The sequence below is a fragment of the Hemibagrus wyckioides genome, linkage group LG14 (genome assembly GCF_019097595.1).
Source record: "Hemibagrus wyckioides isolate EC202008001 linkage group LG14, SWU_Hwy_1.0, whole genome shotgun sequence".
Classification (NCBI taxonomy): Eukaryota; Metazoa; Chordata; class Actinopteri; order Siluriformes; family Bagridae; genus Hemibagrus; species Hemibagrus wyckioides.
The window spans coordinates 10,825,320-10,969,498 of record NC_080723.1 but is presented as its reverse complement, the minus strand read 5'-3'; the positions used below and the strand labels follow the sequence as shown (position 1 = coordinate 10,969,498).

Here is a 144,179-nt window from a genome sequence, read left to right as displayed (position 1 = left end):
AGACAGGTGAAGACTGGAAACACACAGCCTGGTCTGATGGATTTCTGATAAGACACACAGATGATAGGGTCAGAATTTGGCCCCAACAGCATGAATCCATCCTCAAACTGCCTTGTGTCTACAGTCCAGGCTGGTGGAGGTGGTGTAATGGTGTTTTCTTGGCACACTTTGGGCTGTTTATACAATCAATCATCACTTGAATGACACAGATTTTTTGAGTACTGTTGCTTAATGACCACAATTTACCATCTTCTAGTAGCTGCTTGCAGCATGATAATGCACCATGTCACAGAGCAAAAGTCACCTTAAACCGGTTACATGAAGATGACGACGAGGTCATCTGAATCCAGTAGATCACCGCTGGGATGTGGTAGAACAGCAGATTCACAGCATGAAAGTGCTGCCAGAACTGCACTGATGTAATAATGTCAACATGGAGCAGAATCACAAGGGAACGTTTCCAACATCTTGTGGAATCCATGGCATGAAGAATTGAGGTTGTTTTGAGAGCAAAGTGAGGCCCTGCTCAATATTATTGTAGTGTTCCTAATAAAGTGCTCAGTAAATGTATTTCTCTTGCTAAGATGTCATTTTTTATTCTCTCTCTCTCTCTCTCTCTCTCTCTCTCTCTCTCTCTCTGTCTGTCTCTCTCTCTCTCTCTCTCTCTCTCTGTCTCAGCACTGCTTGCTGTTTAATCAGCATTATTCATGGGTACAGATTATCTTCACCGAATCCTTCCTCCTCCTTTTCTCCTCATAACTGACACATTTTCATCTCCTGTCTGTCACGTGACCACAAATCCATCTGGATACATGAAGAAAAAAAAAAATTAACATAAAAAACAGTAAATGGCAGAGAAAGTCCATCCAGTTATTAATTCATGCTTGGGACTCGTGAAAATGTGTGAGTGGAATTATTTCTCCGCTCTTAATCCTCTGTAATATCAGAGCGCACTCGAGAACCATTTGTTAGCGAGGAATTTTTCTTCTTGGCACACTTTTACCCGATTTCTAATCTTCCCAGCTTCCAAACGCATAACAGTTTAGCCATGCTGCTTCGTGTACAGGCATCCTGATGAATCCTGTTTGAATTCTCTCTTTCTATTATCCTCCCATCTCATCCCCCTTTTGCCAAATTTTCCCATCTACCTCCCTGCTGTGCCAGTTGTTCCCAGGGAGATTCTGGTTTCTCCAGGTCGCTGTGGGAAGTCGGATTGAGGAGCTGTGTAACGTTTCCACACGAGGCTTCTGCAGAGGATCAGAGTCCTGCTTTCCGTCTGCACTCGGTGGAATCGTTCCCCCTCCGTAACGTGAGTCTTGTGTGGGAAGCAGCTTTGCACGGCTGAATTATGAATGGCAGGTCGGAAATGCAGCGTTCTTGTTGTGAAGGATCTCTGGAGAAGTGGCTCGCCGCAGCTGTGCGTAAAAAGGGATGTTGATTTGAATAAAGTTGGGAGAACATTGGCAGAGCTTGGAGTGGAATCCCCCATTGTACTGTGTCTCACTCAGATGAAGTAAACACACTCACGCTCACCGCTAGCTACGGGCGATGAAATTCATTGTAACGCCACCCGGAGAGAATCAGTGGAGGACCCGCGGTTCCTTTAACTAATCTGCAATGAATTTGTAAGACCACGACACGTAGCAGCAGATGAGCAGATGCTGGTTTGGAAAGAGACTTCTGTCTTTTAACACAGCACTTAAATAGCTGCTTGCGATTCAGGTAGGCACTTGCTAGCGATGCGGTCACTGCGCAGATGCTCTCATCAGTGAGAAAATTGCCTTACAAATGGCATCACAGCGGCCAAGACACAATCCTCTGTTAAGGCAGTGACCTGGCTGTGAGTCAAAAAATGCTGCTTTTGTTATTTTAAGCTGTAGCTCTCACAGAAACAGACACTCTTCTGTTTTTTTCACTCACTGACTGTGACCCATTTTTTATTTTAGGGCTGTATTTTTTTTTTTTTTTTTTTTTAAAAGCCAACAAGTATAATTGATAGTATTTCAGTATTATGCTTAAAAATCTATTGTTAAGAAATCCAGAAGATTGATGGTGCTAAAAATCCTCCTGAGTTCGTGATGAATGATAGAAAGCCACTGAGGGTTGATGTGCATGCCTTATAAAGGTATATTTATATAAGAGCTATATATATAGTTTATTATTGTTGGCTTTTGTAGTGTGTGAGCCTTATGTGTAGCACAGAGACTGAAAAGGCCTGGAGCTGTAAATCCTCAGACATGTAGGTCACGAGATTACTGCGTTATTGGAGATCGAAGCTTTTGTGCGTCTGCATCATTTTTCATTCTTATAATTGGGAAGTTTTGTGCTACAGTGTGCCAGTTCGGATTGTTTGCTCAGGACATTGTGCTGAAGTCGATCTGTTTGTGTGTGTGTGTGTTTGTGTGTGTGTGCACCGGTTAAGCAGATAAAATGACTCTTGCAGTTCTTTAGTTCTCCTCACACACTGAGCCCAGAAAAGCAGAATACATCCAGTGATTGATATAATACCCTTCATCATCATCATCATCAGTCCTATAATCAAACAAGAATTATTGCCTTATCCTGTATGATGTTGATGATGTCTCCTCGTAATCGCAAACCTGTTAGTTGCTTATTATTATTATGTACATGCTTTCAACAAAAGCCCGGTGCCGAGTGGGTGTTCGAGCTTTGATTTTGCTCTAATTGGCTGTGTGTTTGCCTCTGGTTATACGGATATAACTAATTAGGCTCAAGAGTGATAATTAAAATGATATAGCATGGCCCATGAAAGCCATGTATTTAGCTGTAGCAATTAGGGATTTAATCACCTGTAAAGATCCTTCATCATGCTACATACTGCATTTTGTGAAGAGAGAAAAAAAAAAGTACACAAAAAGAGGACCTACAAAGTGCAAGTTGTAGAACGCTTTGAAGCTCCAGAGGATGCAGTGTGATCTTCGCTTATCTGAGTTAACGCCGTTTCCCCCGGGAGTTCACGCTAAACCCCTGCCGAAGCATCCGTCTTGTTTCCCCTGCGCACACATTAAAGTTTCATATCTAAGACACACCCTCGCTTCTTTACACCGCTTTGTTCTTAAGGAGAAGACGGCTACTTTTACTAAACCCCTCCCAGCATTAAGCCTTAAATAAATCAGCACTGAGAGAGGAAATCTCTCTATTACTCCAGTTACAGGCTGGACATCTCGGTCCACTCAGCTACATGATGGGACACAGTGGCAGTGATGAGTAAAATCTCTCTCTCTCTCTCTCTCTCTCTCTCTCTCTGTGTATTTTTGTATCCTTGTTGTTGTAAGCTAACATTCCCTTATTGCAGTTAATTAGACCATAGCTGAGTCTCTAACTAGAAACATGTCCCACAACCATCAATATCCAGAGAAATCTAAGGAGAACCCCATATGCTGCATTTTCTCACACTCTCAAGCTTGGGCCCTCATGCAGAACCACAACCAAACACCTAGAGCAGCTGCGAAATGATCTCTGGGTTTTCCTCTTGAAGCTCTGGCGATACAGGACTCGGAGATGTTCTCTCTGGAATCAAGCAGCAATTACTCCCTGATAGGAAACACATTCATCTTGTAACAAGATCTAGCGTATGCTAATTGATGATGGGGTAAAGACGGCTTTGGGTATTAATCGTTCATGTGCAGAACGAAGAAGGGTGATGCGCAGTGAAATTACATTAGCATACACTCTCATTTGCAGACTCGTTGAACTCACTGCAGTACAGATGTTCCGAGGATGTTTCGTGTTGATGGTGGAGTCCAAGTTTGTTTTTTTCTCGTTCTCTAAGGAGTCTCGCCTTGGTTCTCTGCCTTCAGGGTGTACATTCGTAACATATGAACGTGTTAGCACATGACTGTGAACGTGGTGAGCCCCGCCCCTTAGGGAAAAGAGCCAATTGTGTGGGTGGTTGAGACTTCAGCAGGAAATGTTCTGCTTACCTTATTTATAATTTAATCTAAACAAAAAGCATCCTGCAGCCTGAAACACCTTTTTGAGAAGAGAATGACCAGAGCTGACAGGAAGTCTACAGTAACTCAAATAATCACTCTTTACAGCCACGGTGACCTAAAAAACATCTCAGCATGCACAACACATCGAGGTGGTTCCTCAGGTACATCAGGTTCCTCTTCCATCAGGCAGGAACAGGAATCTGAGGCTATCAAGAAACCGGACAGAAGAAGATAGGAAAAGGCCATGTGTGTGTGTATACATATATATATGTATGTATATATACATTTCCTATCTTCTGCTGTCCGGTTTCTTGATAGCCTCAGATTCCTGTTCCTTTAAAGAGTGATTATTTAAGTTATTGTAGACTGTAGGCTTTTTTCCTATCTGAATCACCTCACATCACTGATTTTCAGCAATCCACATCCGCAGTTACAGAATGTGTTTTAAACTGGATGATTATTATTTTTTTAATGTTTACAGTCCAACAAGCCCAGCGCTCTAGATTCATGCAGTCAGTCAGTAACAGTCTTGCAGGTGGTTCTACAGAGTGACACGCCCCCTGCACATGACTTTAATATGGACTTTTCTCCCCCCGTTTCAGTGACATTATCGTAACGTATCATCAGCAGTCACATTACACACCCAGTCGCAGGTGTAATGAAGCAGAGCCCTTATTATTTACTCTATCATCATTTTTACCCGAAACTGGAGGAGAATTTGGAGGAGAAACACGGTGTGTAATCAAAGTGCGCGCAACGTGTGTGTGGTAATTTGCTTCATTGTTATTTACATTATTTAAATTTTTACATAATCCAAATGCAAATTATAGATGATGATAATGGCAACATTAATGATAATGATTGCTTTGTTTTATTTTTTTTTTCATACCATTGATCATTGACACCTCAGGATATTGGTCAACCCTGATAGCTTAATTGTCGATAGATTTTAGCCCAGTATAATACACTCTCACTGTCCACTTTATTAGGAACTTCTGTATATCCATGCCTTTAATCAGCCCAATACAGTTCAACAGCTTGAGTTAATGTTCACCTTTCTTGTTATTAATCTCTTAATTAGGTCACTTAATCATCTCATAAACGTGTCTGCTACCTGATTAACATTTGAATTATTTGTCTTCATGATAATTATTTGATGTTGTCATGATGTTACCTGATATTATCACTGTAACTATCCAACAGCTTGATCAAATTGTGAGAAAAAAAAAACCCCAACTAGTTAAGGTTTTAGAGGTTTTTAGGCAGATTGACTACATGAACCACTGTGTTTGTTAACACAGTGTTAAACTGACTCTTTTCCCAACAGTCTTTGCAGGAAGGCAGGCAGCCAAAGCAAGGTTAGAATGTATTCCAAATAAAATCATTTCCATTTGCTAAAGCGGAGATGTCAGTGTATAATATTAGCAGGTCAGAACCTGAGCTTTTGACATTTTTGGCTTTTGTCCAGAATTCAACAATATGTATAAGACCCTGTAGTATCTATGATTATTATCTGCTCTGTTTCTTCCTTTTTAATCTGTCTCGTCTCGTCCATCAGTTTCAGGTACACAGCTTTAACCCTGTTTAAGCAGATAGGAGATTTGGTAGCTTTGCCAAGATGGACGTCAAATGGACAGACCAAGCGAGCAGGATGCAGAGAGCTGAAGCTCAAGACTCAATTCCATGAGGAATTTCAGGTGCTAGGTTTGATTCAGGATTGAATCAGCAATTTCCATTCAGGCCTGCCTTGTAGAATTGAAAGTGCACGTGTGTGTGTGTTTGTGTGTGTGTGTGTGTGTGTGTGTGCGCGCATATAAAGCTAGTATTGCACAGGGTACAGCACCTGCCTGCTTCTAAAGCAGCAATGCAATAGAGTCAGAAAATGGAATTGGACAGAGCCTGACCTTGGATCTCAGTGCTGATGGTGCAAGTGTTAAATCGGGGCCGATGTGCGCACCACAGCCCAGCCGAGCCTGCCGGGAGCGGGTGTAATTATCAACAGAAGGCTGCCGAGATAAAGATTTTGGAATGAGAGAGGGACTGGCAGCCTGTTCCGCTATCTGAGCCGGGCTGTGAGGAATGGCAGTGGGCGAGAGATGCTAGCAAAATGGTGCCAACAAAAGCCTGGCTTTGATGTCATCCATGCCTGTCTAAGCCGTGACAAAATGTCACCTTGTACACGAGGCATGAAAGTGCAGCCACCGAGGGAGACGGCGTATACGTACACATATAAGTAGATGTACGTGCATGTGTGATATGTGCTCTAATATCCACCTGCACCCCGTCTGCACCCCCACACATTTAACTTTAGAATTACATCTGGGGTTTGGAGATGGAAAAAGACAGGTTGTGATTTTATCAGAAGGCTAATTTCCCTTCACTCTCTGGCTGCCACTTTGCCATATGCCATGCAAGTGGGTGGTTAGTAAGAGCTGCTGATAATAGCCTAAGCCCTGAGTCCAAGCAGACAAGTAGATATCCTGAGGCGATAGAAAATACCTCCCAGCTTTCAATGTTTCGCTAATACCATGGTCTATTTTATTTTTTTTAAGGATTACAGTCTGTACATGACCACAATACCAACAGCAGCATGAAGCCTGGCACTCTGGCTTATATAAAACCATCTAATGAACCGTTCTTCTTAGTAACAGTGTGCTGCTGGAAGAGACAGTAATAAGGCGGTGTATAAGGAGCACCGGGGCTTTAGCTCAGAAATGGCGTCTGGTTCCAGAGTTCTGTCAGCTTGAGTGACCGCTCAGTGATCTCCTTGCAGATTTCAAACTTAATTAATCTACCTGTCTGCATGTCAGACACCTGTATCGCTCGGGTGCTCTGCTGAGAGAAGGGGCTGGGGAGAAAGATAGTGAAGTGAAGTGGAGAGAACAGGCCTTGTACCTGCGCACTGACACAACAACTACGGCAAAAATAAATATATATTTATATACAACTGAGGATCAAATGTCACTCCAATTACACTTATTTCTTGTATGGAATTTGGATTGTGAAGCATTTTTTTTATTGAATAGATTATCACCCCAGCCCATGTGGTCGCACTCCAATTCCTGCTTTCCAGCAAAAAAGTATGGAGCAGGTGCAGTGAAGATAAATGCGCTTGTACAAATTGCTGGCCTAAACGAACGGTGTGACACAGCAATGATTGCAGCATAAGAGAAACGCCGCAATATCACTGATGTTGCAGAAGCGCAACAAACTTCAGCGAGTCTGACCCCTTTGTCGCGGAAGGCGCTTTTGTTAGCGTAGAGCACCGGCGTGCGAGCGGAGAAATGCTGAGGGCAGGGAATCGAGCGTGTGGACGAGGGACAGTCGCGAGGGCCTGTGCGGAATGCCTGATGACTTTCCTGCTCATTTACAACTGTGACATTTCATGGAGGCTGGTGGTGTTCAAACGATGGCTGGCTTCTGCACTGACATAAAAAATAGCAGACGTATGCATGTTGATCTTGAGGAAAAAGGTCAGCGCTGTCTCAGTGGACCTAATCACCCGCTAGTCCTCTCTCAATGAGTGTCTCTTCTCTGTACCATGCTTTAACGAGAGAGAGAGAGAGAGAGAGAGAGAAAAGATGAGTGTATCTGAATGCATGTTACTTCGAATGAACCACCTGCCACACTGGGCGAATATCTTAGCCAGACAACAATGTTTTTGCTTGCCTCATTAGTTTTCAGTCTCTCTTAACAGACTGTAGAGGGATGTGTGTTGAGTTTTTTCCGTGTTCTTGAAGCACTGTTGCTCTGCTCTGGCCATTTCCCCCCATTCTCTCTCTCCCTCTCTGTCTCTCTCTCTTTCTCTCTCTTTCTCTCTCAGCTGGATAAAGCCCTCATTAGCTTAGATGGGGGCCGCAGGAATTATCCAAGTGCCGGAGTCCAAGCAGCTCCTCTGGCTCCATCACACCCGGATAATGGTGTTTGTTTAGCTATTACACAAACGGCTGTCAGCTCTGGGGCTCTGGGCCGCTGGACACACTGAAGCGTGATAGATGTGGCAGGACAGACACGTGGCTTAATCCCAACACAGTTAAGACTTTTGATAGCCTTCTGGAATCAGAAAGAAATGCTAAGTATATCATAGCTGACATGTTAATGTAGAAGAAGATTCAGGTTTGGTGGGAATTTCTGCAGCACTAAAACAGTCGCAGATGAAATTTTCATCACTATAGAGTTGCCATCACTCTCCTGTGAGCTGAAGCTTTGTCCATCCCTGAGCGGACCTTTTGCACATTTTCTATGCAAGTTGCATTGTTCACATTAAAGCTTGCTCTTACATGCTCTTTTTTTGGTGTTCTAAACCCCTCTTTTACTCCCGGCTAGAGGAACGTTTCACACTGTAATGTAGAAGCAGGGTTAGAGGCTGATTTTTACGCAGGATTATGAAATTTTGCTCTGAAGCCTTCGCAGTGTTATAACCACATTGCACGGTTTGAACAGCCACAGAAACATTGTGTTGTGTAAACAGTATCTGCAGCATTTGAGGGAAAAGTTTAAAAAATAATGTCAAGTGGTGACAGAAAACTGGAGTGAAGAGTTTTATTTTTACAGGACAAACTGCGTGACAGTCAGAAATAATAAGAAGAGTATTTTAGAAACTGAATAAAAAATTAGAAGAATCAACCAAACGTCTGATCAATTACACGACAACCTTAACACAAAAAAGAACAAAAAAAGATAAGAAAGCTGTGAAAGACTTGTCTGATTTGTCCTTTTTTTTTATTACAGTCTCAATTCTTAATGATCAGCCAAGCGTCAAGCCAATTTTTCTCACTGATGTGAAAGCCATTATCTAAAATGGCCGCTCGACGTATTTATCCAATCAGGGTTGTTGATGGCAGAAATATGAAAATAAGTGAAAGATTAATCTGGGGTTTAGGAACGTACAGTATAAAACATCAAACTACACAACCCAGGAGTGTGTTTAGAGCTGAGTTTATGCTCACACAGGAAATATTTCAAGTGTAAAAAGAACTAAACTCACCTGCGTACCTTTTATACATCAATGACTTTTTCCACTAGGGGGCACGTGTTGGCTAAAACCAGCATCACAAAACACATCTTCAGCCACTTCTTCTCCAGCTCGCTCTGATTTTTCCGAACAATTCAGACAGAGGTTGAAGAGGATATGAGTGTGTACACAACATGTTGAAGAAAATGGCAGAAAAGCAGAAGTGATGCTAATGTAGATAAGAAGAGACGAGAAACACAGTCACGTTAGTTCGCACTCGCATCTCCTTGTCTGTTATGATACTAAAGCATACACATGTTGCATCATTTTTTTAATTAATTAATTTATTTACACGAGCACAATCCACTTGTCAAATGAAAGCAGGAAACACACGGCGGCCATCTTGCATATGCACATTTTAAAAGCAAGTGTAATCATAAAGCAAGCAAAGAGAATCAGAGATTATAATCGTTAGGCTTTTAAGCAGCAGAGCATGAGTATTGTTCTCGGCCCCCGGAAGGCAGGACGGCGAGGCTGAAGATAAGTGCAGGCTTTTGAAAGCAGCGTTTCATCAGAAGTGGATCAGTATTCCCCTTGAATCTGTGGTGACAAAGCAGTAAAACGCTACTGTATTACCACACGGCTCATTGCTTCTCATGAGCGCCGAGTGCAATCATTAAAGCCAGTAAGGTGTGTAATAGATTTCTTCCATGACTTCTTAATTGTATGGAGAGCATGAGGAAGTGTTAAGGAGTGCCGGAGAGGAGAAGCAGGGAATTTTGGTACCCCTGTGTGCTCCCGGTGTTTAATCAGGCTTTTCCTGGAGCAGATGTAGCTCTAGATTGCACATGTCCCTCACACATAAACAAAAATAACAGAGACACTCTAGAGTGCCTCAAGAGCAAGCTCATCCAGGATGTAGACGATCAGCATGCGCAGAAGCTGATCTAAGCACGCAGAGCTGCGAGTACACACGTGTGTTACGCTTCACTTCACAGCTGTTCCACAGTGTGCGAATATGGAAGGAGTGTTGGGCCTATAAACAGACAAATGGGCAGGCAAATCCAGCAGTAATGAATAAACTCTGCCATGAGGTAGGAAGTCTAGGTAGAAATGATGGGCCTGGCACAGGAAACACACACACACAGTGTGGTGATGGATATACACGCGTTCCGGAGCACCCACACATCATTACACACCTCGCCTCCTGATACACACCCGTGTTAGTGTGCTGAAAATACGAGGAAATGCAGCTGAGATGCTTGTGCATGTATGATTCTGTAGAAGGAAGTGCACTTGCATGTGAGTGGCCTCTCTAGGGGAAGTGTGCATGGGTAGCAGCTGGCTTGATGCTGGCCCGGTTGCCGTGGTGAGCTGCTCACCCATCCCTAACCCTCCCTCCTAACGCCAACCGCACCCCACCCTCCCAACTCACTCAGTCAAATTGAAATAAATGAAGTGCCAGTCCCGACACTGGGGTAATTGTTCATATGGAAATTGGATTGCTGTTGTCTCGCAAGCTTCTCCAAACTATCTCTGAAACCATTTCTCTCTCTCTCTCTCTCACACACCCTCTCCCTCTTTCTCTCTTTCTCTCTCCCTCTCTCTCTCTCTCCCGGTCAGCAAAGCGAGTCAGTTTGGTCACCAGTGAAAGAGTTTAATTCCTGCTTTTTGTCGTCTACAAATAACAAGGTGCTCATTATCTTTATAGCATCTGTTAAGTAGTTGTCGCTGCTGCCCTGTCCTCGTGTGCCGTTCAGCCTCTCCGTCATCTCACACTTTCACAATTTATCAGCCATTAGCCGTCTACCAAAACATGACTGATAGAGATAATCAATCAGATGGAGAAATTGGCACTCGGCAAATGATCCCCTTTCTCCTTCACCCCACGGCCAATGGTTTAAAACTAAAGATAATTTAATAGCTCTCACTTGTGTGTGTGTGTGTGTGTATTTGACAGTGTAATATGAAGTCCTCAGCTGTTATTAGGAAGATGGCAATCAGCAAGGTTGAAAGCAGCATCTAAATGCGAAAGCGGCCAGCGGAAAAAGCATCCATTACACTTGTACACAGCACGTCCATGAATATGAAATGATTTCCTGCTCTCTACATTAACCATTATCCGTTTTTTACAAATTCGCAAGCCGTTTTTTTTTCCTCGCCTCAATCCTCAGAGGGTGCGAGTTTGAGTTTGCTGTTTGTATCTCACTCTACCTTGAAGCTGACAGAAGCAGAGGCCTGGGAGCTCATTTCCATTGTAATGCCTCAGCTGTGGCTCCACATACCACTGTCAGAGTTTTGCCTCCACAGTGCTGATAGGTCTGGACTTTTTCATGCGAGTCAACCGCAGGGCAAGTCCTGATCTGCCTCTTCTCGCTGAGAGATGCGTAACCGATCAGACTGTTCGCTGACCTCCAGAGGCACATTTAAGTCCTCTCACATGCCCACACACACACACATTACTACACATCATCCGACTCGGCCTTACCTTTTGAGGCCTTGCACTTCAGACAGGCTTATATAGAGTCCCCATGGATGCTGGGCTTGAAGAGATTTTTCTTTATAAAGCAATCTAGAGAAGTGTGGACATGCAGCTCAGAGCCGCTGATGTATAGTTATGGTTGGTGGAGTTAAAGTGCTGATGTCTGCACTGATATTACTGATGGTTTTTTTTTTTTTATGGAAAAGCAGTAAAAGACAGAAGCATGTACTAATGAGTCTATCACTGGGTTCCTCTTTCTCTCAACAAGTGTTAATGACTCCTGATCTTTCATTGATATAGAATCTGACTAATGCTAGCAAACAACACACAAGTCTTTCCTTCATTTTTTTCATCTCTCTCTCTCTCTCTCTCTCTCTCTCTCTCATCTTTCTCCTCCAGCAAGGCCTCCTGTTCTACCGAACAATTATAATTTAGCAGCATGAGCTTTCTGGCAGCACCAGTACAGATGTGCCTGGCTCATTAGCTATTAGCTTCTTTCATTATCTCCATCTTTTTTTTGCCGCAGTGTTCATTTCAAGTTAATTCGCTGATCCTATATTTAAATCAAAATTTCAATTTCATTATTAAGCCCTGCAACCGATCCTGATTTTTAAATCACGCACAGCCTAAATCAGATTTGTTTTTTTTTATCTGCGCCAAATACTAAACTACGTTTTAGACAAAGCTCTGATTCGCTCCATGATTTGTTCCAATTCACCCCCGAATTCATGCCTTGTGTTAGTGTTCGGTTTTCACTTCACTTCACTTCACTTCAATTCACTTCACCAGAGTTTTCTGACACTTTCCGGGTCTCATTTCTCAAGCTGGATATGAATGAATGTATTCGTAAATTGGTCATAGGGGCATTTACACAAGAAATTTGGTATTCATGAAAATCCTGTTTGTGTCCTACGGGAGCTCCGGAGATTATAAAAATTTACATAGAAGGAGACTCACTAATAGAAATCTCCACTGATCAGCCTCAAATCATAAAATAGAGCGTTTACAGTTTACATAATTTTATATTTTATTTGTTTACACTGTAAAGTTTAAACACTTTTGTTTATTTCATTTACACACACAATTTTAATGAAATGTTTGTAAAAACCCAGTCTTTTCTTACCAACGGCATTAATTCGGGGAATATTAAATATATAGGGGGAAAATGTTAATTGTGAAATTAAAATAAAACAAATCATTAAATTAACTCTTTTTTTTCCTCCAGAGGCTAAACAATAGAGTTTGCTCCTGTTTGGTTGTGTCCATGTTGATGATTGAATGTCTTTGTCATGTTCCACTCCTCAGTGGTGGTTAATATGAAGCTCATATGAAAGTAGACACTCAGGATTTTAAGACTTCGTAGTGTTTCATAAGCATTTCTGTTTTTCTCTAGCCTTCTAGGGGCAATATATTCATACAATGTGCTAAAAAAAACCCAAACGGCTAGTTTCTTCCCCACAAATGTTTGTATCTTCAAAGTAAATGATGATATCAAACACATTTCTGCTCTCTGAGATGCTCCAAGTGCTTGTTCATCTAAAAAGCAGCTCAGATTTATCTTCAACCACTAAAATTCTGTTTCTGGTATCCAGCAGAGGGAAAATCCAGCTCTAGGATTAAGTGAATGATAAGTGAGCGATCAGGTACGTCTCGGTCTCAGTGTGTGATGTATTTTATAAGTCCCTCGTGTCCCAACATCAGCTCCTCACTGAATACATCAGTCTTCTTTACGCCACATGCGGTCCTGTTTTTCCAGCACAGCATAAGACAGGATGGAGAGACGTCTGGACAACAGTCTCAGACACGCTTAATACAATTCAACACAGCAGTTTCTGGTCTTCATGATCACCTGGGTTGAGTGTAGATAGTCTTGCTTTTGATGTTAAACCTCACACTTTTCTGTCGTTTGTCTTCAGCTTGGCTTTTATTAACGTAGACAAAAATAAGAGTTAAAATAATAACTTTTTGAGAAATTTCATTTTGTTGTCATTTTGCACGTTTAGCTCTCTGTGAGAATGACCTTTTATGGAGAATTGTGGGCGTCGCTAAATGCAAATGAGCTGTGGCTGGCGTGGGGTTTGTACTTCACTGGTGTTTGATATTCGTTAAACATACACACATAAATCTGACAGAATCTACACTCAACTTTATTAAAACACCTATTGTTTTTTTAGTTCTACTTTTATGTCATGAAGTTTAACTCCGTTTAAATCAAAGGCTGTTTCTCCAAAACCATGTACAATACCAGAATCTCCAAATCCCAGATTTTTCCATCATAGCGTCACACACCTGCTGCTGGTTGAGAAATGAGGAATGCGACTGACACGGCTCAGTGTCACTGGATTCTGATTGGAAAGCGTAAAGCTCCGGTGTGACACTTGTTCCATCGTGTCGTCGTGCCACTGCTTCCCCGGTTTGATGGCATGACGCTGCAGCCGCTGAGATTAAGAGTGTGAAGGAGAGATGAAAAGAGTGGAAATGCTTTCGGGGGCTTCACCGTGCAAGAGGAAAAAAAGAGAGAAACATTTAGGATTTTTCTTCTCGGTAGCGTTGGGTGACCCCCCCCAGCTCAACATCTGAGAGACATTTGTATAGCAGGATAGTTTGTTGAGAGAAGTGAGTGCTGCGCATGAATAAGCAGATTATTCTTTGAAGTAGCCTCAGTACAGTCGCAGAGTGGAGATGAGTTTCTGTCTCTCTAATAATGACTCTCTCTCTCTCTCTCTGTCTAACTCTGTCCCTCTCTCTCCCACTCTTTCTTTCTCTCTGTCTCTTAGTGTCCCTCCCTCTCTCTTTCTCTCTCTCTCTCTCTCTCTCTCTCTTTCTCACTCTGTCTGACTCTGTCCCTCTCTCTCCCTCTCTTAGTCTCTCTCTGTCTCTTTGTCCCTCTCTCTCTCTCTCTCTCTCTCTCTCTCGCTCTGTCTGACTCTCTGTGTCCCTCTCTCTCCCTCTCTTACTCTCTCTCTCTGTCTCTTTGTCCCTCTCTCTCTCTCTCGCTCTGTGTCCCTTCTCTCTCTCTCTCTGTCTCTTTGTCCCTCTCTCTCTGTGCCCCCCCTGTCTGCCCCCCCCCTCTCTGTTCCTCTCTCTCTGACCCTCTGCCCCCCCCCTCTCTCATTCTTACTTTCCCTTTTTTTCTCTCTCTCCCTGAAGTTTCAGTCAGGGTAAGCTTCAGCAGTACATGTTTTAATCAAGAGCCTTTTTGTCTTTTATCAGTCTTTGTAACAAAGAAGTGGTGTGTTATGTGTATTGTGGTGTATTGTATAGGGGAAAAATACATTGTTCAACACAGAAACCTGACTCACTTCAGTTCATTCGTGCAGTCTTTAAAAAAAAAAAAAGAAGGAGAAAAGATTCACTTATGGAAATTAGCAGGTTTTGTCCAATCAGTGCTGAGCTTCATTGAGTCACTTCAGTTTCATTCACTGCTTAATCTGCGTTTAGCTCATCTTCACTCAGACACTCAATTCAAGCCCTCAGACAATTAGCTTCTGGTCATTGATTACATTTTGTTATTTAGCTCATTGGAATGTGCCAAAACGTTTTCTCCTTCGCACTCTGTGTGTGTGTGTGTGTGTGTGTGTGCGTGTGTGTGTATGTGTGTGAGAGAGAGAGAGAGAGAGAGAGCGAGAGAGCAGTGATGTCTTAACCCTTTGTATGTGTTCCCTCTGGTGTTCTGTTCTGCCGGTTGAATGGAAATGGACTTATGGGACATTATCTATCAGTATAAACAGATGAATGATGTTCTGGTGAGTGTGATATAAAATGAGTCAGGACTCTGTTGGCTTTCAGTGTGAGACGTGTGTTTTTCCCTCTGCTGGATACCAGAAACAGAATTTTAGTGGTTGTAGATCAAATTTATGAACAAGCACTTGGAGCATCTCAGAGAGCAGAAATGGGTTTGATATCAACAGATACAAAGATTTGTGTGGAAAAAACTAGCTAAACTTTTTATTTTTATGGAATGTTTCTATGAATATATATCGTCCCTAGTAGGCTAGGGAAAAGGCGGAAATACTTATGAAACTTGGAGCATCTCAGCGAGCAGAAATGGGTTTGATATCATCATTTACTTTGAAGATATCAACGTTTGTGTTGAAAAAACTAGCCGTTTTTTAGCACGTTGCTAGGAATATATCGCTCCTAGTAGGACAGGGAACAACAGAAATACTTATGAAACACTACGAACTCTTAAAGAGTTCAGTGTCTACTTTCATATGAGCTTCATATTAACCACCACTGTGGAGTGCAACATGGACACAACCAAACAGGAGCAAACTCTATCTTTCTTGTCCTCGGGGAAAACGTGTTAAAAGCCATGTACTTTTTTTTACAGTAACCCAATCTGAAGTGTAAGACTGCTCAGATAACATAAGGCTCATGTGTGTGATTGTTAAATGCAGTCGCCGCTGATCCATCGGTAGGATCAGAACCGTGTCCACGATCTGGTTGTCATGGTTTTAAGTCAAGCTCAATTTAAACTCTCTGGTGTCCTGAGATTCGTGTGTAGGTTCTAATTAACACATTCTTTATCCCGGGCTGACATCCCTGTGTGTCACTGTAAGTAACTCTGACCCAAGCAATTCTTGTCTTGTCTATCTTTTAGCTTTTCGTGACACAGCAGGTATGAAGTGTGATTATAGGTGCGAGCTGAAATAATACCTGTCTTTTCTAATTTGTGACTGCACATAATGCGGCCTTGACAGAAAGACAGCAAGGAAACATAATCCCTTGATTCCTGAGTATTACAATCGGACCTGAGACTGTCGAGATCATCAGACTTTCTGTATAGACGACCGTAAAATGAACGGAAATGTTGTACATAGTGACCAATCAAAAAAAAAAAAGCGTGGAAATATAATATTTTACTGCTGCATCGAGGATAAACGACATTTGCGTGTTTATATTGCTGCTCCGACCCCCTCGCTTCTGCATTGTTTCAAATTGTTTAAGGGTATGAATTAAAAAGGGCAAGCACGTTTACCTGGAGAAATGGAATTTGAAATAAATGAGCTTCATTCTCAGAAGGGGAGAAAGGGGGAAAAAAATCGGCGAATAAAGTGGGGCAATAGAGGGACAGGAGCTTTTTATGGAAATGAGTGTGTGGCTGAAATTAACAGAGCCCTAGGGGTGAATGGATAATGAGCTGCACACGTGATGGGAGCTGCAGGGAAAGACAGGTTAACGTAACATAACATCCATCCATGTTCAGCCATGTGGGAGTTTCATCAGGATTTCAGTCTGACGTGTGTGTGTGTGTGTGTGTGTATGTGTGTGTGTGTGTGTGCACGCCTGTAGGTTTAATTGTGTGACTGGAATGAAAAAACAAAGGCACCACTAATAACATTGCACTGACTGCAGCACCTGTGGATTTCTTAAAAGGGTGGGTGTGTGTGTGTGTGTCCTCTCAGTGGTGTGTGGGTTTGTGTGTTTGAGTGTCTCTGTGAGTTGGATTGTCTTGTTGTCATTTATTTGTAATGAGATAAGCAACAGATGATTGACTGTGCTTGAGCAGCTGTGACCAAACTAAGATTAATGTCCTCTGAGAGCCAGAGAGAGAGAGTGTGTGTGTGTGTGTGTGTGTGAGTGAGAGAGAGAGAGAGAGAGAGAGAGTGAGAGGGAGGAGAGACTGTAGACTATTACTTTATGTTTAACTTAGGCTATCTAGATAGATATCTTGATATCTGTAATATATGTTAATGTTCTAAATCATCAAAATCTTGGATCTCTTATCTCAGCTCGTAGCACAAATGGACCATCCCGAATTTCTGATTTTATTTCTCTCCTAATAGCACTTCTTTCATTGGTTTGTGTTTACAGAGATGGGAGATTGGGTGCAGACAGTCCTGCTCTTGGTGTGTGTCTCCTCCTTTTCCAGTGAGGGGACAGTTTTGGAGTTTAGCACACTCACACGCATCAACAATGTAGTGCAGGACCCTGCCACGGGCCGAGTCTACCTGGGTGCGGTCAACGCCATATACCAGCTGGACGCATCCCTGAAGCTGGAGGCTAAAGCCGAGACGGGGCCTAAGAAAGACGCTCGGAGCTGCACGCCTCCAGTGTCCACATCCACGTGCATGTCTGCGGACCTTAAAGACACGAACAATGTCAACAAGCTCCTTCTGGTTCACTCTGCGAACGGATCTCTGATCGCCTGTGGGAGCGTGTACAGAGGGATCTGCTCCCTGCTGAACCTCAGCAATGTGAATCAGCAGATCTACTACAGTGACAGTAAGGGAGAGAGGACGTATGCAGCCAGCATCGAGGACAGTGTTTCGGTCGTCGGGATCATGGCTACGTTCCAGTTCAAGGACGACCCGGAAAAAAAGCCATTCAATGTCTTTCTGGTCGGGAAGGGCTACGGCAGCCAGGAGGACAACCCCAAGCTCATCACCACACGCATCCTGGAGAACTATAAGGAGTGGGTTGTGTTCGAGAGCATCGTGGAGGCCTCGGCCGTCCAGGCCATACCCTTCGCCCCCAAGTACCAGCACCAATTCCGCTTTGTCTTTAAAGACTCCGGCTTTGTCTATTTCCTCTTCTCGCGCACTCAGGGCGGCACTGACAACAAGAACTTCACGTTCTTGTCCCGTCTGTGTGAGAAAGATGAAGGTTATTACTCCTACACCGAGCTGCAGCTGAACTGCAGTGCAAATGGCATCTACTATAATAAAGTTCAGGCTGCATATGTGAACAACCCAGGAAAGGAGCTCGCTCGAGCCATGCTGGATTCTGGCTTATACGGAACCATCACGGTATGGGATAAAGTACTCTTTATAGTGGCCACTCCAGATGGTGAGAATGCAACGGACTCGGCTCTTTGCATGTATCCGTTAAAGCGCATCAACGAGAGGGTGGAGGACATCCTCAATGCCTGCTACACTGAATACGGAAAGATCGGAGGAAGACCAGCCGTGTACAGCCCTTACATATCCAGTCCTGGAAATCCTTGTGCACATCGACATAGTGTGAGTACTACAATGAGAAGTTAATGACTGTCTCATAGTGCAGAGTTTATCAGCCTCATCTTAAATGCTAGTCCATAGTGAGCATTTTAACATTAGAATTTATTTCATATATATTAGGACTTACTATAGCTCTGCCTGGAACTTGTGCTTTACATTTAAAGTGACTTTTCAGTAATGATGAGAGATATAAAAGTGTACAAATTAAATAGATAATGTGTTCTAAATGGATACAAATTTTTATCAGAAACGTTTGTCTGGTGTCTAAACACATCAGGACTGGAATCCTGCAGAACACAAAAACCAAAATCATCACAAGTGTAATGTTTCATGAGGAGGCAAGAAAGTTTTCAGATATTTACATGAACATTTATGGCATTTGGCAGACATCCTTATCCAGAGCGCCGTACAAAAGTGCTTTAGCAGTGAATACATCAATACTGTTTCACTTGGACACAGACTAACGAAAGTGTCGGTCTAAATGGTTGTTGGAGATATGAAGCTCAAGTAAAGTCATAAAGTTCCAATACAGACAAAGAGAGTTCATTAGCATGAAACACTCCTTAGTATCTGCCTGCTCAGTAGCTTAAATGCTGCTAATTTGTTTTATTGTTTTCGTGAACAGAAGCAGCTAAATCTATTAGACAGTATTATGCTGTAGCTCTGAACAAAATCTCTTGAGTGATCTTCCAATGTTCTTTTTTTTTTACAGTATTGTTAATCCTTCTGTTTTAGGCAACAAAATCCAGATCCAGATATGAATATTAAATTATTCTTCTAGATATAACTATTGTCCTTGTCCTTTCCAGGTTTTCAGCAGAGGTTTCCTTTAAACGTATCTGTATTCCATTGTAGAAGGAAATCGTGGACCAAAACCGGTGTGGAGCAGAGTTCCTGCGCTCCCCGCTGGCCAGCAGGCCTGAGTTCGCCCTGCAGGCAGAGCCGTTCTTCACCAAGCAGGCTCGAGGTCATCTGACTGCCGTGGCTATCGCTGTAGAAAACGACCACACTATTGCCTTTGTAGGGAACACCATGGGAGAGGTATTGAAGGTAGGTGTTACAGTACTGAAGCGGAAAAAAAAAAGTTAGAAGCGATGGTGCTCTTAGAGTTGCTGCTTGGCTAGAAAACATGTTGTGGGTTTGAATGCGTGTGGAGGTTAACTGATTATATAAGAAGTAAAAATGGAAAGAAAAGTGACAACGTTTGCAGCATTCACACATGCCAGATATAAGAAGAATTTAGGATGGTTTTCTTATATAACCGTACAAACCAAGGACTCCTTTTTTCTTATACAGCAGAAGGTGAAATAATTGTCTGCCAAAATCATCTGCTTTCATGGAACAGGACATATTTTCCAATAATTGTGCAATGCCAGAAATCTGAACTGGTGCATATGAGGCATCTTCAGGTTGTCTTGGATAAAAAGATATTGACTTCCATTGCATGTCCCCGTCCCAGAGACAGGCGGTGACTGTAGACGGAGGAGAATTGTTTTTAGATCATGAGTCAGTCGTCACATTCAGCCGCTACTTTCGGTAATGTAGAGAAGCCTCCTACATGGATTCTTCATTAGGGTTTGGAACTCTGTCAGATTACACAGGAGGGAGAAGTCTTATATTGAAAAAACGTGGTGTCTTGCTTTCACTCAGCCCAGCCATCCTGATGGCACGACTCAGAATGAGCAGTACAGGAGGCTATTTTTGGCATTTTTCTGAGCAGGATCATGGAGTTTCTGGTCATTAACTAGCTCGTAGACTATTCGTTTAAGGATGACATTGTGTCAGGTATGTCTCAAACACCACGCATGGCGCTCTGTGTGGGTTTTGGCTACAGGTTGACGGATTTCTCTTGTCCCATGCTGCACTGTATAATTGCGACCTGCTCCGTGTCTATTGTTCTCCTCCCACGCAGGTTCATTTGTCAAGCAAACCAGAGGTGTACAACAGGGTTCCTGGGGACACCATGGGCGAGCACGTGAACAAGAATCTTTTCTTCGACAAGACCCAGAGTCATATATACATCACCACGGAGAAAAAGGTGGCCGCAGTGAAGTCATTTATCAAGGCATTAAGTGTGTTTGGGTTTGTGAAGGAGTTCATTTCTTTGCCCGTGGGTAATGTTTGATGTTGCAGAAATGTGCTCTAATGTCTTTTTTTATGTACACTGCCTACTAATGTAGCAGGTAAGATTTCCAAACAAAGAGCTTAAACTTAGTCTGCTTTTCTCACTCTTTCTTATCTGTTTTTATAGATCACTAAGGTGCCGGTGCAGTCGTGCCACCAGAAGACTGACTGCAAGGCCTGTGTGGCTCAGAAAGACCCATATTGTGGCTGGTGTGTCCTGGAGGGCAGGTGAGGTTTATTGATCATCTCTGTTCATGATTAAATGTCACATCTAATACAAAGACTTAAATGTAAATTAGAAAAATAGCCAAGTGGATAAACATGGATGGTAAGGGATGATGTGGATCTGATCAAGACTCAAATCTAACAGTCATATCATACTGGGCATACTCTGTATCTTCTAATAGAGCAGCTTGCTTGCCTCACACCTCTGGGGTTTGATTCCAGCCTTTGTCCCGTGTGTGTGCAGTTTACAGTTCTCCTTGTGCTTTGAGGGTTTCCTCCAGGTTCCTCTCCATGTAGGTTGATTGGCTTCTCTAAATTGTCTGTAGTGTGTGATTGGGTGTGTGATTGTGCCCTGTGATGGACTGGTATCCCCTCCAGTTTGTCCCCTGCCTTGTACCCTAGGTCCCCTGGGACAGACACCAGGCTCCTGTGACCCTGTGTAGGATAAGTGCTACAGAATTTTTTTTTCTAATAAAAAAGACAAAGATGACTGAATATGAAAAACCTAGTTTGAAATAATAAGCCTGCTCTGGTGGTTCAGCTGAAGGTCATGATCAAATCCCAGGACTTTCACAGAGACACTGCTGAGGTCTTGAGTGTGATCCTTCATCTAATCCGCCAGTTTCCTCTCTTAATAAAAATGCATATTTGTTTAAATATAAAACTGCTGTGACACATGTTTGGTAAAACTGTATATATCTTTTAATAAGTAAGACTGAAGAACAGAGCGAATTGAAAGCGTGTTATTTTGATGATAGATGTGTGCTGTCGCTCACTGAGGACTTTTTCACTCCTTCAGTCTGTAACAATAAATTCCCATAACAAGTTGTAGTGAAAACAACACACTATAGACTGTAAAATCTTATGCATACAGCACTGGCATGGCTGTTATTGCTTTAATCTTCTCTCACTGATCGATTCTGCGGATGTGAAGCTGAATTATGTTCGACCGTTGAGCTAGCCAGCCAGCTAAGGTGTCTGCTTTAGTCACCATGCTAAGTTACATTTACATTTACATTTTAGATGTAGTCATTTAGCAAAAGCTTTTTATCCAAAAACAAATGAGGAAATACAAGCAGTCAGAGTAGAGGTGTAACAGGAGTAGATGGTTGTTTGGGGTTTTCACAGGTGAGTTGGGTCATTTTTTAAAGACCATACGGTCTTCAAAAGAGCTGCTGCATGAATGCAAGTTCTTACCATTTGTAGGATTGATAATTCGCCAATTAGTGAAAGACAAGTATATGAATCTCAGTGAAAAGCACATACAGTTCAGAACCTAGTGACTGTCTGATGCTCAAATTTCCATGGCGACTCCTAGCCTGAGATCCGTGTGTTGTTGGTCCCCGTGTTGTAGGTGTACCAGGAGGTCAGAGTGCAGTCGAGCTGAAGAGAAGAACGGGTGGCTGTGGAGCCCCAGACAGCAGTGTGTTAAAATAGTTTCCTTCCATCCTCCAAACCTCAGCTGCAAGAGATCTCAGCAGGTAACCGTGCAGGTGTCAGAGCCGTAATTACCACACTTATTTTTAAACTTCCTCTCTCTCAAACAATCACTGTAAAAGCTGAGCCTGCTGATCCACGGTGGCTGTCTGCACAATAAAACCATATGGTGAACGTAGAGAACGACTGTAATGCATGTTAATGCAGCTTTCGGATCAGAGTTAGCAAGAACAATAACTATTGTGTTTACTCAGTACTTATTGTTTCTGCTTTATTATTGCGGTTGCTGACGAGGATTTTATCGTTTTATATGATCGCAGTTCGGTGAAGTGGAAATAAGATGTTTCTGGTTACAGCTTAGTTTACATTTATTCCCATAACTTGCATTTCATTTAGTTCTATTATCTAATAATTGTATAGTAAGCTTTATTACATGTGTTAGCAGATACATTCATCTGCATTTGTATTCTGGTGTTTGTACAAAGTAAGCCTTTTATTTAAGCTCCTTATTGCCTCATAGATAACTCTTAATTTCAAGTGCTTTTTTTTTTCAATTCTCATTTGAGCAAACAGCTAAAATGTAATTTCTGGCTTGTTTGCAGTGAAATGGAGCAGTATCTCCTGTGCTTTTCTTTTGCACATAATTTGTGCAACTAATCAATGTTGAACTCCTATAACTTACTCTGAGTATCTACGGCAACTGATTCATGAGGCGCTGCATCCATACAGTAAACAATATTCCTGCACTGGAGTTAACTGTTCGTTTATTAGCCTTTTTATAGAACAGTAGGTGGTATTTAGTTTAAACAGTTATGTGCTTGGATGAAGACACATGACATTTAAATCCTGCACAGTCCTTTTTTTTTCCAACACTGAATGTCCCTCATCCTCACCTATACTCTCTGTTTCTTGCCTTGTTTTCATAATTTATGGCTTTCATTGTCACAGTTTGGTATATAAAATAAATTCTCTGCACTTGCCACCTCCTTCACCACCTATGTTTTGTGAAAGCTCCTTTTTGTTTCTTTGAGACTGAAATGTTTTGCCAGTCTGATAAACTTGTCCCACGTCAGGTGGAAATCAACGTTCCTTCGCTGCCCAGCATCAGAGACTTTGACAGGATCCACTGCATGATCGGTTGGTCCAGTAGTAAAGCCATCATGGTGGACTCGATGGTCAGATGCAACCTGCCTCCCCCTAACCGGCTTCCTCCTACGCCTCCACACCAAGGTACTACTCCAAGGACATGCAGTGTGAAGCTACAGAGCCTAAAATACAGTTCAGAATATATACTGCGTAACATTTTAGGGTTGTATATGACCATTACATGCTGTATGAAATCAGAATTAGGATAGTTCTAAATAAAAATAAAACAAACAAAAAAAGTATACAAAAATGATTAGCATAATATCTTGTTTTATTTATTTGTGAATCTCTTTTTTTTAGATTTGCCAAAAGATACCCAGATATTCTAGCAACCAGTGAGATTTCAGTATCTGAGTCACAATAGATGCGTCTTTACATTCTCACTTGCAGCAGTGGTGTAGTTAAAGGGTGACCTGCGAAACTCTTACCCCAACCCATCCACCCCACCCCATTAACCCCACCCCCACCCTATTAACCCCACCCCTAATCATCCCCATCCTCTTAATTCCACTCTCACCCATCCTCACCCCCACCCATCCGTACCACATTAACCCAACCACCCACCCCATTAACCCCACCCACACCCCTTCCCTAACACATTAACCCCCCCCCAAACACCCCTGTGGCGAACCAAGCTCATTGTTCAAGATGAATTTCGGGGCCCGAGCTCTGCTCAGTCAACATACAATTCCCATTAATGTGATTCCTCTCAGCTGCTTCATAAATGAGTTTGTCATTTCGTTTGCCATATGTTTAGGACTCCAGGTGGGGGTGTGGGTGTGGTGTGTGCGGATTCATTCAAGTTGATCTCATCTCTGACGTAAATTTAATGACATTTATACTAATTTTGTAATAATTAAAGTAAGATTCACATTGATTACTGGATTTCTCCCATCAAACCAATTAAGACCAGTATAAATCACCAGAACACATAGGGCAGTATCAATTGAGTACAAATCGGGGTTGTCAGATAGAGCTAACCCTTCGATGGAATTGTGGTTTTAAACCAGTCAGCTACAAACCATTTCACACTGTGGCCTAACTAAATAACGGCTCAGTATCAGCACACTGGTATTCAAGTGGATTAAGAATCAACTTCCTGTACAAACTGTACTGCAGTGTTTCAAGCCCATGTGAACACAGTTTACTGACTAAACGCTTTGTGATCCTACAGACCTGGGATCTAATCAGGTTAAATTTACTTAGAGTAAACTCCAAATATATTTATGCCTGTGTACAAGAAAGGCAGACTTAAGTCCAGCCAGTACTCAGTATCTTTAATCTGGGAAAGTTTCTTGTGTTCAGATTAGAGTAACACGCACTCTTAAACCAGTTTTCTAGACGCTTCCATACCTGCGTGTCACCCACAAAGTGTTTTTCAACAGTGTCTAAACTGCAGCATTAAAAACGCTAACCCCTGCCTTCTTTTAAACAAAATGGAAAATAAAATGCAGATTAAGGAAATAAGAGTGGTTCTTATTTCAATGTGGTTTTTTTTGTTTTGTTTTAACTCTCTCTAGGTGTATGTAACTCTGAACACAGCTCTGTGTGGGCATGTCAGATCCTGTAATGATTGCCAGTGGCGTCGCTCTGCAAAGTGAACAACTGACAAAAGTGCCAGTTCTAGGCGAGCGTGTAGAAAATCAGAGCAGAGTTTCCACTGTGCTTTTGTTGATAACGTGTAATGAGATCACGTTAGACACATTTTACTGCTACTGCTGCTTCGTGTTCCTCACACACTGGAAAAAATCAGAGCTTAGTTTAAAGGAAATGTTATGTAATATTTCTCTCCTGTACGCAGATTTAAGACCATCAAAACTATTTTGAAACATTTTTACTCATGTTAACTGAAATGAAATTGTATTGCCAGATCATTCAGCAGTACTATTTTTAAGAGAAATATTTTCTGAATGTTGCTACACTATATTGCCAAAAGTTTCAGGACACCCCTCTATATCATTGAATCGGGTGTTGTTTTTCAAGGGTTGGGCTCGGCCCCTTAGTTCCAGTGAAAGGAACTCTTAATGCTTCACCATACCAAGACATTTTAGACAATTTCATGCTCCCAACTTTGTGGGAACAGTTTGAGGATGATCCCTTCCTGTTCCAACATGACTGCACACCAGTGCACAAATCAAGGTCCATAAAGACATGGATGAGTGAGTTTGGTGTGGAGGAACTTGACTGGCCTGCACAAAGTCCTGACCTCAACCCAGTAGAACACCTTTGTGATTAATTAAACTGTGAGCGATTCCAAAACTGGGACACCTGCCTTTACATGCACATGAATGTAATATGGAGTTAGCCTGCCCTTTGCAGCTATAACAGCTTTAACTTTCTGGGAAGGCTTTCCACAAAGTGTAGGAGTGTGTTTATGGGAATTTTTGACCATTCCACTAAAAGTGCATTTGTGAGGTCAGGCACCGATGCTGGACAAAAGGTCTGGCTCTCAGTCTCCACTCTAATTTATCCCAAAGGTGTTCTATCAGGCTGAGGTCAGGACTCTGTAAAGTTCCTCCACACCAAACTCGCTCATCCATGTCCCAACTTGGGAGCATGAAATTGTTTGAAATGTCTTGGTATGCTAAAGCATTAAGAGTTCCTTTCACTGGAGCTAAGGGACCAAGCCCAGCCCCTTAAAAAAAAAAAAACAACAAACACCTGAATTCAATCATTTTGAGGGGTGTCCCAAAACTTTTGGCAATATTGTGTATGTTCACAACATTGGAATTTATCTAATTTTTTATGCAACTGAGCAATTAAGGGTTAATGGCTTTGCTCAAGGGCCTAGCAGTGGCAGCTTGGTATAACTGGGATTCAAACCCACAACCTTCCAGACAGTAGGCTAACACCTTAACCACTGAGCTACCACATCCCAGCTCTTTATGATGGGTTCTCCAGTTTCCTCCACCAGTCCAAGGACATGTGGTGTTGGTTGAGTGGCATCTCTAAATTGCCCGTAGTGGGTGTGTGCATGTATGTGTGTGTGCCATTTGATGTGTTCACCTTGTCCAGGTTATCCCCCACCTTGTGGTCCTCCCAGGACAGACTCTAGGTTCCTTGTGACCCTGTGTAGGATAAATAGTACAGAAAATGAAAGTTTTTTTTTTTACAATAACATGGTTACTAATTTCACCATACGTATAGCTTTGTCATGTACCTCAGCACCATACTGAGATTTCTCTCCCTGCTGTGTGTCTATGTGGAGATTCGGTGGCGGTGCCGGTGAGGATCTTCGTGAACGACAGCGTGGAGGTGGCCTCCCGTGACTACGAGTTCTACGACTGCGCAGCAGCAGTGCGCAAAGCGGAAAATACTCCGTGAGTGGCTTCTCGTCTCTTCTTCCTGTGTCAGCGAGTGTGTCACTGTTTTGTGCTGACGCTGTGCTACAAAACGCACGTGTGCGTAATGAATACGAGCATCTATATGAATGAGACTAGCGTTTACTCATAAATCGTGATGCACGAGTGATGCTGGAATTGAATTTGTTACTGTAGAGACCTCTAGAAGAATTTTCTGTTCCTTTTTTTTTTCCGCCTCCATACCAAGAACAGGAAATTGCTTTAGTTTCCTATTCATTCATCAAAAGCAAAAGTCAATCTCTTGTTGGTTTTTTCTTATACTTTTCCATTTGTTTCTTTTTTTTAAGCACTCTGGACTACGTCTGATGAATGAGCTTTGTTTCCTAGGAATTGAAAAGATGTGTGTTCTCCGCTATATTTATACTCACTGCTGAAAAATGTAATTATGGAGCCTTGCAGTCTGTGTTAATGCTGCTCTCTCCATTCTGTCTGAAAGTGTGTGTGTTTTGTTCCCTGTTCTGTGCTTAACTCCTAGGTGTATCGCGTGTGTAAGCAGGCCATGGGCGTGTCAGTGGAATACCGCCGATCACACGTGCTCGGATATGAACGACGCCGAAACTGGGCCTAATATTATCAAACACAGACAGGTGTGAAAACCAGCAATCCTCGTACTCACTGATTATCTGCACAGAGGAACTGTTCACTCTCAGAGGTTTTTCGCTGTGTTTCGACTGATCAGATGATGTCACAGGGCCAAGATCTAGTTATAAATGGTAGAGATACGCATGCATAATGAAACAGAAATAGATTAGCATCCTGGACTTCTGGCTTGCTGCAGAACCTCAAGGAATAATACATGAATTATTTGGATATTTTATAGTGTATATATACAGAGAGAAACATATTGGAAGTCAGACTGCATTATAGATGATGTTTTGAAATACTTTGTTCAGGTTGTTTAAACAAGAGACTGAAAATTCTTCTGATATTAACCCATTACATTACATTTCTGGCATTCGGCAGACACCCTTATCCAGAGTGACTTACAATTTCTCTTATTTTTATACAACTGAGCAACTGAAGGTTGAGAGCCTTCCGATCAGCAGTCCAACACCTTAACCACTAAGCTACCACATCCCATAACCCTTTTTACATGTACACTGGAAATGGAGTTATGGGATGTTTTCAATCAGTATAAAGAAATGAATGATGTTCTGGCTGTGAATCTGATATAAAATGAATCAGGACTTTCAGTATGTCTTAGACATGTGTTTCTTCCCTCTGTTGGATAACCGTACACAGAATTTTAGTGGCTGTAGATCAAATTTATGAACAAGCATCTCACTTGGAGCATCTCAGAGAGCAGAAATGGGTTTGATTTCAACATTTACTTTAAAGATACAAACATTTGTGTGGGAAAAAACTAGCTGTTTTTGTTTTTATGGACAATTTCTATGAATATATCACCCTTAGTAAGCTAGGGAAAAACAGAAACACTATAAGTTCTTAAAGACCTGAGAATCTACTTTCATATGAGCTTCATATTAACCACCACTGTGGAGTGAAACATGAAAAAGACATTCACTCATCAACATGAACACTACCAAACAGGAGAATTTTTTGGCATCTAAGAAAAAGTGTGTGTGTGTGTGTGTGTGTGCTTCAAATGTCTTTCAGACAAAGAAATGTCCACGATTTGAAAACCCGGATCCCATCCTCATTCCAGTTGGATATAAAACTCGCATCAGTTTTGAAGGAGTGAATCTGGAGCCCTATAAGGTGAGCTGTGACTTCTAGATATTCTTGATTGTGAAAAATCCATCAAATACTTTACACTGAAAACCTCCACACCTGCACATCCACACACTTATCTAATCATCCGATCATGTGGAAGTAGCACAATGCTTACAGTCATGCAGATAAAGGTCCAGCGCTTCAGCTTTATAACACATCAAACTGATTAGACTGTAAAGAAAAAAGTGACCTCAGTGACCCTGATGGCTGTAGCCAGATGTTTGAGACGGATTTTCATGCACAGAAGTCTGTAGAGGTTCTGCGGGAAATGTCTTGTGGATGTCGAGGTCAGAGGGGAACTAGTCTTGTTCATGCTGACTTGAAAGCTACATCAATCCCTCAGGATTCAGCAGTTTCAGGAGTTCACGCAAAATCAAACAGATTCCTTCGATATTCAGACGAGCTTTTTCCGATTTTCTGCAGGTTTGAGTCGAGACGCGTCGTGTGACATCACAACACACATACAGACAAAGTCATGTTCAGTTGTGCGGGACATAAGTACAGCTCTCACAGAAAGCCATTACATGTGTCTTCACTGGAGGAGTTTAAAAGAATAACCCTGTGTTTGTGATTTATCCAGTTCGATTATTTTTCTGAATAAAAGCACATAAACTACAGACTACATCACAAATTATAAAAAAAAAAGCTGTGATTCTGCAGAAGATATTAGACATTAGCCAGCCTGTTTAACTTACTGTAAGAGTTGAATGAAAGAGATAATATTTTGTATTTATGACTGGATTTTTATTTTTACTGGGAAGGTTGCTGAAATATATTGAGCAGTGATTTTTTTTTTCAGTGTAATTACAGGGAGAAGAGAAAATAATGTGAGAGAAAGGCTATGAATGAAGAGCTCGCCATGGTGTCCATGTTTTATTATTGTTATTAAGCCCCCCCTGAACACCCACAACACCTCGACTATTGTTTTCTGTAGCAAGGTTGTAGCATTGCTAATTCTTTAACTTGCAAACCATATAATAAACAGCATCCATTTTATTAGGAACACCTCTACACCTGCTCATTTATGCTGAAGACTGGGGGAAAAAAAGACCAGGTGATGATTTTTTTCTAATCTTCAGCTAGGTGAGTCGGTGCCCATGTTGGACTCAGGTTCTTTGTTTTTGGCCGACAAGAGAGTAACCTGATGTGGTTCTCCTGTTGTTGCTCATACAACTCAAGGATTGATGTGATGTGTGTGCTGAGATGCTTTTCTCTGCTGTAAAGAGTCATTATTTGTGTTACTGTAGACTTCCTGCTGCTCAAACCAGTCTGGTCATTTTCGTCAGATCGCTCTCATCAGCATGGTGTTTCCACAGAACTCTCACTCACTCAGTGTTTTTTGTTTTTTGCACCATCCTGTATAAACTTCAGAGAGTCTTGTGTGTGAAAACCCCAGGAGATCAACAGTTTCTGAAATACTCAAACCAGCCCATGTGGCACAACATCCATGCCTCGATTAAATTCACACAGATCAGATTTTTTTCTTCATTCTGATCTTCGTGTGAATTTTAACCGAAGCTCTTGAACCTGGATCTGTGTGATTTTATTCATTGCTCTGCTTCCACGTGATTGGCTGATACCAGTTTTTTTCTTAGTAGAATGTGTTTAATGAAGCTGAAAGACCAAGCTGTATTCTCTTACTTCCTCTTGCACACACACACATACACACACACACACACACACACACACACACACACACTGAAGAGTATTAGAACAAAGCAAATCGAATCCCTTTCAAATTATGCTATCAACATTACATTAGTTGTAAAGTGTTTGATTTGCTGCTTCATTATTTTTTTATTATTATTATTATTTATTTTATTTTATTTTTTGAAAATATTTCATCATTTTGACTTTTTTTTTGGCTAAAATGTTCTGGTGGTTTCTATAAATAAATATAGTTAATTAATGCTAGCTATAATCTTTAATATTTCTTTTATCTTTAATATTTAATCACAGTTAAGTCTGACACATTTTAATAGATTTCATTTCACATACATGATGAATTAAAAAAATAATAAAAAAACTGAGTGAGGCATCGGTGCCTGTTTCACGCAGAGACTTTAAATCTCCTGCTCACCAGTCAGTCATTCCAGATTCACACGTCAGCTGGATCAGCTAACGTTTTCATTTGGGGAAAAAGAAGACTGAAATATTTTTGTGTTCCTCAGTTTAAATGTGTAGCTGCTACTGAAAGGGTGTAAAGGTTGGCAGGTGAAAAACAGTCTGAAACCATCTATTAAATATTTCTTTTTGGGAAATTTCCATTTCTCCTGTAACAGCATATACCTCACCACCCACCCACACATACCCACACACACACACAGTTTGAAAACCTCTGCCTGTGATTTAGAATTCATTGTAATCAAATACAAAGTCTTCCTGTCTAATCCCCTTTATCCTGTGATGAAACTTCATAGGATCTTCCACAGTGACTCCGCCCCCATCCACAGGACACGAGGGCTCACTGAATGGTTTAATGAAGATGAAAATAATATAAATCATATGTTATGACAGTGACTCTGCCCCCATCCACAGGGCACGAGGGCTCACTGAATGGTTTAATGAAGATGAAAATAATATAAATCATATGTTATGACATATGTTATTTCCAGTACCCAGATCTTAACCCTACTGGACAATGGATGTCATTCTCGCACCACACGTTGTTGTTTGCTCATCACTGTTTTTACCAGTACACTGGTGTTCCAGTCCATTGGAGGAAAGGAAATCGACTTTTTTCAATAAAACCCAATGCTGAACCTGGCCACATCAAAACAATTCAATATTTTGGCCTCTGGTACACACAGTAATTATCTCAGTGTTGGGAAGCTGTAGGTGTGAAAGGTCACAGTGTTATAGTTCCACATACACTCTACACTCCACATACTGTACAGCTTCAGTCATTGGTATGAACTGTGGACGTTTCAGGGCAGAGAGTTCACCATCGGGACTGACCTAATGAAACAGTTTGAAGATGATGTGAAAACCGAAGAGGGACCATTTTTCTCTTTCAGTGGATACATGGTGAGTAAAAACTGTTCTCGCATGCTGATCTCTCTCTCTCTCTCTCTCTCATACACACATACACACACTCACTTGTAATCACATTATTAAATGCCTCTCCCCCACACACCCATTATCAGTGTATGCCACTGTGTATGTATTCAATATGCTTGAAGTAAACCTTTTTGATTGATTGTTCTGGTCATTAGTATTCTAGCTGCCTGTCACTTAGGTTCTCTACTCCAGGGATATCATTATTCTGTCAGAGTGCCTCTGCTCACTTTGACCCGCTGGAGCTCTGAATACATTACGGTTCTCTTAACTCAAACTGAAGTCTGAATTATTATTATTATTATTATTATTATTATTATTATTATTAGTAGTAGTAGTATTATTGGCAAAAGATTTGCCATTTCAAACGTAGCCCATCAACCAAAACCAGAGCGCTCACATTTTATTTCTTTTCTTTCTTTCTTTTTCTAAATTAACTCATGAAATAGTCTGTCATTATATAATAACACACTGAATGATTGCATACATTGATTGCAATTTTCAAACCGTAGGAGAAAAAAAACAACTTTCCAACAAAAAGCAAAGAATGAATTTCTTTAAATCACACTCTGTTCTCTTAAAAACATACCTTAAAATGATTAAAGCACGTTTGAAATAAATGAAGCAAACAATGTTATTTGTCACTGGACCAAGCCTGAGAACCCCGGGGAACCTGTGATGATTGATGGCATCATGAATTCTGTTAAGTATCAGGAGATTTCAGACCAAAAAACCTGGTTACTTCTGCCAGGAAGTTAGAAAGTGTATGAAGTTAGAAGATGACAATGAGCTCAGACATACCCAAGATCCTGTCATCTCTGTATTAAACCCTGCTGAAAGCTGGGGTTTGCACTGAAAATGAAAGTCCACAAAATGAATACGATAAAGCTTAAGCTGACGAAGATGTTTTTACAAGAAGAGCCCGTACAAGCGTCTTAGATGTTGTAGGATGTTACAAGAAATGAAGGTGACGTCTCTTAATGACAGTCAATGGTCATGCTCTCTGGGTGGGAGGGGCATGCTCTCTCTCTCCTGTCAATCATAGTGGCACAAGGTTTTTCTTATAGCTTATTATAGCACTTTCTTCCAAGTGTGTTACACCGCCGGGCCATTCGACTGTAGTGAGAAAGCGAATACGGTGAAGATGCCGTGTGTTTAGCGAGAACTGAGCTGAAAGAAAGAGCTGCAGAAAAGGAGTACAAACAAAATGAGAGGGAGTACTACACAAAATCTTTAAACTAGACGTTTTTGTAATTATCTCAGCATTCTTTATGCTTGATACATGAAGGAGTTTAATGCATATTTTTTCAGCACTACATGACCCTCAGCCACCGTTTTGTTCGAATTAATCTGCTTTTTGGTTTCGTTTCATTAAGGGCAGTGAGAAAACAAAACAGACGTCATTCTCAGGTGGTTTCGAATTCAGTAACCGAATAAGTACAAAGAATGAATACTCAGTAAAAGAGAAGGAACAGTTGAATTTGAGTCATTTGTTTTCATTCCATGTGTTTTATTTTGTGGCAGTTATTACTCTTATAGTACAAATATGTAATGTATTTACACATTATCATATATTTCACTTTTGGACTAATATGTAAAACCTGAAATAATTTGCGTAGGTTTCGTTAAAGGCAAACCCATGGCTGGTTTAACTCAACAGAGTTTTTCTTACTTTCTCTGGATCTTAGCTGAAGTGAAGTAAAAGTGTTAAACTGATCCGGAGTCAGTAGTGAAGGACACACCTCCGTGTAGTGACTTTTGGATCACTGCACCCCCTGTTGGTTAAAGCAGAGCTTATTTCAGAACTCCTGTCATCAAATGAGTCTCTGGCTTTCAAAATCTCTGAGTGTGGCAAGGAAGCGGCATGTAGCAGCCCACCGCGAGAACAGGCCTGGAGCATCGATTCTCTTCAGCTCTGTTTGACTCGCTGCCAGATTGTGCTCCCAAAGAGAAAGAGCCGGGATTTTGTGCAAAGCAGAGTGCCTACAGATATAAAAAAGAAATCAGACTGTTCACGTACACACACACACTCACACACTGATCATTAAACCCACTGACAGGTGAAGTGAAGAACGTTTATTATCTCATTACTCTGGCTCTTGTCAAAGGATGAGATTTATAACACAGCAAAAGTCAGTTCTGGAAGTTGATATGTTGGAAACCGAAAAAATGGCCAAGTGTAAGAACCTGAGTGACCTGACAGGGTTAGATAGTGATGGTTAGACAACTGGGTCTAAGCTTCTCTAGAACACTCCCTTACACACTCATTCACTTACTCACTCATTCACTCTCCCACTCACACACTCAAACACACATGCACACACACACAGGTAGTGGTAGATCAAGTGGTTAAGGCTCTGAGTTGCCAAGTGGCACTGCCAAGCCACCACTGTTGGGCAATTGAGCAAGGCCTTTAAGCCTCTCTGCTCCAGGGGTGCTGCATCATATTTGCCCCTGCGCTCTGACCCCAACTTCCTCAGCTGGGATATGCGAAGAAAAAATTCAACTGTGCTGTAATGTGTGGCAATAATAAATGCTTCTTCTTCACACACACAACCACACAGCTTTATCTAGATATGGATTGGAATTCTTTCTGCTCTGTGTTGTTTTCTGTAGTTTTCCTATGATAAGGCTCAGGAGACCAGCATCCTGTTCCATATTAAAGACAAGTACACAGAGAAGAAGATTGACAGCACACTAAACGGTAGATTTCTTTTTGTCGTTGTCTAATTGGTCGTATTGTTCTTCACAGTGTTGTGGTATGATAATGAGTAAGTGTTGTTTTTTTTCTATAGTGACACTGTATAACTGTTCTCTGGGCCGTGAGGACTGCAGTTTGTGTAAGAACACAGACTTTAAGTACAACTGTGTGTGGTGTTCTCGCTCACGCTCCTGTGTGTTTCACAAACTGTGTCCCAGTGATGAGGAGCAGGAATGTCCAGACCCTGTGATCTCAGAGGTGAGTTACACTCTGACACTGTGTACCTATATCGAACATGCTAGAAATATGTGATTTTAAAAGCCCAAATCATTCTTTTTTATTATTATTAGCTCAAAGTTTAAAGCCTTCTTTATTCAATTTTTATGTGTTGATCCAAAAACAATGGCTTTTTAGTTGCACTAAAAGCTGCACTAAAAGCCATTATAGTCATCCTGTCCTGCCATTGATCTGTATTTTTATATCATAGATTTATATTTTCTATATACATCTTATTCCAACCTGTATATTTTATTGTATTATTAATATATTTGTATTATATTTTTATTAATTAATTAATTTATTTATTTATTTATTTATTTGTTTGTTTGTTTGTTTGTTTATTTATGTGTCTATATTTTTATTTATTTTCTATTTATTTTGTTCTCTTTTGATTTTTTTTAATGACATTCTTGAATTTTGTTTATTATTTTAATAAGTCACATAAGTACTAACTGATGTAGGATTTATAGTCGTAGGAACTTCTTGTGAACTGTACTAATGCGCCACTTTGTTATCATTTCCTTCTAGATTATTCCACGCTACGGACCACTGAAAGGAGGCATCACAGTCACCATTAAAGGATCGAATTTGGGCATTCACAAAGATGATATCAAGAGCATCTCTGTAGCAGGAATTTCCTGCATACACCAGGAGGAGAAGTACTCTGTTTCTACCAGGTGATGCTTTAGATGCTGTGATGATGCTTCGTTATAAAACATTAGACAGCTCCAGTGCATCATGTAACTCCTAAAGTTTCACAGAGTGAACTTTTTCACCTCTTTGTGATCAGTGCTTTCCTGAACACACAGAACTATATGCACTATTTGAGTCTTAAGCTAAGAGGAAAAGAAAAGTAGCAGCTGAAAAAGACTGAAAGCTAAAGCAGTAATTCTGGTCCAAACCTGTCCTCTAACCACGAGCTAGGATATGCAGGAGATCCCACACTGAGCTTTTAAGCTCACTTACACTGCTTATGTCCAAGGGAGGTCCGGCTTTGTGCTCGCTTGGCTGCTAACAAGCCTCTCAAGTCCTGAGGTGTGTGTGTGTGTGTGTGTGTGAGTGTGAAAGAGAGAGAGAGAGAGAGAGAGAGCTCCAGGCATTATTCAGCAGGGTTTGGCATCAGCATGGTGCCTACACATTCTGCAGCACTTTGAGCCCGAGGCTTCAGTAGATCTCTCCAGGTGGAATCTACTCCACTGAGTTGTATAGTGAGAGCTGGAGTTATTGTTCAGTACTGGACTGCAGCATCAAGACACACTGGCTGCCTTTCCTGTGGAGCACTTTTAGACATGCCACAGAGAAAATACCTATAGATCAAGACGAGAAAATAACTCCAAATTCTGCTTCCTGTTCACAGCGTTGTGTGTGAAATCGGTCAAGTGATCCGCCGAGGGCCACACGAAGGTCTCGTGAAGGTGGAGGTGAAGGGAGAGAGGAGGAGCAAATCCTCAGTCTTCTTCACTTACCGGGTGAGTCACAAACCCACGTATTCCTGCGTCACGTTCTGGAAGGAATAACTAAATCAGAATAATAGTAAAAAGATGTAGAAGCAGCATGTGGTGAAGATCGCTTTCAAGTTTTCTGTTTCCATTTCTTGATCCATTTAATATTGTGGAATGTCTGCGAAAGTTAAAGACAATGCATTATCTTTCTGAGTTGAGATTCTGAGTCGAGAGTCGAGATTCTGAGTCTAGATTCTGAGTCAAGATTCTAAATCAAGATTCTGAGTCAAGATTCTGAGTCAAGATTCTGGGTTGAGATTTTGAGTCGAGATTCTGAGTCAAGATTCTAAATCAAGATTCTGAGTGTAGATTCTGAGTCAGTCGAGATTCTGAGTCAAGATTCCAAATCAAGATTCTGAGTCTAGATTCTGAGTCAGTTGAGATTCTGAGTCAAGATTCCAAATCAAGATTCTGAGTCTAGATTCTGAGTCAGTTGAGATTCTGAGTCAAGATTCCAAATCAAGATTCTGAGTCTAGATTCTGAGTCAGTTGAGATTCTGAGTCAAGACAATCAGCAGAAGTAACAAGCTAAAGTTAAGGCTGTAAATAAACTACACCACGGTCACATGACTTCAACTTCACTAATCTTTATTTATAAACCGTGTTCTCATTCATTCTCAGATGAGTCTGAATAAAGGACAAGTTTGAGTGTGTAAGAGCGAGTGATTAAATAAACACACTGAGGCTGTAGTAGATGAGTTTCCTGTTCAGTGGGATGATGTTTCATGTCCCTGACAAAGTAAAAGCTTAAACAAATGACGAATTATGTGGTAGAATAAAATGTGAAAAGATCTTCAGCTTGTGTTAATCACATAACTCAATTCAGGCATTTAACCAAAAACCCATTCAATAAACCCACTGAGTTCAGGATGATGGAACCGGAAGAGCTGAGATGTCAACTCATTTCCAGGTTTCCAGACTCTAGCAGACTAGTACAAGTCCCTGTGCATGTTGTTACCATGGAAACAATAACACATTTAAACAAGCGTGTTAAACCATGCAATTTGATCCACAGCTTGAACAACTGCCATAACTGCTGTAATGGAAAATGAATCAGCGGTCAGAGTCGAGATTCTGAGTCTAGGTTCTGAGTCGAGCTTCAGAGTCAAGAGTCAAGATTCTGAGTCGAGATTCTGAGTCGAGTGTCAAGATTCTGAGTTGTGATTCTGAGTAGAGATTCTGAGTCGAGTGTCGAGATTCTGAGTTGTGATTCTGAGTAGAGATTCTGAGTCGAGTGTCGAGATTCTGAGTTGTGATTCTGAGTTGTGATTCTGAGTAGAGATACTGAGTCGAGATTCTGAGTGAAGTGTCGAGATTCTGAGTTGTGATTCTGAGTATAGGTTCTGAGTCAAGATTCTGAGTCAAGTGTTGAGATTCTGAGTTGTGATTCTGAGCCTAGATTCTGAGTTGTGATTCTGAGTCGTGATTCTGAGTCGAGATTCTTAGTCGAAATTCTGAGTTGAGATTCTGAATCAAGATTCTGAGTTGAGATTCTGAGTCGAAATTCTGATTTGAATTTTTATCTAGGATTGTGATTCTGATTTGAAATTGTGATTCAAGTTCTGATTCTGATTCATGAATTAAACAGCATGGTGTTCAACATGTAAACAGCAGTTCCATTGTTCTGTCAGTGAGGAGTGTTCAAGGACACACTGCTCTATCATTAAGGCTAATTGTAACATGAAAGGGCAATCCATACCCCCCTCTTCCCCCAATCCCTCCCTCCATCATAGTAGCCTCTGAACCTATTTTAGCCTGTGGGATGATGGGTATTGTCCCCACAGTGCAATATTTCTCTGTCAGGTTAGCAGCACACGCTAATTTTCTGTATTAGCACATTTTATTGCAACACTGTTCTAGGTAGTTAACATTGCTCTATCCCTCCCACAGGGCTTTACACAGGGATCTGTGTTTGCTCAGCAAGCTGACAGCACTGTGTGTGTGTGTGTGTGTGTGTGTATGTGCGTGCATCGCATTTGTGTGTGTGTGTGTGTGTGTGTGTGAGAGAGAGAGAGAGAGCCTCTGTGTCAGTACAGCCTGGGGAAGATATGAGACTAGAGCTCGGGGGAGTTATGATACAGTTATGAGTAGGTGGTAACAGAGTTAATGTCTTTCACTGGCAGGTTTTTTAAGCTACAGCTCACTCAATTAGCCCCCGACTGATCCCCACTCACAGGATGCACAGGCTTTAAGACTACTTTTAGACAGCAGACTGTAATGTTTCAATCGGCTTAGTTTTGGAAAGTGTTCATTTTTCTTTCCTAATCGCATTAACGTGTTTAGAGAAGCTACCTGCTTTTTAAAAGTCTATGCATATGGATGAATATAAAAGAGAAGGAAACGAAGCGAAATGGTAAAACGTTACTGAACACAAAAGCTAAAGCGAAGGCAAATGTGAGCTCCAGCAGACAAAACAGTGGGAAGATAATTAGATTAGGTTCGGTTGCCCTTGAGAGAAAGAGATCCTTTTTGTTTCTCGTGATTAGACCCTTTCTTTCATGTGTCCACTTATTACAAGTGGCCATGAGTTTAAAAGAAAAGAAAAAGGACTGAATGGTGTAACATGTTGCAATACAGTGTAATTTTATTTCCTATCACTTCCATTATTTTTGTAGGACCCTAAGCCTGAGGTGGTGCAGCCCCGCCGCGGTCCCCGAGCAGGAGGAACAATCATCACCATCACCGGCACTGACCTCGATACGGCTTCTAAAGAAGACATTGACATCTCTGTGGGTGGAGTGCCATGTCCAGTGTGAGTGCAGTGTTGCATCATGGGTGATGTAGTTGTGTAATTGGCTTTATTACGCAGAGAGACACACTTGCATAAAATTGACTCAGCAGACGTTAAGGAAAGTAATTACTTCGGTGTACACGTGACCTTATTTGCCCTTCTGTACTCTCGTTCTCTGCGTTCCTGCTTAGACATTTAGCATTTTCCTTCCACATTCATAATGCCCCACTTATCTTAACCTTTAGCCTCAATTTTCTTCTCTGCTGCTTGCCTTTTTACTAATTTTCTTTGAGGTTTTTCTTGCCATTTTTGCTTAATTCATTTTCTGCTCACTGGATGCCTTTTTCTCTCTCTCTCTCTCTCTCTCTCTCTCTTTCTCAGTGAGGAGTTTGGGAAGCAGATTACCTGTAAGGTGGGGCAGTACAGAAATGAGAAAGTGCCCTCTGATGCCCTTCCCATCACTGTGCGTTACGGGAAACACACCAACATTCGGGTGCCTGCCTTCTTCCAGTTCTCCAGCAACCCGGACATTTCTGACCACCAGCCCAGAAGCAGCTTCGACTGGTGAGCTCACACTGATTCACCTTTTCTTTAGCCAGAAGAGTGAAGGGAATCTTGTGCTTCAAAAAAACTACTTCACTCTGTTAAAATCAGCTAAATCTCCACCTCTTTGGTGAGCACATAACTAGCCCCCAACTCATCCCCACTCCAATAAATAAATAAATAAATCTCCATTTCCAGTAGCTTTTAGTCCTCTGCTCATTTCTCTAGCACTCAATTAAAAATCTTGTATCTTCTAGCTCATTTTGTATTGTCCTTTGCTTGATATCCATCTTTGCTTGTATTTCCTCATGTATAAGTGGCTTTTGAATAATGATCAAGCCCTTATTCCTAGTTTCAGATGAAGTATTCTGTCTCTAATTCACAAGGCTTTTGTACTTAATACTGGAACGCAAAGCAGAACTGAATTGCTGCTTCAGATTCAAAATATTCAGTGTTCAGCTCCAACTGTTTCTTCTCTAAGACCAGCAGCAGTCGTGTCCTGATTCTGACTGCTGCATCTGTGTGTAACTCTTGCAGCGGTGGGAGAAAGATCCGAGTGATGGGCTCTGGTTTCGACCTCATCCAAAAAGCCACAATCATAGTGCAAGCTTCAGCTGACGAATGGTCCGGACTTCACAGTTCTATGGAGGTACGCCTGTGCAATCTGTTTCAATCTAGTAAATATTGTGATTCTTTTTTTTTTTTTCGGTCCTGATGACGAACTGCTGGTAGCATCTGTAACTTTTTATTCCTCTTTTTTTTAAATCAATCTTTGTGAGTTTTCTCTTGCTCACATTCTGCACTCAGTTATTTGCTGTGGCAGGCAGTTAATTCCAGCGCCGCTGTAAACATAGCAACGAAGATTAGACACACGTTTATCTTGTGCGGAAAAACGTGTTTGTTTCGAAGTAATTTTTATTATCCGACGAGGCGGATTTGAACTTTTTTACACAGTCCTCCGAAAGGCTTACGTATACAGTCTCATGCAGTTTGCTGGAAAAAAACGTGCAAAAATCATCTTTTGTAAATATATGTAAAATATATGGCTGTTTAATTGGAAGGTGTCGTAGAGGCTGAGCAGAGCTCTCCAATATTGCTGTAAGGGTTGAGTGGGTGAACTCCCACTCGGAGAGCAGCAAAGGGGAATGAGGGGAGAAATCTAATTCGCTTTCATTTAGGAGCTGCATTAACACAGGGACCGGCTGTTCGGCTTGATTAATGCAGAGGGCAGCTCCAGCATGTGGTCCTCTTTTCTTCACTGCATGGGTGTCTGCGTGTGGAAATACATCCAATTGAATTTCATTGTTTCGCCTTTTCTCGTGTGCTTCCAGTATAGTCAGGAGGCTCACAGCAAGAACGACACCATGCTGCAGTTCCTCTCCCCTGCCGTCAACAGAACGTACGAGAGCCAGTCCTTCAGAACTTTCATCCAGTTGGACAACCTGATAGAGGAGCTCAAACCGTTTGATTACCATCCAAACCCCACATTCAACGAACTCCCCAACAAAGTCATCCCGGAGAACAGCATGATCATTGTCACGGTGAGAAGTGATACTTCTTTGTGTGCTTTCAGATAGCTTTCCAGTTTTCAGTGTGGAAATGGAACAGGGATATTTTGGCTTTGAAACATTTTAAAAATATATCTGTTATGTAAATCTCTGAAAAAAAAAAACCCACATCTTGTCCAGGGTCGTGGTTTTTCCAAAGCCATGACAGCAAAGGAAGCGGAGGCGTTTGTGGGTGACGTATCCTGTAACGTGAACACTCTCCAGGACGATAAGCTGTTCCTGGATCCACCCACCACCACCCCGAGATCTCGTTCTAAGAGACAGCGGAGAGACACGACATCTGAACCTCTAGACCTTCTGGTGGGTTCTCGGTTTACAGCTCCACCACTGCTCGATCTCATTCCTTGTTCCACATATTATATTTGACTGATTCACTCACTTGGGGCACTTTCATGTGTAAAGAAAAATGTGTTATAAATGTCAGGAATCATATTAGACTCACAAGAACGAGTTATTCGAGAATTGGGTTATTAGATGAACACGTGTTCTGTCGTGGTTTAGTGTAGCGTAATGGGAGAGAAGCAGGAAATTGGATGTAACATTAGTCGTTCCCAGGATGCCTCACTTTGTGTACATGATAATTAAAGTCCTGACCTGTTGTTTCTCTTTCCGTCACAGATTAAGTTTGGTAATGGCGAGTGGTTGGTTGGCTCTGTGCATTATGAGAGGAAGTACGAGGTGAAACTGGATACAATTATCATCCCTGCAGTTATTGTCCCGATGCTGCTGATCATAGCGATCTCAATTGTGTGCTACAGGTAATCAGACTCTCTCCACCTTCATAAAACTAGCTGATGGAGTTGTATGCAACATGAAATTAAGGAATCTGTGATAACGAGTTATTAGAGAGCTGGCACAAAACCACTTCATTTCTTTCTACTCTTCAATCGGTTTGTGTTTAAGGAGGAAGAGCCAGCAGGCAGAGCGGGAGTATGAAAAGGTGAAGCACCAGTTAGAGAATCTGGAGGAGAGTGTGCGTGACCGCTGCAAGAAAGAATTCACAGGTCATTAAACACAAACCTTTTATTATAACACATTTAAAAAAACGTATAGTTTTAAACTTTAAGCAAACTCTATATGCGTCTCTACAGATCTGATGATCGAGATGGAGGACCACACGAATGATCTGAGTGAGGGTCGCATCCCATTTCTGGACTATAAGACCTATACGGACCGTGTCTTCTTCCTGCCCTCAAAAGATGGAGCCAACGATGTCATGATCACCGGCAAGCTGAATATTCCCAAGTCCCGCAAAGCCACAGTGGCGCAGGCTCTTAATCAATTCTCCAACCTGCTGAACAGCAAGACCTTCCTCATCACTGTACGACAACGTTTCCGCTCTCTCACACACTCACAAACTCACACATCCACACTTCAGATTACATTTGGTTATTTAGCTTCAGTTTTTTGGCCCAAAGCAGTTTGCATCAGCCAATTTTTTTTGTGACAGTCAGACTTTATATGTCTTCCTGGAGGCAGTAGCCATCAACTAAGATTAATCCCATGAACTAAGTCCTTTGATCACTGGGCTTCCACAACCAAGATCCTTCATTCCACTTCTAATCCAGTTTTCAACCTCAGGTCTTGCTTAATAACTCCTTGTCAGCAAAGAGGAAAAGCAATTATTTTGGTGTCTTTTGAGTTGGAGGATTGGCTTCCAAAATATAAATAAAGCGTAATTCACTTCTCAACTTCAGATAATTAAATCCCATTATTACAGTTCTAACACAAAGCTATTGCTGTTACCTTCTGGGGGATTTATGTTAATGGCACGAATAAATCCTTCATTTCTATCTCATTTAATCCACCCTCACATGTCTTATGCTAACACATTATCTGGGCAAAATCTAGTCCTCATAAACAGACTGGTCATAAAGTAGTCACACAAATGATCCTAAAATGTTTTCCGCTATTAAAACAAATTGGCCCAGTTGTTCTAATTATGTAGTAATAGAACAAAAATGTATCAGGTAATTTTATACCTTTTTTCTTTCATTCATTCACATTTATGGCATATGCCCTTGTTTAAAGCATTTATTTATTATATACAACTGACCATTAAGGGCTTTGCTCAAGGGGCCAGCAGTGATAGAACAGAAGTGTTGGGATTTGAACTTTTGACCATCCTAGTCCAGCATCTTATCCACTGGGCTTCCACTGGCCAATGTTCATGTATTTGTTTTTATTTTTATTACACTGCTGGTCAAAGTGGCAATAAGGTTAAAAAAAAGGCATTTGACTATCCGTGGCCACAGATTACAGACCTGTCATAGATGATCTGATACATTTACAAGCTGAAGAAGCAGCCTTTATTTGTCACATATACTGTATATCACAGCACAGTGGAATTCTACATATGTCCTAGTTTAGGAAGTTGGGGTCAGAGCGCAGGGTCAGCCATGATACACTGCCCCCAGAGCAGAGGGGGTTAAGGGCCTTGCTCAAGGGCCCAACAGTGGGAGCTTGGCTTGAACCCAGACCATCTGATTAGTAACCCACTGCCTTTACCAGTGAGCCACCACTGTTCTTAGACTGAAGAATATAATCACTTCAGTGATTCTGCCCTGGGGTCTTATTCCAGTGGGACGCACCTGACACAGCTAGCTGACCAGGTTAAGCAGTTCCTCAAATTGCTCTTTCCATTGCTCAGAAATATCCACAGTAGACACCAGAATTTGCCTACACTTATTCTTGTACATGCTCTCATCCCTCCCTCCTGAGGCCACATCTTGTTTGAGTCCCATCCAAACGCATCCATGCCAGAGCTTTCACTTCTACAACTGCTTTCGCCACAGCACTTCTGGCTCTCTGATACCTCCCAAGAGAATCATGAGAGCATTCAGTTATTTGAAAGGCTTCCATCTTCAACTTGAATGCTTCCTTCATCATTGTGTCCACCAGTGCAAGTGGAAACAGTCTTCCAGATACAGCTTTTGGCAGTTGTATATACAAATAATGACTTCAAAATGGTCCCCAAAATAGATGGTGCCAAGCAACCCGTACACCTCTCCTAGGTTTGTGTGGTAAATCAGTACCCTGTGCAATGAATCCAGCTCATTACCAAGTCTTGATGCCATGTACCTTGATTCTGTATCCATGGTGCCTTTGAAATGGTCATTTTCAAGTTTAATGATTTCATTTCCAACCTCAGCATGTTTGATGGTTTTTCTCAAAACAGTGATTAATATGGTTAGTGGTATAGATTTAACCAAGTACTGTGTCTGTATATTGACTGATCTGAAGCCAATACTGTTGTAAACTAATTAATTAAGTTTTGATGAGGTTGATTTGTTGATGTCACCCCTTAAATCTGCCGTGGAACTGGTAGTTGTGAAGACAAGAACAAGGTGACATGTTGAAATTTCAAGTTGAGGAACTGTTGTCTGTGGCTTTTATTCTGTCACATCTTTCCGAATATTGTTGTTATTCCCAACATGATCACTTGAAGTCTCCTATTAGCACTATGTAGTCAGTAGGACATACTCTCTCAAGCAGATACCCTCACCTTTCTTTTACTTCTCCAAAAGGACAGAATACACAACAATGCTATTTGTTGCAACAAACAGAGATTTACTTTGAAATCTCATAGAGGCAACCCTACTGCCTACTGGGAAAAACTCTAACTGCAATGCCTTCAGCTTGAGACTGGTGACGTTTCCTCACACCCACCTGAAGCCTCCAGAATAGGGGAGAAACTACTTCCAGTCTAGTTTCAGATATACAGATTTAAGCCCTACTATATCTAGTCCAGGCCTTTCCATCTTACACACTACCTCAGACTCTTTCCTTGCCTTGTTTCCAAATCCAGTTTCTTTTGTAAAAGTCTAGTCTACATGTTCATCAAATTTTCTACTGGAATTGCACCTGCTCTTCATCTTGCAGGTGATGAGCCAACAGGATGCCTTCACATTGCCACGTGATCAGGAGGTCATGAGTTCACCTCCCAGCACTGCTACCTCAGGTTCCTTGAGCAAGGTCCTTGACCCTCCGCTGCTCAGGTGTATAAAATGAGATAAATCTAAGTCTCTCTGGACGAGAATGTCTGTCAGATGCAATAAATGTAAGCATTCGATGAATAGTCCAGTCTCCAGGTGCTAGCCTTTGGACACCATTCAGAGGCATGTCTCTGTAACCTTAAACTTGACACTTTTTTCAACTTCAAGGTGTTGTTAGAATTTTCCTTTGCTTCACCTCTCCCCTTAAGATCAGTTCACCAGGTGTGGTCCCAAATTGGAGTATTGAGCTCTTAATAACATAGATTAGAGCTTCTCAAGTACACAACTCCATTCCCCATGACAAGGTCTCAATGCAAAAAAGGGGACATTTTATCATGTACATTTTACTTATTCAGTTTTAATCAAAACAAACATTACTCTAAGGTATAACACCAATATTGGAAATTAATTTATCATTTCTGTAATCATATCAAGTATTTCATTAGTAACTCATCCAGCACACTTACACCACACATCAGACACCGTGTCCACCAATATCCGGTGTGGTTATTGGTTTTCTATCCTAGGAAACACAAATAAACTAAACTGATTAAACCTCTCTCTCTCTCTCTGTCTCTGTCTCTCTCTCTCTTACTCTTTGTCTCTTTGTAGTTTATCCGGACCCTGGAGGCTCGTCAAGACTTCAATGCGAGAGCTAAGGTGTACTTCGCCTCTCTGCTGACCGTGGCCTTGCATGGGAAGCTGGAATACTACACAGACATCATGAGGACGCTGCTGTTAGGGCTTATGGACGAGTATGTGCAGAGTAAAAACCCCAAACTCATGCTACGCAGGTGAGCGAACCTTCCACCAACAAAAGATGCATTCTTGTTAAGTTAGTATACATTTATTTACAGAGATTAAAACCTCTTCATTTTGCGCTTTTCCTTTCCTTGCTTTGAGCTTTAGTAAACATTGCTTATGAGTATTAAGCTGTATAAACATTTATCCTGGCTTTGCCTTGTTCACTAATCTGTTTAGCCATTTACTGGCCTGCCACTTTTTGCAAGTTTAATTATAATTCTCAATCAGCTGGTGATCTACACTAATTATCCTGTGCCTTGATTACTCCATAATTGTTCATTAACTGCTAATCACTAACATTTGGCACATTTAGGGGTAAAAGAGCAAATAATTATTGGTTATATAATAAACATGTGGGCCTGTATTTTTTATCTCAAGGTCAGAGACGGTGGTTGAGAGGATGCTGTGTAACTGGATGTCGATCTGCCTCTATCAGTTTCTGAAGGTAATGCCGGCCTCAGCATAGCACCAACAGTCTCGCTGTCTCAGCTTCACCATTGTAAAAATATAATGCCTGAAATCAGCACTATATAACACTGCAATTCACTAAACACCATATGGTGATGTTAAGAAAATATATTACCATGTGGCTGTTAGTATTTTTCAAAAGCAGTACATATGGCTCGTGGGAATTTGTTGGTCTGTAAAGATTTTTTTTTTTTTCTGGAATATTCTAGCTAGATTAGGTTATTATTTTCACTTGCTTATTACCATAGAACCTTCTGAGACGTGACATTTATTAAACATTATGACTGTCATATTTAATAAATGTCAGGAGTGACTCTGGTGGAGTTTTACTTAATGTTGAGGAGTGATGCGAATACATGGCCATGCATATGTGAAGAGGGACCAAATACTGTCTTAGTCACTGGTTGAGAAAGTCAGGTTACATTTCGTACTATATATGATCAACACACCCGGTTCTGTGGAAGTAGATATTTAAAGCCACTTTATAAGAGGTTTGAATGACTGCTTGCTTCGTTCTGTTTTATATGTGCAGGACGCTGCAGGAGAACCCTTGTATAAACTCTTTCGTGCTATAAAACATCAAATAGAGAAGGGCCCAGTGGACATGCAGGTGAAGAAGGCTAAATACACACTCAACGACACAGGTCTGCTGGGTGATGATGTGGAGTACTCCATGCTGGTAAGAGCTAGGTGTATCTTGGATATAACCTTAATTTATTTTTCTTGTACAAGAACATGTGCCCATATGTGTGTAGAAAAGGAGCCTGTTTTCACACATTCAGTCTGTTGTGTTGTTTCAGACCCTACAGGTGTTGGTTCAGGGGGAAGGTCCTGACATCACTCCAGTGAAGGTGCTGGACTGTGACACTATTTCTCAGGTGAAAGAGAAGATCATTGAGCAGGTGTACAAAAACCTACCCTACTCACAGAGGCCAAAAGTGGATAGTGTCACACTTGGTAAGGCTGCAACAGTGTGTGTTGTGTTGTTTTATTATTCACATTCTAGAGTTGTGTGTTTGGTGACCATGCCGCAGTTCAGATGTATTTGCTTAGTGGCTATAAATAGCTGCTCCATTATGGTGCTGTATTTGAGACAGGAATTCAAAGTGCGACAATCCGCTTACGGTTTCCTTCACTATAAGATGACAGATTTTTCCTGTCCAGTCTATGCACTATGTGGGCAAAAGTTTGTGGACACCTGACCATCAAATCTATATGTATTTGTTGAACATCTTATTCCAGATCTAGTCCAGTTTTTCCTGGAAGACTTTCCACTAGATGTTGTGTGGATTTGTGATCATTCAGCTACAAGAGCATTAGTGAGATCAGACACTGACATTGTAAGAGTGAGGAGATCTGGGGTGCAGTCAGTGTTCCAGTTCATCCCAAAGGTGTTCAGTGGGATTGAGTCAGAGTCAGGGCTCTGTGCAGGACACTCAAGTTCTTCCACTCTAACCTTAACCTCCACACCATGTCCTCATGGAGCTGCTTTGTGCACAGGGGCATCATCATGCTGGAACAGGGTTTGAGTCTCTTAGTTCCACTGAAGAGAAATTGTAAGGTTACAGCACAGAAAGACATGATCATCTAGATAAATCTGTGGCAACAGTTAGGGGAAGAACCACATATGGCTGTGATGGTCAGGTATCCGCAGATCTTTGGCCCTTGCCTTATCTGTTCCATGGCAGAGTACAACTCATTAAAAAACAGTTTTAGGGAAGCCTTTGGCTTAATGTTCCATAATAAAAAACACAGCCATAATGAAAATGACTTGATTAGCAATGCTGTTTTAGTGCTAAATCTGTGTCTGAATACTGTTACACACTTACTTTAACTTTGAAATAACAAAACTGTATATTACACAACTGGCCACTTTTCCTGCAAAGGTTCTTTTTTTCCTTGAGCTGCATTACAGTCATTACCTTGTTGGCTAACAGAGTCAGGGTCAGCAGTCACATACAAATGCAGTAGTACACCTAATTTGAGCAAAGCATACCAAAAATTTATGAAATCGTAAATATTTTATTATAAGTATTAGTATTTTACTCGTTACACACCTTTGTCTGCATCTTTTTGTTTTGAAAAGCAAATTGAATTCGATCGCTGAGCCTTTGGGACAAGCTCTGTTCCTGAAGTGTACAGTAATGCTGATCCTTCAGGTCTCCAGCGTCTTATTTAACAGCCTTCACTTGAGCTGTATCGTATTACGGTGGCCCTTAGATGGTGCTAGGGTTTCTCCCAAGGGGAAAGTGGCAAGAGTGAAGTTAATAAAGTGTGTTAGTGTTGGTACAGTGAGTAAATGCAGCATTTGAGATTTGTTTCAAAGATTCTGTAAAAGATTCTCTTGCCCCCCCACAGAGTGGCGCCCCGGCTCCACAGGGCAGATCCTGTCAGATCTTGACGTGACCTCGCAAAAAGAGGGCAGGTGGAGACGCCTTAACACACTAGCACACTACAACGTGAGTATCATGTCTGGTTAGAGACCTAGGTCCTAGACCAGTTGATAAGTTTAGGTCTGAGAAATGAATGAGGAACATCTGCATACCTGTTTGGTTTTTCAGGTTCGAGATGGTGCCATGCTAATCCTATCCAGGGTTTTACACACACAGCAGTCATATGACCAAAACCACGACAACCACGAGGAGAGTAAGTGGAAACTGTTCTCTGTAGCTTATTAGTTTGATTGGATCTCAGAATGGCGCCCTGTTGACCAGGCTCCTTGTAACAGATCCACACACCCACTGCCTTGTGAATGTGTAACATGTAGATAAAGCACACCAACAGCTGCACCACATGCCTACCTAATCCTTTCTGTTTCCTCCTAGGAAATGCCCTGCTGGAGGATGATAAAGTGTTCCATCTAGTCCGGCCGGCCGATGAGCTGGATGACGTGAAGTCGAAACGAGGCAGCATTAAGGATAAGTCCATGACCAAAGCCATCACAGAGATCTATCTCACTCGTCTGCTCTCGGTCAAGGTAGACTCCATATCCAAAACACATCAGCAAAACACTTTCAGTTGTACACCTTCTAGAAGCTTCTGAAGATATTACTGTAACTAGTTTCAGTGCAAATGGAGGCCCAGATCAAATCTTCAGGTAGAAAATCTCATTTTGTAGTTGAAACAAAATGCAGGATTTAATGAGCCAGCCTCAGTGGCAATTCTCTGCTTCAGTGGCAAATGTCCTTAAACACCTAAACTCTCGAGCTTCCATCAAGGGATTGAAGCTTCAACCTGCCATCTGCCCAGTTTGTGTAAATGCCTTCCTGTGTGATTGGCTGCCTGATGTGTATTCATGTTTTCACTGCAATAAATTTGGCAATTAGGGCACGTTTCACACTCGGCAGGTTTGGAGCTCTGCAAAGTAAACAATAGAAGGGTCTTCACATGAGACTGCGTGTTCCAGTCCGTCTAGCACGCTGCACAAATCAATATGTTTTCAAGGCAGCAGTGCGGGAGTGTGTTAGACAGCCAAAGCATGAAGATTAGCATGACTTTCTATTGAGTGTGCTAGGATGATGATGATGATGATGATGATGATGATGATGATGATCTGACATTTACACAGTTTGATAACTATGCAGTAAAATGTCAGAAGTTTCCAATATGTCAGGATATGTTACGGACATGAGATGGTAAAATTACAGAAGCTAAACTAAATCTAAAATGTTTATAGATGTTTGCCTTCGACTCTATTATTGACGCTACAGTCATCATTTCATCGTATTAATAACCATTTGTATTCGAATAAAACGTTTACACATTAACACAAAACCTTGGAATATCACAAATATCCGGATCTTTGGCAGAGATTTCTCAGTTCTTCATGGATTTTTGTTCAGAGATTCATGGATCTTCTCCCATTACTTTTTGTAGAAGCGCTAAAATTCATACCCAGTGCCCCTAAACATCTTCACACCATGATGCTGCCACCACCGTGCTTCACTGTAGGTGTCAGGATGAGTGTGCAGGTGTCCTGCACATTCAGGTCAAAAGGTTTACAAACTTTGACCTGTTTTAAACTTCAGAACCTTTTAACAAACTCCAAGTGATTCATGACTGAAGTTCTGCAGAGATGGATGCTCTCTTTCCACACAGTTTGTGCTCAGTTTGACCAGGTGGCCAGCTCAAGGAGACTTGGCCGCTCTAAACTTCCCGTATTTACAAATGACAGAAGCCACTGTGTTCTTCGGCATTTTCCGAGAGACACACTTTTATTTAGTGCTCATCCCCAAGTGTGTGCTTCAACACAATCCTGTCTCTGAGGGTCTACCAGACAATTCCTTCATATCACGGCTTGTTTGTTGCTCTGTCATGCATCGTCTGCCGTGCGAATTTGTGTAGACTTTGTGTTGAGTTGTGCTTTTCCAAGTCATGCCAATCAAATGAATTCACCACAAGTGAACTTTAATCAGTTTCTAGAAGCTTCGAGGAGGATCAGTGAAAATGGGAGAATTTTCTAGTATGATAGCAAACGGTCTGAATGCCTCTGGAAATGATTTTCTTTCTATATTTTAATTTTGAAGCATTCATGGAGGGAAAAAAAATCCAAAAAATGAAATCCATTATATAACAATTTAACAAAATGTTGATCTTTTTTTCTCATTACATTCTGAATGTGTTTAATGAAATAATTAATTTGAATAAAAGTAGTACAGTTGCTATAATGGAAATAATAACAGTATTTAATGTAAGCATTGTGCAGTTTGATGGCATAATTTACCCAGACATCTCTTTCTCATCAGTGTGTGTGTGTGTGTGTTTGTGACTCTTGATGTGTCATTAAGACTCATGAATGTTCAGTTAGACATCATTAGTGTGCTGATCTGCTCTAAACAATACAGATGTAGAGACGTTGATTAGTTTCACAGCTATTTGTGCTTTTGTGTGTGTGTGTGTTTGTGTGTGTGTGTGTGTGTTTTCAGGGCACGCTGCAGCAGTTTGTAGACGACTTTTTCCGCAGTGTTCTCTGTTCAGGAACCGTGGTGCCACCTGCCATTAAGTACTTCTTCGATTTCCTGGACGAGCAGGCCTTAAAGCACGAAAATGTGGACGAGGAAACCATCCACATCTGGAAGACCAACAGGTACATCTGCGCCCGTGAGAAAAGATCTGTATAAAGTGTTTGTGTGTTTTGTGTGTCTATGCAGCTGGGACTGTTTGAGACGTTACACACTCCTACACACATCTCAGCAATCCTGCAGGATTGTGACCCGCTATTTTACATTCCGGGTATCTAATCTTCTCTCGAGACTTCGCCGCATAAATTAATGTCAACTCCATGTTTATTTATTCTGGTTGATGAGTTGTTGTGGTTGTGGAAAGACCGGCGCCGGTTAGAGCAATGTGAGTAAGGATGATGAGTAATATCATCAGACTGTTGGCTTCACGTGCTTGTTTTGTTTTGCTAATCCAGCAGAGACCGTTCCTATTAAAAAGGAATCCGCCAAACAACCAAATAAACATAGTAATTACGTCCCTGGTTAATTTAATTGTGCTGTTATTACACAAGCTTTTTATTTTGTTGTTGTTCTTTCACAGCACAGAGGGACACGTCAAGCCGGTGTAAAAAACTGCAGCATCGCCCGTATCTTTTAGCTCGACTTTAAAGCATGTGGAAGCGCACAAGCAGGAGGTGCTTCAGTCCTGCGTCCTGCTTCAGTACTACCGGAGTCCTGCTGTGTGTGTGTGTGTGTGTGTGTAGTGTTATCACAGGACCAAAATGATACATCATACAGATCATATATACAGACCACAAGTTTATATACATCTTGCAGAATTTATAAAATGTTAAGCATTTAAAAATAACACACCAAATATGTGGAAGATTCTGGAAAATTAAAGAATGCGCAGAAGCTGGAGGGTTTATCTAAAGGACTGCGGGCAATTTAACTGCTTAGGACAAACAAGGGAGTGAAAAACTCTCACAAAGCATTAAACCAGTTGCTGATCCTCCAGGGAACAACACTAAGGATTAAGAATGAAGCGTCTGTAAACTTTCATTTGTTTGTGTAAAGTTTGTTATTATCACTTATTACAAGCAGCACTAAAATAATCTATTTTGCATACATTTTGAAGATTCTGCATGGCGTATGTCATCTTATGACCCCAACTGTAGCACATATCAATGTGTGGTTCAGTTTAAGCAGCACTTAACATCACAGTGTGTTCTGCATGCTTGAGCAGAACAGAGATCTAAATAAGCTGGTATAGAAATGATTTATAAATGAACTCATTCATGAAGAACATCGTGCTCTCTAAAGTGGAACCACAGCACCGAGTCGACGATTAAGCGAAAGCGCATGACAGTGGAAAGGCTGATGTTTTATGATAAATACCGCTGTCTCGTGATAAACACAACAACAGCTCCCTATGGCTCGCACCTTTAGGACCTGTGGTGGGAATTCTGAGGAAGATCAGTGCCGCTGTAATGATAATATATACAAGCGGTGCTAAGTCTGTCGCTGAGGTAAGAGCTTTTAAGCACGGTGTTGCAGAGTTGTACTCTTTTACCAGGGTCATGTTGTGTACACTTTTTCTACATCAGTTTCAGGTTTAAAGTATTATTTCTCAAGTGGAAAAAAGAAGAAAATAACAAACAGCAGAAGAGCAGAGCAGAGTTCACGCTCTTCTTTTCTACTCTATTTTTGTCTTGGAGTATGTTTTTTTGTTAGTTTTTTTGGGAGTAAACAGTGAACTGTACAGTCAGGATTTTAGATTTAACCAGTGACTGTTTCTGTTGATTGATCTAAAGCAAATACTTCTATTTGTATATACGGTGTAACTCATGTAAAGGTAAGAAGTGATTATTTGTGAGCTGTTCATACAGAGCAGCCATGTTGATTCGACGTCACTTGCTGAACTCGCAGGAAATCGGAAATCTTGTGCAGGAATTCTGAATTGTGTACTGTTTTATTTCTATGGATTTTCTAGTCAGAGGTCAGGAATTCTAGTTGAATGCAGAATTATTATTGATAACCCATAAGCTGTGTCCCAAATGGCATACTACACACTATGCACTTAGACTATGCACTATGTACTCTCGTGTGGTCTAGTGTATGAATGTTAGATGGGGTAATATACTCTCACTACCTTTCTTTTACACTACAGGAAGTAGGTCGATGGCAAATGACATCAAACACACATAATGCAACATGCTAGCAGATGAAGCAGAATACAGTGAATTCTAAAAATGTTGAAAAATAAATCTGGGCGAATTTAAGACCTTTGTAAGATATCCACCAGAGTGTTGTGGCCAAATGTTTCTCATCCAGCATCAGCGCCTGTTAGCCCTGCCCTTGTTCCTCTACGTGAGCAAAGCTGACAGTGTTGAGATCATGAAGTGGCCACTCTTCTTCTTCGTCTTCTTCTTCCTTTTTCTTAGTTGAATACATGAATCATCCAGGTACCTGAAGTGCACTACTCACACTATTTATATTATACAATGACACAGAATTGTGATAGTATGTTATTTGGGACTCTCTTAGTCAACATGGGCCAGAAAGAGCCATCAGAACCATCTCAGTGCATTGTGACAGATTCTGCAAGTCTCTGGACCTGTTCTGGAGGACCATCGGCTTAAATAATTCTTCTGAAAGATTTTCCCGGTTGATATTTTGATGAAACGTTTTCACGGGATGAAAGTGATTAGTCAGATTAGCTTTGTAATGATTTGTCGCAAGTCTTTCAGAAACACGGCACAACACCGACACCGGGTTTTTCTTTCATTTGTAATGTAGTTTTATCAGATAAATCAGCCTCAGACAGCAACATTTGTTGTACTTAGCTAACGAAGTAATTAAATATATACTGACTGAATAAGCAATTTAGTCTGCAGTTTACCAGTTGTCTCAAGGATTAAAACGCTAAATGAATGTTTTCTGCCTTAAATGTTAGACCGCACGCTCCTGTTTTTTGATGAGATAAATCTTTATCTTTGTCACCATAAAGCCCATTAAAGAGCAGTCGGAATTAATTCACATGAATAATGCATGTACACAGTGAGGTGCCTGCGTATTAGCTTCATTTATTTAAAAGCTAATAAACTGGTAAATCACTTGTATTATAGCATTAATGCAGATACAGGTCATATATTAGAGCCGAGGGGAAGCTGGTGTGAAGCACACACACTTTCTCTTCTGTCTAATGTCTTCTTTTATACATTCTGTTTTAATGCATTTGGATTAAATCAGTGGGACACACAGGTGCAGCAACTAAAGCTTCACTTAAAATGACTTCAGTAGTAGACACTGAGTTCTGTATGTGTTGTGCTGATCTTAGATTTCAACTAGAGATCACGCCGATCTGATACCCAGCATCTGTATGGGGCAGATGCCTCCAAAAAGTGGTGGACCGGATACTGGATCATGTCACAAATTGTATTATTTATCAAACATCCAGTTTCATTATCAGATGATGTCACAAATACCCAGTACCAGTATTAAATTATGTAATAATTACCCAGTATAGACAGATAGACAGGCAGGCAAGCAGGCAGACAGACAGGTAGATGGACGGACGGACGGACGGACGGACGGACGGACGGATAGATAGATAGATAGATAGATAGATAGATAGATAGATAGATAGATAGATAGATAGATAGATAGATAGATAGATAGATAGATAGATAGATAGATAGATAGACATACAAGTACTGCAAATATTAATCTACCTGATAAAATGGAACAATTTAGATATTATAAAAGTATCAGTATTAGATGATGTTACAAATGCCCACACAGGCATGTACACACAAACACACACACACACACACACACTGCATATAAACTTCAAACAATGCAGTCAATAAAGTGCCGTTTAAGAAAGCCTCCTTTATTACAGTCAGTATTAGATAGCAGTCAAACCTACCTTTTTATTCTTTTCCTTTCATTTTCTAAACAGACTAAAAGAGCAAATATTTACTTTCAGATAAAGGTAACTATTAACTGTTATTATGTGCTACATTAGTTTCTCCCAGCAGGAGAGTGGACAAGTTCCAATCAGCTATCAGCAGGCTGCTCATGTTGTCTTACTGGCTCTTCCTCTGAATAGCTGTCGTAATTAACACTTACAGAGTTAACGGAAGGTTATCAGTTTTCAGGACATACTTTATGAAAAAAAAAAGTCATTTCATAGGCTGGGTATTTGAAATAAAAAATGTAAAAATAAAACTGGGAACAGAACCTGACACTCAGAGTAAAGCAGAGACAGCTGTCTGCACAGGTAGATGTGGACACAAATGCAACATCCGTCTCTGGCTTCATCAGTAAGTGTGTAGGTGATGTTGCAGGTGTAGGTGAGGTGTGTAGGTGATGTGACGTTTTCCTTCAAGCTTTCAAATCTGGTGACAGTGAGGTGCTGAGTGCAGCCAGATAATATCTAAAAGCTGTGCATCATGGCTTCCAAACATAACTAGCCTGCAAAATGAGGCTCATTTCATCAACAATGCTCAGCTAAGGAAGATGCTACAGGGGACACAGAGCTCAAGCTCTGATTCTTTATATAAAAAAAACAGTAAAGTGGAGCTGGAACAGTAAAGTAAAGGGGTTAGCGCTCTTTGAGGCCATGTTGAACTAACCAGTGACTGATCAGCTCTCTTAGAAGAGCCAGTTCTCAGAAGTGGTGAGAAAATCCCTGATGAGAGTACACACACACAAAGCTGCTGGTTCCCACAGCCTTCTGCGAAAGTGCTGAGAGAAACCAACTGGCAGCAGCTCTCACTGAAATCCTCTTGTCCAGGCCACAGTCCATCAGTAACGATGGCTGCACCATTTGTGATAGCTTTAGTCATACAAATGGTGCTCACGGCCTTGAAGGAAGCTGCACAAGGCACCATGTAACAGGAAAAGTGTTTGTCCTAATTGTCAGGAAATCACGAGATCGAATCTGTGGAGTCCAAGAGAGAAATATTCGTCCGTGCTCTCCGCCTTCTAGCGATGGCTTTCCCTCTTATCCGTCCCTCAGAGCAACACTAACCAACTGTGAGTGCGAGAGCTTATTTATGCATGCGAGTTAGTGAAAAGATGCAGTGGCTGGTTCAGAGGAAGCATGTGTTAGCCTTCACACTCCTCGCTTGATAGCATGACTAGCTAGTGGGTGGGAAATGAGCAAATTGGAAGGAAATTGGCCCGTGTTCTATCTTCCCTGCTCTACACCCATGACTGTGTCACCGAACGTGATTCAAATGCACTGATGGCGTGACAAGAGTGCGGCTTTAACGATGAGAAAGAGTAGAGCTCGCTCGGTGATATCATTCTTCTCGAGGTTAGCAGAAACATGATGGGTATTGCCTTTCGAGAACACTTATAATGATAATAAGCTTGAAATGAATTTTATATACTATATACTATTTTATATATATATATATATATATATATATATATATTCTTCTGTTGCAGTAAAGGAAGCTGGAATTACCTTCTAAATCTCATTAGTAGCAGTACTGAAAAATGTCTGAGGTTGCAGAACTTTTTCAGTACTTTTATCTCATGCAGCCTGAGTGCAGTGGAGGGTTTGATAAATGTTCAGCAAGTTCTCTACACACATTGTGTGTCCTTTTGTTTACTGTAATGCAGACGCTCGAAAGAAATTTGTCATTTTCAAACTACAGTGGGGTTCAAGGATGAATATGGATTTTTTTTTAATACATAATCAGAATTTTTTTCTCTGGCTGCAGGCGTCAGATCAGTATTCAGCTGAGCCGAATTTATTAAATCCCCTTACAGCTTTCTTCATTTGAACAGCTTGCCATATTCGGCCTGTTGGGAGCTACAATCACTGCTAGAACTAATGATGATTAGGGCTTCGCTGCCCGAGGCTGTATTCTAAGGTCATCTCTTTCTGTCTGTCGTTCTCTCTGCAGTCTGCCGCTTAGGTTCTGGGTGAACATTCTGAAGAACCCTCATTTCATCTTCGACGTCCACGTGACAGAAGTGGTGGATGCCTCGTTATCGGTCATTGCTCAGACCTTCATGGATGCCTGCACTAAATCGGAGCACAAACTCAGCAGGGTGAGTGATAAGGGCTGCAGTTTCCTGAGAAATCCTAAAGAGTGGGACTTAGATCAGTATAAAACAAGCACAAGCGCCTGGATCTAATCTCACACAATGACTATACACAATACATATGATCTAATAACATTTTCCTGTTTCCTCCAGGACTCCCCAAGCAACAAACTTCTCTATGCAAAGGAGATTTCCACGTATAAAAAGATGGTGGATGAGTAAGTCTTATTATTCAAATCACGTCAAAATATTTTGAAGACTTTTCGTGTGCAGTCCCTTGCGTGTCTGTGTAACAGATGCCTTGATTCCTAATATAAGACAAATCCTGGCTAAAAGTCTCAAGGCCTCGTTTGCAACTTTCTTCCTTCTTAATATACCATATCCACACTAATAATAATGCATCTCCATAGCTTTTTTGTCTGAACGAAGGAGAAATCTTTTGTACTGAGTACACACTGCTCGAGTCATGTACACTGATGTTTATGAGGTGCGATGTGCTCCAGCAAAGACGGCTAAGTTAAGTGACTCTCGGTGCAGTCAGTAATGGATTTCAGAGGGATGTATAGGAGTGAATACAAAATATTGTTGCTCAGAGACACAGTGGGAGACGAAAACTGGACCAGTGGGAGTTCAGGCGAGCTCATAGTTTATCCTAAAGCACCAGGTTTATCAACATTGTCCAAAAAATATATTTATTTTATTTATTGCTGTGGACATTTTTATTCCTTTAGCAGACGCTTTCATCCAAAGCAATTTACACGTATCTGTCTCAGTCACTGAACATCGAGCTTTGGCAGGAAGGAATTCATGTTAAAACTTGAACGAATTCTGAAATGATGCTGATGTTCACACTTATAAGTTAAGAGTTTTGATTGAGCAGAGTAAAGGTGAAAGTGCTTGTGTATGTGCAGATTTATTTATTTATTTATTCCATAGGGATGAGTTAGGGATTAGTTCACAGGAGTGTTCACAGAAGAGGTGGGGCTTTAGCTGTTATTTTTTTGTAGATGGTGTCCAGATTGAGGTTGGAGGTTCATTCTACCAGTCAGCTGGAAGGTTCTAGATAAATAGAGCTCTGTGCACACAGACGCCATGAAAATAACATGAAAATTCGAAATGTATTATGAAATATTCAGAAGCTACATTTGCTTTTATTCAGTCTGAATATGAATGAAATACATGGCATTGTTTAGTTTTAAGGGTATTTCCATAATGTCATTACTAATAAATGTAATTGTCCCACAGTTACTACAAAGGAATCCGAGTCATGGTGCCAGTCAGTGACCAGGACATGAACACACACTTGGCTGAAGTGTCACGGGTGAGAGTGCCTCCTTCCTGCTTTCCTCCATTTCCCTCACCGCCTCACGGTGCTCATGTTTAATGATGTTCTATACGTCCTGTAGGCTCACACCGACAAACTGAATACACAAGTTGCCCTCCATCAGCTGTACCAGTACGCCAGCAAATACTATAAGGAGGTAAAAGTGCTGACACACACACACTATTCACACGATGGATGCTGATAGAGGACGTGGTGCAAATAGAGTTCTGAAAGTCTAATGTTCTTCTGGAGGCTTTAATATCTTTACATCCTTGGAGCGAGCTTTAGTGTGACTTTCACTCTTGTTGACTTTCTCACTTCATCTCTCTCTTTCTCTCTCTCTCTCTGTCTGTATATCTCTCCGTCTCTCTCTCTGTCTGCCCCTCTCTCTCTCTCTCTCTCTGCCTTTCTGTCTGTCTGTATGTCTCTCTCTCTCTCTCTGTCTGTATATCTCTCCATCTCTCTCTGTCTGCCTCTCTCTCTCTCGCTGCCTTTCTCTCTCTCTCTATCTGTATCTCTCTCACTCTCTCTCTCTCTCTTTCTGTCTGTCTCTCTCCATCTGTCTCTCTCTCTCACTCTCTCTCTCTTTCTCACACACACACAGATCATCATGGCTTTGGATGAAGACCCTGCGGCTCAGTGTAAGCAGCTCACCATGCGACTCCAGCAGATAGCGGCCGCTCTCGAGAACAAAGTGATGGATCTCTAACCCGCTCACGGAGAGACAGACGGAGAGAAAGAAACCGAGGTGGAATCGAAACTGCCGCCGGTCACGTCACACTCCAGTCTGTGGGGCAGAAGAAGGAACGGTTAAAGAATAAAAGTCCCTTGGTGTGTAATTAGCATATAAATATAATCAGATGTTGAATTTCTTCCTGTGTAGAAAAAAAAAAGGTTTTAAGAATTGTATTATCTATTTTTTTTAACGTGCAGTCTTTATGAGGAAAGCTTTATAAGGAAGAAATAACTTTTTAAATTGACAGCCTTGTGTTGATTTTGTTGGTTTTGTGTGTGTGTGTGTGTGTGTGTGTGTGTGAATTGAATGTTAATTGTTCACACACAGGATGCCTAAATTCTGACCAAAAGGGAGAATGCTTGGTCACTGATACTGAGCACTGTTTCGTGTGTGTGTGTGTGTGTGTGTGTGTGTGTGTTCATCTTGGAATCATGACTTATGCATTGATCAACCAATCATCATCAAACACGAAACACGCTCGTTGTCTAAAAGCACAGAAGCTTTTCGGGGGTTGTGGTGTTTTCTACTGGTGCAGACCTGCTGAGCTTTGGGTGTCGCCTTAGCAACCTAAAAAGAAGCCAGCATTATGATCCACAGCAGCACACTTCCTGTCCGTTCCCAAAATTCACCCTGACCGCACAGGCCAGATTTGGTTTAGGCAATAGTACTGAAACTGGAAAGTGTCTCAACACAAGGCGTGTCATTTTTCTACGTAAAGAAAATAAAAGTCGGTTATTTGTGTGCGTGGTTCATATCAGGAAGCGTAACCGGACACAACCGGAAAAAAAAGAGATGGTCACTTTTTATGGTGCACTAAAAGTTCATTTCCCTGAGATGATTACAGCATGCCTGTGTTTCCTCGAAGAATCGCGGCGACGTGACTGAATCAAACGCTCCGTTGACTTTTTTAATCTAAACTCCGTCCTAATATCATCACAGCGCTCTCTGGGCGGTTCGGTCCCGGATGCCACTCGGAGTTTCGCTGTTTTTTTCCCTCCGTTGTTGCTCTGTTGAAGCATCCGAACATTTCACACTATGTACATTTTCATTCCTCGCCAGTAGATACACCATCCTGAGGGCTGAGAGATTATGTTGTGTTTTTTTTTATTATTTATTTACTTCTCTAACGAACAAACCTGTTGCTTTTGAATTGGAATCTTTTCTGAATCCGAACGATTCCGTCGTCTACTTCAATGACGAGCGCAACTGAACGACGGAGCACTTAAGAGACTCATTGTCTGATTACGGCTTGGTTCTAAACTAAACTGTAGTTTATTTTAATCTGAATCCGGATTGCAACGTAAACAACCTTTAATTGTAAACAAACATTTGATAACGCCTGCTGTGCTTTTTTTTTTGTACCTTTGTACTCCTCATACCTCTAGATGTCATAAATGTAAGCACCAAATACTGCAATACACACAAATCCTTCTCACTGTTGTTGTTGAGGTTTTTTTTTTTATTATTATTATTCTTATTTTTGTTCTATGAAGCTGTTGCTTGCCGTGTTGATCCAGGATCAGTTTTGAGATCTCTCGCAGCTCCACTAGTTCTTTTGGTCAGTCAGAACTGGTTCTCGATCACCACAAATCCCTGTTTGTTGTCGTTGTTTGTTTGTTTTTTTAAGCTGTACCTCTCAGGGCTCGTCTTGCCCTTGATTTTACTGCCAGTCTGATACATTTCGGTCTCTGAATAGTGGGACTTCCTCTTTGAAGTAACACTGGTCTGTTTTGTCGCCGAACAGTGTGGGGCGTTGTGAAGAAGCCTTGTGGCGCTTGGCACTGCCCACTCAATTCCCCTCGCGCTGTAATGAAAGCAGCGCGAGCCGTGTTTGATCTTAATTGCATGTGGGCTGCTGACACTGTGCTTTTTTAAAACGCCGCGCTGATACATTCCTCGTTTCTCATTTCCGTTCACGACCGGAGACCGAGCCCTTCTTCCCCATCCCTCGAGCTCGATGTAAAGCTTCTTTCAGCCTTTCTTTCACCAAAATGTGCCTTACAACGATAAGTGTTACACCTTCTTTTTTTTTTTGTTGATTATCGATGATATTTGGTGATAATGGCGAGTTTTAGTCCTAGGGCGCTTGCAGTGTATTTGCAGCCGTGGTGTCGAGTGTAAGTAGGATCAATTTTCTGTGCCGTAGTCACAATGTGCCAATAGGCTAATCAAATAAGAGAGAAAAAGGCAGTTTTTATATTAGTGTGCATCTTTGGAACGTCCTTGGCTTGTGTTTGTGTGTGTGTGTGAGTGTGTGTGTGTGTGTGTGTGTGTGGGTTGTGTGTGCTTTTGTAGTTGTATTGGGAACAAGCTTAGATTAGTCAGAACTAAACTAAGCTGTGGTGAATGTAAAATAATTCCCCCAAAGCATCTGCGACTTTGCTTTTTATTCCTCATCCAAACGGAGAATCTTCAATAGAAGTGTTGAGTAGCACAGGGTGTCTCACTGGTGTGTTATCCCTTAGAGCTATAATTTGTTTCTATGCTATTCCATAGTGTGTATGAAAAAAAAAAATCTATACTCGATGACCTTCTTACTGCTGTGCAGTTATTTTTATTCTTTCATGTCCTATGATATTATTATATTGCCTTTGTATCAACAGAAAAGCAAAATCTGTCAGCAATGTATTCTTGTGTAATATCCTATGCATTTGAAGTCCTGGAAAATGGCGATATGTCGTGCTGTTATCAAAATGTTTTTGGGTTTTTTTTTTCCTCCCCCCCCCTTCCTTGTGGTTGTATAGTGAACTGAGATTCCCGGGACTGTAAGGTACAGTAAGGCAGGAGAATAAAGATTAGCCACGGCTCTTTCAGGCCTGGCACCTCAGAAGAGTTCTTACATGCCTAATCTGTTTGTACTGAAGTGCTCGCCGCTCAGCAAGGGTCAAGGCCTGACAAAACACCTTGCGCCCTTACATCAATAAAGAGACACTTCCATTTCATCGCCTCTCTCTGCGTGGTTTTTTTTTTTCTCTCATCGAATGAACATGCGCTACGACTCGACTGCGAGTGAACCGCCGTGTAACCCGTAATGAGATCGTGTCCTTATTAGTGTTGATGGAGAAGGTGGTCAGTCAGAGAGCAGACTGTATTTATGATGCATGTTTCACTGTTTACTGTTAGAAGTGTTTTAAAGAGCCATTCACATGAATATTGGTTAAAATATTCGTTTCAATTCAATTTTATTCGTATAGCACTTTTAACAATAGACATTGTCTCAAAGCAGCTTTACAGACCATAAAAAAACAAAAAACTTGCAAAAGTCCTAGATGATAGACAAAATCATCTCTAGTGGGAAAGCCTGAGGCGACTGTGGCAGGGAAAAACTCCCTTAGATGGTATGAGGAAGAAATCTTGAGAGGAACCAGACTCAAAAGGGAACCCATCCTCATTTGGGTGACACCGTAGAGAGTGATTATAAATTATTATGACCACTGAATAGTGTGATTATGAACAATGTCCTTTCTGCAGTCATGTACAAAAAATATTTCAACTTCACTATTAACCCTTTTTACCAGTCCACTGGAAATGGACTTATGGGACGTTTTCTGGCTGTGAGTCTGATATAAAATGAATCAGGACTCAGGCTTTCAGTGTGTTTCAGACGTTTGTTTTTCCCTCTGTTGGAAAACCGTACAGAGAATTTTATTGGTTGTAGATCAAATTTATGAACAAGCACTTATCAACATTAACTTTAAAGATACAAACATTTGTGTGGGAAATAATAACCGTTTTTTTTTTTTTTTTAGAACATTTCTAAGAATATATCCCCCCAGTAAAACAGAAATATGTATGAAACGCTACAAATTCTTAAAATCCTGAGTGTCTACTTTCATATGAGCTTCATATTAACCGCCACTGTGGAGTGGAACATGACAAAGACATTCAATGTTCAACATGAAGACAACAAAACAGGAACAAACTCCATTACTCCTGTGGAAAAAAAGAGTTAATCTTTTTCTTTTTTTTTACTTTAACTGGATGCATTTAGAATAAAATAAAGTAATTCAAAAGAATTTGCATCTAAAGCAACAAGCTGTGTCCAAAATAAAAACACACAATACCTGCAAAGAATTAATCCAGGGATCCCAACAAAGTCCCAGAAAAACACAATCAAAGGAAAATTAATTAAATCACTGAATAAATAAATAAATCTAAAAAAAAGAAAGATGAAAGCTGACACTGCTTTGTGCCGAAGAGAGAAAAATCAAAGTGAAGACAAAGTCCCATGAAACCAAACCAACTGAACAGCAGCAATGTGAAATATGCTCATGTGCCCTCTCATATAGTACCACACACACACACACACGACATGCATACACACATATACACACATACACACACAAACATACACAGATACGCACATACAAGCACATATACATACACACATAAATACACATAAATACACACACACACAAATACACATACACAAATACACACATACACACACACACACATAAATACACATATACACAAATACACAGATGCGCACATACACACACTCACATACAAGCACACATATATAATTACACATATACACATAAATACACACATACACAAATACACACATACACACACACACATAAATACACATATACACATAAATACACAGATGCGCACATACACACACTCACATACAAGCACACATATATAATTACACATATACACATAAATACACACACACACACACGCACATACACAAAAACATACACAGAAACGCACATACAAGCACACATATATAATTACACATATACACATAAATACACACACACACATAAATACACATATACACATAAATACACAGATGCGCACATACACACACTCACATACAAGCACATATAAATACACACATACACACACATACACACATACACAAAAACATACACAGAAACGCACATACAAGCACATATAAATACACACATACACACACATACACACATACACAAAAACATACACACACTCACATACAAGCACATATAAATACACATACACACACATTCACGCACATACACAAAAACATACACAGAAACGCACATACAAGCACATATAAATACACACATACACACACATACACGCACATACACAAAAACATACACAGAAACGCACATACAAGCACATATAAATACACACATACACACACATACACAAAAACATACACAGAAACGCACATACAAGCACATATAAATACACACATACACACACATACACACACACACACAAAAACATACACAGAAACGCACATACAAGCACATATAAATACACACATACACACACATACACAAAAACATACACAGAAACGCACATACAAGCACATATAAATACACACATAAATACACATAAATACACACACACAAATACACATACACAAATACACACATACACACACACAAATACACATATACACATAAATACACAGATGCGCACATACACACACTCACATACATGCACACATATATAATTACACATATACACATAAATACACACACACACATACACGAACATACACAAAAACATACACAGATACGCACATACAAGCACACATACATACACACATACACACACACACAAATACACATAAATACACAGATGCGCACATACACACACTCACATACATGCACACATATATAATTACACATATACACATAAATACACACACACACATACACGAACATACACAAAAACATACACAGATACGCACATACAAGCACACATACATACACACATACACACACACACAAATACACATAAATACACAGATGCGCACATACACACACTCACATACATGCACACATATATAATTACACATATACACATAAATACACACACACACATACACACACACACATACATGCACACATATATAATTACACATATACACATAAATACACACACACACATACACGAACATACACAAAAACATACACAGATATGCACATCCAAGCACACATACATACACACATAAATACACATAAATACACACACACACAAATACACACACATACACGCACATACACAAAAACATACACAGATACGCACATACATACACATAAATACACACACACACACAAACACACACACAAATACACACATACACACACACACACATAAATACACATATACACATAAATACACAGATGCGCACATACACACACTCACATGCACACATATATAATTACACAGATACGCACATACAAGCAATAAATACACATAAATACACACACACACACAAATACACACACATACACGCACATACACAAAAACATACACAGATACGCACATACATACACACATAAATACACACATAAATACACAAATACACACACACAAATACACATACACAAATACACATATACACATAAATACACAGATGCGCACATACACACACTCACATACATGCACACATATATAATTACACATATACACAAAAATACACACACACACATACACACACACACAAAAACACACAGATACGCACATACAAGCACACATACATACACACATAAATACACATAAATACACACACACACACACAAATACACACACATACACACACATACACGCACACACGAATACACATACACAAATACACACACACACACGAATACACATACACAAATACACACATACACACACATAAATACACATAAATACACACACACACACACATAAATACACACATACACACACAAACATACACAGATACACACATACACACACTCACATACATGCACACATATATAATTACACATATACACATAAATACACACACACACATACACATACACAAACTCACATACATACACACACATATACACTGACCAGGCATAACATTATGACCACCTGCCTAATGTTGTGTAGGTCCCCCTTTTGCTGCCAAAACAGCCCTGACCCATCATGCACTGTGTATTCTGACACCTTCCTATCAGAACCAGCATTAACTTCTTCAGCAATTTCAGCAACAGTAGCTTGTCTGTTGGATCGAACCACATAGTCCAGCCATCGCGCCCTACGTGCAACAATGAGCCTTGGCCGAGCCTTAATGTTATACCTGATTGGTGTACACACACACACACACACACACACCATTCTTCTCATCACTACAAACAAAAACAGAATGGAAGAATATATAATGTTGCACCATCTCAGACAGGCACGAAGCTTGAATAAATACTTTCCATTCCTGAGAATTCAGCTCGGGTCAGTGAGTCAGAAAAGAGGAAAATCGTCGTGACCTGTAATTGTAAGAGGAGTTAAAGGCCAGCAAAAGCGATGTGGCACTGCACCAAGACAGACCTTTTTTTTCCTTGATTGTATTTTTAGAATAAAAAAAAGCTTTCAGCATCTGTGGGCTTTTGAGTCCAGAAGGCTGTGCTTCACATGGCTGCTCAATCAATCAAATCAAATTAATAAAACACTTTCAAAAAAGAAAAAAAGTGTTTTTTCACACTGAGAACATAATGATTTAAACACTCGTATGCTTCCTTCCATTTCAGCCATAGGCATCACTCATGGTTCATCAGTCAGCGAGTATGTGTGTGTGTGTGTGTTGTTATGTCCTAACCTGCAGCCAATCTCTTCTTCTCATGCTTCAGACATTCTTAAATGTATTATTTTCTCTTTCCTTTTGCATACAAAACAAACCAAGCAACAGAGACTGTAATTAAACAAGATGACCAAGTTGTGTTTCATGTGTTGTTATGATTAGTACTGCATCAGTTGCCCACATAAGCAGATGCTGATGGTGGGTGTGTTGGATGTGTCAGTCTCCCAAAGGTGCAGGAAAGTATTTAAAGCCAGAATGATACAGGTTTACAGAGAGATCCTCTGTATCTTTGGGGAAAAAAAAGAAACAATAATACATAATTTATTGGCCTTTTCCATAGCTAGCGCTGGTAACATACACACAGTGTTTTTTAGGAGATCAGTTTGGCCTTGGTGTCTGTCGTATATGTAGTTCTTTTACTCTGTGAGTGTTTATCTCTATATCTCTTCTGGTAAACAACTTTTGAAAAATGCCTCCTTGAAACATTCTGAAGAAAGTTGAGGGGGAAAACAAGAAAGAAAGAAAAAAGTAAAGCATGGACTGAACAGTGTTTCATTGTACAAGAAAAACAAGTGTAGAAAGGTCTGTAAGACCGAGCTCAAGGACACAGGGAAACGTCCGGCTCAGTGATGCCATGCGTCCACTTTTCTCCACTGCACTGCTGCACCTTACTTATTTCCATGTTTATTATAAGGGTGTGTGAGTGCATGCTCTGTGGTTAAGGTGTTGGGCTACTGATCAGAAGGTTGTGAGTTCAAATTCCACAAAACTGCTAAGCTTTTGAGCAAAGTGCTTAACCCTCAACTGTAAGGTACTCTGGAGCTAGCAAAAGATGTAAATAAGGTGATGGTTTTGGGTGATGAGGTTTTGGCATTCCAGTTAGCAAAACTGATAACTGAAAATACTTCAACAACACAACAACAATCGGGCATAACATTATGAGGTGAAGTGAATAACACTGATGATCTCCTCATCATGGCACCTGTTAGTGGATGGGATATATTAGGCAGCAAGTCAACATTTTGTTCTCAAAGTTGATGTTAGAAGCAGGAAAAATGGACAAGAGTAAGGACTTGAGCGAGTTTGACAAGGGCCAAATTGTGAGGTCTAGACGACTGGATCAGAGCATCTCCAAAACTGCATCTCTTGTGGGGTGTTCCCGGTCTGCAGTGGTCAGTATCTATCAAAAGTGGTCCAAGGAAGGAACAGTGGTGAACCGGTGACAGGGTCATGGGCGGCCAAGGCTCACTGATGCACGTGGGGAGCGAAGGCTGGCCCGTGTAGTCCGATCCAACGGACGAGCTACCGTTGCTAAAATTGCTGAAGAAGTTTATGCTGGTTCTGATAGAAAGGTGCCAGGGGGATCAACACAATATTAAGAAGGTGGTCATAATGTTATGCCTGGTCAGTGTATACAACTTTTCTGCAACTATACTTTAAAGTTGCTTCAAATTTTCTTTCAAAATTTAAAGACAGCTCCTGCTTCTCAGTGCACCTTTTATCCATCCTGAATAATATGTAAAATTAGAAACAGTGTGTCCCAAATTGTAGTATGTTGAAATGAGGTAATATTAAAATTGTACTATTTCTTGTACATTTTCAAAGCATGAATCTGTGGACGCTTTTTCAGGTTATATTTGCCGCAAATCCTTGCATGAAAGAGTTTCACCGAAATTCAACTGCAAACATGGTGAACAAGTGTAACGTCACTGCTGCATGTTCAGTATTAAAATAGAGAATTGTAAATGAATTGGGGAAAAATAAATCAAGGGAATGATAAATGATAGTGTCAAAGGTGCCCAAGGATCATTGGAAGTCTATCCTATCTGGTCTGATCCCACAGAAGAGCTACAGTAGCATGGATTGATGAAGAAGTTCGAAGGGTATACACTGGTCCACCATGATTGCAGGTTGAACTCAGTGAAGCAAACCATCACAAATCTCACAAAAAATGCACCATAACCTGGTTGTGAAAGTGTACACACTCTTTAATTAAAGTGATGTTAAATGCTCAGAATAAACCGATCACATTAAAACTTCTGATCAAAATGAATTATCATACAGCTCTAATTAATTAATGGGATTCTGATTAACATTAAATAAAGATCAGCCATTTCTGGAGGATTTTCTTGACACCTTCATGGTTTCTGACTGCTGAAGCCATTTAAAGTTTTCAGAGTATGTACAGGATCTCATTGTGGAAAGGAATCGATCATGAGAGAGGTACGAATGAATTTCCAAACATCAAATGTACCATGGAACAGTGTGAAGGCCATCATCAATAAGTGGAGAAAATGGGACAGCATGGTGACATTACTGAAAACACAGTGTCCCTCCAAAACTGATGAAAGGACAAGAAAAAAATCGTATCAGGGAGGCTGCTGATAGACCTACAGCAACATTAAAGGATCTGCAGGAATATCTATTCAATTCAGTTCAATTCAATTCAATTTATTTGTATGGGCTTTGTCTCAAAGCAACTTTACAGAAGAATAGAAATATAGAATAAAATGATAAAATTTAAAATTAAGATACTATTTATGCCTAACGTTTATCCATAATGAGCAAACCTAAGCCCTGAGATGATGAGGAAGAAACCTTGAGAGGAACCAGGCTCATCCTCTTTTGGGTGACACTGATAAATAATGTACATTTCAATAACAGTTTATAATCAAGTGGAATTGTGCAACCAACAACTCCTGAGGCACTAACAGGTCAGCGTAATTTCTGAGTTCATTATAGACTTAACACTAGTCTTCAAATGTTCACAACATAACAGCAGTTCAAAGACAGCGCCATAGTCTCCAAGTGGCTGGCAAATACTGATCACTCACTGCATGTGACTATAATCACTCATATTCTTCACCACAGTATGGGGTAGGACTAGATGGGGAAAAAAAACACCCAAGCCCAAATAAAATACCCCAAACCCTGTGGCAAAATGTGTTATGGTCTGATGAGACCAATAATCCTATAAACTAGAGCTCATCTCTCACAAAACACCATACCACCATACTCCGCCAGAGGCAGTGGGAATCATCTGGATAACTCATGCCAATGTGGAATAGCATAAAACATAAGAGGTGACTAACAAGATCAACCAAGCGGTCATGAACAGGACTGAGTGAGCTAGTTGTGAATTCCGCACAGTATGAGAGGAATTTGCAGTAGAGGAGATGGTGAGGCCAGTTGTTACCCTGGCCCACCCTGCCCTTGCGGACAACTGTTGTACAGCCCCTGGCAGATTCAGCTCATGGTGGTGAAGCCTACCTCAGGAACAGCATGGAAGAGCTAGCAGAGAGCTGCACAGCCTGCTGGTTGATGTAACTGACATCAAAGTATTGCCTTAGTGAACCAACACATGCTGACCTCAAAACTGGTAAAAAATAACTTGAAGGCAGGACAGACTGCCCTCAAATCTAGCTCCTTGATGTGTTCTGATCTTACACCAGGAGGCCTCCTATGCTCTGTGGTACCGTGCTGTAAGGGAGACTTCGGTTGTGGCCCCTTTGATGGGGTACAATCCCCAAGCAGAATTCTCTCGTTAGAAATGTTTTGTGCCTCCAGCAAGGTAGAACTTGGGCTCCCTTTTGCTGAAGGTCATTGTAGCAGGTTGGGGTGGGGTTTAGTCAGAATTTGCACTGGAAGGGAGGTGACAAACATGGATTACTATTGACTAGCAGACCAACCCTAAGCCTGGGTGTCTCATGTGTATTCATGTGATCTATCTTTTAGGTGATTCTCTCCCTCACTTGCTCTCTCTCTCTCTCTCTCTCTCTGAGAAGTGATCTGAGTGTCAGTGAGCGTTCATGAATAGAGCAAAGCAGAAAGCCATGATTAAGCTGGACATCTGCAACGGTGTTTTGAAAAGTTTTGCGTTACTCAGTATGATGCCAAAGGCATGAGTCAAAATAGAGTTTCTGAGAAGTGTGCTGCTAGAAGTGTTCCTGTCAGGTTATAACAGTTTCTGAAAAGCACAAATCTCCAGCAACCCTAGAGAAAACCACCACTGGCCATGAGTGGAAGAAGAAGAAGGAGAAGAAGAAGAAGAAGAAGAAGAAGAAGAAGAAGCCTTTGTTCATCACATATAGCACGGTGAGCCCATTGAGCCTCCACTGCACTTTTAAAGAAGAAAAAAACCTTGAGATGCTGAGGACCTGAGACGCTTTCAGTAACCAATTTTATTATTTTTATTATTATTATTTTTATTTATTTATTTTTAAATAGAAACAATAATATATGCAATAATACATATCAAGCTTTCACTCTGACTTTCAAGAAGTTTTACCATCCCATCACTCCAAAGTATAAAGTACAGTACAAAAGCCTGAAATTAGGAAAACAGATCAAAGTAGTCTTCAGGAATCCGGGCCATTAATATGACATTTTATGAAAACCCAAAACAAATGGGTTAGTGCAAAGGGCACTATTTACACACACACACACACACACACTACGTTAGCTACATATATACGTTTTATTTAGTTATCAAACACTACATCAGATTTTTATAGCAGAATAATAGCGTATAAACCTTTTTATAGGGAGAACGTCTCTTGAAATGTTATAGAACGGGTCGCTCTATCATCCTTCTCGGTAGGACTTTCTATATTTACCACACTTTGGCATGATGATGATTAAAACACTTACAGCTTTGCTAATAACTTTGTAATATTGACTTAACGATTACAACAATCAAGCCAATCAAGGCTAATCAAGCCAATCAGGATTGAAGTCTGACTGGACAGGACTCTGTTGAAACTTACTGGCTAAACTGAATCATATTATTAAAACGTCAACATTACATATTATATTTTATTGTAAAGTTCGTTTGAATGGAAAATTAATAAAATATCATGTTTATAGTCAAAAATAAAAACCCACCAGTTGCATCAAAAACCAACCCAAATTTTATCAACCCGCCCAATGCATTTTTTCCCGGTTAGACGTGACCAAAAGGAGCTCGATTGGGCGAGAAACCGCCCAATCTGGCAACACATGTTATATAGGTTAAATTGTATGGCCGTTCCAACTGAATACAGTATATAAAAAGTAAAGAAGCTTAAATGTCAGCTGGAGTATGCGTGACTTGTGTCTTTAAGTCAAAATCTTCAATAATCTAATATGTTATGAATCTAATTGTTTGCAGCAAAGACTTATTAAAGACCTTATTCTGGCAATTTACATCACTTTCGGTTTTGGGTTGGAGAAACTAGTGCATTAATATTGCATATAATTTTGTGTTGCTGGTTTGGTTTTTTTTTTTGTAAACATTTTTTAATTAGCATTTTTTATGATTAAAATAATAGTACTTTTTATTATTTCTTTATTATTTTTTTAAAAATTATTTTATGTATTTAGATCTACTTGATATATATATATATATATATAAACCTATATATTTAGATTTTAAAATTATACATTTATATATTTTATAACTTATATACACAGATCTATGTGATTATATAATCTGCATGTAAGTCTATTGCTTAAGGCTTTTCTGGTTTATTTAATTCGCTGTATGTATTTATTTATTTATTTTAAATCATGTTATGTTAATGGTGTTGTATCTCAATATTGTAATCTCAATAATAATAATAATAATAATAATAATAATAATAATAATAATAATGAAACCACATGAAGAGCACATACATGTAAGGCGGGCTTTTTTATACCGGAAGTGATTCTTTCTAATCCATGACATTTAGCCAATCGTAGCTCAGGACACTGAATTTTACCCAATCAGATTAGTTTGGGGGCAGGCGTTTTGAATCCAGCGCGGTCACTAAGGCGGAATGACAGCAGTTAGAGACTGTTTGTTTTTTTTCCATTCATGAATAATCGCGTTTATTTCTATAAGAGTGTTATAAGTGGTACTTAACTACATATAATTTCCATGAGCTACTAATTAACTGGTTTAAAGGATTGTCGTGTTTCCGCTTTTAACAATGCCTACAAGAAGACTAACGGATGCGGTCATAACAGCGCTGTGGTGTTACTGCTGTCCAGTCCAGGAGCGGTCAGGTTTGTCCACTACAAACACACAGCACTGTACATCACTGCTAATGATTCTCTAATTACTGCATAAATCATTTCAGTCAGATGATTAATAACGCTTTGAGCTAACTATCACGTAGCCAGATTGCTAGCAAATAGCATTTCATGTGTGTTAGCCTGATGAGTTCAATACTGGAAGCACTTTTAACCTAGCTGTTGATCAGAGCTGTTTACTCAGGAGATTTCTCTACTCTATTACACATGGGTTCTCCTGGGTTTGGTAGAGTAAAGGTTCCTAACTCTGGACTCTGGTTAGGAGTGTGTTTGTGTGTGCGCCTACATATCTCACCAGTAAACATTCTGCTACAACACTATGAGCATTAATATGGATGTTTTGCTGTTATTAGCACCTCCACCCATCTAGGAAGGTTTTCCACTAAATTTCTTTGTACCAGACACTGATGAACAACAAGAGGCCTGGTACTGGTGTTACAGTTCATCCCAAAGATCAGACACTGATGTTGTAAGAGTGAGGAGGTCTGGGGTTCAGTTCATCCCAAAGGTGTTCAGTGGGGTTGAGTCAGAGTCAGGGCTCTGTGCAGGACCCTCGTTTACATTTCTGGCATTATGAAGAGCATCTTACATATTACCTCGTTTTGTACAAGTTTTAAAGGCCTCGCACAGGGGTCCAGCAGTGGCAGCTTGGTGGACCTGGGATTCAAATTCACAACCTTCTGACCACTAGTCCAACACCTTAACCACCAGTTCTTCTACTCCAACCTTAACCTCTACACCATGTCTTCATGGAGCTGCTTTGTGCACAGGGGCATCATCATGCTGGAACAGGGTTTGAGTCTTGTAGCTCCAGTGAGCTGCAGAGATCATAAATCTAAAGTATACAGAGACATTCTATACAATTTTGTGCTTCTATACACCTTTGTGTCAAGAGTTTGAATGTGATATTCAGGTATCCACATACTTGTATATTAAAATCGGCCCTTCTTTTTGATTAGCAACACTATAGTTACTATAAAGTACGATGAGACAGTGTGACAAATCAACCTGCTCAAACAGTCATTTACAGAAGTACACAGTAATCCAGTGACAGTTATCACAGTAGCAACAGGAATTTGCAATTTTGCAAAAAATTACTGAAACTCTCTGATATTCAGAGGAACAAGATGACGTCACCACAAGTCATTACATGTGTCTTCACTGGTAGGAGTTTAAATGAAGAAACCTATGATTTCACCAACTTTCATCTCCACCAAATTCCTGCAGGGCCTGAATTCTGTTCTTCTGTCCTCTCCTGGCCTGAGCTACAGTATATCACTGCACACTAAATACTTTCCCTGATCAGCCATAACATTATGAGCAGTGACAGGTGAAGTGAATAACACTCATTATCTTCTCATCACGGCACCTGTTAGTGGGTGGGATATATTAGGCAGCAAGTCAACATTTTGTCCTCAAAGTTGATGTTAGAAGCAGGAAAAATGGACAAGTGTGAGGATTTGAGCAAGTTTAACAAGGGCCAGATGACTAGTTTAGAGCATATCCAAAACTGCAGCTCTTGTGGGGTGTTACTGGTCTGCAGTGGTCAGTATCTATAAAAAGTGATCCTAGGAAGAAACAGTGGTGAACTGGTGACAGGGTCATGGTTGGCCAGGGCTTGTTGATGCATGTGGGGAGTGAAAGCTGTCCCGTGTGATTTGATCCAACAGACAAGCTACTGTTGCTCAAACTGCTGATGAAGTTAATGCTGATTCTGATAGAAAGGTGTCAGAATACACAGAGCATCGCAGTTTGTTGCACATGGGGCTTCAAGTCTGATCCATGGAGGCCCCACCTTGCAACTTACAGGCATTAAAGGATTTGCTGCTAACATCTTGGTGCCGGATACCACAGCACACCTTCAGGGTGGAGTCCATGCCTCAATGGGTCAGGGCTGTTTTGGCAACAAAAGGGGGACCAACACAATATTTGACAGATGGTCATAATGTTATGGCTGATCAGAGTATAGTTCTTTGATTTACCACAATCAGTCAGAAGCCCATTATTAACCAGATCCATTTTTTTTCAGTGAAAAGTCAGTGAAACAGTGTACAGAGTGTTACATAGTGTTGCATCAACTCCCATCTATTTAAGCTACACAATATGGTCAAAAGTATGTAGGACACCTGACCGTCACACCCTTATGTGCTTCTTCCTCAAACTGCAACAAAGTTGGACACAAACAATAGTACAGTATGATTTTGTTTGTTGTCGCTTTAAGATTTCTCTTCAGTGGAACTAAGAGACTCAAACCCTGTTCCAGCATGATGATGCCCCTGTGCACAAAGCAGCTCCATGAAGACAGGGTGTGGAAGTTGAGGTTGGAGTTCAAGGACTGGAGTGCCCTGCACAGAACCCTGACTCTGACTCAACCCCACTAAACACCTTTGGGATGAACTGGAACACTGACTGACCTCCTCACTCTTACAACACCAGTGTCTGATCTCACTATTGTTTTGGAAAGTCTTCCAGAAGAGTGGCGATCATGGCTGTGATGGTCAGGTGTCCACATACCTTTAGCTGTATACTGAATTCCAGTGAAGTTATTAATAATTTATTTTTTCTTGCAGGTCTCACTATTCACTGAGGAAGTCATCATGTATAATATCCGTGGTACATCAGAGATGTCCTCTTGTCCGATGAGCAGCAGCAGCATTACAGGTCTCCTGTCTGCACTGTGTGACCGCAGCTTGTCTGGAGTGTCATGGAAGCGCCGCTCTTTCAGAGGCGTCTCCCGTGCGTCGCTCCACCGCAGCCTCCGTAGACGCGCCTACGCCATGCTGCTTTCAAAACTTTTCCAGGAAGGTTCATCCAAACACACGTCGTCAATGGCAAGTGCTTTAGCCTGCACACCATCTTACAACAAAATGCTTATGATCTCCTTCGACCTGCGGGTCTCGGGCCGTGCCGAGGACGCAGAGAGGCTGGAGGGCCTTCTTGGGCAGCTGCGTGAAGTGGGCTGCTCTTCCAGTCTGACCGAACTGGACTCTGTGCTGGAGCTTTTGGCACAGCTGGCAGGTTCTGGCCCTCCGCTTGTGTCCTCGTTCAGCAGGGACTGCATGCGGCGTGAGCGGCCTGTCCTGCGCAGACCTCCGCTGCCTGGTTATCTCAGCGAGGAGCTGCAGAGGCTGGAGAGCAGGACCTGGGCTTTGGTGTGTGAGGAGGAGTGGGGTGCGTTTGGGGGGGTTTGGAGGACTCTCAGCATACTGGACGCTCCACCAGGAACCGGACTGTTTGGTTTGGAGAGGAGACTGGAAGGAGAGGAGAGGTTCGAGAGAGACACCAGGCTGTCTCTATTTGGAGCACTGCAGCACTCGAGGACTGCGGATTTGGACGTCCGGCTAGACCTGCCACCAGTGCCCAGTAACGCAGAGGTCACTGGACTCAATATACGGGTAAGACGCTGAAGCTTTCATTGGTTCTTTTTGACTTTGGGATAACCTTGAAACATATTTATTTGGACTGATTTGTTGCTGTATTTGTCGCTGTTGCTGTGAGACGTTAACAGTTTGATGCACCGATGTCACAGGGGACGTTGCTAGCATAGTCGCAGATCACAAACATAAGTAATAACAGCCAGGTTTTGCTGTTAGCACCTAAAACATAAACAGCAAGAGCTGCCTCTCTGTCTTAACATCTTCCAATGATTCATTTATTCATTCCTTGAGTGATCATATTAAAATGTGAGAATTCTGATAGAGACAGCAAACATTCCACTCAACCTTCCAAAACGCAGTGCTGCAGTTGTTCTGAGCAATCAGCTAGTTAGCGATCTAAAAGTTGACCAGTGTGATGGACTGTTGCAGTAACCTGTCAATTTGAGTTGAATGTAGATGAGGTAGTGAGAGAGCTGTAGAGACTGAAAAACTAAAGCACCGCCACATCGGACTGTTGATGTTGAGATGAAGTAACACTTAAATCCCACTAGCATTACTTCGACAGGTAGTTGAGTTGCATTGTGGGAAATTTAGGAATGTGCAAGCAGACCAGTAGTTCAAAGTAAACTCCTGGATGTGAGTGAAGCGGATCCACACGAGCTCATAAATCAAGCCGCTTTCGCTAGCTCAACTTTTTACTAGCTAATCCTTTGAGGGCTGTGAAAAGGAAGGTTCAAGTCTTTCAATTTTTTTTCTAATCCCTAAAAGCTTAAAATCAGATTTGGTTCTCTCTTGTGATTCTTCACACTATTTTCGGGTTCCAGGTTCCTCAGTGTTTGGATCAGTCTGAGGATGAAGGATTCCAGTCTGCCTCCAATCTGACTCCCGACTCGCAGTCTGAACAGAGCCCCAGTCCGGAGCCTGACGTGTGGGAGGCCTTGCGCATGTTCGTACCTGCTAGACGTCGCTGCTGGGAAAACGTGGGCTGGTAAGAGTGAGAATAACGTGAATAACCAGAGCAGGATGTAGGAAGTCTATCAGATCTCTCTCCATTCGCTTCTGTTCTTTCAGAGCTAGAATAACATTAGAATATACAGACGAGGACAAAAATTGTCCATTTCCTGTCTGGAGAAAAGCTACCACAAGAACTAAAACAGGAAAAAATGACCTGCTGTATAATTCAAGTCAATTCTATTTATTTGTATAGAGCTTTTAACAATGGACGTTACTGCAAAGCAGCTTTACAGAAATATATCAGTTCAGGATGTACATTATACATCTGAAATGTAAACCAAAGTGTTAAGGTTTACTAGACTCAGAAGTAGAGGAAATCTCGAGAAACAAACACACATTGGAAGTAAAGTCACATAAACTCACATTAATTATTCATTCATGTATAGATTAATAAAGATGATTGCTGCCTCTGCAGTGATGGAGCATTTACTCTGATTGTTCATGTCTGTGCTCTTGTCCTTTTATGGAGTTTTGTAGGCGTGATTATATGCAGATGAGCTGTGGGGTTCAGTAGCTCTATGGTAAAGTTGTTGGATTACTGATCAGAAGGTTGTCGGTTCAAATCCTGGGTCTCAGAAGTTGCTGTTGCCTTTAACCCTCAGCTGCTCAGGTGTATAAATGAGATTAATGTCAGTGGCTCAGGATGAAGGCGTCTGTCATGCAGTAAATGTGTTTGCAAAAAATCTTTGTTAGATGAGTTCAGTTCAGCTCACACCAACGCTTCCACACCGCTTTACTAAAAGATTGATAAATGAGGCCTGATAACGAGGAACATTCAATAGCTCCAGCCCATTTTCTTGCTCTCCAGCATTTTGTTACTTGTTTTGCGTTCATTTGTCATTTTCTCTCCATTTCTCCAGTCCTCCAGGTCAGAAAGAGCCTCCCTATCTGACCGAAGCAGGCAGAGAAGCGTTTGATCAGTTGTATCGGCTTTGGGAAGGTGAGATGAGGAACATGCTCTCCTCTCACACTCCCTCTCCTCTCCTGCCCCTGCCTCTGGACTGCCAGACTCAGCTAGTTAAAGATCTCCTCAACGTGCTGATAGGCGTGGCTTCTGTCACCTTCCCCCTCAATGAGGTAATCCCGCTCTCACACCACCGAGTGGACCAATTCGTGATGACGGCATTAATCACACAGCGTTTTTATTAGCGTGCGGTGAGGGTGTGCGCTGATATGAAAAATTAGTGGCCCATGTGACAGACATAATGTAACCATGGCGACCAAGTCCCCCTCCGTTCTGCTTTGTGTCCAATGAAATTTTGCCTCAGCATTTATCTGTAGTGAGGAAAAAGCTGCTTGATTAAGTAATAGTGTAGGTAAGTATTTCATTTGAACAAGAAACATAGCCGAGTTGTCTGTTGTCATGGTAACAGTATGCACATCATCTGAGCTGCTTTTTTTTCTTATCGATACAAGTTTTTTTTCCTACTGAAAAAGTGCTACGTGTTTTAATTAAGTAACTGTCCAGCCATCCATTAAAGTACAAGTCTGAAGGAAACATTGATTGATGAGCCATTTTTGCTTCCTCCAAGCCAAAGAGCACGTCACTACGGCTCGACCGCGCCCCGGCCGACGCAACGAAAACACGCTTTCACATCTCTGGCATGAAAATGAGAAATAAATAAGGAATATAGTGTTTTCCACATGTATTAAAGCTAGCCTTCTCGACGTCTGTTTGTACAAATCTTTCTTTCCTCTGTTCCAGTCGAGTGTTCAGTTTGATGTGCGTGCGGATGTGTGTGTGTCGGGAACGTCCCCGGAGAGTGTGTCGCGCCTGTTAGAGGAGCTGGCGCAGTACGGCACGCATTACCTTCGCTTGAGCCGCTTCTCTCTGGGCTCTGCTGATAAGAAAGGCCTGGTGTTTCAGGTAATGGCCCTCCATTCAGCGGCTCTAACCTTGGCTTCCGTCAAGGACGAGTCACTGCGTAGCGCTGCTCCGGACTCACATGTCTTTCCCGTCCTAATTTGTGTCCAAGCGCAAACACTTGACAAAGACAAAATGACAAATCTAATAATGGGTTTATTGTCTGTCTGTGTGTGTGTGTGTGTGTGTGTCAGGCGTTTACAGCTGGCCTGCGGCGCTATCTGCACTACTACAGAGCGTGTGTATTAAGCACACCCGCCTCTCTCAGCCTCCTCACCATCGGCTTTCATTTCCGCAAGCTGGGCCGACAGCTCAGGTGGGGTTCAGACCTTTAGTCTTATTTAGGGGACAAATGCTGGTGTTGTGCTGCTAACTCAACCCTCTGTGTGTGTGTGTCTGTGTGTGTGTGTGTGTTTGTGTGTGTGTATCAGGTACCTCTCAGAGCTGTGCTGTGTGGATGGTGCTGCTAGAACACGGCAGGCTGTGTTTCCTGTGGTGAGTAAAGTAACAGTGAGGTTTGGTGTATGGTGTATGAGGTGTGTAACAGGTGGAGTTGTGTTGTTATTGCAGGGAGTGAAGCTTCTCTCCTACCTGTATAATGAAGCACAGAGAAACTGCAGCAATGAGAACTACCCTGTACTGCTGTCTCTGCTCAAGAGCAGCTGTGAGCCTTACACACGGTCAGTACTGACCTCTGTGTCTCTAAACACACACACACACACTATATACACACAAACAAACACAATCACTCCATATATACTGATCAGTCATAACATTATGACTGCTGAAAGGTGACGTGAATAACACTGATTATCTCCTCATCATGGAGAGTGGGTGGGATATATTAGGCAGCAAGTGAACATTTTGTCCTCAAAGTTGATGTGTTAGAAGCAGGAAAAATGGGCAAGAGTAAGGAAGGAATAGTGGACCCGGCGGCAGTGTCATGGGCGGCCAAGGCTCATTGATGCACATGGGGAGCGAAGGCTGGGCCGTGTGGTCTAATCTAACGTACGAGCTACTGTTGCTCAAATTACTGAAGAAGTTAATGCTGGTTCTGATAGAAAGGTGTTGGAATACACAGTGCATCATAGTTAATTGCATATGGGGCTGCATAGCCGCTGACCAGTCAGGGTGCCCATGCTGACCCCTGTGCACCGCCGAACGCGCCAACAATGGGCACGTGAGCATTAGAACCGGACCACGGAGCAATGGAAGAAGGTGGCCTGGTCTGATGAATCAGGTTTTCTTTTACATCACGTGGATGGCCAGGAGCGTGTGTGTGGCTTACCTGGGGAACACATGGCACCAGGATGCACTATGGGAAGAAGGCAAGCCAGAGGCAGTGTCATGCTTTGGGTTTGGGTCTGCTGGGCACATACCACCTACCTAAGCATTGTTGCAGACCATGTACACCCTGTCATGGAAACGGTATTCCCTGAAGGCTGTGGCCTCTTTCAGCAGGATAATGTGTCGTGCCACAAAGTTTCACAAATTCCACAAATCTCGATCCAATCAAGTATCTGTGTGATGTACTGGACAAACAAGTCTGATCCATGGATCCCCCTCCTCGCAACTTGGAGGACTTAAAGGATCTGCTGCTAACATCTTGGTGCCAGATACTACAGCACACCTTCAGGGATCTAGTGGAGTCCATGCCTCGAAGGGCCAGAGCTGTTTTGGCAGCAAAAGGGGGACCAACACAATATTAGGCAGGTGGTCATAATGTTATGCCCGATTAGAGTAAATACACACTCACTCACTGTCTCTCTACACACACAATCTCACATTCACACACTCTCTCTGTTTACACACTCATTTGCTCTATCTGTCTGCCTGTCTGTCTATCCGCCGATCTGTCTGTCTGTCTGTCTATTGACGCTGTTCTTTTTATTTTCAGTCAGTCTTTAATAAAGTCCAGTGAGAGTTTGCAGACACACTTGTGCAGACACGGTCTTAAATGCAGCCAGTTACAGCCTAATTAAACAAATTCTAAATTATGGGTCCCTCGCACGTAGGCGAACTTTTGAATTACTTTCCTCTAGACTGCTGAAACCTACTCTGAAAGAGTTATTGATTTAGTCAGAAAATTGATTTTCCCAGAAATTATTTCCAGGACATATGGTACATCAAGTTAATGGGAAACGCTGAGGCTGATGGGGTTGAGGGTAATCTAACGCCGCACTCGTCGAACGCAGCGAGTCTCAGCTTAAATGATGACATCGCCTCAGGCTTTGCTAGCAGACGTACACCCTAATAGATGAACATCTCGACGGTAAGGTCTCGCGCACGTTCGGTTTTACACGTACGCAAACTTTCGGCACATTCCTGCACTGGGTAGATTTTCACCGGAATCGACACCATGCACAAAACTCCAAAAAATTAAAACGGCACATTCTTTATCCTTGAATTGTTTGCACAATACACAGTGATTGGAATTATTTATGATCCTCCTTTGCTCTTGGTGTTAATGATGACTCTTGCCCGAGGCTGCTGGTACATTAGTGAAATTTAAAGGGAAGATTTGCTTGGAGCGAACAACGATCACTCTTTGTGCAGGTTTGTATCAGACTGGGTGTACAGTGGAGTCTTCCGAGACGTGTATAAAGAGTTCATGATCCAGGTGAACGAGGACTACCTCAGCTACAGAGGTTTGTTTAAAAATTCGAACAAACATACAGAGTACATTTAAAGCAGATTGAATCAATTCATTCTCCATTCTGAGCACGTCTCTTCCTCTGTCTCTTTGTAGATAAGCATTTCTGGGTGCAGGGCTACACTCTGATCTCGCAGGATGCCGAGGACTGCGTGCCCGTGTTCCTCCGTCATATCGCCAATGATGTTTACGTGTGTGGAAAAACCATCAACCTGCTGAAAATCTGCTGCCCACAGGTCTGATCTTTAAAGTTAACCCACACTGTATTGTTGCAGAAACAAGGCTCCGCTAATTCCTTATCACCTCAGTCACCTCCGTCACCTCGTCTGTTGTTAGTTAATCATTACCTTGTGCCTGTGGCAGCTTGGGAAAACCCTTCATATTTTCTACTATATAATTCTAGTTCGGAAAAATGACATCTTTTGCCTTTATCTTAATCACAAGTTATAAATTTAGCTTCTTTTTTTCCACAGAAAGCAGAAGATTTAACGGTTCCATTTCCCAACTGATTTCTCTGTATAGCTCGATCGACACATGACATTTACCACAAGAGAAAGTGACTCTTAACCGTCGAGGTTTTAGATTCTTGTTCTGCGTTCACACATACACTGAGTTTATCGCTGCAAAGTTTCCAGTTGCTGTACTATGAAATCGCTTTAGTGGTTGCTATAGTAACAGTGTTTCTCAGTGGCTGGAGCAGCTACTATTCCAATTCAGTCTCCGGTCACTTTGTTGCTGCGAATTGCTGTATACTGACTGACCTGCTGCATTCCCCATACACGAGCTGACAGATGGCTCCGATTGGCTAGTGTGGCTGTGATGGACAGGGGAAAGGAGTAACGCCTTCTCGCCACACACGTGGCTGCTGTCTTGGACTTTTTTAATAGCTGTAGCATTTCTGTGATTCAGACTTTGCATGACAAGGCGAACAGTTTGGTGTTGCAGCATCAGCAGCTGTCTTTTCTTTAAGTTTCTTACAGTAGATGTGTCAAAGTATATTACGTCAAAGAATATCCGTTTTTTTTTTTCTTTTCCTATTCCCATCTGATGGGTTTTCCCTGAGCACCACATAAATAATGCATTTCATCCTCAGCACAATTCTGCAGCAGATCCTGTTCATTCTCCTAAATTAACTCCGGCTTAGCGAGGACATGAATAGGTGCAATATGACAATCACACTAAATGCCTGTTTGACCAATTACACAGAGGGGAAAAAAACTGTAAAAGGACATAATTAAAATAACAGTGATCTGAATAGGAGCAATCAGGATTAAGCACAGCGAGTGCCAGTTTGAGCAGTTCTGGAGGTGGAACTGAAACCTAAGCCAAGCGCATTTATATCCTGTGTCTCTGGCAGCATTACATCTGGTCCGAGGTTCCTGTGCCTCGCATCGCCGTGACGTTCTCACTGAGGGAGGTGGAGGAAATCGAGAGAGACTGCGCCGTGTACCGTGGCCGCATGGAGACCATAGCCAAGCACAGCGCCGTCAGCAGAGAGGAGCAGGTACTGCACTGTGTTACATGTTCCCAGTCTTTTGTTGTTTCTGAAACGGAGTGTTTTTTGGGGATTTAATGCATTACTGACCCACAGGTTTCTTGCTTTTTAATAAATCATGTGACATGAGACAGAGAGAAAGTCTCGGTTCGTATATTCCTACTGTATATACACAGAACATCCCATAATGCTTGTCTTGGTTGATTCCGGATGTGAATAAATGCAGCGCTTCTCAGTTAAGGCACCGTGATGATCCGAGAGAAATGAAGTATACGATCCATTAACACATTTTTAAGCGGAATGCAGGACATTTAATGCTAGAGGGCTGAAATGTGCTCGTTTTCTTTTATGACTCTCATCCTCATTCTTTTTCTCCCTATCTATTTCTCTCTCTCACTCTCTCTATCTCTGTCTCTCATACTTTAGGCCTTACGTACCGAGCTGGCACGCCAAGAGCTCATCAATCAGGTCAGGGAGTCAGCAGCCAAGACGCTGGAGAGCATCCGAGGTCAGCGAGCGTCCCCATGCACCGTATCCATCACGACTGCTCTTCTCTATCTCTTCCCCGTGCTAGTGAAATGAGATACAGTCGGTTATATAACAAACGCTGCTCTCTTAATGAAATATGTCATCAGCGTATTGAGCCTGAAGACGAGTGAGACAGGAAAATATGATCCCGAGCTGAAATTGCAAGGCGGGGGGGCATGGTCTTCAGGTCTTCTGGTCTGCTGAATGAGCTTTTAGACCGTTTGAAAAAATAAAGCACATTGATATAAAAGTTAATTCGTTCAAAGTGCGTTACGGTTTTATTCCAGTTGGCCAAGCAGAACAATTATTTGAACCTGAAACACACATTACTGAGAAAAATGCAAAAGTGCAGTGTTAGACCACTGATCAGATCAGAGTGTGTTCACACTTCCTTCCTGCAGGGAGAAATCGGGCTTCCGATAAACACGTGCGGCACTAATTGTGCACGCCTGAAGCAGGGAAGGAAGTACAACAGAAAAGAAAAAGTAAATGAGTGACTCGAAGGAAAGTGCTGAGATCTCGCTGTGCTCTTGCACCTCCCGCAGGCCGTCAAGTGTCACAGCGTCTGGCCGAGGAAGCAAAGAAGAGAGAGCGTTTCGAAGAGCTGAGGCAGCAGCTAGAACTCGACCAAGAGGTGAGAAGTTCAGGTTCAAGTCACGTGCTTGGTTTTTGCTATAGCACAAAAAAACGATAAAACCATGTGCTTAAAATGCATGAACAGTGTTTGTTAATGTCTCCCGGAGCTCTAAGGACCTCCCTGTCTGGCTCTGTAGTCTACTTCACACACTTCAGACACTCTGAGACTGTTCCAGGTTATGAATACAAAAGTAAAGTGTAAAATGTTGGAGGAGATGAAAGGAAAGGATCATGGAGCTACAGAGTGTTTCTTGTTGTAGAATAGTTTTCTGTGCATCATGATAATGTGGTACTTTGCGCTGTAATGGCCATTAGAGCAGCTGGTGAGGTACGCGATGTTGTGTTATGCCTCGGCTTCACAAACTCATCTGAGGAGAATAGCTGCTTTTTCCCTTTTAAGTATCGGCCTGAATTTCTCTGCTATTATCTTTTCAGGGTGTTGTTTTTCATGCTTAGTTATTTACGACCTCTGCTACACTGCCACATTGATGTCTATTGCACGAGGAGGAAAGAGTATGATTTATGATTTGTTTCATTTTGCATTTTAAAAAATTCCATTAGTGAGTCCAGAACAGCAGCCTTTCTTTGTAATAATATAAAAGATTGTAATAATGAAAGATAAGGTGCCGGGGGACGGAATAAGCACATCAGTCTATTGATTTACTATCTCAAATCCAATTAATCTGTAACCCAGTTTTGGCTCTTTCCATGGATAGCATTACAATTAATGAGCAGAAGACAGAAATGTTTGCGATAAGAAAGCTTTACATTACCTTAATCCTCTTTAACAGCTGATGTTCATACAAACGAATCTTCACCTTCATTACTGATTTAAAAGCAGCCAATGAACACATTACTCACTGTACAGGACTCTGTAATGTGACTGCTGCCGATTTCTTACAGTTTCATTACAGCGGTGCATCTTGGGTAATCGACTTCACTGTTGTCTCATTTAGGTATATGAGTGAATCCTGATATAACAGATGGAGAAACAATTGCTTTAAAATATGTAGAGTCTGACATGAAAAATAAAGTATATATAAATATATCAGCAGTTTATACAAAAGTTATATATATATTACTGTATAATGTAAATATATACATTTATATTTACATTATTCTGCAAAAAAAGTATTTTTTTAAATATTAAATTGTCTTGCATGTCTGTTTAATAAGTTATATATAAATAAAAAATAATAATCATTTTTTATTAAAAATAAACATAAAATTTATTTTATCATAAAAATTACTTCATTCCTTAAGGTTAAATTCAACCTTAGAGAAGTTTTTTTCTTTTGTAATGGTCCATTGGTGATGATTTATTTGATATCACCGACTGTTATTCCATCATTATCATTTTTATACATACTGTTAATATAATTTTTATTTAAAAACACACTTGTAGCCCCACATTTTCTCAAAATACTTCCCTCCTGTTGCTAGTAATGAGTTTATTGTGTTCTCACACAGCCCCATTGCTGTTGGAATATTTCTAGCATCCACACACTGGTCAGAGCTCCATGCTGAGAGAGCAAACTGCAGTTACTGCACAAATCACTCACACTGACCAGACCGAGGGGAAGCAGTAAAACACAACTGACAGGACAGTGCAGCTTTCCCCTAATCCTGGACATCCAGGGACAGTTACTGAGAGATTTACAGACCTTGGAAATGTTGTGTCAAACTTTAAATTCAAATATGTAAATTAGAGGGCTTTTGGTTTACCCCAATATCTTCACCAACTTTACACACTTGTTGTTTCTTTAAGAAAGAGAGCACATGGGTTAGCAAACAAGTAGATAGGTAAGCTGGTAAGAAACTGCAGGTTGTTGTGTAAGTAGTCTGCAGTTATCTAATTGAGTAACTCATTACATAAGTCAGTAATTAGTGATTAATGACTATTAATTCTGAGTGTCTGCGTACAGGACACATGCACAATGAATAAATATAACCCTAAAAAGAGAAAAAATGCAAATATACAATTATACCATGTGCGCACACACACACAAGTATATAATGTATTATATAGTGGCTATAATTATGTTTGTGTGTATTATATATGTATAATGTATGTATGTCTATAGTAGCTATTGAGTAAATAACGGTATGAATTGTAATAACACAATGTTATAATGGAAAATAGAAAAACTATAGTTGGTTAAAATACAAATCATAGCTCATTGCTGGCCATACTATAGATCCTGCATTACTTATAGAGCAGAGCTGTGTTTAGGTGCTCAGGCTCATGTGAGGCTCTAACTGTTTAAAGGTGCAGATTAAACAACCGATTCTGTGCTGATTTGCGCTGTTTAACTAGAGGCCTTTATATATGCAGTGTTCAAGTCATGAATTGAGTCATTACCACATTCCCTACCTGAATAACACGGGTTTGTTTGCAGTGGCGCAGTGCTGTTAGAAAGAAGGAGCAGGAAGATGACTACAGTTTTGCCCGAGAGCTTAGAGACAGAGAACAGAGGCTTCAGGCCCTCGAGGAGCAGCTTGAGCGCAGGGCACGGTAAGACTCCAATCAGTCCGCATTTCCATATCCACTGCAGACCCACTGCACACTGTGAACTGGTATGTGAAAGCTGTGTGTAAGCTGTGTGAAACCCTCTGTGTGTGTGTGTGTGTGCTCAGCATGGACCTGATAGCGCAGTACAGTCGTCTGTCTGAGGAAGCAGCTAAGAAAGAGCGGAGAGCCATGTGGAAAGTACAGAGGATCAGACTGCATGAAGCCAGAGTGAACTTCCTACAGCAGGATCAACAAACCATACAGGTCTAGAGGCTGTTTTGCAGCAGGAGAATTTATTCCGATCATTCTGAATTCGTGGCAAAACAGCTTTATTGTTATACCGTAAATTCATCTAGACTATTATTTTTTTTAATATCAGGGCTTTTCCACATTAGAATTGGAAAAATAAGTATAAAAGTCCTACAAGTCTACCAATCTTCACAGTGTCAGGGTTGCCGGTCTCTCTTTTTTGTTTTTGTGGTTTTGGGTTTTTTTTTGTATTGTTTCAGACTTAAAAGACAACTCCATAGTTTAGTTTAAGATTTCAGATTTTGTTGTTGTTATTAAATCAACAGTAGTATGGTTCTTCTGTCTTTTTTTTTTTTTGCAATTTTTACAATGATGATAGTGCTGTTATACCCAAACTACATGCAAAGCGTCCAACATTTGAAATTTCTATTCTATTCTGTGGATTTCTGCTGTATTTTTAAACCTCATGGTATAAAATTTAGAGTCATATTTGCTACAAGGTCATGCTGTGCCTCAGTCTACTAGAAAGCAATATTAACCTAAGTCTAGATCAGTTCTCTTGTGATTTTGGCCATGTTCTGACCTGTATAAAGGGTAATGTGTTTGTGCTTGTGCTTATGTTCCAGGCTCTGCTTACGAGATATCCTTTAGGACAGGAATGCCCCAGTCAGGACCCAGCCTTTACTAAGAAAGCCCCTGAGAATCAACAGGTCTGTGGCCAGGTGGTGCCATTTGATAGAATTGTGTGTGTGGGGGTCAACTTGCTGTAATGTGTCCTTTCCTGTTGTGTTGCAGGAATCTCAAGCTCCTGAGATACAAATGAAAAATATGACAATAGAGCAGGAGCCCACTGCTCCTTCTGATTTAACTCTACTTCCTCCTGGCCCTCCTGCAGTTCTTTCCCCTTCCATCAGGAATGTTGACACTCTGATCTCCGATCAAATTAACATTACAGACTTCCTCCCGAAACCTCCACGTCCTGCGGACAGCACAACGGTGACCCAGGCTCTACAGGACATCGGCTGTGACCTCTCAGAATTCTCCAGAAACCCCGTTTCAGACTATGACTTCTCCTCCCCCTACAGCCCTCTGGAATGCCTTAGGCCCCAGTCACGCTCTGCTCATCCCTCCCTCTCCCACCAAGTCCCAGAGCCTGGGGCAAATCAACATGGCCAACCTTCACATAATTCACTTCATCTGGAGGATAGTGCTGCCTCAGGGCATGCATCACAAGCTAGTCCAAGTGAATTAGAGCCAGCGGAAGAGACACGAGAGCAAAATGTGGCCCCAAATAAATGTCAGGAGACAAACAAACTGCCTAAAGAGAAGACGTTATATCGAGAAGAGAAGGAACCTTCAGCATGTGGTGTGGAGTTGGAGCCAAAACCACCAAATGAGAGCATAGCAGAGAAGGGCAAAGCTATTGAGCAGCTTACTCAGCCCCTTCGGACATCAGCTGAGCAAATTCCAATAGATCTCCCTCTGATCACTGGCAGTAACCCAGACTCTGATGTCCAAAGCAAATCTAAGAACAATGTCTCAGTGGGAGATGGTGTTTCTTCATCCAATACTGCCCAGGACCATTCTTTTAATGCTAACATAAGGACTGATGGGTTTGTTTCTGAGGTTACTGAACCTGTTCCTGCTCCAAATATCCATAGCCATGTCTCTGATGCCCATATTAAAGTTGGAGAGCTTGTTTCTGAGGTTACTGTACCTGTTCCCGCTCCAAATATCCATGGCCATGCTTCTGATGCCCATATTAAAGTTGGAGAACTTGTTTCTGAGGTTACTGTACCTGTTCCCTCTCCAAATATCCACGGCCATGCTTCTGATGCCCACATTAAAGTTGGAGAACTTGTTTCTGAGGTTACTGTACTTGTTCCCTCTCCAAATATCCACGGCCATGTCTCTGATGCCCATATTAAAATAGGAGAACTGGTTTCTGAGGTTCTTACTCCTCTACCTTCACAAAATATCCATGGCCATGCTTCTGATGCTCACATTAAAGTTGGAGAGCTTGTTTCTGAGGTGATTTCCCCCACTGCCTCTCGTAATATCCATGGTCATGTCTCTGATGCTCATATAAAGATTGGTGAGCTTGTATCTGAGGTACCTACCTTAACCCCTTCCCCTAACGTCCACGGCCACGCCTCTGATGCTCATATAAAGGTGGGTGAGTTTGTCTCGGACGTGGTTCCGTCTCACCCTCGCTGGAGCAAATATGGCCACTCCTCAGACAGCACCCTTAAAGTTGGCTGTCTCATGCCCGAAGCTGAATCAACACATTCCCCATTGCCAGGCAGTGCTTACGGTCACTCCTCAGACTCCACGCTGATGGTCGGCTGTGTCGTATCTGGTTCAGACCCGCTGCCTTCCCCACTCCCTGGTAGTGCTTACGGTCACTCTTCAGACTCCACCCTGGGCGTGGGGTGTGTGGTGATGGGGGCACAGGTCCCTAAGCTGGCCCCTCTCCCAGGTAGTGCCTATGGTCATTCCTCTGACTCCAGTCTGGGTGTAGGCTGTGTGGTGCAGGGGATCAAGCCTGGAAGCTCTTACAGTGAAGGCCCTCAGATAGGATTCAGACTGCCCACAGAGGACAAGAACAAGCAAGAGGCACAGGGTAAGAACAAGACGTGTCCTGATACTGCATTTTTACAATATTCTGTCACTGTTGTACTAGAGCAAGATGAATACACTGAAGATAAATACACACACTCCTGTAACTGTCTCATTAAGCAGAGTGAGAAGAAAAATGAGCTGTAGATTTGAGGTTCATGGCGATATAATACTGATACTGGGATAAAAATGTCTACGGCTGCTTTGTTCTGTCATGTTTTCAGGATAGCTGATTGGACTGGACATTAAAATATCGAATAAAAGTCAAATTAAAAATTATTATTTTAATTTTTGCAAATCTAGCACTACAGTGCTTCTGGGATTCAGCAAACCTAAACATCATGCTCTGTCATATATTGTATACTGTGAAAATGTCTACAAGAATTAAAAAAACAAGAAAAGATTTTTTCTGGATTCATATCTCCAGCTCTTCTTGGCAAGGCCTCAGATTTGGTGCAGTCTCAGGTGATGGTATCCGTCCTCACATCTAGTGAATTATACATACAGTTGAATACTTGAAACAGTTGTTCAGCTTAGATACAAACACGGCTTTAAAAAGCTGGATTAGCTTCAGTATTGGAGAGTGAGCTGACATGTAGCATCAGTCTTTTCATAGCTAGAAGATAAATCGTAAGAGTTCGCTGAGACAGAGGTCATATACATCAGTATCTGTGTTCCAGTGTAGTCATCCATGTCATCAGATTACGATGGCAGTACTGATAGACCATTGTAAGATTACCTGTTCCAAACTGTATAACATAATCATCTATCAGCATGTCTAGAAGTTTGTAGTTCCACTCAGCATCCATAGTGATTTCATATCAGAAATTTGATGAAGGTTTTTGTGATGATGCAGCATTTACATTCTTCATTACAGCAGTGTAGATCTGTTCCAGCCATTCTTCAGCATATATGTCTGAGCTGTCTGGGTTTTTTCTTTTTTTTTTTAATGGAGTAGACGCCACAGCTGCTCCCCAAACACAGCTGCTGACTCTGAGTGAGGGTCTCAGTGCCTGGGCCCAGGGGCTAGGTCTGTCCCCCTCAGAGAGACCAGAGGACGACTACCTCCTCAAGCTGGCCTCTCAATACCACGCTGAGGAGTACGAGGATTCCTACAGGCAAATGAGTGCGTGTCTTTCATAATCTCGCTTCCTGTTGAACCATTCGAGAATAACCATGATTAATGTTAACTTGCATGCTGCAAGGCTTGAGTATACAGCAAGCCTGAATTAACCCTGTATGATGTTGACTGCCTGTGTGTGTGGGTCAGTGTCAGTCCCAGATACTCAGCTCCTGCAGCAGGTGACCCGCGGGCCGGATGGTCTTCCAGCGGACTCGTCTCTGCACTGTGCTACAGACTCGACTGCTGTGCAGCTCAGTGAGATGATGCCCCTTCCTGTGCTCATGAAACATTCCGTCACGACCCCGCTCATCACCCAGTCAGTGCATTAACCGTGTTGTTAAAATGCTAATTGCTTTTTTGTTTGTTTGTTTGTTTGTTTAACAGTTCTGCTAAATAGGCTTAGAGGTCGCTTTGTTCCATTATCACTTCAGTTCTAGTCAGTGATTTCGTCAGGTTTAGATGACGCTAACAGTTTCCAAACTTCAAATATTAAATGCAATACCTCTTGAAGGAGTAAAGACACGTCAAAAGAGAGCTTTATTAATCAACGTGTACCGTCTGTAACCTGATTGGTTGAACGCAGGTTTTTAGATTCTTTTTAGTTAGACAGGTTTATTTATTTTATTTTTTTTTACTGTATCTGTGTGCAGATGAAAAGCTTATCGTTGAAGTCTCCTCCTCCCAGAAGCTTCCTTATCCAGTGTTTGTACAGCAAAATGTATAGTGTTTTTGTTAGTGTCTAGACTTAATGCTTCTAAAGGTGCTGTGTGTGTGTGTGTGTGTGTGTGAGGGCGCCAGAATAAATGCATGAGACGTATAATGTTGAGTAATGAACATCTCTCCCTCTCTCTCTCTTTCTCTCTCTCTCGCCTTTTCTCCTCAGTTTGTCATTGGTGAATAAGGCAGTGGTGGATTATTTCTTTGTGGAGCTGAGAGTGGAGAAGCACTTTGAAGCTTTGAGGCACTTCTTACTGATGGAAGATGGGGAATTTGCGCTGTCACTTACTGACCGGCTCTTTGAGAAGGTGAGAGCAGAACATCAATTGGCCAGCAGCCTGAAAAGACCTTATTTGGAACATGAGGGAAAAGAGGTTGCCTGAAAAGTTCTATTACAGAATGCAAAAGGGAAGAGGTTTCCATCTGCCAGAGCTTCAAGAGAAGCATTTCAAGCATTGAAATTATACATGACTGTGAATTAGACGTAATCTGTTCTTTGAAATGAGTGGAATTAATATATGTGTGTGTGTGTAGTTGGGCAGTGGGCAAACCCCTGGTGAGCTGCTGACACCCCTGGTGCTGAACTCTATCCTGAACAAGGCCATGCAGTACAGCGTGCACGGCGACAGCGAGCTGGCTCCTAACTTCACGTTTGCTTTGCGTTACCTGCCAGAGGTTTTCCATCCTCACGCTCCAGACTCACTCAACTGCCTCGAGCTGCGCTACAAGGTCACACAGACATCATTATCTCCAGACCTCTCTCTGCTCTGTTAATCCCATCCGCTGTATGCACTGGGCTCTCCTGCTCTCTTTTTGTAACCACCAGATTTTAAAACGGGATAAATACGATGTGCAATGATGGATTTCGGTGTTTATTAGGTAGTCTAATAAAGTTAGTTATTTAAATGAAAGATCCAGTGTGTACATGCAATGTAAATGTACACACACACACACCGTTCCTCGGTTCTGCTTGTTGAATTTCCCCTGAGGAAATACTTATAAAAAGCAATTAGTGGAGCCTGTGCTAATAATTTGTCCAATCCTGATTTTCTGAATGTGAATCTCTGTGTCTCTCTCTCTCTCTCTCTCTCTCTCCCTCTCTCGCTCTTGCTCTCTCACTCCCCTAGGTGGACTGGCCTCTGAATGTCATAATAACGGACAGCTGTATGAATAAATACAATCGGCTCTTCTCCTTCCTGCTGCAGCTCAAACACATGGTGTGGTCTCTCAGTGACGTCTGGTTTCATCTCAAACGCACAGGTCAGCTGCTCCTCTTACAGCCCATCGGTCCAACTGCTTCTCCTGATTTAAAGAAGCATTAATCCTGACATTTTCAATCTCACCTGCAGGGAAAAGTCTTCCAACAGTCAATAACATGTCTGTCTGTCTGTCTAGAAGTATGTCTGTCCATCCAACTCTCTATCTATCCGTCTATCAATTTAAACCTCTGAGTGTGTTCAGAAACTATGTAGGGATGAATTTCTTTTATACTGCTGTATAAAACTTTCTCTCTTATCTCGGTTATTCTTTATTGTTAGAGTGTAATGGCTCTAGATTAGCAGTGTATAACCACACACTGTATCATCTTTTTCTCACTTCTCTTTGGTAACTGCATATACAATCACTGTCCACTTTAATAGGAACACCTGCATATACACCTGCTTTTTTTAAAAATTATGACTAAGCCAGTCATGTGGTGTGGTTGCTGGTACCAGATGGTTTGGTTAGAGCCAGGAACAAGAATCTGAGTCCATCATGGGCTCACCCATACTGGGCAGTTTAAGAGTAGAAAAAAAAATCTATCCCCTATTTTTTTTTTCCAGTCTTCAGCTGTTCAGTTTGGGATGGTTTGTGCCCATACTGGACTGAGATTCCGGTTCCTGGCTCTAACTAGCCCATCTGGTACTAACAAGCATGTCACGGTTAAAGTCCCAGAGATCAGACTTTTTGTTCATTCTCATGTTTGATGTGAACATTAACTGAAGCTCTTGCTCGGAATCTGTATCTGTAGGATTTTATGCTTTGAGCTTCTGCCAACATGATTGGCTGATTAGATAACTGAGTGGGTGTTCCTAATAAAGTGGCTGGTGAGTGTTTTTTTTTCTTGAAAATGTTAGGGAGAGCATCTCTGTAAGTACAGTGATAATCAGTGCACAAATGAATGGAATCTAAAACATGCTTTATAGTTTGACAGGAAAACTATCAGCATATTAACTCTGTATATATCTATACTTAGCTCTGGTAAAGGGAGCAGGACGCTCGGTGCAGTTCCGACAGCTGCAGCTCTACAGACATGAGATGCAGCACTTTGTGAAGGTGATCCAGGGTTACATCGCTAATCAGATCCTGCAGGTCTCCTGGAGCGAGTTCACACAGAAACTAAGCAGCGCCAACGACCTGGACACCATCCACCACACACACGCAGAGTACCTCAACAGGGCCATCTTCAGGTCTGAGCACTGCACTGCACTGAACACACACACGCTTCGGCTAGAACGTCACCCATCAGCCTCTGTTTCACCGTACAGGGCTCTGCTGACGGAGAAAGCGGCTCCCGTGATGAACATCATCCACAGCATCTTCAGTCTGATCCTGAAGTTCCGTGGCCAGCTGATCGCTCAGGCCTGGCAGAGTCAGCAGGGTGAGGCGGTGCACCCGAGCTTTATCGCCATGCAGCAGTCTTACAACACCTTCAAATACTACTCCCGCTTCCTGTTCAAAGGTGAGCGTGCATGTTAACACACCCAGAGCAAACATTTATCTCTTAAATTCTTATTGCTCGTAAACCTGAACGTAAACACGATAAGTTTTATCATGTGGAGCAGCGTATTCCAGCTTGCACGCACTGACCACTTTATTAGGAACACCTGTACAGATACACAATTATCTAATCAGCTAAACACGTGACCGCAATGGAGTGTATGACGTCATGCAGTTATTTGTGTAATGTTCATATCAGCCATGAGAATGCAGGATCTCGATTTTAACTGGGCTGATTAGATTTCTGTTGATCTCCTGGGATTTTCACACTCTAGCCCCTAGAGTTTACTCATTATGCTGCAATAAAGAGTGAATCTCAATGGGATATTTCCAACATCTTGTGCAATCTAGACCATGATGAATTAAGGCTGTAATTTTAAGAGCACAGGGAATCCCTGCTCAGTATTAGTACAGTGTTCCTAATAAAGTGCCTGGTGAAGGTAAATTCAAGCACTGTAATGCAGCATGCACTGAACGTTCCTGTTTGTGTCTGCAGTGGTTTCCAAACTGGTGGATAAAGGCTACCAGCCTCATTTAGAAGACTTCCTGCTGCGGCTTAACTTCAACAACTACTACAAGGACTCATGACGTATTTATGCCTCTCAGTGAGAAATGATCATGAAATATGGTTTTCCTGTGGCTCCTTCAGCCTCACTGAAGTCAGGGAGGCTTTCTATATGCAAATGACCTGCTTCTTGTCGTTGTAGCTGTCCTGCACTGAGCAAGTATTATAGCTGTGTGTGTGACAGAGACAGAGAGAGAGAAATATGATTTCACCTTTTATACAGTTTGCCCAGACTGCTTAAATCCATAATTAAGGACTTCAACATCTCATGTTTTGTCTTCTGGACATTGAACTGATTTCTGCTGATTTATTATCAAAGAACATCAGCGTCCGTGTTTGTACAGTCCAGCTCCTCCCATTACTGCTGTTACAATTTATTTTGAATTTAAATAAATCACTAAGCTAACAGGATTTTGTTTCCTTGACTGTAAATGACTGGATAAATTTGGTCAATTCAATTATTTAACATTTTTAATTAAAACAGAATTGGGGAACATTTAGTTGAATGAATGTGGTTTATCATTTCATGCCAATCATGCAGCATTCACACATGCAGTGGTTTTATCTCCAGTCGCTGTACTACGAAGTGACCCGTAAGTGACCGTTCCTACTCCTGGTTACCATGGTAATGTTTCTCAGCGGGTGGAGCAACCAGCATGCTAATCTAAGTTTTTTGCTACTAAAATGAAACATTCTGGAGGAGGTTTAATGTTTGTGTATAAAATCCAGCAGCGTTTATCTGCATCATATCGTACAAGATGAGTGAGAAGCAGTGTGTACTCTATCACAGATCACATGACTTCTACTGTCTTCACTCGCACTGCACAGAGTCGCTCAGTATATGAACTTTTCCTTAACTTTGTCACATCGCTGGACACCTCCATGTCAAGTAACCAGTGCGCTCTGTCTCAGCCACCAAGAAGTCACCAGCTCTCACTGAAGATGAATGAGTTCTGGTCACTTTGTCGCTAGTCACTGTATAAGACAAGCTTGAGATTGTTTATTAAACATAGAAGATCATAAAGAAAAAAAAACAACAAACTGGAATGAAAAATAAAGACTCATCATGGCTCTTAGAAATCCTCATAGAGCTTTATTAAAGTTGTTATATTTTTGTTTAAGAAAAGCCATGTGCAAAGCCGTTAGACAGTGGCTCGATCGATAAGGGGAGTTAGGAGTATCTGCTCCCACGCTGCAGTCAAACGCTAGTATTTGTCTTTTTTTAAACTCTTGCAGCAGATAGCCAGAGGACGCTGTCGTTAAGAGACGTTTATATAGACTCATCGATATACAGCCAAAGCCAAAGCCTGACCTCCAACTGATCCTACGCTCATCAGTTAAAGTTGAGAAGTGACAGCATTCATACACTAGCCAAGTTAATGTGTGTGGTGGGGGGGAGAAAAGGGGAAAAGAAAAACCTTCCATATGTATATGTTGCCTTTATATACAATACTGAAGTACAGCAAATTCATGATTCAGATTGCAGCAGATCATTTTAAATGATATCTACACACACACACACACACACACCTCTTTCAGAATAGCTAAGCAAGCAGATTAGGAACATGTAGAAAAAAAGCCCTTTCGGAAGAAATAGAAATGCAGTCAGGGAGACAGACAAGCCAGAAAAATAAAACCATTTCATTTGAAATAAAGTGGTTTGGAATTTAGCTGATAGAACTGCTGTCACTGTATGATTAAAAACAGCAGCATTTATATTTTACATGTAAAGGGAAAAAAGAATTGTCTCCATCTCTTTTTCAGCTTAAAATGTACCCCGCGTTTACACAGCCAGCTTTCACGTAAAAACAAAATAAGTATATTAGACTAATCCTATTATTCATCGTTAGCACTGACTTCTTTTTTAAATCTTCTTTAATTCGTTTTGTTTTTTTGTAAACTGTAGTTTCAACCTCAAAGTGCATGTCATTTACTGTAAACAGAGCACTAGACCCTAAACCCTGGGTGAGTTTTTCTTTTAAATGTAATGAAGGAATGTAAAAAGTTTCTCTGTAAGTCAGACCACCTGAGGAACGCGTTTAGTGTAGCTAGATGGTAAACTAGCGTCGTTCTTCATCAGGAAGTAAATCAGCACACTGAATTTAACTGGATTATACAGTACTATAGTTATTCTTACATTACCATTATCTGCTTTTGATTAGTGCAAAAATCCGAAACTCGACATGCAGCGTACGTAGCTCTTGGGAGCGCAGCTCAATTCTGTGCCTAAAGCAGGGAAAGTTGGGAGTCGAGCTAAAACAGTATGTCTAAACTCATAACACAGGCTTTCTATTACTACAGCGTGCTTAGCAAAAAATATTCTTTAAGTAATGTATATAAACAAATCTGAATAAACGGCCAAATCGGGTATTAGTGTTGGAGCTGCTCCTATTTTTCCATAGGACAAAGGAATCAAATGGCGGCTGCCTTTATAATCCTCAATTCTGACGTATGCACAGAGAAATATATTGAGCTAATGAGTCAGAGGAAAGTGCATGTAGGAGTCCGACCCTGTCCGATTTTTGATCAAATGAGAAAGCTCTCACTCCAATACTCTTCAATAACCTTGTCTTTTACTCGTTGCTTCTTAAAGTGATCAGCTTTAATGCAGAAGAGCAGCTACGAGCGCCTTGGATTGTTGCAGACTCTGCTGGACGATGTGAATGTGAAAGCAATGCGAAGAAAAACAGCCATGATTTTCCAAAACCTAAACTAGATCAGAGTGGAGTGTGAAGTTACCCTGGATTCCTCAGTGTAAGCCTCCATCTTTAGCCCTGTTTGTGGATGATTTGTATAAGAAGAAAACTTAGTATTTAGCATGGAGACATCTGGAGAATTAGAGAAGAGCTGCAATGTACCATAACATAAGAGTCTAGTCTGTTTGTATGTAGTGTAAAGTGTGGATCTAGGATCAGATCCCTAGATTTAATTAGGGTAGAAGAGACAAAAACAAACACTGGATCAGCTCTTATCCTTTCAGAACAAGACACTCAGGCTTCTGACTCCAAGTCGTCATCTCCTTCTCCGTTCGCTGCATCTCCTGTCTCGCTCTCCAGCAGCAGGAACTTCCCGTCTCGGGTCAGCGGCACAGACTTCATCAGCTTGGCCAGAGCATCTGGGTCCTAACACAACACACAACACAAAGAGAGAGAGAGAGAGAGAGAGAGAAAAGGAGAGAAAATGAATAATTCAGCTGGAAGAGAGCTGGCATGATGATTTTATATGCATGTATACACACACACACACACACACACACACAGATCAGCCATAACATTGAAACCACTGCCAGATGAAGTGAATAACATGGATTACAAGGCACCAGTGAAGCTTGGTGTATGTCTGTGTGTCATGAATCATGTTATCAAAAATTTTAGGGCTTACCTTCTTAGCTTCTGTAATCTCCTTTCCAATGTTTATTGTGTAGCAAATCTATAAAATGGAAAAAAAATATAGATCAGATATTGATAATTATTTTAAATTCAAATAATATTTTACTCACTCACTACTTCAGTGAGTCAAATGAGCCAATTCTAGATGCTTTTCAGGACACGATAGGTTTCATTAACTTAAATGAACTCATGAAAGCAGTTACACACTTCAGGACATGCTGTTCTAAGAAAATAATCCATGTGATATGACAACACAGAGCAGTAATTTCTATAATCTCCTCTAACAGCATGTGTTTTATTCCTCTTACACCACAGCAGCTTGAACATGTCGTACTCATTATAGAACAACGTTTTATCCGTATATAGTTACATTATAGTGGTTATAAATTTTACAGTATAAACATTTTCTTTATTTTTTTTTTATAAGACTACAAAAAGCACTGACACTGGAAACGCTTTCCATGAATTTTTCCAAAACCAAAAAATTCCTAAAAGAAAGATTCATAACAACAATTTTACAGGTCAAGTAGATTTACTGATTTAGTGTCCACCATACTGCCATACCTGTTTTACTATAGAAACAATAAGCCATTAATATAAACCTGTGATTTGCCTTGTCTGTGTTGTGTTGGCCTCATTTCAGAGACAGAGAAACAAAGAGTCTGATGAGGGTAACATATTGTCTGTTGCACAATGCCTCCATTTGAGATTTCTGCCACAAATCAACAGAAAACTTCACCATATTAATGATTATACACTTTTCTGTGTTAATTGAGGAGCCTCTGCAGAGTGCTATAGAAACAATAATGTATTTATATTACAGTCATAATGACTGGCTGTAAATGTAACTGTAACTATTCTCGAATCCGTGCCGTTATGTATAACACACCACTGATCAATTCAATTCTGTTCTGTTTTCTCTCACTGTAATCCACACACGTCGTCTGGTCAAACAGAAACTCTTGCCCGGCCGCCCGGAGGACGTTATAGCGTACGTCACGTCTGCAGTGCTGTTTAAAATACCTGCGTCCTCATCCCTGTCTCAAGCAACTGAACTGAAACCGTTACCTTCTCTCCCTCAGTGTTGCTCTCGAACACGAAGGCGCTGAAGGACGATTTTCCCTCCTCCTCTCCCTCACTCCAGTCTCTCCCCTCCACCACAAAGCCCATGAGCCGGCTGTTCTCCTTATGCGCTGCGAACTGGGTGACGTCCCTGAGCTGGAACTAACAGCATGGAGGCAGAGATAAAGAACGGATCAGACAGGAGAGATAGATAGAAAAGATACTGTGGGGAGATTAGATTTTGACTCAGGTTTAAAATCTATTACTCAGTCAAGTGACGGTGCTCAGTGATGTGTTTACACTCAGTAGTGCTTTAACTCACACTTATTTTAGTGACCTGTGTCTGAGGGTCAATCAACCTGTTGGACAAAAAAAAGAAAAAAGACCATGATGTGTCATGTATGTGAATGCAAAACTAATGTTTGTGACTCTGCTCAGACTTTTCCTGCATGTCAGACTCACAGGAGGCAGCTGCTTGTTACCATCAGGTGTGACTCGCTGGTTTTAAAGATGTTGTGTATCGCACGAGCAGCCAGCACCTGCCTCATGGCCTCGTAGATAACTTCCTGTGTGTGTCCAGAGCGCACTGCCATAGAGCCCAGGAAACGCACGGCAAATACCTGCTGTAGCAAGGAGTCTACACACACACACACACACACACACAAACACAGTGGGAGCGAGATTATTGAGGGACTGTCGCATCTGTGAATGAAAGGACGTTCACCAACTCCTCCCAGACGTCTGCACTGACAAGCTGCTGTGAGCACAAATTGAATTGATGTCTGCGAGTTCCATTCCAGCGTTCTGAGGTGTTTTTTGACCTCAGCTGTCCCGTGCACATGATGAGCAGCTCAATTGAAAAGAGTCAGTAATACGGTCTCACCGTCTGCACTTGAGGAACTGTCCACTTCCGTCTCGCCAAAAGGGTTTGTGCGTCTGCGGGAGGTCAAAAACAAAAAAAAAAAACAGTTTCAGAAGACTTAAAACAAAAACTGGAACTGTAAAATACATCACATGACCAAAAATACAAGCTGGACGAATAAGAAATCCCTACATAATCACCACGTGACATTTTTATTATTTCGGTTTATTTCATATAGTAATATTTAAACTTTATTAAGCTCAAATGGCTAATAAGGGTCACCCTGGCGTTCATGCATCCATCTATACACGTGTTTAATGAATTAATGTTTGTATTCTTATTTATTCGCTCTACTTCTTGTATGCTCAGTTAAAGAAAATCAAATATAATGCACGAACTAAGACCCAGAATATTGATAGATTGTAGAATCCTGAACCAGTGAGCAAGCATTTTATGATTAGACCTGATCTTGGTTTAATGAGTTGATGTGTGATGTGTTTTCTGACCTCCCTCCGGCTCTGTTCTGGTCCAGGAACTCGGATGCGGGAAGAACAATATCGAACTGGATTGGTGTCCCAGGGGCAATCAGGTCTTCAGGCTCAGGAGCAGCAGGGGCTTTCTTAATGCTGCCAGTGGGCACTGCACCTGGTTTAGCCCTACACACACACACACACACACACACAATGCATGTGATATGATACAAAAATTATTGTTCTCTCACAGGATATTCTTGCATCAAATACATTTTTAATAATAAACATTTATAACCCTGACAATCAAAGGAAAAATGTCAGGCTCTGATATTCATGAATGGTCAGTACTGCACTCTACCTTTAACAGATCTTAGTGTGGTGCGAGTCTGACCTGTCAGGGTTCGGGGAGCCCTCTGCTCTTTTCTCAAAGCTGGTGATGGGAGTGACCGCCTGGATGGCTGTCTGATTTAACCTGATAGCTACAGCCTGAGGAGGACAAACAGAGATGTTAATAATCTACAGTACGATCAGTGATTTATTTATATTTTTAAAGCTCTGACACCCCATGTAATAAGCAGGATGTATATGAGTGTTATCTGCTGCATCATTACTCATTTAGGACATTTAGGACAACATGGAGACGCTGATCAAAGTTCATTCGTATGATTGCTCTGGAATAATCACACACCCACTGAGCTGCCAGTTTATCAGGTAAATCCACCTGTATGTATACAAATGGTACATTCCAGCAAATCATATGCCACAGTGCTGTCAGCTTCAACCAGAACTTCAAAATAATGTGCCTCAGAGCTTATACACGTTACACTACATGTGAGCTACACGTGAGTTTGTACATGTCAAACTCATGATCGTAAGCATGAAAGAAAAACAACATAAAGAAAGGGTGTCTTTCAAACCCGTGACAAGTAACACGAGTCTGTGGTGCCTTCGTGTTCAGAGGCAACAAGCCAACAAGCCTGTGGTGGTAATGTGATGCTGTGGGGAATATTTCCCTCAAACACGCACTGGGATTCTGAAACTCACTGAAGAACATCTGATCAGCATGACGTATGTGAAATGCTGACCAGGTTTATCACCTCAATGCTGCATTTCTTCCTTCCCCCCTTCCTTCTTTCATTCATCTTCACTAACCACTTTATCCTGCTCAAGGTCACGGTGAATCTGGATCCAATCCCATCCTGCCATGAGGCAGAAGCACACCTTGGACAAGCTGCCAGTTCATCACAGTGCACTATACATAGACTCACACTGTAAAAATCATCTAAGCAAGGAAAAATGTCTTGAATAACAGTAAACTTTTCTTTTTTTTTTAAGAAAAGGCTTTTTTTAGATGCTTTTCCTCATTTCAAGCCTTCTTATTCTATTGATAATTTCTAATGACAATGTTTTTGGATTAAAAAAAAATAAAAGGAAAAAACATTACCCGTCAATAGAAAAATTATTTATATATAATTTATATATATTTATAATAACTTATTATATATAATAAGTTTACATTTGGTACAAGAAAGCTCAGACGAATGTTAAATAAACCTTTATTTAGTTCATTGTAATCTTATAATAGGAAAGATACTAGGTAGAGTGGGCGTGGCAAAGCACAGACAGTGGATGGACACAGGAGGAGGCAGGTCGAGCTGGTCAGTAAAGTGTGATTGTCCCCAACTGTGTGTTATTACATGGACTTGTGTGTATGTGTGTTTCAGTAGTCTGTGTGAGTCGAGACAGACAGACCAGACATGACACACTCACCATGAACTTAAACAAAGAGCTTAGGGCTTTGACTTTTATTCAGTGGAAGTCGGACTTGCTAGAGAAAATGCGAAAGGTAGTGCTTAGGGGGACTTCAGGAAAATAGACGAAACACAAAGCTCTCTTTAAAAAAACAACAACAAAAACCCTAATCTGTCTTGTGAGTCCTTCTTCTCTCTCTCACGCTCTCTCTCTCCCACACACACACACAAAAAATTTCTATATGTTGAGATGAAATGTACCTTTATTAATCCTTTGTAGGGAATATTCAAGTTGACAAAAAGAGGAGTAATAGCAATGAAAATCAAGAAAGTAGCATAAAATGTTAATAAATAAAAATAAATAAATAAAATAAAATAAATAAATAAAAGATATCATAAATAAAAAATAATAATAATCATTTTTTATGCACATGCACTAGAGTTCTATTCATATGTGTACATGTGATATCTTATTATATTGATTTTTTCTATTACATAATTATCATGTTACAAATTCTATCATATTTCTATCATAATTTTTCAAATATAATATATACATATACATATATACATATATACACACATATATATATATATACACACATATATGTTTGTTTGTTTATTGTTACACTGTGGGACGAGTAACTAAGGCAATCCAGCTACAATTTCACTACATTAGATGTATGTAATATGTACCGGTCAAATAATAGAACCTTGAACCTCAAGCCTATCTTCGCCATCAAATATCTCTACACCTGCTACAACATTCCTAAACACCACTCCCTGGACACCACCTTCGTGTTATCATTTCCCAGTTGAAGGTGGAGTAACAAGTTACCGAATAATCTGGCAACTCAGCATAACTCTATATTAACAATGGCTCTTATGATGTATATATAATAGAAATCATTTATAAAATGTAGAAACTGCAGAAGGGAAGAAGAGTTACCTCAGGGTTGTCCGTCAGGTAGATCTGTCTCGAGATGTTGTTAATGGTGCAGATCCACTGCGGGAAGAAAAGCTCATTAACATTTTTTATGCAAAGGAGTTTGAAAAACGTGTGCGTGAAAAACAAAAGCGTACCTCCTCGTACTCCTTTTTGCTCTCCGCTTGAAGAATTATGGACCTTGGAATGAAAAACAGGACAGAGGGAATTCCACAGATCGCCATGGTTACGATCAATCCAGCACCATACTGATTGTATATGAATACTTACTATAAGACCATGTGTAATGTTTTAGCTTTGCTTTGTTGCCAAATGTATTCAACGTCTGCTTGTGTTTATTTCAGTTTTTTTTTTTTTTAAAGCTTTTACGGCTCGGATATCAGAGGAAATGTCTGTATAATTATTTCCCCTTAGATCAAAGCATTGTGGATGTAACAGGACTCGTTCTCCTCACAGCCTTTTTTTTTTAAATAGTGTGTGGCCTAATGCCAGTATGCTAAAGCCCTGTGTGTGTGTGTGTGTGTGTGTGTGTGTGTGTGACATCTTCACAGGGAGGAAGATATTAATATTGTGGCAGGAAATTGATTTGCGAGGTGTGATCCTCAGAGGATGGATTTGGAAAATGAGCTGGTGGAGCGATGTGAAAAGCAGAGCGAGTACGCTCATGGTGACAGCCCACTAATACATCTTTTTATTTCTTAATTAATTCGTTATTGTTATTCGTCGTCTTAACATAAAACACCAAACACCACGCACGTGCGCTTCGGTTAAAAAGTACACTGTGCATTAGCGAGCTCCAGCAGCAGCACAATCCACGCTTGAGTATGCAGTTAGCTGATGAATTATAGATAGGAAAGGACAGGAGGGAAAGGGAAAGGTGTGCTTGAGCAGAGAAAAGAAAGAAGAGAAGAGCAGGAGCCATGTGCAGCAAGAAATAAAAGGAGAGAAGAACAAAGTGACTGCAGTCCGGAGAACAGTGAGACGAATGGCTATGAGGCAGAAAGAAATTCCATCCCGGGAAGCGTAAAAATTTTGCGCAGACAAATTCCTTAAATATTTAAGACCCCAAACAAATAAACTGATTTCTGGACACTGTTCCTCATTACATGCTTTTCATTCACATTTTTTTGCTTGTTTCTTTCTACAAAATTAAATCGGTTTAAGAATTTTACAAGATAAACCAAAACTAATAGAAAACACCATCACTATGTTCACTTACTCGGATATTGTTTAGTTCACAAAAATCCATAAAGAAGGATATTTGTGTGATTCAGGGAAAAGACTACAATCCAGTTGAGACAGAAATAAAGATGAATGTAGGTGTGTAACTCAGGTCTAATGGAAATAAAACCAGCAGCTCTGCTGTAAACGTGGCTCTCGTGTGAATGAAGGCTGTGTCTTACAACTGGCTGCTACACAGAATGTGATCTTATTCTTCTGTCCCTCCAGTCACTTAGACAGCAAACAGCTCTGTGGGAATTTAAACCTTTAAATCCATCTGCAGGACACACCTCCACTGTGTGGCTAATAGAGCGTTCAACTGACCTCACTGGATTACCCAGTTTTATGCATGGACACACACCAAAACACACACACACACACACACTGAGAGACACACGTGTACACAGACAGACACAGCTACTTGGCATACGTTTTCCCATTAGGTGAGGTGATCTGAAAGCAGTAGCGTCTGTCCTCGCACTCGATGGCCATGACGGAGCTGTTGTCCAGATCGAGCACCATGCCTCCTGCCACAGCGCCACGCGGCTGACACATCAGGTTCCCCCCCTGGGTGAAGAAGTACAGCCGGTCCCAGGCTGTGCTCACCAGGCCCGTCTTACTGCAGGTGTCAGGATTCATTCTCAACTCATTTATTTTCACAAGATTATTTATTTTCAATTAAGATCAGTGTGAAATATTCAGTATAAACAACAAAAAGTGCTGTGTACTTCCTAATGTTGAGGTAGCCTGCTTTCTGAATGAGTGTGCGGTTGACCGGAGCACGATCTTGGTCAGGCATGTAGACTATATCATCCACCGACAGCAGGTCCTTCTGAGTCATACGCATGCTCTCTGCCTCGGCATCCAGCTGAGCCTGAACACTTGAGAGAAAGAGAGACAGAGAGAGAGAGAGAGAGAGAGAAAGAGAGACAGAGAGAGAGAGAGAGAGAGAAAATAAGCAATAGAACTGGCCATAAAGTATGTTTACATGCAGCCTAGAAAGACATTAATAAGACTAATAACTCATGTTTATGGTGGTGTTAAACTGAAATAGAGTAAACTGAAGCCAATCTAAATGTAATTCCTATCCAGTCTGCTCTCGAAATAAACTCAATTCTTCACGGCATGGATTCCACAAGAAGCTGGAAACATTCCTTCGCTATTCTGGTCCATTTTGACATGATTGCATCACATAATTGGTGCAGATTTGGCTTGCGAAAGCCATTATTGCACACTCAACTCATGTTTATGTCAGTAGTCTGAGGCGACTTTTGCTTTGTGACATGGTGCATAATCAGGCTGGAAGTGGCCATTAGAAGATGGTAAATTGTGGTCATAAAGGGATGCAGATGATCAGCAACAATACTCAAATAATCTGTGGCATTCAAGTAATGATTGATTATATGAACAGCCTAGAAAACAGTTACACCACCTCCACGGGCCTGGACTGTAGACACAAGGCAGGTTGAGGATGGATTCATGCTGCTGGGGCCGAATTCTGTCCCTAGTTTAGATCAGACCAGGTGATGATGTTCCAATCATCAACTGTCCAGTATATAAGCCTTTCTGTTAGCTTGAAGAACCCTGGCCATTCTCCTTTAGATCTCAGCCATCAGCCAGCTGTTTCAACACTCAAGACAGCAACATAACTGGTTGTTGTCCCCCAAACTCACACCATTTTGTGTAGCTTGCTACTTGTGGAAATCAAAAGTTTCTGAAATACTCACTCCAGCTCGCAACCAGGTCACAGGTCACAAACACCACAGAGAACTGCAGCTCTTGATCTGTATCTGCATGATACACTGTGCTGCTGCAACAACACTGGATAACTGCATGAATGAATGTTCCTAATAAAGTGGCAGGTGAGCGTATTTGTTGTGTATACGTGCGAATACATGGTACGTGCAGGATATACAGGGCATCAGATTAATGACCAGAATGATGCAGGACATGAGTGATCTTTCAGACATTCGGGGAATGTTTTGCTGAGACGAACATAATTGAGGACATGCAAATGAAATCTAGGCGCATGCTGAACTAATGCTAGCTATTTGTCACACCCTGACAGCTTTCTTTCTGTTATGATAATAGAACGAGAATAAATGCTCTTCCTCGTGTGTACGCAAAAGCGATCGGGATTCCAAGCTTATTTAAAAAGGAAGTGTTTTTGCGTTATTGGGCAACAGAGAAACAGCTCAATAGAATTCTACAATGAAATCGGAAACAAATTCATTACAAAAAACCTTCACATGTAAAAATAGAATACATATCTTCAATATTATACGATCTTCAACATAACTATGATCAAACTTCTATAAACATCTTGCATGAAAACCTCCTACCTCTCAGACATACTGGTCGCAGATGCCAGGAAACTGTCCATTTTCTTAGAGACCAATTCTATCCCTTTCTTGAAGTAGTTGATCTGTGAGGGAGAGATAAAGAGTAATTACAGTATGGATTAAACAGTGTTCAGTGTGTAACGCTTCTTGCTGCCTCCATAAAGCTTTCGGAGCGATTAAACCCGGGTTTGTTCTTTCGCCCACAGAAGGTTATATAGAATCAGCTGCTTATTCACACATACAGATCTGGAAAGCATAAAGAGATCACTGCACAATTATCAGTTTCTCCAGATTTACTATTTATAACACGTATGTGTTTAAGTAAAATGTTGTATTCTTGAAACTACATATCTCCCAAATACCAAATTTGTCAGTTAGTGATAGAAAGAAATAAGATAGAAAGATGTTCATATTCGTTTTTAAACAACTCAGTTTTAGTTTCAGAATGTCAGAGCTCAGACATCGATATCTGTTGGAATAATACTGATTTTTTAAATCACAGCTTTCCCTCATCTTGGCATGATCTCCATCAGTCTTTCTGGCCATCTCTATGACACTCCTCAGCTTTGTTTGATGGCTTGTGAACATCCGCCTTTGTCTTGATCACTTTCCAGAGATTTTCAGTGGGGTTCAGGTCTTGAGATTAGCTTGGCTTTGACATGGTCTTGATCTGGTGGTCCTCAATTCACAGCTTGATTGACGTGTCTGTGGCATGGAGCATTGTCCTGCTGGAAAGAGCAATCTTCAGAGCTGGGGAACATCATCAGAGCAGAAGGATGACCTTGTACATGAATTAATATGTGCGTCCTTCACAGAGATAAATCCCAGCTTTGCAGAACCACGTCAAGGTCATCACAGATCCTGAGACGAGACACCGTGGCAAGTAGACTTCTCCAAGTGTCTGTCTAACCACCACGTGCTGGCCAACGCTTTAAAATAGACTCATCAGAGATGATGACTTTACTCCAATCCATCCATGTTTCAATCATTTAGAAACCTCAGCATGGCTTATCTTTGCCCTTGGAGCTGGTTCTCTGTACTCTTCACCCCAAATGCAGCTTGCCATTTTTTTTGTCAGCCTTGATGTCAGCCTACAGTTGTTGGGGTCATCATCTCAGTCAGTGGGGAGTCATCTTGGTCAGCAGAGAGTCATTTTTTCCCTCTGCTAGATCTGTAGTTTTGTTGTCCCCAATGTCTGCTGCTTGACCTTGTTCTTCTAAACCGCTGTCTATGAAGTTTGAAGGATAGAAGCATCTTGATGCTCACTGAATCCCACTGGCAGAACTGAACCCTTTTTTTCCCCTTCACATCAAACTTTTGGCCTGGTCAATAGTTATTTTTTGATTTCAGCACTGTTTTTTGCCATCCAGCCGGTTCTCTTGCAACAGCATTGTTTTTTTTTTTATAATCAGCTGATCAGTAGCTCATCACAGAGAATGAGGTGTGAATGTTTGAAATCAACAGAGACACTGAAAGGTGATGGCTGCCATACATGTAAAAAAAAATGTAGTGGTCTCTTAACTTTTTCCAGAGCTGTATATAGATTTAGGAAGAAAATGTAAGAGTTTTCTCAGACCTGGGCTTGTGTGTATCCCAGCATGGGCTCCAGCATGGCTACTCTCTTCCTGTACTGTAAGGCATTAAGAGCGCAGTAATACTGCATGGAGGCCTGGTGCTGTTTCCTCCGACAGAATGCCACCTCACCAACCAGCTCTGCTTTCAGCTGTGGAACACACGCACACACACACGCGCACACACACACACACACGCACACGCACGCACACACACGCACACACACGCACGCACACGCACACACACGCACGCACACACACGCACGCACACGCACGCACACACAAAACCTACTGAATTCCTCATCCTATTTTGTTTACTTTAAAAACTATTAAGCTTTAAAATGTTCAGTTTTAATGTTTTCCAATAAAGCACTTCACAGTAACACAAATAAATTATTATAAATAATATATAAAATTAAAATAATAAATAATTATATAAAATATATTATATAATGATATTTTATATATAATATTTTATATAATTATTTATAATTTGTGTTACTGTGGAAAAAAAAAAATATATATATATATATATATATATTTTTCCACAGTAACACAAATAAATTATATAAAATATTATATATAAAATATCATTATATAATATAAATAAATTATAAATACTAACAATATAAGACATTTCCAGAAATGTTTTTTCTCCAAATCCAATTCTGACTTTTACCATTTATTTCAGGTTATAGATCTGTTTTATTTCTGATGTTTGAGCATCATTGTTTGCTTGAATAGGCCTAAAAATGATACTGGACACTGGAATCAGTGGTGTCTGTAGTTGTATGCACACCTTATATTATATACATATCATGTATACATGTGATTGTGTGTTTGTGTGATGACGAGTTTCTTTCAATCTCTGTGTAAGACGATTTGGTCCAAGCAGGCATCACTCCATTCCCTCATCCATACAGGAATATTTACTGTCGCTGTGAAGATGCTGCAGTCTTGTGTACATTGTGTCCTAACAGTCAAAATCAAAATCTAACCACAGCTTGTATTAGAAAACTTGTATCTTATTTACATACTGAACAGGAAACATGAAACGCAAGATCCCAGGTGTAAAGTCGAGCGTGAGATTGAATTCGTTGTGCCAATGCAGATTGTACGTTCACGTTGTAACTTGTAAATGGGGCGTTTCTGCTTTCCTCGCCTCCATTTTATTTTGCGAGTGTAATACCGAGTGCTAGATTTAATCACCTACCTTCTCGTTCTCTCTCCTCTTGGGCAGTCGGCTGTATTTGATCATGGCGGCCTCGTGCTCTAAAGAGAAGGAGAGAAAGATGATGAGAGGAATTAATCACCTAAAAATCCCTCATTCACGCTGTAGAGTAGATTTCGAGACATGTTCTGGACTTACCGTCAGTGGCGATCCCAAATATCTCTTTCAAAGTGCTTATTTCTGTTAAAAAAATAAATAAATAAATGTGTAAGAAATATGCAAGACATAAACATGTGGAAAAAACCTTCATACTGTATCAGCTGTAAGGTTTAACATGCTGGGTGTGATTATTTCCCATCTAAAGCTTCAGTACAGATGGCGCACAGTAGACAGAAATGTAGCCGTGCTACGTGTCAGAGGGACACGATTAATTTATTTTAATGAGGGTTTAATGAGGGTTTAATGAGTATAACACTGCCGTACCAGTCAGGTCCTTCTCTCTGAACTGCACCATGGGAAAGACCATCTTATTAGCCATCTGAGTGGCCAAATCAACATGCAGAGCGTTCAGCTGAAAGATTGAGAGAGACAGATGGAAACGTTACAATGACTGCGATGATATACGGGTGAAAAAACCCCCTCTTCACATCCTTTATTCATAAAAAATAAAAAATTTATCAGACAATGGTAGCAGCATACAAAAAAAAAAAAAAAAAAAAAAAAACACGAGTCCAGGTTTCCATCCCACACCATCTGAAACATTGACCTTGCTGGCAGGAAGAACAGCTTGCATCTGTTAGCTTCCTCCCCGCTGTTACCTCACACCGTCTCCACCTGCGTGCCTGCTGGATGTCCCCACCCACCTGTGCCAACCCGCTGACACACAAACACACGAATACATACACACTCGTGCATGTATGGACTGAACGCTCTACAAAGCCCTACACATTCGTCATGGTATATAGTGGAAACCCCAGAGCCGAGCTGAAGCAGCAGCGTGTGGCATCTCTCTCACCTCTTCCATGGTTTTGGCGAAATGGTGAAGCGTGCTGATTACCTCTTCATCTTCTTTCCCCAGAGCAAAGTTCTGCAACATCAAAGAAAATGACTCAAACTCTGAAAAACACTGAATAATTTAGTGTTCAGCTGTCGAGCCACAGACATTCGAGACACCTTTGTGTCATTAATGAGCTTTTAAAAACATAATTAAATAAGTATATATGCAGTGTATCATGCAGTTGAAGAAGGCATGGTGACTTAGCGGTTAGCATTGTTTCCTTGCAACTCTGGAGCTGAGCGTTTGATTCCAGCCTCTGCTCTGTGTGTCTGTGGAGTTTATACGTTCTCCCTGTGCTTTGGGGGTTCTCTGGTTTCCTCCTCCAGTCTCCAAAGACATACACTGTAGACTGACTGGCATCTCTAAATTGTCTGTAGTGTGTTTGTGTGTGATGGACTGACACTCTATCCAGAGTGTTTCCCCTAATCCCCTGGGCCTGGCTCCATGATCCCCACATCCCTATGTAAGCTACAGAACATGGATGGATGGATGGTTGCTTTGCCCACTCTACGTGTCCACTGGATAACTATAAAGAAATGAAATCCGCTCATCCTGGGAGCTTCTGAAGTGTCCACCCTGGCATTGTGTTATGTTTATGATCTGGAAATGTCACCGCAGTTAACATCACTGTTATGAAGCCTAATGAGAAACAACAGTTTTACCTGCTTCTCATACTGAAGCAACTGTTTGGAGAGCTGTTCAGTGGCCAGGGCCATCTCATTCTAATGAGAGAGAGAGAAAGAAAGAAAGAAAGAAAGAAAGAAAGAAAGAAAGAAAGAAAGAAAGATTTCAATTCAAATTCAGTATACTTCAGTAGAATAACATACTGTGTATGTGTATACTTTGTGTGTTTGTGTGTGTGTGTGTGTGTGTGTGTGTGTGTGTGTGTGTACCTGCGCCCCAAACACTCTCTGCATAGACTGCAGAAGCTGGTTGCTGTAATCGGTCAGAGTGTTCGCATCTTCTTCAAACACACTCAACAATGTGCGTGTCTGAAACATACAATTAAACATACAGAGAATTTTTTAATCAGAAGATGGTTTTTAAATAAAATTGATATTAAATCTCTTCTAATTCTAACAGCTTTCAATGAAAATCTGTGTGCAGTGTTTGTGGCGCCGAAGGCTTTATATCTGGGAGTATAGAGTGGCCCACCAGCAGTACAAGGTACAACTCAAACCCTTTCTAGACTTTTCTTTCAACCAAAATGGCTGATTCCACCTTTAAATCACTGTACTGACAGGCTTCCAGATAACGTTTCTGAAGGGTATCTGTAGTCGTGCTGAGTGATTTGCATGGAGTAACTTCCTCTCACTTCACCATCATTGCTGTCAAAATACTTTAATAAGCACTTGTAGGCATGCAAGTTGTTTTTGATCATTAGTAAGTCACATGACCATAACAAGCTGGCTTATAAACTAATAACTTCCTGACAGAATGGAAATGGATTGATGGGACATTTTCAATCAGTGTAAACAGATGAATGATGTTCTGGCTATGAGTCTGATATAAAATGAGTCAGGACTCTGTAGAACATGTGTTTTTTCCCCTCTGTTGGTTAACCTTACACAGAATTTTAGTTGTTGAAGATCAAATCTAAGATTCAGGATTCAAGATTCAAGAAGCTTTTATTGTAATTTCAACCACATACAGCTGGCGCAGTACATAGTGAAATGAAACAACGTTTCTCCAGGACCTGGTGCTACATAAACATACAACAACAAGTTCAACACAAAACAACAAACACCACCACAGAGCTAGGACAGAAGTTTGTCTTAGCCACGTAAAGTGCACAGTGTGCAGCTAGGTGCAAACAGAGCATAGACAAGACAGTGCAAAAAGACAATAAATACAATAAAGACAACACAAAAGAACACAAGACACTTGGCGCTGAAAATAAATAAAAGAATGTGTACTGGAATGTAAGTGAAATAAAATAGATAAAGTGAAATGATCTGAGCTGCTTTTTAGATGGACAAGCACTTGGAGCATCTCAGAGAGCAGAAATGGGTTTGATATCAACATTTACTTTGAAGATACAAACATTTGTATGGAAAAAATGTTTTTGTTTAGAACTTTCCTATGAATATATAATCACCCCTAGTAGGCTAGGGAAAAACAGAAATACTAATGAAACTCTACAAATCCTGAGTGTCTATTTTCATTTGAGCTTCATATTAATGATCGACATGGACACAACCAATCAGGAGCAAACAATTCATTTTGGTTTGGACGAGTGACAATACAAACTTCCTGGACTTCCGTCAGTTCAGACACGGTATATTGTCCCTGTTGTTATTTCTATCTTCATTTTATAGAAGATTAAACTTATTTTTTCCCCTTAGATGTGCACATGTGCATTTTGTAAAATAAATGATTGATATGTTGATTTTCTGGAGCCCCAGAGAAACACCCTGGTGATCATTACGTGACCCTCGTCTTCCCCGACCTCTTAATGTAAACGAGTCTCATCTCAGCAATGCGGTGGACGTGGCGCCGTGGGTGCGGCTCAAACCGATGAGAAAATAAATTGCAGCATTCTGTAGCATGTGACCTGATTAACACATGGCAGCTGGGGCAGTTTGACTGTGTTATGTAACTAAAGGTGTAGCTCTAAGCAGGGAGCAAACCTGTCCAACCTGAACCCTTACAGCCACCTGACATGATGACAAGCCTCCTGACTCTGAATACAAACACACATGAGAATGAAACACTCGTACTGAAGGCTTCGTCTCCACACTTCTGTCAACAGTTAAAAAAAAAAAAAAAAAAAAAAAAATATTTGCATGCACTATTTGAATGGGGGAGAGGAGAAGGACCTGCGTGGGTGAAAGTGAGAAAATGATGTTAAAAATGTGTCATGTTATTATTTCAAAGACACCTCTAAGCTGCAAATCTCTCTGGAAAGTTTAGTTTATTATCAGGTTAATTGCCTTCCATTCTTTTTTTTTTAATGGATATTTATAGGTTTAGTTCATTCATTTCTGAATTATATTTTTCATTTTTTGGTATCGCTCTAATGACACACACCCTGGTCTTATGCTGTGTTCACAGCCTACACTGATTTCATCATCCCTAGTCACCGCAACTACGAAGTCTCCAGTAGCTGTTCCTGCTCCCGGGTTGCCATAGTAACAGCGTTTCTCATTGGGTGGAGCAACCAACATTCCGAATCGGTTTTCTTTGCGGCTAAAATAAAACGTTCAAGAAGGAGGTTCGGTGTTTATGTAAAAAATCCAGCAGTGTTTATCTGCATCGTATCGTACGAGATGAAGGAGAAGCAGAGAACCATGTGACCAGTGTCTTCACTCATAGTGTACAGAGTCGCTCCATATCTGCATGAAGTTCAACTTTCCTCAACTTTGCCATGTCGCTGCATCCTCATGTAGTCACTGTCGCTCACGTCTCCTGAAGTGACCAGCAGTGAAAATGAATAATCTCCAGTCACTTTGTCCCTGTATGTGTGAACATCGCATAAGGCTCTAAAGAAGGACTGGTTCACTCTCTGTGTGTTTCTTAGGTGTAAGGAACCACAGTTTGATCAACTTGGTATATTCGTGAAATTGTTATTCAATTTTGTATAAAACCTTCTTATTAAATTAAACAAAAGAAAAAGAAAAAAAAAAGCTCAGTTTACTTACATTTTCATAAGAATAATGTACACTTTCATTAAAATAAGCTTTGGTTACATTTACAAAGATTTGTTGTGTGAAGATGATCACCAAAAGACAGCTCATTAACAGAGCCAGCTAATTTACGAGCTGCATGTCAGCGAGCTCCATGTGCGACAATTTACAAGCGCAAAGAAGTCAGGAGGAAAAAGCTGTTCTCCGTCTCAGATTTATTCCATCATGGTGCTCATGATTAAAATAAATAATAATACACTAGAAGCCTTGCCCTTTCCTCGCCTACATTCCAACATCAGCAGAACACAAACCCATGGCCCGCTGACACGATAATCATTACACTGGAAATCATCATCAATCCAGTAATGTGGACTCATATCTACTCTTTAATTACAACGACAAGCTTCAGATATTGAACTTAAGTTGATAAGTTTTCAGAAATGAAAAGTATTTGTTCCAGTGACAAGGTTTTCAGTCAGCAGGTGAACTTCTGCAGTTTGAATCATCTTCAAAATGGCTTGCAAGTTGTCATTAACAGAACCAGGACTAAAACACAACGGCATTATATTTTATTATATACAACTGCACTGCACTATATTTTTTGTACAGAGACAAGCCCTGAATAAATTTGCATTTATTGCACTTTGCATTGTTCTGTCTGTCAATCATTATCTCTATTAGTTTCTCTTTATATAATAGTTTCTCTCTATCTTATGATATTTCTACGATACATGATCTGCATTACACGATATACACTATTTTGCCAAAAGTATTCGCTCACCCATCCAAATAATCAGAATCAGGTGTTCCAATCACTTCCATGGCCACAGGTGTATAAAATCCAGCACCTAGGCATGCAGACTGTTTTTACAAACATTTGTGAAAGAATGGGTCGCTCTCAGGAGCTCAGTGAATTCCAGCGTGGAACTGTGATAGGATGCCACCTGTGCAACAAATCCAGTCGTGAAATTTCCTCGCTCCTAAATATTCCACAGTCAACTGTCAGCTGTATTATAAGAACGTGGAAGTGTTTGGGAACGACAGCAACTCAGCCACGAAGTGGTAGGCCACGTAAACTGACGGAGCGGGGTCAGCGGATGCTGAGGCGCATAGTGCGAAGAGGTCGCCAACTTTCTGCAGAGTCAATCGCTACAGACCTCCAAACTTCATGTGGCCTTCAGATTAGCTCAAGAACAGTGTGCAGAGAGCTTCATGGAATGGGTTTCCATGGCCGAGCAGCTGCATCCAAGCCATACATCACCAAGTGCAATGCAAAGCGTCGGATGCAGTGGTGTAAAGCACGCCGCCACTGGACTCTAGAGCAGTGGAGACACGATCTCTGGAGTGACGAATCGCGCTTCTCCATCTGGCAATCTGATGGACGAGTCTGGGTTTGGCGGTTGCCAGGAGAACGGTACTTGTCTGACTGCATTGTGCCAAGTGTAAAGTTTGGTGGAGGGGGGATTATAGTGTGGGGTTGTTTTTCAGGAGCTGGGCTTGGCCCCTTAGTTCCAGTGAAAGGAACTCTGAATGCTTCAGCATACCAAGACATTTTGGACAATTCCATGCTCCCAACATTGTGGGAACAGTTTGGAGCTGGCCCCTTCCTCTTCCAACATGACTGTGCACCAGTGCACAAAGCAAGGTCCATAAAGACATGGATGACAGAGTCTGGTGTGGATGAACTTGACTGGCCTGCACAGAGTCCTGACCTCAACCCGATAGAACACCTTTGGGATGAATTAGAGCGGAGACTGAGAGCCAGGCCTTCTCGTCCAACATCAGTGTGTGACCTCACAAATGCGCTTCTGAAAGAATGGTCAAAAATTCCCATAAACACACTCCTAAACCTTGTGGACAGCCTTCCCAGAAGAGTTGAAGCTGTTATAGCTGCAAAGGGTGGACCGACGTCATATTGAACCCTATGGATTAGGAATGGGATGTCACTTAAGTTCATATGTGAGTCAAGGCAGGTGAGCGAATACTTTTGGCAATATAGTGTAGCTTTGTTCATAAATGACCTGTTGTTTTGCAGTGAAAAATGTTTTTTAAAATGATATTTACCGTCTACAAAAATACATGTTTATGTTACATATTATACTGCAGTAGATCATAGTAGTAAATAATTATAAACTATATATGTACACCGATCAGGCATAACATTAGGACTGCTAAGAGGTAAAGTGAAGAACACTGATTATCTCCTCATCATGGCACCTGTTAGTGGGTGGGATATATTAGACAGCAAGTGAACATTTTGTCCTCAAAGTTGATGTGTTAGAAGCAGGAAAAATGGGCAAGTGTAAGGATTTGAGCGAGTTTGACAAGGGCCAAATTGTGATGGCTAACCAAATGGATCAGAGAATCTCCAAAACTGCAGCTCCTGTGGGGTGTTCCCGGTCTGCAGTGGTCAGTATCTATCAAAACTGGTCCAAGGAAGGAACAGTGGTGAACCGGCGACAAGGTTATGGGCAGCCAAGGCTCATTGATGCACGTGGGGAGCGAAGGCTGGGCCGTGTGATCCGATCCAACAGACGAGCTACTGTTGCTGAAATTGCTGAAGAAATTAATGCTGGTTCTGATAGATGGGTTTAGAATACACAGTGCATTGCAGTTTGTTGCGTATGGCACCACATAGCCACAGACCAATCAAGATGACCCCTGTGCACCGCCAAGAGCACCAACAATGGGCATTAGAGCATTAGAACTGGACCACGGAGCAATGGAAGAAGGTAGCCTGGTCTGATGAATCACATTTTCTTTTACACAATGTGGATGGCCGGGTGCATGTGCGGCGCTAACCTGGGGAACACATGGCACCAGGATGCACTATGTGAGATGTGCTGGACAAACAAGTCTGATCCATGGAGGCCCCACCTCAAAACTTACAGGACTTAAAGGATCTGCTGCTTAGTGCCAGATACCACAGCACACCTTTGGGGATATAGTGGAGTCCATGCCTCGTCGGGTCAAGGCTGTTTTGTCAGCAAAAGGAGGACCAACACAATATTAGGCAGGTGGTCATAATGTTATGCCTGATCAGTGTATATAGATAAACAAAACCATTTTTTACGTCTAATTAGCTGCATCAAGAAATTTGTTTAAAAAAAGCATTAATTAAAATATTCTGAAGAGAATATTTATCACAATATGAATAATATATTGTCACATCACACAGCTTCTTATCTCCACAACGTCTTCCTGAGTGGAACTCAGCTGCTGTAGTGTTTTATAACCATTACAGTATATCTGTACAGAACTCTGGGCCCTAGACATCATTCTGTGATACAGTAAATATCAAAATATTACTGGGGCCTTGAAGTTTATTGTCCTGCTCCCTGTGCTCCATGAGCTAGACGGTAAATCAGCACACTGTCTCCTGGCTCATTAGGACACATCTGAAGTCTTATATATCCGTCAGTAAAGGCGATGTTACGTCTCTGTTCAGTTGCGTTCGTCAGGGACGAGAGTCACGTAAACGTTTAGAAAAGCTATGTCAGACACAACAGCCGCTCTGAGGAGCTTTACATTTACAAGCACACGTTAAACTGTCCTAACAGCCCGGTGTGTCAGTGCGCTGTCCAGGCTGAGGGTTCACTCATGCTTTATATACAGCAAAGCTGACACACTTTAGAGTGACTACAACAATGAATAAATCTCTCTCTCTCTTTCTCACGCTCTCCCTCTCTCTCACTCACGCTCTCCCTCCCACTTATCCTCTCTCTCTCTCTCTCTCACTCGCTCACTCTGTCTGTCTCTTTCTCCCTCACCCTCTCTTTCTCTCTCCCTATCTGTCTGTCGCACACTCTCTCTCTCTTTCTCTCTGTCTCTCACCCTCTCTATCTCTCTCTTCCTCTCTCTCTGACTGTCTCTCTTTCTCTCTCCCTATCTGTCTGTCGCACACTCTCTCTCTCACCCTCTCTATCTCTCTCTTCCTCTCTGTCTGACTGTCTCTCTTTCTCTCTCCCTCATTCACTCTCTCTCATTCTCTGTCAGTCTCTAACCCTAACCCTCTCTCTCTCTCTCTCATTCTCTTCGTCTCTCTCTCTCACACACACTCTCTCCATCTCTCTCTTGCCCTCTCCTTCTCTCTCTCTCTCTCTTGCCCTCTCCTTCTCTCTCTCTCCCTCACACTCACTCTCTCGCCCTGTCTTTCTCCACCCCCCACCCCCCCACAGTGTAGTTACAGTGATGTACAGTGCTCTAAAGAATTTTAATTGTAACTTGTCATTTCTTTCATTTCACACACACACACACAGAGTGATGTACAGTGCTCTAAAGGATTTTAATTGTAACTTGTCATTTCTTTCATTTCACACACACACACACACACACACACACACACACAGAGTGATGTACAGTGCTCTAAAGGATTTTAATTGTAACTTGTCATTTCTTTCATTTCATTCCTCATTTCATTTACAGCTTCATTCATTAACAAACATTGCTTTGGGCCTTATTAAATTTAAAATCAAATGTGGAATTTATATAAAGTGTGAAATATGCTGTGTACAAGTAAAGGCTGTAACTCGTAATTCCCCACCTCGGATAACACAGAGGCTAGTTCTCTCACCTCGGAGTTCAGGGAGGGACATTGTCAGCGCAGCACTTTTTATCTTTTAATGAAGTCACTTTTTACATCTATAACAACAAATCATGTGAGGATTGTTAAATTCTCTGAAGCGAATGTGAGGAACTGGGAATGATGTCATGTTCAACCTCGAGCTACACAATGAACATGGACAACAAGCTAGCCAGCTAACTGATGAGTGATGAATAATTTCCTCTGTTCAGTGTTACAGATTCAACAAGTGAATCTGTCTGCATGTTTATTCATCTTAATTAATGACCTCTATATCCAGTACAGCAATTTAAAGTTTACTGTTGGTGTGACGAGTGGCCATGTTGATTTGACATCACTTGCTGAACTCTGGGTTGAGGAGACCTGAGTTTCTGAGTAGGAATTTCTGATTTGAGATGTATTCTTTGTTTTATCCTAGTCAGAGGTCAGAAATAGCTTTGCCTTTAGTTGAATGCATCATTGTACACAAGTTTGTAAGAACTTACAGGACATTTTGTTGATGTGCCTCATTCACTTCGAACCCAAACTTAATCACATCACGTGATTTAATAATCACAGTGAAATACAGCTGCTTCAGGACAACTTTAACTGTTCAGACCAGTCCTTCACACCTACTGGTTTATCAGGTAGGAGCTACACTGACAGATTATAGTATGGAAACAGCAGAGAGCCATCAGAAACCTCACAGACTCATTAACACAGAGACTGTAACCTCATTAACATTAAAACCCTGAAGTTATGATTCAAACAGTATTTAAGGTTTGGTGTTTATATGTTCAGGGTTTAATCTGATCTCACGCAGCCAAAGCTTCAGCATGATGGCAGAAGGTCGGGACTTCAGAGCAGCTTTTATTGGCCAAGGCTCGATCAGGAGGGTGTGTCTGACATATAAATCAACCAATCACAGTTTATGTTTCAGGGAGTGACGATGTAAACAGACCGTCCATCGTTCATTCGCATGAACTGAGCTGATCCACATAAGAGCTCAGTGTCACAGCTGTAAACACGACAGCTTCCTTCTTCCACGAGAGCAGTAGAGCGTCAAGAAGGCTTTGTTTCCAGGTGGAGCGTTAAAAAACACGTCTCCCAGAAATCCTGTACCAATCACATGATTACTTCCAAACTCCAGAAGTGTTTCTAATTTTGTCTGCTGACGGCTGAGACTAGGTTTATTCTCACTCCACTGAACCCGAGGTACTTCTACATGCTTTGTGCCACATTGCACTAAAAACATCTCCATCGCTGCACCAGTAGATCAGCGACCGTTTTTCTCTTTCGCTAAAACACGCTTAATGAAACTGGGATCAACTTGATCTTCATCATCACCTTCTTAGCACAGCATAAGTCTTCTCTTTCAAATGTCTTTTTCATTTGTTTCACATATTTTTCACATTTACCACAGATCTCACAGCTAAAAGAAAGAACTCGCATTATTATGAATATCTAATGCACCTGTGTGAAACTCATTTACACAAATCTTCAATCAGCAATCAGTCCTCTTCCATCTATAAAAGATGCCACATCTGTTTTGCTATTGACAAGCATGGTTTAAAGAGGTGAAAGACATGGAAGGAGAGTAAAGGGTCATGGAAGAGTGGCCAGAAGAAGAGGTGTTTGCATGCATGGTGGAGGAGCTGCAGCAAGAGGACAAAATAGAGCTCAAGTTTCCAATGAAATTCGGGCAACAATTACTGACCATGTCATCAATCATGGCTTATCCTTTAGAGAGGCTGGACCCTTTGTCGAAGCACTGTGGTATCTATTGTCAGGCTTCTTCAGAATGAGAACAGGTAAGTCACAATGTTACTGCATACTGTGAATGCAGCTTTACTGCACTGCCCTGTTAGCAGAACAAACTGTGTCCACGGTAATGCAGATATTTCATCAATCCCATTTATATGACTGTAATAATGTGAATTTGTGTATTTACTTTACAGGATCCACACACTGGTGGCAGAGGAAAGATCTGTAGTGTTGAACAGGAGGCTGGCATTGTAGATATGGTCATGGCAAACAATACTATCGGACTGCGTGAAATCCAGGCAGCACTGATTGCAGATCAGGGAGCATTTAGAAATATAGATTCTAAACTATTTTGTAATTTTTTTTTTTTTTTTTTTTGGTATTTCCACCCATTAGACTCATCAGGAATTTAGGAAAGTCTTCCTAAATGAAATAAGTAAACAATATTCAGAAGACTATCTCAGCAAGTAATGATTTGCTTTTGGTCAGGATATTCACATGCACCTGCAGCATGTTAGCATATGCTAGCGAGCCACAAGTAAATTAGCTGTTAGGAGTCGGGAAGAACATCTCCATTTTATTCACGTCCTATAAACTGAGCATCCAGAGGTGATAAAGGAAATAAAACACCAGGAGACACAAAAACCCTTAAGTGTCATTAGATCATTAAATCTGTGTTTCTACTCTGTACACAGACATCAGGCTCTGATGGGGGACGTGAAGGCTCTGATGGGGGACATGAACGTAATGCAGTCATAATGATGAGAAAGCAAGCCTGTTCTCTGGTTAATGGCAGAACACGAAACATTTCTCTGCAGGTCGGAGTGTGGAAGCTGGGTGAAGGTCACCACCACTTCACATGACACAAAGCCAACTAATAAAAAGTCAAAGGAGTTAGCAAACTGAGTGAGTGATACTTCACCGATTACTGCCGTGAATTTCAACCACAATATCACATTCTGACTAAAACAATCCTACACTCCTTTTACCTGAACATGTCTTCGAACACCAAACAAACCCCAAGCAGGAGAAGGAGCTAAACCTCCTGCTGACATCTGCAAAAGAAAACTTTTCATGTCATATGTTTAAGCATGAACCTCTTTTACATGTCCCACCACCTGAAGCCCTGTCACACGGCCCTGCTGCTGGAAGGAACTACTGCAAATTCTTCTTGAACGGATGGCAGGAAATATCTCCAGAATCAGGAATGAGATCCACGTCTTCCTGTGTGTTGAGAAAACATCACAGCTCATCGCCTAAACATCCTCCAGAGATATTATAAAAGAATGAAGACTGTGGCTGTGTCTCAAACGGCTCACTAGATCAGCTCACTAGTCAGGGGGCTGATCAGAGAGTCAGCATTATAACGTGTCTCTCTCTCTCTCTCTATTGCAAAATCCTTCCAGTTAACTGGAACATTCACTCCTTAAAAAAATCCCACAATGCACCACAGATCCACAAGGCAGCATGGATGCTCACTATATTCCCTTACAGGAAATGACAGCATACTTTCTGAACCAAACTCCATCTACAAACCTCAGCAGCTTGTTATCGTTTTTGTGGCTTTCAAATGATGACAGACACGATAACGATTTTAACTTCATTTGTCATCTACACGTTGGTTTGCAAAAATCCATCTAACCTACAATTTTGCTTGAAGTGTAATGACAGAAACGATGATTGAACGAACAAATCTTGGGGTTTTTATGGAGCCTGATGAGGAAACTGAGTCATGGGTGTCCCAATGTGTAGTGAGTCAGAGTGCTGATCTCGTGTACACCAGATATCTACTGCCTCAGCAGACAGGGAGCTAGAGAGCTGATTGAGACGCAACCATCAGCCACACGGTTATCTTTCTCACAGAGATTCGAGACGTACACACTCATTTTTCGTAACCTGTATTAATGCTTTAATTGGTTTGTCATATTTATTAGGTCAGCTGCCACTTTCCCGTCGTGTTAATTAGATTTCAGGACATAGGAAACATCAGGCAGTGCATCAGAGCTTTCACTCGCCCGCTGGACTAGTTAATGAATTTATGACTTGTCCAGCCAGGCATGGCATGATGGACGTGTCTGAAAGTTTCACACTTGGGGCATTGGGGAGATGGAAAGAGAGCGGTTGTGTGTATCAGACAGAGGAAACAGTACATGACACACTAAAATCTGGCCTATATAATGAATTCCAATTAACAGAGTATGTATAAAAGGAAGCAGCTTCATGATTTTGATGCATGACAGTAACATCCCATGAGCACAGGATGGACAGCTGCACTATACTGACTTCCTGTAGCTATTTACACTATGTTTTCTACATGTATAAAGGTAGAGTAGATGGCGAAGCTCCAGTTTTCTGATCATGTCCTGTATGGGTTTCCTCCAACAAACACGACACACTGGAGGCTTTCAGGTTGTTTTCACACTGCTGCGTTTGCTGTGGTGTGAATCCGAGTGGGATTCTTCCCAAATCCCTATGGCGGAGCTCTGCTTTCATTCTCACTTGATTTTATTTGTGTTAATTGTCACAAACAGGCATGGAGAACACAACCATATCAACCCACCATGTTCTTTTTTATTATTATTATTATTTTGGTGCTATTACACGAGTGTTGTGGAAACTAGCAATGATGTTAGTATGTAGTAGCTTAGTGGTTAAGAGGTTGGGCTCCTGACCGGAAGTTTGTGAATTTGAATCCAAGGTCTACCAAGCTGCCCTACTGAGCCCTTCAGCAAGGCCCTTAACCCTCGAGTGCTCAGATTTATAAAATGTGATAAACATTTAAGTAAGGCAAATGTATAGGAAGTACCACAGTGTTTCTCCTGGTCCACAGGACAGAGGATTTTTAATGTGAATCATAATCTGTTTCAGACTGAACTGCAGTGTGAAAGCACATAAAACTGACTCTAGATGTGAATGTGGATGTGTTTCAGGTGAATGAATGAATGCACGAATGAATGGAACCTGCATCATAATCTTTAGCATGTAGATATGTCTGAGGAAATCCATGAGGGTTGTTAATATTGTAATCATGAGGATTTTGATATTAGGTGTTTAAATATCCGTCAGAAATATATATAAAACCCTCTAGATTGCACCAATCTGATAACCATGTCAGTTTTGTAAAGTTTTTGCAAATAAATAAATAAATAACTAAATAAATGTGTCATATCAGATTTCGGGGAAAAAAAACATGAAGATTAGAATTGGATTTGGAAAATAAATGTATTTTCAGAAGCAAAAATGTTTACATATTATCAGACTTAATATTATATTGTTAGGATTAATTTACTTATAGTAATATTTAATTTATAATATTAACATTTAATGTGAAAAAAAATAGTAAAGCTTAGTCATTAGTCAAACACTATTTCTCAGTATTTGAATTGGAAAGGAATCAGTATTTTATAGTAACCTTCCTTTGAAATCTTTACATTGTTTAAAGCAGTTTCTGAAGTAATTCTTTTAACAGCATATTTTTAAAGTTAAAGTTATATGTACATTAGAAGTACATGTTCACTATTACACATCACACCTAATGTCCAGCACGTAAATAGGAGGCCAGGTGCTGGATTCTGGGGGTGATCACAGACCTGGCGACGGTTCTGCAGCTTTCTGTCAGTTTTGTCGATCTTGCAGGAAACATGACAGTGCGATGATGCTCTTGATTTTTTATGACACGTGCGACACAAAAACCTTGAACTAGTTCTCTGACAAACCACAGCTGGCACAGAACCCATGTAGATGTGAGATTTTTTCCAAAAAACTACAGCCAACGCTTTTGATATGATTTAATGTGTAACATTTCTCATTCTTCACTTGTCCACTTCTGGTAACGAATCCTGGTTACCTTTGACGTGGACATGGAGCCAGACCAGAATATGCCGTGCAGAAAGCAAGAACACACCCTAGATTGGACACACACTAACTGACACACTGAGGTAAATGATTCTAGTCGTTCTGCCTACCAGCAGGATGTGGGAGTAAACAGGGGACATGCGAGACTCTGCACAGGCAGTATCCACCTCACGCTTTCATGTTTTCTACATGCTGAGATGCTTTTCTGCTCATCACGACTAGAAACAGTGACTGCATATACATTAATATCTATATCTATAATCCTATAACTATATCCTTTGTGGCAGTCTCACAGGTTACCTGAATCAACAAAGTGATTCCACACACAAAACACTCTCTGTTTTTTGCACCCTCTTGTGTAAGTAGTTCAGCAGTTTCTGAAATACTCAATACACCAACTGACCAACAAGCATGCCACGGTTAAAGACACAGAGATCAGACTGAAGCTCCTGATCTGTATGATGTTACACATTGTGCTGCTGCCACATGATTGGCTGATGGTAAGTGTGTACTTAACAACAGACAGACAGATACAGACAGACAGACAGATACATACAGACAGACAGATACATACAGACAGACAGATACATACAGACAGACAGACAGACAGATAGACAGATAGATAGATAGAATATAATGTGTGTTTTTGATATTAACTCTTTCAATCACAGGGTGTAGCACTCAGTGGTCAGTGACAGGCTCTCGGGCCCTTACTAGTGTCCTTTATCTACTAGATTGATACACACACACACACACACACACACACACACACACACACACACACTGCTCTAAATTCTCACATACGACTTATCATGGCCTAAAAAGAAAGAGCTGATAATTCGTAAACAGCCTGGGATGTGGCCACACTCTGCCTGTTGTCTGTAAACAAAAAACCTCACACATTCCCCGCTGCAGTGTTCTAATCCCCTGCATCACATTATCCAGATGTGCTGCATAAACACTTCTAGTTAGTGTAAAATGTTGGGAAATGTAACACTAGTCGCCCTCCGGACGCTGTCACCGAGCTGCTGCTGCTGGTCGAGTTCACATTCACCATGACCGCACACCAACACAGGAAAAGTCTACAGGCGCTTACACACCAGCACGCACTCACTGTGCTCAATATAACCGCAGATACACGATTGTCCTACCTGCGGACTGTCCTGCAGAGCTTCCTCTAGCAGTAATTTGTGTACGGCCGGCATCTTGCTGACGACGGATGGTGCTTTAATTATTTAAGACGTAGAACTCGGTTCTCCAGAATGCACTGCGCGACTTGGTGATGAAGCGGGGAGGGGCTTGTCAGTCTGGGCGGTGCTTATAAACTCGCCTTCTAAACATACTTTTATTGAAATAAAATCATTTTAATAGTTAGTTGTTTTAAGAATATTTAGAAAGAAACTTCTGTGTGAATGCTATCAGAGTGTACATAGTTTTATTTTATGGGAAAGAAAACAAAAATAAAACAAAAAAAAACAAACGCGTCATTCCTGCTAAATCTTATCTGACAGCGCCCCACAGTGGCGGACTTTAAGATTAATGACTGATCAGTTTCTATACAGAGTGGACATTTAGCACATACTTTAGAGAATTTGAAATTCAATAATAATAATAATAATAATAAACATGCCCCAGTGATATATCTTCATGGAATATGTTTAACAATTTAAACACAATCTGAAATTAAATATCAGTTCACACTTCATGTATCCCATCCTTGAAGGGTTGGGGTCAGAGCACAGGGTCAGCCATGATGTAGCACCCCTGGAGCAAGGGGAAGAAGGCAAGATGGCAGAGGCAGTGCTTTGGACAGTGTTCTGCTGGGAAACCTTGGGACCACCTACCTAAGCATTGTTGCAGACCATGTACACCCTTTCATGGAAACGGTATTCCCTGATGGCTGTGGCCTCTTTCAACAGGATAATGTGCCATGCCACAAAGCAAAATGGTTCAGGAATGGTTTGATGAGCACAACAATGAATTTTAGGTGTTGCCTTGGCCTCCAAATTCAGATCTCATTCCAATCATGCGTCTGTGGGACAAACAAGCATGGAGGCCCCACCTTGCAACTTGGAGAGCTTAAGGGACCTTCTGCTAACATCTTTGTGATTTGTGATCATTCAGCTACAAGAGCATTAGTGAGATCAGACACTGATGTCGTAAGAGTGAGAAGGTCTTGGGTGCAGTCAGTGTTCCAGTTCATCCCAAAGGTGTTCAGTGGGGTTGAGTCAGAGTCAGGGCTCAGTGCAGCACACTCGAGTTCTTCCACTCTTCAATGTTAGCATTGTTTGTAAACTTTAGAGCAGAGTCCAATCTTATCTTAATCCAATCCAATCTTAACCCAGAAAGAGTGTGGGTTCACTCCAACCGAGCAGAAACCACACCTGGGTCTACTGAAACCCAACATCAACTAATTAGACAACTAATTAGATGAAATTAGACATGGCTTCTGTTTGATTTTAATGAAAACCTGCACAAACACCAAAAAGGTCAGACACTTCTGCTCTGGAGACTGCTGTGTGTGAAAATCCCAGCAGGACATCTGACAACAACAACCATACCACAGTTAAAGTCACAGAGACTTTTCATCCATTCTACTGTTTATAGTGAACATTATTTCTTAGCTCTTGATCTGTATCTGTATGATTTTAAGCATTGTGCTGCCACATGATTGGCTGATTAGATAACTGCATGAATGTACAGGTGTCCAGGTGTTCCTTTGTCCTGGAATGAAAGCCAAGTGATGGGTAAATGCCTTACTTTCTCACTTTTATACTTTCATGACTTTCTTTTTCTCTAAATATTATGGAATTGGTTGTTTATTTTATATCTGCTTTACTGTGGGCTGCTGTCTAAAAAAAAGACTGATAATAAAATGATCATTTGAAACTTATCTTAAAAACCTAAACTGAGCTCTTACTTTTTTTTTGTGGTCAAGATTTTATGTATTTATTTGGTTTTGTACTCATCAGAAACATGTATCATGGTCTAATCAACTACATACAAATAGATGCCATGGAGCTGTCCACCTGTAAAAAAGAAATAGAAAAGTAAAAATGAAAATAAAGTCAGAGAAGCATAGTAAGGATGTCATATTATTAGCCTATCTAGCAATGTTGCAGAAATGTTTGACCAGCTTCGAATAGTGTTGCCCTTTGTGCCATTGAGCCTGGCAGTGATGCCTTCCAGCAAGACAATGTCTCCTAAATAAGAGTAAGCCAAGTGAATGTTACAGGAGTGGATGGCTCTATCCATAACTTCAAAATAGTCTCTTAAGGTCCTTTGTTGATGAGTGTTCAGCTGGAGAGTGGGATCATCCAACAATAGAAGAAGTTGAGGATCTTGTGGAATAGCCAAACGTAGGAAATCTGAAAGTAGCAAACATACATGTTTCCAAAAATGAGCCACCACTGGGCATTCCCAAAAATGTGTAAGTAGGATCCTACTATAGATTTATTACATAAGTGACAGTAAGGATCAGATGTAACCTTTATCTTATAAGGTACACTAGGGGGGATATTGGCCCTATTGATACACTTATAATGAATCATCTGATCAAGATTCTTAGATGCAGTAGAACATCTGGACCATACAACATCCCAATCAGGTTGAGCAAGCCCTTCCCTTTCCCAGGAGTTGGTAGCTGGAATGGAAGTGTACTGCAGTGAAAGGACTGAATAATAATCTTGGAAACTTAATCACTTAGGAGAATATTAGAGACCTACCACACCCACAAGGGGTGTGGGAGCACACTGGTGGCCCAAGGAATGGCGTAGGTCTCTAAGGCTGATCTCAGTCTTAAATATAAAACAAAAGAAAATCCAGGTAAAGAAAACTCTTCAGTTAAGTCTTGAAATGATTTGAGGCTGTTACCGCAGAAAATGTCATTCAGTGTACACTATATTGCCAAAAGTATTCGCTCACCCATCCAAATAATCAGAATCAGGTGTTCCAATCACTTCCATGGCCACAGGTGTATAAAATCAAGCACCTAGGCATGGAGACTGTTTTTACAAACATTTGTGAAAGAATGGGTCGCTCTCAGGAGCTCAGTGAATTCCAGCGTGGAACTGTGATAGGATGCCACCTGTGCAACAAATCCAGTCGTGAAATTTCCTCGCTCCTAAATATTCCACAGTCAACTGTCAGCTGTATTATAAGAACGTGGAAGTGTTTGGGAACGACAGCAACTCAGCCACGAAGTGGTAGGCCACGTAAACTGACGGAGCGGGGTCAGCGGATGCTGAGGCACATAGTGCGAAGAGGTCGCAACTTTCTGCAGAGTCAATCGCTACAGACCTCCAAACTTCATGTGGCCTTCAGATTAGCTCAAGAACAGTGCGCAGAGAGCTTCATGGAATGGGTTTCCATGACCGAGCAGCTGCATCCAAGCCATACATCACCAAGTGCAATGCAAAGCGTCGGATGCAGTGGTGTAAAGCACGCCGCCACTGGACTCTAGAGCAGTAGAGATGCGTTCTCTGGAGTGACGAATCGCACTTCTCCATCTGGCAATCTGATGGACGAGTCTGGGTTTGGCGGTTGCCAGGAGAATGGTACTTGTCTGACTGCATTGTGCCAAGTGTAAAGTTTGGTGGAGGGGGGATTATGGTGTGGGGTTGTTTTTCAGGAGCTGGGCTTGGCCCCTTAGTTCCAGTGAAAGGAACTCTGAATGCTTCAGCATACCAAGACATTTTGGACAATTCCATGCTCCCAACTTTGTGGGAACAGTTTGGAGCTGGCCCCTTCCTCTTCCAACATGACTGTGCACCAGTGCACAAAGGAAGGTCCATAAAGACATGGATGACAGAGTCTGGTGTGGATGAACTTGACTGGCCTACACAGAGTCCTGACCTCAACCCGATAGAACACCTTTGGGATGAATTAGAGCGGAGACTGAGAGCCAGGCCTTCTCGTCCAACATCAGTGTGTGACCTCACAAATGCGCTTCTGGAAGAATGGTCAAAAATTCCCATAAACACACTCCTAAACCTTGTGGACAGCCTTCCCAGAAGAGTTGAAGCTGTTATAGCTGCAAAGGGTGGACCGAAGTCATATTGAACCCTATGGGTTAGGAACGGGATGTCACTTAAGTTCATATGCGAGTCAAGGCAGGTGAGCGAATACTTTTGGCAATATAGTGTATAAACACCAGCATCAGACCAGGCTTTAAAGGAGAAAGGTTTATTACCAGTGCACAACTGGTTGTTATGCCCTATGGAGTTACGGAGTTGTCTTAGTGTAAAGAAAGGGGCAGCTCTTAGAGTTTTAATGAAATAAACTTCACTAAAAAGAAGCCAAAATAGAGTCTAGTGTATTGTAGTGTGGTTTGTGGAGGTCGCTAGCATGTCCTCATGGGGCTGGATCTGAACTTCACCACATAGACAGGAATATACAGTATATCAGTTATGTATATATTGTGATGATTTTAAACAAGTGTTCATATAAATTGCATGAATATGTCCATCGTAATTACAGTTTTTAAAGTCTACATTATTAATTATTTTGCTAAATTGTCTATTCAGGCTGAAAGTATATTTTTAATGAACGTTCTCTACATCCTTTGTATGCCTTGTAAATTTGGAAGAAGATATAATGACTGTTACGACCAGCTCCGAACTGTGTACCAACCAACCCTTAAATGTGTCTTCACAAGCCTGTGCCTTAGTGAATTAGTGTTGATGTATTCACTGACAGAGACTTTAAAGCAATTTGGTATGTCGTTCTGGATAAGAGCATCTGCCAAATGCCAGAAATGTAAATGTAGTTTTGTGATTGCACTCAAAAGATTTTTCTGAAATATGCAAGAAATTTATGTTCGCCGTCTGCCTGACACATCAGCTCACATCACTGAAGATCATGAATCTATTAAAACCCTCTCTCAGCTCTACTACACATTACATGACTGTATAACTGTACAAAAGCAAAAAAGAAAAGAAAAGAAAAAGCAGACAGGGTCTGATATGATAGACTGTGATTCTTGATGTATTTCCTTTAAAGGAATGGATGTTTGAGAGATATGTCCAGAGTGGAATTATAAAACACACAAGAAATGACATCATTTTCAAAAGATCTGGGCCACTTTTATCTGACTGGAGGCTTAGTTTTACATGTAAAAGCGGTTCTCAATAAGATTTTAAAAGCTTATAAGAAAAAAAACCCCATTATGAGCTGAATTCTAGTTTAATTAACAGCTTGGAGCAAACATGGCTCAGATTAAATAATAGTTTGAGTAGACTGCACAAGCTTGTGACCTGTCCTTCAATGGAAACTATTACACTACGTTACATTAACACAAGTTGGTCTCAGGATCTCATCATGTACGTGTTTATAAACCCCTGAATAAAATCAAAGCATACACTCAAACCCCAATTGAGGCTCAATAGATATTAATGCTACGTGACATAAATACTACATGTTATTATACACATTCTTCATTAAAAACATGTTTGAAATACATTAATAATAAGCAATTAAATCACGTTTGGTATTTGATGAGAAATTTCAGATTTTTATGTGAACTATATGTAGTATGTTCTCTTAAATCAGATAAATTCCCTTTTTTTTTCATCCTCTCCCCGCCTCCTCAGAGAGAGACGTGACCACAGCAGCACAGGGAGCATTCTTTTAAGCTGACTGTGACCTAATAGTTACCAGAATCGCCATGTTCAACATCTAACAAATGGGTCTGTTTTGGACCCTGCAAGTTCTGAGGCATGCCTGACAGGCTCTATAGGAGCAGTCGAACTTATTCTTAAAGTGACATGTAGGACTGAATCATGCTAGGCAGCTCACAGTATAAACTGCACTCTTTCAATGCACATTGACAGTCAAATAACAGTTGCTGGCAGAATCAGTATCTGACAGTGCAAGGTTTTTATTGAGAAATAAAAAAAAAATATTTGAAGAGATAGTCCACCTGTGTGTGCAAACTTTATAGGATGTGTTTAGGTTAATAATATAGATCAAAGCAGGTAGGGCTGGGCCACATCCCTGCTGTTGGCAGATTCACACGAAGCACAGATTTGTGCAGTGCTGAAAGCAGACACTCGGGATGTGAGAATGTGGTACACACTGTCAACACATCCAGGATATGGGGAGGAACAAGCCATATAAAACTTTGAGACTATCACACCGTCACAGATCTGCCATTACATCTGTCAGCTTGCAACAGCAAGGAATTAGTGTTTATAATGAACTCAGAATTAGAACTCTGACCTAATAGTTCCTCATGAGTACTTGGCTACTGTTGTAGAACAGACATTATTAACATTTACATTATTTACTGTTCAATGTCACCCAAATGATGATGGGTTCCCTTCTAAGCCTGGTTCCTCGCAAGGTTTCTTCCTCATATTATCTCAGGGAGTTTTTCCCTGCCTCTGTCCCCTCAGGCTTGCTCATTAGGGATAAAATAGTTGCTTTACTTTATCATTTTTTTCCTTCTCTATTTCTATACTTCTGTAAAGCTGCTTTCAGCCAATGTCCATTGGTAAAAGTTGAAGTGAATTGAATATAAAACCAGCCTGTTTCATACAGTACAAGGCATCACAAATGTGTGCTAATCAATACTGTGATATATGACCTGTTGGCTCTAGATAGGAAAGCACAGGTTTTGGAATGATGACACATGTAACAGCTGAACAATGCATACAAATAGAAGGTTTAGGCAACCAGGTTTGATGTTCCAGCAATATTACACAGGGAGAGTCATGCTATTAATGTCTATAACTAGTGTCTGAGCTCTTTCTTGTGGGACAGGCCATAAACTCTGTCCCCAATGATGAATCCTACAGAGCATGTCCCTGAATTGTATGAGCTGGCACCAAAAACCTTTGCTGCTAAATACTTGGCCCATTGGACAGAGAGTGATGACAAGGAGTACAAACTTTAGTTTCACTACTGGCCCCCAACCTTTCTGGGCATCATTTATATCATAAAAGGGTCTGACCCAAGAAGTTTAATGACAGAAGGAGGTCAAAAGGTAGTCTGCAAACCCTTTTTTCACTGATTCTAAAATTCTACCTCCTTTAGCAGGGCAGGTGGTGGTATCATCTGCTGAGGGTCTGCATTGAGAGGGTGGAGTTTCAGGATGAACCAGTTGGGCAATAATACAGCATACCTATAACTTGGGTTTCTACATGCATTGTTTTTTTCTTTATCCCTCTGACTTGACAGAGAGCTGCATGGAAGCATGTCTGAGCAGACCTGAGCTTAAAGGTCAAAATCAAACTTAACTGCATCTGGGGAGCACTCAAATATTGAGACTGGTGTTAAAACCCAGCAGTACTTAAATATCAAAGTACCGTGTCAGTACTCCTCCAGATCCGACAGGTTCAAGATGTGTTGAAGAACCTCAGTCCTTCTTTCTCTATATATTCACCGTCTTCCTTCATTCTCTCTGTCTTCAGTGATGAACTGACCAGAACAACCAAGGGATTGGAAAGGACAGAAATAGAGTGTGGATGGCTAAAAGAGTAGAAGCTCCTCCACATTTGGATGCTGCTGACTGGGAAAGCCCAGCTGACAGCCCATAGTGTGGACTGCCCAGTGTTTAGCAGAGCAGTTGTGGAACAAATTGACTTAAGGCTGGATAGAAATTAGTAGGGAAAGCTAAAATTGGAAAAAGGGGGATCTTTATATGTGACCATTGACCAGAAACTCCTCAACTGCTGGAGGTATTTGGATGAAGCCTGTGTAGCCAGAGAAGGGTCATCACTGGAAACTTTCATCACCCAAATTCAGGACAGTAAAGTGGTGTGGACGTGGTGTCATCAACCAACAACACTTTGTCTAATAGGTCCAACTGGCAGAGGACCACATATATGTTTGCAAAAACAACTGTCGAAATAATTGATGCCCAAGCTAGCCTCCACAGAAAAAGACATCAGCACAGCCCATAGGGATACATAGACTACTACACCTGCTGCTGAGGCAAAGGGTTGCCAAACAGGTGAAGGTTTGAGGGCAAGTTGAGCAATATAAAATGCCACAGAGGGTATCCACATCACACTACTCAGGGTCTCATGTTGTTTCCATAGGGATTTCCCTAGAAATTGAGGTGGAAGTAGATTAAAAGGTTTGGGGTATACTACAAAGTATTGGAAACAGACAAGGCAGATTTACCAACATAAAAGATGAGTTGAAACGCGTCAAATCCCACTTGGAGACCATCACTCACTGGAGGTTGCCAAGTTGCAAGCTGACATTTTAGATGTGTTTTGTCTCAAATGCACTGACCTCATCAAAGACCACAAAGACTCCCTCTGGCATAGTTATGTGCAGCTCAAAGTGGCTCTTTTTGTATGCTGAGGTTGAAGTCCAAGCCACCAGAGAACTGGTTCATTTTTCTGGAGCCCAGATCACAGATTTTTTTTTTTCAAGGTTTGCCAACCAGGGCAGGAATTCCAATTTACAATCTGTCACAGGTATTGTTGTGCTGTATGCGTGCAGACTTTTCTCCCCTAATGATCAGCGACACTATTTGGACAACTGGCTCCTATGTGTCCCCATAAAACCATTCAGTAAAGGGCAGCTTCCTTTCATATATTATGGCTCTCAGTCTCACAGTGAACTCAGAGAAGAGGTCCAAACCAGGCCATGTGATTCAACAACATGGGTCTGGATCAACTGAAAATAACTATAGCTGTGAGAATGACTACACTAACAAAACAATTAACTTACACTAACAGTCTGTAGTCTACATTTTACAGTGCTAAAGGTGAGAACATTAACAAGAAGCCAGGAGTGTGTGTGTGGTTGTGTGCATGTACGTGTACGTGTTACGCAAAGTCACTGTGCACTATTTTTTACAAGTCTAATAAGCCTCTTCCTCAGTCCTCAGGTGACATCCGTTTCTCATAACATTGCTGTATTTCATTATCCAGTTGATTCTCACTGGACTGCTGTAAAGGAGGTGGGAAATCTAAGAGGTATGTTGCACATGTATGCTATAAACCTTGGTTAACCATCAGGAAGTGCCACTGACCAAGTGAGAACATGATGACCAATCAGACTGTAGCTGAAGCACAGGAAAAAGGGACATAAAAGTAAAAGATACAGTAAAACCAAAAGAATAGAAAAGAGCTGTACTGGTTCTGTCAGGAAAAACTTTTAGCTATGTACTGTGAGAAGCTTGTGGAAGGCTACCCTGTATGTGTGATTCAAGTTTAAGAAGAAATTGCATCAAATCTCTTGGAATAGCCGTCCACAATTACTTTGCTGGAATTTCTGCCCCTTCGTCCTGACACAACGCAACTATAAAATATTTCGTGATATGTATAGAGTTGTTGAGTTGAGATTAAATATCTTTAGCCAAAATGTTTGGTGTTAGCTATACAGGGTTTTATATTCTAAGGTTAGCATATTGTTATTTTTCTAAAAGTATTTATTTATTCCTGCTATAATCTGCAACAGAAAATTCCATGTTGCTTTGCAATTATTTTAAAGACAAAACATGACCTATTTGAGGGTCATAGTTCTCAGCTCGAGGCTTAAAATCTAAATAGAGCTTTATTAAATAACTTCTTGCAAAATCTTCTTTTTTTTCCACCAGAGAGTAGCTAGTGTTTATTGTGTTGAATGAAAAGCCTTTTTGTCTGATTCTGCAGTGCATGTTGCTTGCTTGGCTTGTAAGACCCTGGATCAGATCTTATGGTCCTCTGTCTAATCTCGTCTCTGTGTCTTTCCCGTACTGGATTCAGGTCAGGGGTTATGAGTGTGACATACGTCACATAGTTGTTAGATTCTCCTGCAGACCCATTTATTGCAAATGTAAAAAGCAAAGGCTGCCATTCGCAACTCTACCTTCCCATCAGCCGCTGTTTCCATGGCAACCCTGTCAGGGCGGCAGAGACTAGCGAATCGTGTGAGGGAAGAGCATCTCTCTTCCCCTCCCTCCCCCCGATGCCTCTCGTTCTTCCGCTCTCCGTGTCCCTCACTGTGCCAGTGCAGACTGTTCCAGCCTGAGACAGAGCAAGAGCCAGGGAATTGGTGTGGCACAGAAGTGCTGTCCTCCATTCATCCTTCCTTCCTTCTTTCATTCTTTCTTAGGCATTTCCCTGGACATCTCTTTCTCTTACTGCTGATCTGATCTGTCTTTCCACTGTGCTGTTCTTGGAGCAGGGCAGACTGGGATGGGTTGTGGAAATTCCTCTGCCACTAACACCACAGCAGGAGGTGAGTGTTTAAGAAGAACAGTGTTAGAGCTTTAGAGTACAACATTGACACTGTCAGGTCATGGACGTGCGTGTGTGCGTGCGTGTGTGTGTGTGTATGTGTGTGTTCCTCTCCTCTAATGTAACAAGTGAAGGTAGCATCCAGTCCTGTCCTATTGGTAATAAGTCATATTGCCTCAGGGGGTATACTGTCCTGCATGGGGCGAAGCTGTAGCTGCTCTTGGGTATTCTAGCACCACATGCAGGTTGGAGGGTAGACTGTGTAAGGGAATGTCTTTTTTTGGGAAGAGGAGTTTGTTTCCAGGGAAAGAGTCATACAGTTTGTCTTGTTTAGTGATGCAGATCATGAGAGTCTTGTCTTGAGTGTTTTCATTATGGGGAAAAACCACAGAGTTATTTTGGAAACTGTGGTATTTGTAGACGAGCTTTGATTTATCTGGATTGTGAGTGTGTGTGTATGTGTGTGTGTGTGTGTATGTGTGTGTGTGTTTCCTTTACCTGCCCTAGTTTTCAGCTCTGGTGTGTACCTCTGCTTCTTCTCCATCTCCATATATTAATTTAAGTGCAAATGGTCTGATTGATGTGGCATCTGTCCCAGTGCTCATGTTACTGTAACACACTTTTATTTTTTTTCTCTTGTTTCTGTGTTGTAGTCTGTCTATGTTGTATTGTATGTCCCAGACATGTTATTTCTGTGTTAGTTATAGTTTAAGTTTAAAGTTTAAGTCGAAAAGCAGGACATATAGACAAACACAGAATAAGTTTTGTTCTGTCATGATTAAGTCATGTCTTGTGGTTTGTGGTCTTGTTGTCATTCTGCCATTAGTTGCCTTGGTGATACAATAACAGCTGAAACATTGAAGCACAATCGTGGCTCGTTGTGTTGTTAGTCATCCTGAACATATGAGTTTCACAGGAATGGCTTTATCAGGCTTCAGCAGTCATAGCTATGCGTTTATAAACACTGTTATTAGTTTACCCAGAAAGCACTGTGTCCACACAGGACAATTCCATCTGTTCTCAAAAACCCTTCTTGGCCACTGGACTTCTTTCTTACACCACGTTGCCTGGATACTGTGTCCTGACCCTGTAGAAATGACCTACTTTTCTTCTTCTTGTCTTGGTCTCTTAGTGTAAGCTAACTGTAAGTTATCAGTTATCACTTATATACACAAAGACTGCCCTCTTTTGCGAGGCAAAGCCCGTAAAGGCACTGTGACTTTTACAACATGCATTTACACACTTCCTTTCCTGTCTGTTATGGACTGTACACTGATATATCAACAGGCAGCATTGTTTTACCTTCCTAACACACTGGGCCAAGAAGAGTCACTATTCAATCACACAGATGTAGCGTTAGATATCAAAACTGCCCTGGAGTGTTAAAGCCAAGCATTTCATCTAAGAGACCATTGTGGGTTAAAATGTAAAAATTCAGTTTGGTCGTATCTGAGTGACATTGATAACATCAATGCAGTGATATTGTAATAAAAAGATTAAAATATACAAGTGCTACTGACTTGATAGTGAGTCAAAATCTCAGAACAAGGCACCATTGTTTATAATATGGATTTTATCTGTTAGCTGGAGATGTATAAATTGACACAATGGTCTGTGTGTACGGCCAGTGTTCTGTCCTATATGTCAAAGTCAAGCGCTTGGTGATTAAACAGGAGGCAGAGCTAAGAGCACTGTTTGAGTAGTCCTTCACCCTCTGTTCAACAGCTGTAATGTCCCTCTCTCTCTCTCTCTCTCTCTCTCTCTCTCTCTCTCACACACACACACACACACATATATATATGTGTGTGTGTGTATACAGCATGTATATATATATATATATATATACAAATGCATATCTAATTAGACTCTATTTTTATTTAACTACATAATAAAACTAAAGACTCTTCAATTCTGTCCTTCTTCACAGGTCCTGCAGAGGCTGCGAAAGATGTGTAAGTGTGTAAGAAAATGCACGCAAGTCTGTAAGATCATCTGACTAGAACTTTCACTCTGTAAGACACAACATTTTATGCTTTAATATAATCTAGAGAAACTAAAATTACATCTGCCAGGATTCATAAATTAAAATGTCAATATCCAATGATGAGAAGGTATGATATTCAAAATACAGTCCAAAACCACTTACACGGTGAGTGTGCAGTTTAATTCTGTCCCCATGACACACACTCACAATGTCCTACACACACACACACACACACACAGACGCACACACACACAGACGCACACACACATGTAACTGCAGACTATACCCCTGAGACAGACACACAGTCATTCAGTAACTCGCTTTGGGTATTAATACATTTAGCAAAGTGTACTCCTGAGAGAGATTCACTCACAGCCTGCACCAGCATACATTTGCCCCACCGGTAAACACAGAGCTGACTGTGTGTGTTCCACTGTGGCTGTTGTGGACCCTGAACACACCCCGGCCAATCTTCACTAATTACTGCAGCGTTCAGCACATCAGCAGTAAAATTTATTCTGAGAGAGAGAGAAAGAGAGAGAGAGAGAGAGAGAGAGAGAGACAAAGACTGAGTCACATGCACAAAGTAAAAGAGAGTGAGAGACACACTAAGAGTGAGAGAGAGAGAGAGAGAGAGAGAGAGAGACAGAGACAGAGAGTGAGAGACAGAGAGAGACACACACAGAGACAGAGAGAAACACAGAGAGTGGGAGAGAGAATGAGAGAGAGAGAGAGAGAGAGAGAGAGAGAGAGAGAGAGCAAGGCCCCTGACACATCCTCTTGTGGGATTGATCCTTCTTATTCAAATTCAGTGACACTTTATGGATATCATTTATCTAGCATTTAATTAAGAGGAACAAATAATAATATATGCGTGAGTTTGTTCTAATCAATATGAACTAACTAATTAGCATGTTTATAGTCACTGATGTTTGTTTGAATGTTAATCTAATACTAAATCTCTACTAATGACCACTATGTCAGGTGGCTCAGGAAAACCCATCAGAAGCAGCAGCTGATTTCTAGGAAGAAAACAAAACTGGGAAGAAAACAAATACTTTAACATCTCTGAATAAAAAAAAAATCTGCCTGAAAATATAGAAAAGCTGACTAGCTAAGTTTACTTTACTTACAACTTGATCAGGTTGTTGGATCATGTCGTGTGACATCATCACAACATGCAGCCATTACATTTAGCCATTAAGTCCTCTTCCATTCACACGCGTCGAACATGAGTACAGCTCTCAGAGAAAATCGTTACATATGTGTCTTCAGTGGTACACTCACTGACAACTTTATTAGGAACTATTCACCGACACGTTCGTGCAATTATCTAATCAGACCCTCCTGTGGCAGCAGTGCAGTGTATAAAATCAAACAGCAAGTAGCTTCAGCATTCACATTATCTATCAGAATGGACAAAAATGGGAGTGATTTTGACCATTTTATGATTGTTGGTGCCAGACAAGCTGGTTAAAGGACTTCTGTAGCTGCTGATCTCCTGAGATTTTCACACAGCAGTCTCCAGGGTTTACTCAGAATGGTGCAATAAGGAAAAAACATCCAGTGAGCAGCAGCAGGCCTTGTAGAGAGAGGTCACTGGTCAGACTGGTTCAAGCTGACAGAAAGTCTACAGTAACTCAGATAATCACTCACTGTACAATAGTGGTGAGCAGAAAAGCATCTCAGAATACACAACATATCAACCCTTGAGGTGGATGAGCTACAACAGCAGAAGATCACATCACGTTCCACTTTCTGTTCCAATGCTGAGGCTCCAGTGAGCACAGACTCACCAAAATTGGACAGATGAAGACTGGAAAAATGCAGCCTGGTCTGATGAATCTGGATTTCTGCTGAGACACACAGATGACAGAATTTGGTCCCAACAGCATGAATCCATCCTCAACCTGCCTTATGTCTACAGTCCAGCCTGTGGAGGTGGTGTTTTCTTAGCACACTTTGGGCTGTTTATACAATCAATCATCACTTGAATGCCACAGATTATTTGAGTATTGTTGCTGATCCCTTCATGACCACAGTTTACCATCTGCTAATGGCTCCTTCCAGCCTGATAATGCACCATGTCACAGAGTCGTCTCAAACTGGTTACACGAAGATGATAAGTTCAGTGTTCTTCACTGATTTTCCCAGTCACCGTATCTGAATCCAGTAGATCATAGCTGGGATGTGGTTCACGTGTGTGAACCAGTCACGTCAACATGGAGCATAATCCCAAAGCAATGTTTCCAACATCTGGTGGAATCCACGCCATGAAGAATTTTCAGAGCAGAGGCCCTAGTGTTCCTAATAAAGTGGTCAGTCAGTGAACATACGCTGAGTTGAGGTTACATATAGACACATGAGAATTAAATATACAAGGACTAATCCTACAGAGGAGCTGATAATAAAGGTGTCTAGAAATATAACAGCACAGTCTGGGTTTGTACTTGGACTATCTTCTATATTCTTGTGTTAGTGACTGACTGGATGCTGTAACGTCTCTGTGTCTGTGGAGAAAGTGAGGTATTAAGTGTAAATATTGAGATTGAGGATAATTCTTTTATTTTATAATCAGAATATCTGTTCCATATTAAAATGAAAGTCACACCAATCCTTCACTTACACAACTGTTTCGGTGTGAGAGATGACTCCTAGCTGTGTCTACAACATATTGCATGTTTTTGATGAATAAACACAAGAACTTAGATGATTAAAAAAAATCTAACACGAGCTCTCGTTTTGTAACAGGACAGAAGATCCGATCCAAGACGATGAGAAAAGAAGGTCAGTGGGAACATAACGACAAAAACACATCTTTTACAATATCAGCCTCAGACTGTGTGGATGATGCAGTGTGTTATTTCCTGTAGGAATTACGGCGGGGTGTATGTGGGACTCCCGGCAGATATGAACACGGTAGCAGCCAGTCAGTCCAAGTCCACACGGAAAGGTAAGGTTTGCTTTCTGAGAGCACTAGAAGAAATTATTCAGTGAAAGTGTAAAAAAAAAAAAAGAAGAAGAAGAAGGAGAAGTGATGCATCAAACTGCAGAGCTTCAACACTTTTCTCTCTCAGCTCTGTGAGAAATGAAGAAAATGAGAGCTGTATGCCATTACCACTCGATTATACATCCATCCTGAGGAAAGTGTTAGTGGATCACTCGGCAGTCTGATGCGTCGATTGTCGAGTGGAAATGTGACACATGAATCGAAATCTCAAGCACTTTAGATGTAGTGAATGTTTTTTACGCCTAACCTGAGGGACTGCGGTGTGGAGGCTGAATTCATCTTCCATTTAAAATCCCATTGTTGTAAATCGTATTTAAGAAAATGAAGGAAGATCCTCGCACTTTAGAACCATTTGATGCCTTCAACCAGCTCTTTGTTCATGGCAGTTCATATTACAGTCATATTCCTGACTTAGGAAGGGTGATAGAACTGAACAGCCAAAGATACATGATATGTATTGTGTTATATACAGACATCTGCAAAACTGACAACAAAACAGTAATGTTGTAAAAAAAAAAATATTGATCAATACTTTATTTAATATCTAAAAAAATTCATAAAGTTTTCTTTTTTTAATATTATTTATCCCTTTCATGCATAGTGTCCACATTTTTTTTGTTGTTGTTTGTTTGTTTTAGGAAAATATAAATTAACATATGTAGTTATGTAGCTCTCTAACAACTTATCTGTTTTTCTCACTAAGTCTACATTAAATTAAAAAGCAAAATATAAGAAACACACACACGTCAGAATATTTTCTGTCCAAAGAATGCGTTTTTTTAAAATATTTTTTTGTTTAGTTTCTTCTTAAAATTACTGTTAAATTATTATTTATTATGAATAATATTATTATTGAATTATTTTGCATGTTCAAATGAGAAAAAAAGTCTGAATGTTAAAAACAATGCAACTTAAATCATATATCATGCAAAAAAAATAGAAGAAGAAAGAAAATCTGGACATGTATATTTATAATTTACAAAAATGATGGTCAATTATGCATGAAAGGTTTATATATATAAAAAAAAGGCTTTAGAAACATTTGGCTACTTACTTTCTCTTATCTTACACTTTGAATAAAAGAGATTGAGAGGGAAATGAATAAATTGACGACATTCCATTTTTATGATGAAGCAACATGATCTAAGGCTGAAGAAAGCTGCATGAAAGGACGCAGAGGTGATCTGTTACTAATCTGAATTAAGTAACATGTTTTTTTGCTGAAAAGAAAATGCAGTATATGAAAGGGTGAATGGCAGATAAAGGTAATTAGGTTCTGCGTGTGTGTGTGTGTGTGTGTGTGTGTGTCACTCTGGCCACATCACATGGCCTGTACCATCCCTTTAATGACATTTTAAAAGGTTTCCAGAAAAGATGACACCCCCTCCACACACACACACACACACACACAGTTTACTGTCCCTGTGCTGCATGCGTCATTTAATTTGTAGCATCTGCTAAACCTCAAATCATACTCAATTTAATTGAATGAACTCTTTCTCTCCTACGCAGACTAGCCTATTAGAAACAGAGTGACAAGAACCAGCACTACTGGTAAGTCAGATTCGTCTCCACTTAACGCAAGCAAAACTGGACATATCATGTTTCAGTTACAATAATCATTTTTCTGTTTTCTGTGCAGTTGAATATCTATAGAAGGAGTTTCCTTGGACCATAATAGACACCAAAAATGACCTCTGTGTGAAGTTGTATGGTCCTGTATGAAGTGAAGCTGTGTGACTCTCCTCTGGGACTCCATCTGTGTGAAACTCTGAACACATCCATGATCTGGGTTTAACAGAGGCTGTTCTTGGAAAAGAAACGAAAGGAGGTCCTAGAGCCAAAATGGCGTTTGTAGCTCAGGAACACGGCAATCGTAACAAAGGCATGCCAAACACTCGAACCTCGGATCCGACTCTGCAATAACGGACTAACCTGCATCTTAACCTGCATCTAGACTCCACTGCTGTAACGAACCCAGTGAAACACACATCACTTCACAGTACGTAGTAAAGATTAGTCCATGCACTCAGTCCAGCGTGATGTAGTGAACGAAGCTGTCCAACTAACTCCAACTAACCGTGTTCATCACATCCATCACCGAATTAACACTAAATGAGCACATTCCACACCTCATGTACTATGTTACAGACACAGTGCAAATTAGCTCAGCTCTGAACTAGGAAGTACTGGGAAAAACTAATTCTTAGTGGCCTTTATATTTAGTTATATTTAGCTAAGTTTTATGTCATTTCAAGTACATTACTGTACATTACTTGTAAGTGCATTGCATCTTTCAAAGATTGTGTATATTGTAAAAAAGAAATATTATGTAATTATTGTTTGCTTAAGTCTGTTTATGTACACTATATACACACTGTCTAAATATGTGTATGTGTGGATGCTGGAGAATGAAAGAAAAAGCTATGTGCTTCTTTGGGAAGAATTGGTTCTTGTCAGAGGTTAAGGTGCGTTTTTGATGCTGCAAAAGTGAAAGAGAAGAAACTTCCCTTATAACCGATATGATTTGCAAGATAGTTATATGAAATAGTTCAAATGAGATTAACTTCACTTCTCTAATCACGGAGCAGGACGAGGAAATGAAAGAGTGACCCGACATTATAAATGTTTAGGGAAAATAAGCTGTAGGTATACAGTATACAGTTTGTTAATTCAACATTTGGGCATAAAGGAGAATTTGTGTCTTCTAGAAAGTCACATTTGTGTGTTGGTTGAAAACTGAGCAACTTGTCGAAGATAAAACGCTACACTTGACCTGAAACGTTATAAATGTGTGCAGGAGCAAGGCATTTTTGACCACACTTTAAAAAAAAAAACAACAACGTGAATTTAGTCAAAATGAACCAAGTCTAGGATTATTAAACCTATTTCTAGATATATTTGATTTAATTTTATGCTTGAAAAGTTCTTTTGACAGATTCATTACTTTGCATTACTTTCTAAAAAAGAAGCAAAAGAAGCTTACAAATAGTCAGATTTACCAAGAAATAGGTTTCAAAACCTTATATTTAGTTTATTGTAATCTTATAATAAAAACAGTTATAGTAGATCAGTTTGATCTGGATTCATAAAAGATCATAAAAGATGTCATTTATTTGCATCATATTTTATTTATTTTATCATATTTCAGTCTGGCTTTTGTCACTGGAAAAAGAAAATCTTCCAACATACTGTATGTAGTATTTCCTTTTATTGGAATACCATAAGCCAAACTTAAGATTATTAAACCTACTTCTATACTTTTTCTTCTATCATTTTGTTTCTTTATAGAAATAAAGGCTAAAAATGATCTAAATTATCAGTTATTTGAACTATTTTAAGCTTATAATGAGAAACAGGTTCATTAAGCTTATAGACTTTAATCTGTATGGGCAAATGTTTTACATTTTTTTCTAGTTTTAGCCTCAGGGAAAATGTAGTGCTCATAAGATCAGTATTGACTCAGTTTACTGCTTCATTCATCCTTAATGTAAAAGCCAAGGAAGAAAGCAATAATCACACAGACCTCATAAAAACCTTACAGCTGTTTGA

At 41.0% G+C, this 144,179-nt stretch overlaps 4 protein-coding genes across 7 annotated transcripts in view; 3 read left to right on the top strand and 1 right to left on the bottom strand.

Annotated features, from left to right (window-relative positions):
• The window catches only part of plxnb2b (plexin b2b), a 139,857-nt gene extending 77,819 nt beyond the window's left edge, over nt 1-62,038 (top strand). For all 4 annotated transcript variants that reach the window (XM_058407908.1, XM_058407909.1, XM_058407910.1 and 1 more), the window contains 35 exons: nt 17,210-18,357; nt 19,210-19,404; nt 20,267-20,392; nt 20,606-20,706; nt 22,058-22,184; nt 23,214-23,370; nt 26,495-26,606; nt 27,124-27,235; nt 28,266-28,367; nt 31,314-31,409; nt 34,056-34,143; nt 34,235-34,398; nt 34,948-35,096; nt 35,777-35,888; nt 38,537-38,673; nt 39,034-39,216; nt 39,733-39,844; nt 40,527-40,736; nt 40,884-41,063; nt 41,382-41,521; nt 41,667-41,767; nt 41,855-42,084; nt 45,371-45,552; nt 45,941-46,007; nt 46,563-46,709; nt 46,831-46,987; nt 48,389-48,489; nt 48,592-48,676; nt 48,856-49,007; nt 50,956-51,116; nt 56,895-57,042; nt 57,190-57,254; nt 58,282-58,357; nt 58,443-58,517; nt 58,965-62,038. In XM_058407908.1, the coding sequence (XP_058263891.1) occupies nt 17,212-18,357; nt 19,210-19,404; nt 20,267-20,392; nt 20,606-20,706; nt 22,058-22,184; nt 23,214-23,370; nt 26,495-26,606; nt 27,124-27,235; nt 28,266-28,367; nt 31,314-31,409; nt 34,056-34,143; nt 34,235-34,398; nt 34,948-35,096; nt 35,777-35,888; nt 38,537-38,673; nt 39,034-39,216; nt 39,733-39,844; nt 40,527-40,736; nt 40,884-41,063; nt 41,382-41,521; nt 41,667-41,767; nt 41,855-42,084; nt 45,371-45,552; nt 45,941-46,007; nt 46,563-46,709; nt 46,831-46,987; nt 48,389-48,489; nt 48,592-48,676; nt 48,856-49,007; nt 50,956-51,116; nt 56,895-57,042; nt 57,190-57,254; nt 58,282-58,357; nt 58,443-58,517; nt 58,965-59,069 (5,601 nt within the window). In that variant the 5' untranslated portion in view covers nt 17,210-17,211 and the 3' untranslated portion in view covers nt 59,070-62,038. The remainder of the gene's footprint in view (nt 1-17,209; nt 18,358-19,209; nt 19,405-20,266; nt 20,393-20,605; nt 20,707-22,057; nt 22,185-23,213; nt 23,371-26,494; nt 26,607-27,123; nt 27,236-28,265; nt 28,368-31,313; nt 31,410-34,055; nt 34,144-34,234; nt 34,399-34,947; nt 35,097-35,776; nt 35,889-38,536; nt 38,674-39,033; nt 39,217-39,732; nt 39,845-40,526; nt 40,737-40,883; nt 41,064-41,381; nt 41,522-41,666; nt 41,768-41,854; nt 42,085-45,370; nt 45,553-45,940; nt 46,008-46,562; nt 46,710-46,830; nt 46,988-48,388; nt 48,490-48,591; nt 48,677-48,855; nt 49,008-50,955; nt 51,117-56,894; nt 57,043-57,189; nt 57,255-58,281; nt 58,358-58,442; nt 58,518-58,964) is intronic.
• Nucleotides 62,039-72,400: 10,362 nt separating this feature from the next.
• Nucleotides 72,401-95,779, top strand: tubgcp6 (tubulin gamma complex component 6). Its single transcript, XM_058407533.1, has 25 exons — nt 72,401-72,666; nt 75,264-76,088; nt 76,895-77,058; nt 77,945-78,161; nt 78,790-78,951; nt 79,143-79,264; nt 79,380-79,443; nt 79,519-79,628; nt 81,505-81,596; nt 81,698-81,837; nt 82,959-83,105; nt 83,523-83,604; nt 84,170-84,258; nt 86,660-86,775; nt 86,898-87,036; nt 87,648-87,731; nt 87,817-89,644; nt 90,599-90,766; nt 90,911-91,079; nt 91,647-91,788; nt 92,015-92,209; nt 92,608-92,740; nt 93,717-93,930; nt 94,009-94,202; nt 94,737-95,779. Exons 2-25 carry the CDS (start codon nt 75,291-75,293, stop codon nt 94,826-94,828), a joined length of 5,661 nt encoding a protein of 1,886 aa, XP_058263516.1. The 5' UTR covers nt 72,401-72,666; nt 75,264-75,290; the 3' UTR covers nt 94,829-95,779.
• Nucleotides 95,780-95,883: 104 nt separating this feature from the next.
• On the bottom strand, nt 95,884-125,742 carry appl2 (adaptor protein, phosphotyrosine interaction, PH domain and leucine zipper containing 2). Its single transcript, XM_058407534.1, has 21 exons — nt 125,608-125,742; nt 111,544-111,642; nt 111,313-111,372; nt 110,609-110,680; nt 110,077-110,164; nt 109,792-109,833; nt 109,636-109,694; nt 108,428-108,574; nt 106,852-106,934; nt 105,238-105,390; nt 104,940-105,128; nt 103,426-103,468; nt 103,292-103,348; nt 100,983-101,077; nt 100,625-100,774; nt 100,140-100,192; nt 99,719-99,893; nt 99,579-99,615; nt 99,263-99,418; nt 98,187-98,234; nt 95,884-97,927 (listed from the first exon to the last, which is right to left on the bottom strand). The coding sequence occupies exons 1-21, from the start codon at nt 125,659-125,661 to the stop codon at nt 97,796-97,798; spliced, it is 1,992 nt and encodes a 663-aa protein (XP_058263517.1). The 5' UTR covers nt 125,662-125,742; the 3' UTR covers nt 95,884-97,795.
• A 9,638-nt stretch (nt 125,743-135,380) lies between these two features.
• On the top strand, nt 135,381-143,875 carry LOC131364363 (overexpressed in colon carcinoma 1 protein homolog). The gene is made up of 6 exons (XM_058407495.1): nt 135,381-135,634; nt 137,561-137,585; nt 140,369-140,404; nt 140,491-140,570; nt 142,140-142,181; nt 142,270-143,875. Exons 1-5 carry the CDS (start codon nt 135,592-135,594, stop codon nt 142,142-142,144), a joined length of 189 nt encoding a protein of 62 aa, XP_058263478.1. The 5' UTR covers nt 135,381-135,591; the 3' UTR covers nt 142,145-142,181; nt 142,270-143,875.
• The last annotated feature ends 304 nt before the right edge of the window (nt 143,876-144,179 follow it).

What these genes read in the sequence shown, in the direction of transcription:
- tubgcp6 (XM_058407533.1), top strand. Translation starts at nt 75,291, where the DNA reads ATGTATAATATCCGTGGTACATCAGAGATGTCCTCTTGTCCGATGAGC. An exon ending in AAGCCCCTGAGAATCAACAG is followed by an intron (nt 87,732 to 87,816) that starts GTCTGTGGCCAG and finishes GTTGTGTTGCAG; the next exon opens with GAATCTCAAGCTCCTGAGAT. An exon ending in CTCCCGCTTCCTGTTCAAAG is followed by an intron (nt 94,203 to 94,736) that starts GTGAGCGTGCAT and finishes TTGTGTCTGCAG; the next exon opens with TGGTTTCCAAACTGGTGGAT.
- appl2 (XM_058407534.1), bottom strand. Translation starts at nt 125,661, where the DNA reads ATGCCGGCCGTACACAAATTACTGCTAGAGGAAGCTCTGCAGGACAGT. An exon ending in CTCTGCAGGACAGTCCGCAG is followed by an intron (nt 111,643 to 125,607) that starts GTAGGACAATCG and finishes TGTATGTTTCAG; the next exon opens with ACACGCACATTGTTGAGTGT. An exon ending in TCGCCAAAACCATGGAAGAG is followed by an intron (nt 110,165 to 110,608) that starts GTGAGAGAGATG and finishes TCAATCTTTCAG; the next exon opens with CTGAACGCTCTGCATGTTGA.
- LOC131364363 (XM_058407495.1), top strand. Translation starts at nt 135,592, where the DNA reads ATGGGTTGTGGAAATTCCTCTGCCACTAACACCACAGCAGGAG. An exon ending in GCAGAGGCTGCGAAAGATGT is followed by an intron (nt 137,586 to 140,368) that starts GTAAGTGTGTAA and finishes GTTTTGTAACAG; the next exon opens with GACAGAAGATCCGATCCAAG. An exon ending in CAAGACGATGAGAAAAGAAG is followed by an intron (nt 140,405 to 140,490) that starts GTCAGTGGGAAC and finishes TATTTCCTGTAG; the next exon opens with GAATTACGGCGGGGTGTATG.